Source organism: Eublepharis macularius, chromosome 7, assembly GCF_028583425.1.
Source record: "Eublepharis macularius isolate TG4126 chromosome 7, MPM_Emac_v1.0, whole genome shotgun sequence".
In the NCBI taxonomy this organism is placed as follows: Eukaryota; Metazoa; Chordata; class Lepidosauria; order Squamata; family Eublepharidae; genus Eublepharis; species Eublepharis macularius.
Window position 1 is genome coordinate 54,908,576 of NC_072796.1, and position 144,179 is coordinate 55,052,754.

General features: G+C 43.5%; 2 protein-coding genes across 2 annotated transcripts; one reads left to right on the top strand and one right to left on the bottom strand.

The window, feature by feature from the left end:
* Positions 1–33,046: 33,046 nt before the first annotated feature.
* Positions 33,047–92,442, bottom strand: C7H18orf63 (chromosome 7 C18orf63 homolog). The gene is given in 16 exon segments (XM_054985864.1): positions 33,047–33,079; positions 44,821–44,940; positions 48,548–49,427; positions 49,429–49,486; positions 53,679–53,692; positions 54,007–54,089; positions 57,307–57,490; positions 59,173–59,258; positions 59,359–59,455; positions 60,293–60,402; positions 61,284–61,360; positions 65,322–65,363; positions 84,153–84,264; positions 85,956–86,012; positions 86,974–87,052; positions 92,309–92,442. Coding segments are annotated over 16 exon segments (2,166 nt in total).
* Positions 92,443–102,789: 10,347 nt separating this feature from the next.
* LOC129333177 (cytochrome b5) lies at positions 102,790–122,808 on the top strand. Its single transcript, XM_054984650.1, has 5 exons — positions 102,790–103,009; positions 115,598–115,726; positions 117,880–117,909; positions 118,825–118,859; positions 121,622–122,808. The coding sequence occupies exons 1-5, from the start codon at positions 102,860–102,862 to the stop codon at positions 121,698–121,700; spliced, it is 423 nt and encodes a 140-aa protein (XP_054840625.1). The 5' UTR covers positions 102,790–102,859; the 3' UTR covers positions 121,701–122,808.
* The last annotated feature ends 21,371 nt before the right edge of the window (positions 122,809–144,179 follow it).

A 144,179-nucleotide genomic window follows, 5' to 3' on the forward strand; every position in this document is an offset into this window, starting at 1 on the left:
CAATAAATTTCAAGAAACCTCCTTGGGTTTCTTTTCATTGTTTTTATTGGCTCCCTGCCCAGGTTTTGAATAATCTACTCTGACAACTCTCGTACTGACTTACTTTAAAGATTTCCTTGAGTAAGTTTCAAATATCCAACACATTGTTTCTCAGGTACTGTACCTGGTACCTCTTAATAGAATCAATATGGGGTTCTTTGCAGAAAATGTGCAAGAAGAAAACAGCATGGATTTTCTTGATGGGTTATGCGGTCCCCCCCACTCCCAGTGCTGTTCCTTAGTCTTCTGTTTAATTAGAATTAACCTTATTAATGGCAGGCTTTAGGATTATTTCACATAGAACAGCAAATACTTACTGAAAACATTTATAAGTTTGCCTTTCTCCTAGATATAAAGGAATGTCCCTTCTCAGTAGCATATGTTGCTTCTCTCACCTAAGTACTGACAGAAAGGCAGGGCCCAGCGCTGGAAGGGTAGCTCATTCATGTGTTGATGAGGCTACTGTGTATATGCAAGAATAGTGGAGCAACCATGGGAAAAGAGGAGGTTATTCATGTGACATACAGCATTTCCTGATCCATTATAGCCCTGAATTAAATCTGGGCTGTTCTCTCAGACTAAAAAAAAAATACTATACGGACTGATTTGATCTGTTATGATGATGAATTTTTTATCCCAACCAGCTTCAAAGGATGTCAAGGAGGCATATAAGGAAGTTACCCCAATTTATTCTCACCTTGTGAGTCTCTCCACTGCCCATTATAACCTTTCCAGGTCCAAGCCTGGCTCTGGAAGGCAGCTCTAGCCCATTTCCATTCCTTGCTGCCCTCTGGTTGCAATCCCACACAGTTTTAGTCCAGAGAGGTGAAATTGACAGAGCCTTCGGGGAGGTGAAGATAAAACAAACCCTCTGAGGAGCGATCTCTGCGGGCTCTGTCTTTTTAAACTACGCTTCTCAGCTAACATTGCATCTCCCTGCATTTGATGAACACGTGTTGAGGTGTCTCATGTACAAAGAGGCTGTGAGGTAGGTTAAGGTTAATTTGACTGGCCCAGTGACCCAGTGAATTTTATGACTAAGAAGACCCACAGTTCTTTCTTGTCCAAGTCAAACATAATACACTGGCTCACAGCTAAAATGCTACTCCTTTTTGCAGGCAAACTCCAGCTCTGAGATGTAGCTACACTAGGATGAGTGCAGAAAATTCAAGTATTAGAGAAAAAAAATAGGATTTAAAAATCTTGGGTTAGCTAAACTGTCTTTTTGCCTTCTACCTGTTGCAAAGGTTTATGACCGGTGAGCCCAGACTGGCTCTTCTGACCTTTTCACATGCCTGACTGTTTCATCTCTAAAGTGACCTTGTTTTTACAACAGGAGATACGTTTTTTATAACAGGTGATGCCCTCCCTCTAGTCTTTCCTTATCTTTAAAGATGATATGCAGGAGATGCCAACTTGACACACTTAGGAGGAAAGAAAGAAGGGCATAATTTACAGCTTTGTGACTTTGTGTCAATAGGAAGGGCCATAGTCCTTTGATACCTTGATACACTATATAAAAGTGAAAGACTTGCTATCGATGTTTTATGTACTTTTGCTATGTCTGACTTGCATCTGGAATGATCATTCCAAACAAAGCCTTGCCTGTTCTGCCAACTGTCAGCCTTGAATGGTTTCTCGCTCTCCCAAATAGCCTCTGAGCTGGGGGTATCTAGAATTGGGTTTCCTGAGAAAATCCCCTCGTATCACGATAGAATGGAGCAAATATAAATAGTTTCAATTCTTAATTGTAAATCATCATATCTTTCACAATGAAAATTGAAGTGGATGAAATTGTCCACCATCACCTATTATTTACATTGAAAAATTGTGATTATGTTCTGTGTTCTTTAAATTGTAATTCTCTGTTAAGTTTTTGAAGAATATTTAGTGTTTGAGAGACAGTAATATATTCCTAGATTTATTTGATAGTGCACAAATCACCTTAGGCTGGGAAAGTATTTCAAAAGTTATTCATTTAAAGCAAACAGATATTATTGGAAGAACAGGAGGAAACTAATCATTTAATCATGGCACACTAAAAATTCATACAACTTTAATTTTTAAAATGCTATTATTAGAAAGCCAAAGTGTCTTCTATAAAAATAACAAGGAAAATAATGTCTACAGATTGGTTGCAATATCTTGAAAATTACTGAAAACTGGAAATACATTAATTTGTAAAGCAAAACATATGAGCAAATGCATTTAAAGCATTTAAAGCTGTAATCCTAAACTTACTTCAAATTAAATTGTTGACAAAGAATGCTTGAGGCTCTGTGACTGTCATAGGCCAGATATAGAGCAGTATAATGTCTAGGATTTGGATCAGTATAAGTTTAGGATCTGGAAGGTCCAAGTCTGAATCCCCATGCGGCCATGGAAACTCATTGGTTGACCTTGGGCCAGGCGTTCTTCTTCTCTCTCAGAATAGTATTGTGAGCTGTTCTGAGAAGACATGGACACGAACCAAAAAAATTTAATGAATCAGTGGTTCGCAGTTCGGTGCTGCTGATGATCCCGAGATCGCGAACCACAATGAACATTTTCTGTTACCGAACCGGTTTGTGGACCCCGTGGCACTTAGAGAGCCCATATTCCCGGGGAGTCTTTTGCAGGCTCTCCTACAGCCATCACCCAAGTTTGGACAAGATTGCAAAAGGGATCTTGGAGTTATACCCTCTCCAATCCAAGGCCCCCAGGAAACTCCCACAAAAATCCAAACTCAATTATACTCTCAGTCTCTCTCCCCAAAGGCTAGCAAGTGGCAAGCAAGAGCTCTGTCCCACTCCACTGCTTGCTGAAAGTGAAACCCAGCCTGGGAGCCCACGGCTGTTTATAAGCACAGGTCCCATTGAGCAATGCAGGATGTCTGTATTTGGCCATCAGAGCTGCCTATCAGGGTTTGCAGGGATGAGATTGGAATGCCCATGGCTACAGAACACTCGCTTCCCCCTCCCTCCCCTGGGTGTCTTCTCCCAGCTTGTAACCACTTTGCAGCTCCGTGGTTGGAAGGAAGGCCTGCCGATCAAGGTAAGCTAAGCTGGGCTTCCATTCGGGTTTCCAGGGTGAAAGACGGAGCGCAGACAGAGTTCAGGCATTCCCCCGGCTCCGTTGCCAGGAGAATTGATTGCTGGCGCCTGACTGTCTGGCTTCCCGAACCACGGCCGAACACACCGAACCAGGCCTTCTCCCGAATGCTGGTTTGATGGCCGTGGACAATCACGAACCGCCAGATCGCGATCGTGCGATCGCCAATTTCATGGGTTTTTGAAGTTTGTAATGCGGTTCGTGCCCATCTCTAGTTCTGAGTCCCCACTGGGGAGAAAAGCAGGATATAAATATCAAAATATATATTCCTGTGTAAACAATATAAATGTATCGTATAAGCCTGGACCTAGCACAAAATTGTGATCTATCTATGGGAATTTTATGCTGTTTTCAAGCTGGTGTGTAAGATATACCCCACATTTTCCATTTTGTGAAAAAGCCTCCAGTAATCAAGCCTTTCCTTCTAGAAATTGATGGTAGTTTTTAGTTACTGATGTTTAAGTTCTCATCTCTAGTTGATATTATTCCTGCTAGTCTGGGTCAATGGGGTCTCAGGTTGTGTTCAATGAGCCAATAGTTAACACAAAAGCACCTTTTGGCAAGCTCTGGTACCTGGAAAAGAGGAGGGGCAGATACTCAGCCACAGTGCTGCACAGGTGTTCCCAATCCCTATCTTCTCATTTAAGAAAACTTCTTTTTATGTAAGAGTACCTTTAAAACCAATTAGATTTCCAAGGTATGAGCTCCTTTCATCTGATATCTCATACTTTGGAAATCTAGTTGGTCTTTAAGGTGCTATTGGACTCAGATCTTCCTCTTCAACTGCAGACCAACGTGGCTACCCACCTGAATCTATCTTCTCTTTTCAAAGCCCCCTAAAATTAACAAATCAAGTATTGAATTCCTGATGTTCATTTTAATTCATCAAGAAACTAGTTACAGGCAAGGTAGATGATCACTGTAAAAGGTAGACCAGGATTAGGATCATTTTTCCATATTAATTAAATACCAAGGATGGTATAACTGAACAGGCTCGAAATAACTGATAAGAGTTGGGATCCATCATAGCTCAATGACTTTTGGCCAGCCATACTTTCTCAGCCTAACTTACTCCAGAGGATTGTTGTGAGGATAAAATACATACTAGAGGGTGATTGCTGCCCTGAGCTCCCTAGAAAAGAAGCAGGATAAAAATGTTGACAGAAATACATGAGGGAAAAGACTTGATGTAACTAAAAGCTATCGGTTCCAGCAGGAGGCTTTGTTCAGAAAATGAATGAATTTGACTTTTGGTCAAACATGCATGTGCAGTTTCCATGTAAGTGGGACGATTCAGATTGGGATTGTGCGCAACTAGGTGTTTCAGCCTTCTCACTGGTATCATTTTCCTGTGCAGAAACAGTCCCAAGTTGTTTCGATTTGCCCTGTTGGGGAAATCTGTGTGTAGCCTCTTTCCCCAGTAGGCAAACAGTAGCTTCCCAGGGCTGTTTCAGGTTGGAAAAGTGGGAGTGGGGAGGAGAGGCTGAAGCCTCTTCTCTTTACAGCCCCAGTTCAGAGTCCCTCAACACAATACTTTTGACATGAGTTCTTCTCATGTTGGGAGAAGCAATGTTAGCCAGGAAGTGTACTTTTAAATGACAGAGCTGGCAGAGGTCACTCCAGAGGGAATGGATTCTCTCACCGGCCTCCACCGCCTCTGACATCTCCCCTTCCAGAGCATTTGCCCTGCTGAGGCTCAGTTAATTCCAAGTTTTAAGCAGCGAAGGCAGCAGGGTAAAAGCTCTGGAAGGGAAAACAGTCCAGCACACCAGAGGTAGTGGGGGGCTGTGAGAGAATCTGTCCCCTCTGGTGCAATCTCTGCTGGCTCTGTCTTTTCAAAACTATGCTTCCTGGCTAACATTGTGTCTCCCAACACTTGATGGACCCGCTCTTTGGTGTCTTGTGTAGAGAGACTCTCAGTCAGTCGTGTGCACTCCTGGGAATTAAGTCCTCTGCTGGGAACTCCCAAAATATATCTGAGGAAAGTGGGGGACATTTGTACTTTGTAATATGTCCATTTATCTGGCCTAGAAAGAGACACCTAAAGCACCTTGTATAGAGACCAAAGTTGTGGCATCCATACACCACTGGAGATTACACTATCTTTGTGCTGCAGTGATAATTTAGAACTCGATATTCCTTGATTAGCCAATCCAGTAATGAATTATCACTGTGGCATCATTGTGTGTAAATGCAGCAAATGATTCTCTTTGCCAGGCTATAGAAATAAATAGTTTGGAAATACAATTTTCATCCCAATTCCTCCACTGCGTTCTCTCTAATGAATGACACATGTTGTTGTTTGTCTGGAGCCTCTGCTTATCTGTATCTCTATATCTCTGTTTCCAGAGATATACCCTGAGAGGCTAGAGTTGGAAGCTCCAACCCAAACTAAAGCAAACCACAACCTCACACTCTCTTTATAATATTTCAACCATTATAACATCTTTAATTGGCTGACACCTCTAATGGGTATCTAAAGAATGCTCAGGAATGATATATTTGGACTGTGCTTATACTTGCTTTAGTGTTTTGTTTTTTGCAAAATTCATCATCAAGCTTTCTTGCTGACTTCCCAGAATACAATACTAAAAAAAAACCCTTGCAATAAATCATTCATGATTTGTTTTTGCTGTATCATGTTTTTAAGCATTGCAATTAAGGATTGAAAATGAACCTTTGAGACCAAATGTTAGGCAAGAGAATACATCTCGGAATCATTGGTCATCCCTTAATTAAAGGACACTTTGTTAAGTATATTGATCATTTGACATTCTGGGCCACTGAGAAAACACAGAAGATCAATGTATAGTATCAAAAGACCTCCAGCACAAGGCTATTTATGGGTTACACCTCCTAGGCAGAACAGGATTGTCGCTAAATCCTGCTTTGGTGGTGGCATATTGAATTCACACTATTTAGTTATTTCTTTTACTTCATTTATACTCCACCTTTCTCCCCAATGGGGGCCAAAAGAGGCTTACATCATTCTCCATTCCTCTATTTTATCCTCAAAACAACCCTGAGAGGTAGGGTAGGCTGAGAGGGTCTGACTGGACCAAAGTCACCCAGCCAGTTTCCACAGATGAGTGGAGATTCGAACCTGGGCTTCCCAGAGTCTAGTCTAACCCTTTAATCACTACACTGCAAGGTGCTACTACTGCACAGAAGAAAAATTAAGATGAGAACATATCAGAAGCCCAAGAAAAAAACCTTCACTTGATTTTTGGTTTATATCAGCTCTGATGCCAAACAATCTTCCAGAGGTAACAGTATCAGGAAGGACCTCTGTCACTAGCCTTACTTCTGGGCAGGGGGGCGGGGGGGGAGAAGCAGAGTAGGCTTCTGGAGATGCTCAGGTTTATTTATTTATTCTTTCATTTATTTATTTATTTATTTACATCATTTATAGTCCACCTTTCTCACTGAGACTCACGGCAGATTACACAGTGTGAGATTGGTAAATCAGTATAAAGGGCATTTCCATAAATAATGTCATAGGGTAAAATAAATACAAGTTTACAAAGACATAGCATTAGCAAAAATCCAATACAGAGTTGAAGAAATGCTGAAACAGAACATAATCAATTCTAGGACTGACATTAGACAACATGAGGCACAGGTAGTACATAGGAATACATATTTAAAGCAACAGAAAATATGTAAGGCAACATAGTGGTGAAGTCAATGGTCTCTTACTCATTAGCGAAGCATCTGAGACCCCCTCCCTACAATACAGCCCTCCTATCTGAGTAAAAAGCCTTTTTGAATAATTTGGTTTTGCGTCATTTGCGGAAAGCCAGGAGAATGGGAGCTCTCTGACCTCCTCAGGCAGGCTGTTCCACAGGGTAGGGGCCACCACAGAGAAAGCCCGTGTATGGGCTGCTGTTGATTTCACCCATGAGCAGGTTGAATAGTTTAAAAAGACATTGCACAACTGGGTCTAAGGACGCAACCTACAACCATTCAGCAGCTTTAAAACATTAATGGTAGAGAATCTGCTTTGTATGCAGGTCTCATGTTCAGTCCCCGGCATCTCCTGTTAACAGTGTCAGGCAGTATGTGATGTGAAAGATCTCTGCCTGAGACCCTGAGAGCAGCTGCCAGCCAGCTTAGACAATACTGATAGACCAATGGGCTGATTCTGTGTAAGTCAGCTTCATGTGTGTTCAATTGCCATGTCACAATCCAGAGAGACTTCTGGGACCTTTACAATTTCTACTGAATTAGATGAGGCAGTTGACTTCCTCCTCTGTTTATCTGGGCCTAGATTCTTCCTCTGCTAGATATTCAGCATAGCAGAGTCCTACTAGCTACAGCAGGCAAGATAGGAATGGGAGAAAAGGCTTAGTGGAATACGGTCAGGAGAAACCACAGATATATGATCTCCCAATTTATGGTGATTTTAAAAGTACAGGGAAAGTTGCAAACTGACAACTATTAAAGACGTGTAACAAATATCTGGGGATGATATACAGTTTTGCAAGAATTGGCAGTATCATATACTTTTTCTTTTGTTACTTCAACTGAAATGTCTGTATTTAAAATAATAAAATCTCTCAAACTGTTCATCTAGCTTTAAAGGAACTTTTCAAACTGTCTTCCTAATGATTAGGTTAAATTTGCATCATTTCAACTTTCAAGTAGGTTTAATTGGTTGAGGCAAGTGGAGTGCAATTTTGCTACTGAAAAATGTTAATGCTAGCTCATGTGAGTAGAGCTCATTACCATCTGACCTTTATGTAATAATGTGGTGTCTTGGACCCTTTTGCTTCTTGGCCAAGAGCCTGTTCTTTAAATCCACTGATACTGCTTTGGGCCATTACAATAGAGACACCAATAACTGAATGAGCTAATTTCTACCTCCAAATTGGCATTCATTTTCTTTCCATTTCAAGAGTTCATTTCTCTGCCTCGCATACTGCTAGAGCAGCAAAAGAAAACCAACATACTCCCTTTTTATAAATATTTTTTCCCTGTCTGTTGTATCTCAAAGAGACCATCACCTTTTCCATTGCTGTCCCATAAACTTTATTATCAATTAATGTTTTGTAATATCTTAACTATTAGATTAGTATTTGATATATGTTTTGTTTTTCTGAATCCAGAGTCTTAAAAAAACTTTGTTGCAATATTGAGAAGTTTAAACTAAGTTCCTATTTACAGTTTTCTCAGTGTTGTACAGCTGGGTTCAGCAGATTTTCTGATGTGGGGGTATAAATGAAGTAAATAAATAAATATAATGAACATGATGTATGCATATATCATTATACTCAGAAGAAATAGGACAAACCTTTAACTGTATTATACCAAGTGAGGCCTATCACACTTTCCCCCTATACTCTTCTGGCAAGCAGTTTGGTGCAGAGCAGATGAGTTCTCCCTCCATTTTATTCTCACAATACTTTGAGGTAGGCTAGGCTGAGAGGCATGATTGGCCTAAGTTCTATAAACTTCATGGCTGACTGAAGATTTAAATGCAGAGCTTACCAATCCAAGTCTAACCACTATACCAATATCCCAGGCAGAAGACTTGCCCAGTTTGGCCATCTCCAATAGTCCTCAGAAGAACTACTTTCAGTACTGTTATTTCAGTTCACATACAGGAGATTAGCCATTCACCTTAGTGTGATCCTTTCAAATCAAGCACGGGCACTTGGACAGACAAGTACCAATCTCTCCTGTTCCCTTCACATTTTTGAAGTATTAGTATGCTCCTAGACAAACAACATTTGAGTGGTAATCACTGGAGAGTGAGGCTTGACTAGACATACAATGTTCTCAAGGGACTCAATAAGCAACTTCTAAAATTATTTTTACTGTTTCCAGGAGTTACCAGTTGGTGCTGATTAGCTGGCTCTTGGACCAATGTTACCCCTCCTTTTTTTAAATAGTTGTGCAGATACTGATTGTCTTCCCTTTGTACCTAATGATGGTCATAGACATACTCAGCAGTGTTTCAACAAACAAAACTAGACTGGATTTTTAGAAAAGATAGCATAATCAGACACACAAACTAAGGCAAACATGGCTCTTTGACATGTATACTATACAATATATCTTCAGACACCTGTTCACTAAATTTTATATAAAGGTGTATTTTGGGCAACGTGGCTGGTGAAATAAATTTAAACTCCCTGTGATGGACAAGATTGGCTCCAGCTCTGCCTCTCCTGAGAGTGAGCCAATGGGAGTGGGCAGAATTCTGGGTCAATGAGAGTTAGTGTCTGTTGGAAAGAGAAAAGGCTTTTGGGAGCTGCTGAAAGAGAAGGGTTTTTGACTCTGCTGAAGAGAGGCAGCAGAGATATTGCTGGTTGATTCCAAATCTTTTCTGTTACACTGAAACATTCTCTGTTTAACTCCAGTTTATTAGTTTAAAATCCTTTCACTCCTATGCTCCATCTTGTAAATAAAGTTTATTTTTGTTTTAACTCTGGCTGGATTGAAATCATCAGCTAAAGGGAAATAAGACACACACAGGCCTCAAACGCTCTGGTCACAACCAATGGACCAAGTTAAAATGGTGGCAGCATATATATAGGGAAAGTAACCTCTAAGTTCCCTTTTCCCCTATAGTCTTGGGCTATAGCTGGGTGAGGGGAGGTACATAAAGGGAACTGGCTGCCTGTCTAGTGGTGCCTCTGGAAGAGGAGAGAGGGGAACCTGTGAGGATTTGGATTAGAACTCTTTGCCTGCTATAGTAGAGGCTAGACAGGTGGCGTACGGTGGATCCAGCTTTTTCATGCCTGTGAGGCCCCAAATCTGTGAAGGGAGGTTTAGGGTGGGTGGGAGTATGTGAAAGGCTTGTGAGGTGGTCATCACCATACTCCCCTATTTCACTTTCAGCATTTCAATTTACCTTTTAAAAAATCTTAAATGGATTGAGATTCCACTGCATGGTATGTGAAACGCCCACAGAGAAGAGTTGTCAATAACCTGGAAAAAAAGTCCTGTCTAATAGAGGCTTAATGTGTGGAAATGGGCAGTTGAGGCTTTTAAAGGAATGGAACTAAATAACATCACCTGAGATAAATAATGTCCATTAAGCTTTTATTAAAGGGGCATTTTTTTCTCCAGGCTTTTGGCAACCTTCAAAAGAATTCCTACTGATGGAAGTGTTTAGAGATTCCTCTATTGATATGAGAATTGTATCACTAAAGATATGTACAAAGAGCATCTACGGATGGTTTGTCCACTTCTGTCTTAGGGAATGAGTGAAGAATGAGTCATTTTAAGGGTCTGTTCCCTGTTGTTTTATGAATTAATCTTTTTTTAAAAAGTTGTGTTTCTATAGAGTTGTTAGTGCTGTAGCAACACCTAGTGTCATTAGATATGTTGCAAGAATTACAACATAACCTGTTTTCAAAAGGTACCCAAATGAGCTTGTCAGATCACATCCCTGAGAACACAGATGTACCTTTAGGGAGCAGTCTTAAGCAGGTCTATGCAAAAGCAAGCCCCATATTATTCAATGGTTACTTCCAGAAGTTCATTCACAAATTCAGAACAATGGGCTAACCCCACCCAGGGGTGGTTGGGCTGAATACAGACTTAGGATTCTTAACTCACTACAGAGGCTAATTTCTGCTCCAAGTTGCATTGTACCTTTGCATCTTGATGCCCTCCCTTCTAATACCCCACTCACTTCTGGCTGGGATATAAAGGCTCAGGGTTCTCCATTCCTACGCATGTCTGAAAAAGGGGGCTCTGACACTTGAAATCTTGCACTCTGAAAATCTTGTTGCTCTAAGGAGCAAATAGACTCAAATCCTGCTGACTTCCAGGGAAGTGACCTTAGGTTTACAACCTTAAACTCCCACATATTAGTGACTAGCAACAACACAGGTTGTGTGAGAAAATACAATGGGCCCTAGAAAACTGATTTGGCAGGCTCCCTCCCTGTGGCAAGTGGGTGCTTCACAGCAGCCTGAAGGCCAGAGCAAGTGGGTGCTGAGGGGAGACACGAGGAGGAGTGCTTAGGCTGTTGATTCAGCAGGCCCCCTCCCAGCAGCAAGCAGGCACTTCACAGCGGCTTTAAGGCCAGAGTTATCAGCAATGTGCCTGCCCGAGGATAAAAAGTGAGTCGTCGCCAATACGGCTTGCCTTTTATATAGTAGGATAAGATAGCTGTGCTTTTCAGAGAACTAAGGTAGATGGAAAGATCTGCAGATTGGATAGAAAGCAAAAGTTATGGCTACTTTATTTCCTTTTTCAGTCAATGGGACAGTTTTTAATTCTTAAATTTAAAAGAAGTTAGATTAGTATTTGTACAGGAGTGTAGTACTATGAGACAATAAAGAGTGCAAGCTAATGACACCTAAGGGTTGCCAAGAATCTGGAGAAACAATGTCCTGTCCCTCTAATAGAGGCCTAAGCTTTTCATGGCAAATGGGGATAAATAACTTCACTTGGTAAATAATACTCCATTAAGACATCATTAGAGGGGAAGGGCATTTTTTTCTCCAGGCTATTCGCAACCTTAGGGCCTGCCCATTACAAACTGATGAGGCAATCTAAACCAAGTATAAATATCACTCAGATTTCCTGCACAGTACTTTAACTTTTCACTGCTAATATTAAAAAGTAGAGAAGCAGACAAAAACAAAGGAAAGAAAGATAAAAGGTTATGGAACAGGGCAAGTGAGACTGAACTTGGTTAATAAGGGGTCAAGTGAAACTAGACAAGAGTTTCAGTACTGTCATGCACCTCTCCATCCCTTTCCAGGTGATCCAGCAACACGCCTTCTCCAAAATGCTTGCAACATTTCCCTTTATATCTCCTTAAGGAATGAACTAGAGACAACATAGTTCTAAAACAACATATTTCTTAAACATTCAGAGAGAGTTATGGTTTGGTTCTTAGGACATATTGACTATTGAGTTATGGCAAAGTTAAGGACTGTGCTTTCATGCTCATCTACTGGTCTTCTCATCCATTTATATATCTTCTGTTGCAAAACTAAAATGTGCTTACTGTAGCAGGTTGCTGTGAGGAATGTGTGTAGTTGAGTAGAAAATGGTGTAGCTGTATAAAAACATACACTTCACCTCCAGATTAATTGCTAACCCAAACTGAATATAAAGATTCAGATGGGAGAAAAATGAATGTTTGTGCTTAATAAGTAATTGGTTGTTTTAAAAAGCGCAGTGCCAAGGGTCACCAATTATCTTGGAAGTATTTCTATTTTATGGAAGTGCATGCTGACACAATACATTCAATTCTATGGAAAAGCAGCTTCGTTAATTGTGTTTAATAGTAGATTTCTCTTGTGTACTTCACTCATAAAACAGATGGTGGATTGTGCAACTAGATGAAAGAAGCACTGGTCAGATCTGTGGGCAAGTCACTAACAATATAATCATAAATTCAGTGTGGCTCTTTCTGTAGTCCAATTTATAAACCAGTTAGGCTGATACCTGGTTCACAGAGTAAGTAGTTTTGGGATTGAAGTAGGAGAATTTTCTTTCTTTTATTTAAATACGTATCTTCTTTAGTCTACCCCAGGAAGTACAAACAGCTCATCTGATAGCACATCCTTTCAGATTCAACCCAGAGCTCAAAAACAGTTTAAAAGGAATGGATTCCAGAGAATCCAAGGCAAAACATGGCATTCTCCCTATTTATCTTGTCTCTCAGATGCCCTTGACCACCCTCTTCTACCCTGGTACTTGGGGACTCAGCCCTGTGTGCCAGGTTGGCCAAGAACCAAAGGGGTCTGATACTTCAAAACAATTCCTTTCCAGCCCCTACCCCTCAAGCAACAAACTCCTTCAACTTCCTGCCTAGGACTGTTCTTTGGTACTGGCTGCCATTGGCAAGATAATTTCTTCTATCTTCTGTGAGTCAAGCTCTTTTGCAAACCAGAAGTCTCTATGCATATTTTGTGTGAAATTGAGAAAGAAGCTTTTTGGGCTTCCCTCCTCCTTTCTCTCCTCCTCAGTGTCTCTATGTATCTCTCTGCCAGAGCTGCTCATCACTACTTGCCCACTCTAGATAGTATAGCATTTGGTGAAATATCAGCGGGATTCTTCAAAGCAGTCTTCAGTAATTAATCCAAAGATCAAGAGTGTAAAATAATAACTAGGCATAAGCCTTAAAAAGCAGGGAAAATTGGGAACAATGCAGACATTTAGACTTAGGCAGAGCACTATAAAGAAACAGAAAAGGTATTTTGGTAGCTGAGAATGGGTTCCAGACAAAGACAAAGACTGTCAGATCTTGTCCCCTTGGATCTGATGTCTTGACACCAACTGACAGGGTCTGTGCTCTGTTCCTCAAAGTCTTGATATATGACTTGAACACAGGATAGCATGTTTATGGGCTTATGTGTAGCCTGGCCATTCCTTCCTGGAGTAAATCCAGGGCTTTTTTCCAGCTGGAACGTGGAGCGCAGAGGGCAATCTAAACTCCCCTCTGTCTGGAGATCAGGGGGCGGGGCCACCGGCCATGTGACCATTTTCTACTGAGTTCCACCACCTCTTTTCCCAGAAAAAAAGCCCTGAGTAAATCAGAATTCAAATGTCCTTCCAAGGCTACTCTTGACCAATCAGTTCAAAAGTCTGGACTAAAAAGCCAAGAAGATCATCCATATAATCTATTAGAACCATTTGAAAGGTTAGCCAAATGATGACATTGAATCTAGGATCTAATTTCCTTTCTCAGAGGCTGGGGTCAGAGGCTCAGCCCCCGGACTCCCCTGGAGAAGGGGATGGGAGACAGCTGGGAGCCAGAAACTTGGCTGCCCACACCGAAGCCAGGGAGGCCCACCAAGTGGAGGGACAGAGCGAGGCTGCAGCTGTGACCGCCATTGGAGGGGCAGCAAAAGAGGGCAACACCAGTACCTAGATGGCCATGGAAGGGATCGTCCCACAGCTGGGCCGTGCCGCAGGAATGGACTCTATGGGGCCCCGCCCACCCCAACAGCCAGAGGACGGATGGAGACGCCCAAGTTGCAGCAAGTCCAATGGGGCAGGTGGAAGCCAGCCAGCCCCACCCTCCAGTGGGACGCTAGGAGCATAGATGGGGCAGGAGAGGGCAGCCAACCCCAGGAGACAGCATGGTAGCTGAGGCCACTGCCCGTCAAGCCTGAAAGAATGGGCTTCCGTGAGGATAGGGCAGGGCTGGGAGGATATGACAGGCGCTCTTCCCAGAGGCCCCCATAAAAGGGCAAGAGAAGAGTAAGACGGGGTGGGGAGTGGAGAAGTAGTTAAGAGAGAGAAGGAGAGCGAGTTGTTGAGAGTGTGAGGAGGAGAGAAAGGAGGAGGAGGATGAGAATGTTTTGTATGGAAGGGAGTTGGAGAGGAGGCAAGAGGCAGGCAAGGTGGAGGAATGGGCGCGAGGGTGTGAGGGTGATGTATACCCCCACTCTGGTCACGTACCAGATGCCGGCGATGAGCCTAACAGCAGCTTCCCAAAAGCCCTTGTCAGGTGCTAAGGAGCCCAGTGCATCTGCACCCCAGCCGAGGCAGGGCGAGCCCACTTGCCAGAAGCCCTTGTCAGATGCTAAGGCGCCCAGGGCAGCTGCGCCTGGGCAGAGACCTGACACTCAGATCATTGATTACCATATAAATGCCCTTTTCTTCCTTGAATGTAACTCAGGATCTAATTGCCCCATTCCAATAGATAAGCCTATGTTATTCTAAAAGCACATCCATTCTTTCCTAACAGGCCCAACCATGTAACAATTCTGCCTTTTTACCAAGAGTTAGGATTGTCACCTGAGTTGGAGGAAAATGGGCTGTTCTTTTAAAAGATGTTTCATGCAATGTGATTTAGCAGGTGATGTTTTTACCTCAATGTCAGGAAAACCTTCAGTTGCCCACTACAGGGACAGGATGTTTTTCTCCAGTTTGTTGGCAATCCTACCAAGACAGTGTGCATGTGCTTATGTCCTTTCATGTCCTGTCAAGCCATATGTAAAAATGTGCGAGAGGTCCAGCTGCTTCTCCCACTTCATCAACTACCTAAACAAAGGCAAGTCAAGATGTATCTTGCAAAAATGAGATTTGCTCAGCAAACACTCAAATATGAAACTTAGCTTAGCTTTCCTACCTGCTTTTTCTCAAGTTGTCAGAAATTTAACTTGGGTCCTTTTTCATGTACAGTAAATGCTCACCTACTGAACCAAAAACCCCTTTCCCTACATAATATTGTGCAATATATGGTAGCACCTTCCTTTAATGCTTTCAGTGAGCTGTCAAGCTGCCTGAACCTTTTAAATTAAGAGAATAAACAATATTAATAATTGAAAATACTCATTACATAAATATTTTATGCTTTCTGTATGCAATAGGAAATAATGATAGATAAGTTTTTCTTCTAAGCAACTTTTGGGGAGGGGGAAGCAAACAAACACAAACTCTGCACACATTATTAAAAAAGGAAATGGCACTGTTGTGCTGAAAATTAACTTTTTTAATATGTCGCATTAACCATTCACAAAAGCTCTAAACGAGATGGGCTTTGCTTCAGCGTTCCCTTGGGCAACATTTGGAACTACACACTTAGTGAACGCTTCTGTGTCTTAAAAAGACACTGAGACTTCAAAGGCTTCCCTATGTTAACATAATGTTAAAATGTTGCTTTAAAAATCTATTTGGTCATGCTAAAGGCCAGAGTTTACCCTGACCACTGCTGGTCTTAGAAATTAATGATGTAAGTTTCTAATGTCAGCTCATTTCAAGTACAGTGATAAACACCTACCTGTAGCACAGGTTGGAAGGCGAGCACTGCCAACTAGAATGTTCATGCATGAAGGAAGAGGTCACACTTGCTGTGGTGAGTAGATCAAGGGAGTTCTGCCTGAGAACCAAGCTACAAGTGACACCTTACACAGGTTAGACACTTGTCAGCTTCCCTCAAGTTTTGATGGGAAATGTAGGCATCCTGGTTTTACATCTTGGCTCTCCATTACAGCTGCAAGACCAGGATGCCTACATTTCCCATCAAAACTTGAGGGAAGCTGACAAGTGTCTAACCTGTGTCAGGTGTCACTTGTAGTTTGGCTCTGAGACTCTCAAAGGTTTTTTTGCTTTCCACTATGCTACGTTAGTTTCTTTCAAGACAATATTTCAATTGTATTTCCGCCTCCAATGGTACGGCGCCCATGTTGGTTGTAAAATTTGTGAGACTGAAGATTGAAATCAGATTTTCTTAATAACTGGTTTGTGTCCGAGACATATTTTGGGCAGTAGAAGCAGCATAGAAAGCGATTTAACTTCCTTACTTTCTTGACTCCTCGTTTCTCAGCTCTTTGACATTTACCACTCTTCTTTCTAGCAGCACACAGCCACTCTTGTTCTTAGCACTTGTGTGAATTTTTGCACCTGTTCAGTACAGATTCTATTTCCTTGGCATATTTATTATCATTTGTTTATACTCCACCTGCCAGTATTACTACTCACTAGTTGGCTTCTAATGTTAAAACAGTAAAACAACAAAGCAAAAAAATAAAAAGGTGAACTCAAAACTAAAAATGAGCATACTTCAGAGTGGTAATAATAATAGATTTTAAAAATGAACCAAATACCAAACACTTTTGGGTGAGGTGCTTACTGTTTAAAGCTCAGTAAGTTCAATGCAGGCAAATTTCTGTGGAGGGAGTTCCACAGCAGAAGAAGCCCTACTTCCTACTTCTGGTACTTACCAGAAGGGGGTGGATAGATAACAGTACCCTTGTTGATGATCTTAGCTGGTGGGCAGACTCATATGGGATGGACAGTCCTTTAAGTAATTTGGTCTCAGACTGTTTAGTGCTGTATAGATAATTAGAAGCACCTTTAATTGTGGCCAGACTGGAAGTGAACTTGTAACTGATAACTTACACTAACAAGCAAGTGTGCTGCTAAATAATGGAATAGTTCACGAACATTCCATTTCATCACAGTAGCCAATTATTGTGAGAGTGGGGAGACTCACAAGGTACAGGAGACAAGACACTTGGGGCATATAAATATGAGTTTTAATATATTCTCACCTCACCTTTCCCTGAAGAGTATAAGTTCTTCTATGTTCTGCTGATCCAAATAAAAAATATTTACTTTCAATTTATGAAGATAACTGCCATACATGCTTAAATCAATGTTCTGTTCACTGCCAGAACTTCCTTTTGGAGATGAAGAAATGTAGAAGTTGTACTTGCCAGAGAACTGTCTACATGTTCCCAGAACTATAATTTGGTCCTTTTGTGCAATTAGCAAGTGATAATTTCCATTATTTAACAAAAATACAGGCTATCACCAAAGAATACCAGTGACACTGCTGACTTGCTGGATTAAATTTCTACCCATTGCATCACATTCTGGGATCAAAGAAAGGGCTTTTTCACATGCTCAGTTACTGTGAGTTTTCTGGGTGTTCGGCCTGTTAGGATCAGATCTGCTTCGGGCTTCTGCAATTCTGCACTTTGGGGATTTGAACCAAAGTGGCCTCTGATTTTTATTTCTGCACTTTAAAAAATGCCCCGTTTCTGTTGTGGGCTTTCTTGAGGGAAGACAATGTCAGGAGGGAATTCTGTAGTCTGGTTGATTTCAATAGGCTTAGACTGAAATAACTCTTTTAAAGATTGCACTGTTTGTTAGTGTGTGTGTGTGTAGGGGGGTGGGGTTGCACATGCTTTACTACGTTGTAACAGTTGAATGTTAGAGGAGGATGTAGTTAGCTTTTGCCTCACCCGGTACTTGCCCATCAGTGATAAGATCATGTTATTTGAGCTCCAAATTTAACAAAATTTTTGTGTGCAGATTCGCTGAGGTGTTCTGGAAGGAAACATTAAAAAATTAAGTGGGATTTTTAATTAAAAACATTGCAATGTTGTTTTTTAAAAAATAAAAATAATTAGGGGAAAACTTGATTAAAAATACAGGAAACACACATTATTGTACAAAATGTTATACTAAATAATTTATGTTGGTAAGAAGACAATTTACTTCATACTGCTGTGGTTAGTGTGCACACTGAACACATAATTTAATTTTTTTAAAGGATGAGGGCTCAGAGTGGTAGGGGAAGAAAGGAGGGCAAGGGTGTGGTTATATATTGCTGTTCAATATGCAGGGGATAAAAGGGAGGGTGCAAAGTAGTGGCAGGGCTTACACTGATGAAAACATTCTGCACTTCAAAAAAGCCACCTTTTAACTTTGCTATTAAAAAAAAAATCAGGGTATGTGCATAGGGAGAAAAACTGCAGAAAACCCCCAGGGAAAGACTGATTCTGCAGCAAATGCTGCCTTTTACTTCTCAAAACCCAAAAGCATATGGGACACAATTTGAAGTTCTGTTTGTGCAGAACTTGGGATTGGAGATGGGCACAAACCTGCATACGAACCAGTGGTTCATGGAAGCTCGTTTCCATGAACTTACACAAACTGGTCTACTGGTCCATTTGGTTTATTTTAAAGGGCAATGCCCCTTTCTGTGCCGCTGCAAAGCGGCAGGGAAAGGGGCAGTTTGAATGGCCATTTCCCCACCGCTTGGAGTGGTGGGGAAATGGCCATTTAAACTTTTCCTGCCACTTGAAAGCGGTAGGGCCCTTTAAACATCCCAAAGCCCACAGACCCCAGCCCCAGCCCCCCACTTACCTTGGATCTGCTGCCGGAGTGGTTGAGGCTGTGGCCCAGCAGCAGCGGTTCCGGCCTCCTCTGCTGTCCTGCGGGCCCGCTGTCTCCTCCAGCAAGGGGTGGGAAGGGCGTTTTTGGCCTCCTCCGTTGCTTTGCTGGCCCGTGCAGCGGTGGAAGGCTTGCAAGTGGCAGGAAAGGGCCCTTTAAACTATCAAATACCTCTTTCCCTGCCACTGCTAAGCGGCCAGAAAGGGGCATTTAAACTCCATGAACCATGAACTGTTTCGTGAACTTGCCCCAGTTCATGGGGGTTCGTGGTTCCTGGTTCATGAAAACGCCATGAACCACGAACCGCATGGTTCGGGTTTTTTGTGGTTCATGCCCATGTCTACTTGGGATACATTAAAGCTAGGTAGAGCCATAACTGATGGAAAAAAACCTGTGCAGAAAAGTAAGGTTTTCCAGGATATAGTATGTTGTGCTATTGAAAAATGACCTTCCCAAGAATAATAACATTCGATTTATATACTGCCCTTCAGGACAACTTAATGCCCATTCAGAGTGGTTTACAAACTATGTCATTATTATCCCCACAACAAAACACCCTGTGAGGTGGGTGGCGCTGAGAGAGCTCCAGAGATCTGTGACTAGCCCAAGGTCACCCAGCTGGCTTCAAGTGAAGGAGTGGGGAATCAAACTCGGCTCTCCAGATTAGAGTCCCGCGCTCTTAACCACTACACCAAACTGGCTCTATACATAGTGATCCCCTCCACATTTTAACTTAATAGCCCTGTGAAGCAAAGTATTGGGATCTGAACCTGAATTTCTGCAGTTCTCCCCATCTTATACTACACTGTGTTGTAGTACTACAATGTTGCCAGGTCCCCTGGAACCCAACCTGGGGACAGGGGGGTACTGAGGGGACACTGGAGGAGGACTTATCTTGTGTGTGCCAACAGTAGATGTCTAGCTGAGGGAGCCAACAGGATCCTCAAAGCTAATTCCTTTTTCACAGATGCAACTCTGGATTCTCTGACATTTCTGTCTAGGGCACTGGCCTCCATGGTGGCTGCCAGAAGATCACTATGGATGAGAGCCTGTCAGGCGTATCTTTTCTCTAAGGCGATCATCACAGCCTTTCTATTCCAAGGTGACAAGTTGTTCAGAGAGTCTCTTGACAAAACATTCATAGAGACTAAGGACAAGAAGAAAGCAATGCCCAAAATGCTGTATCTCAATGACAGGAACTTCTCCGAGAATCATTCCTTTTGTTTGCAAAGGTTACTCCCAAGATTCAACAAAGACAACAAGGGATCCTCCTGGGGCCCCTCCAAACAACTGTTTAGAAGGGGATACACACTCAACTGATTCGGCAAGCAGTTTCAGCAGAGAAACGACAGATCGGCTCAAGATGCCAAGCCCAATAAAGCATGACTACAAAACGTTTCCGGTGGGGAAATTCCAGAAGGCTTGGTTTGACACTCAAGTGGACAACTGGTCACTGGAAATAGTTTCTAGGGGATATGCCATAGAATTCATCAAACCCCTCCCCCCACCAACATTTCTCATCTTGCTTCTCTGCAGGAATACAGAGAAATTGCACAGGGGTCAGATAGCCATTCAACACTTTCTCAGCATTGGAGCCACAGAAATGGTTCCCATGATAAAACTAAGAATAGGGGTATACTCTATCTTCTTCACTGTTCCCAAGAAGAACGGAAATTGGAGGGCGATTTTGGATCTGAAGTTCCTCAACAAATCATTCATCAGGCTAATTCACAAACCAAACATCCCCCAAAATGGGATACTATCAAAGGCTAAAATATCTTTGAATTTTTTCTTAGAATACTGTATAGTTGTGCATCTGTAAATAGTTTGTAAATATTGTATACTACTTTGTTGACATTGCTATATTAATGTTAAGAAGACCAGAATTACATATTCAAACGTTTCAAATCTGTTTAATGTCTGTTTGTTGTAAAATGGAAAAATTATTGAATAAAATATAAATTTTAAAAAATTAATCAGGCTGAGGCATTTCAGAATGGAATGGAATCCCTCTGATCTATCACAGAAGCCCTGATGCTTGGAGAGTACCTAACCTTGCTGGATTTGAAAGAAGCAGATCTACACATACCCATATCACCTAGACATAGAATGGGTCTTCTTATCTCAAGTACAGAGGCCATACAGTGGGGCCATGTGCATTTGAGACCACAACAGCTATTGAGACCCTTTTAGTTCTGGATCAAGAAGGATCTACTGATCCAAGTACTAGCAACTGTAAAAGCCAGCCTATTATGGTGGATCAAAACGTCCAATCTGGCACCCACACCCACGCTTAAGATTGAGCCGAGGTACTTCTCCCAACTAGGATATTCTCAAGAAATAATCAATACATTGTTAGCATCTAGAAGACAATCCACTAACAGAATATATAATGCGTCTTGGAAAGCCTTCATAAGGTGGTGCCAAAGGAAAAGGATCAGCGTTGCCAAACCCAAGATGGCAGCCATCCTATCCTTCCTGCAGGACAGACACACAAGTGGCCTCGGGGCATCAGCCCTAAGATGCCAAGTTGCAGTCCTAGCAACTGTGCTAGCATCCTACCAAGGTCTGAGTCTGCCCAGGCATTCTCACATATGTTCCTTTCTCAAGGGCATTAACCTCAGGGAATTCACCACTGGCCATAGATTTCCAACCTGGAAACTACATATTGTTCTATCTGCACCCCAAGGAAAGGATGTGGCACACCCTGGATGTGAGATATGCACTAAAAACATTCATATCTAAGACAGAACAGATTAGAAAATTACTTCCTTATTCATATCTAATTCCTCACTGAACAGGGGTATGAAGATGTCAAGGTCAACCATCAGCTGCACACTCAGAGCCTGCATCATCGAAGCATACAAAATGCAAAAACTTGATGTGTCAGCCAGAATTACAGCATACTCGGTACGTAGTGCAGTATTCACCAAATATGCCACAGTTGAAGAATTTTGCAAGGCAGCCATGTGGTCCTCTATATTCACCTTCGTCAAACACTACAGACTAAATGCCTATGACTCTGCAGATGCAGCATTTGGCAAAAGAGTACTTCAACACATCCTACCACTGGAAGATGATGACCCATCCAATGATTGAGTACACTGCTATGGGAGGTCCCATCAAGATGTCCTCTGCCTCAGAGGGAGAACGGACCATTGGATACTCACTGTGAAGGGTCCTTCCCTGTGAGGAAAGGAGGGCATCTTGCCCCTTCTGAAGTCATTGTCAACCTCATTACCTTCTGCCTATTGAACACACTTCCTGTTTTCAACCTTGTTCCTTTACCTGTAGTTTCTCACCTTTTTTCTATGCTTGTTGTTCAAATTTCTTCCTGTGCTGTTAGGATGTTATTACTGTTTTCAGAGTCACCCTGACTGGAAGGAAAGGTGACTCCCACTAGGAAGACAGAAAGTTCAGACTTGTTCCTGCCTCTCTGAAAGGAGAGTGGGAATCACCCATCAAGATGACCTCCTTTTCTCAGAGGAGAAGGATCCTTCACCCTGATTATTCAATGGCCTGTTTCCCTTGTATCCCCTCTCTACACTATTTCTCCTGGGAAGACAATGTGGAATCAGCAGTAAGACAAATATCCTGCCCCCACAGCCCTTTTCTGCTAGTAAAAACATGGGGTGGGTGAGAATGATCATTCTCCTCCTACCTGTGCAGACATTCAAGAGCTGATTTGCCCCCCCCCCACAAAGTGTTTTAAAGGTGAGCATCTTGTCATTCAATACAACCCACATTGAACATAACATCTAATCAGACCATAGAGGTCATTCTTTAAACTGATGCCGCAAGGGGCAGGGGACAATCGACATGGCGACTTCAATGATGAAGTGAACACAGCGGGGACCCACCTGGGTAGGAAAGGTCAAACAAAGGTACAAGGCTACAAGTGTCTATATACCAATGCCCAAAGTATGGGCAATAAGAAAGAAGAGCTTGAGCTTCTATTGCAAACAGAGGGCTATGATATAGTAGGAATTACTGAGACTTGGTGGGATGATTCCCATGACTGGAATGTGCTAGTGGATGGCTATGAGTTGTTCAAGAAAAACCGGAAGTGTAGAAGAGGAGGTGGAGTGGCGTTGTATGTGAGGAGAGGGCTTGATTGTCAAGAAGTTATGGAGAATGGGGCGGAGAGCCCGGTGGAAAGTATATGGGTAGAAATAAGGGGAGGAAGGACAAAGGGTATTATTGTTGGAGTCTGCTACAGACCACCTGACCAGCGAGAAGAAATGGATGCTGCCCTCTTTGAACAGATTGGTAGAGTATCCAGACATCAGAACCTTGTAATTATGGGTGACTTCAACTTCCCTGATGTGTGCTGGGAGACAGGCTCAGCAAAGTGTCATGAATCACGCAATTTCCTGACCTGCCTGGCCGATAACTTCCTTTTTCAAAAGGTGGAGGAAGCTACAAGGGGTTTGGCCATACTAGACTTGATATTAACCAACAGGGAAGAATAGGTAGATGAGATTAAGGTGGTGGGGACCTTAGAGGGAAGTGACCATGTCCTTCTTGAATTCCAGTTGCTATGGGGAGCCAAGGAATTTCATAGCCAGACTCGTAGGTTAGATTTTCGTAGGGCCAACTTCGATGAACTCAGAGGCTTGATGAGAGTCATTCCGTGGGAGAGTGTGCTGGAAGGGAAAGGAGCGAGTGAAGGGTGGGCCCTTCTCAAACACGAGATTTTGCAAGCTCAAGCCCTCACTATCCCAGCAAGACGGAAACATGGTAAGGGCTCCAAGAAACCGATGTGGATGCACAGAGAGCTCCAGAATAAGCTAAGGGCGAAAAAGGAAATGTTCAGGAAATGGAGAGAAGGACAGACCTCTAAAGAGGAGTATATGAGGGTTACTAGGTACTGCAGATCAGCCATCAGAGAGGCCAAAGCTCAGTACGAGCTGGGTCTGGCCAGGAGGGCTCGCTACAATAAGAAAAACTTCTACAGATATGTGAGAAGCAAACGCAAAGTAAAAGAGGCAATTGGACCGCTGTTGGGAGTAGATGGAGAAACTCTGATGCAGGACAGAGAAAAAGCAGACAGGCTTAATGACTTTTTTGCCTCTGTTTTCTCCCTGAAGAACTCAGGCACATCTAGAGATAGTAGAAAATGTGGCAGGACACCTGAGTGGCTAATTGACATTGACAGAGAGGTAGTGGAGAGGCATCTGGCTGCACTGGATGAATACAAATCCCCTGGGCCGGATGGGGTGCACCCAAGAGTGCTGAAAGAACTTTCCAGAGAACTTGCAGAACCCCTGTCCATCATCTTCAAGGCCTCCTGGAGGACTGGGGATGTGCCACAAGATTGGAGAAGAGCGAATGTTATTCCAATCTTTAAGAAAGGGAGGAAGGATGACCCGGGAAACTACAGGCCGGCCAGTCTGACTTCTGTTGCTGGGAGGATATTAGAGCAGATTTTAAAGGGATCAATCGGTAAGCATCTGAAGGACCACTCAGTGATCCGGGGAAGTCAGCATGATTTTGTTCCTAACAGATCTTGCCAGACCAACCTGGTTTCCTTCTTTGATCGAGTGACCAGCTTACTGGATCGGGGGAACTCTGTTGACGTGATTTATCTGGATTTCAGTAAAGCTTTTGATAAGGTTCCCCATGACATTCTGATGGGCAAACTGGAAGACTGTGGAGTAGACTATAGGACAGTTCGGTGGATAGGGAACTGGTTGAAGGACCGCACTCAAAGAGTAGTGGTCAACGGCGTTTCATCAGATTGGAGGGAGGTGTCCAGTGTGGTGCCGCAGGGCTCGGTTTTGGGCCCGGTACTTTTCAATATTTTTATCAATGATCTGGATAAAGGAGTGGAAAGGCTGCTCATTAAATTTGCTGATGATATCAAATTGGGAGGGGTAGCAAACACCCAAGAAGATAGAATTAAAATTCAACAAGACCTGAATACTCTGGAGAAGTGGGCAGCTGTGAATAGGATGCAATTCAACAAAGACAAGTGCACAGTATTACATCTGGGCCACAAAAATGGGAAGCACAAATACTGGATGGGGGATACACTTCTGGGCAGTAGTATTTGTGAAAGGGATCTTGGGGTAAGAGTGGACTGTAAACTGAATATGAGCAGTCAGTGTGATGCGGTGGCAAAAAAGGCTAATTCAGTCCTGGGTTGTATCAAAGGGGCCATAGCGTCGAAATCGCAGGAGGTCATAGCCCCTCTCTATACTGCCTTGGTCAGGCCACACCTGGAGTATTGTGTGCCGTTCTGGAAGCCTCACTTCAAAAAGGATGTGGCCAAAATCGAGAGGGTGCAGAGGAGAGCGACAAGAATGATCAGGGGTCTGGAGACTGAGCCCTACGAGGAAAGGCTGAGGGCCTTGGGAATGTTTAGTTTGGAGAAGAGGCGGTTGAGGGGGGACATGATTGCTCTCTTTAAATATTTGAAAGGCTGTCATTTGGAGGAGGGCAAAGAGCTGTTCCAGTTGGCAGCAGAGGGTAGGATGCGAAGCAATGGGCTAAAACTACATGCACAAAGGTACCGGCTGGATATTAGGAAAAACTTTTTCACGGTCAGAGTAGTTCAAAAGTGGAATCAGCTGCCTAGGGAGGTGTTGAGCTCCCCTTCACTAGCAGTTTTCAAGAAGAGGCTGGATGAATACTTGTCAGAGATGCTTTAGGCTGATCCTGCACTGGGCAGGGGGTTGGACTAGATGGTCTGTATGGCCCCTTCCAACTCTATGATTCTATGATTCCTTCTCTACAGTGGCTCCTACCTCACTGAGCAGGTCAGGGGACACCATCTTTAGGAGGTGCTGCAAGACCATTTTATTTAGGAGAATTTTTAATGGGATTTAAGCGGCAAGCCTTTTCTTGGATTTTATTTTAATTGGATAATTGGTTTTTATTTTGTATTGGATTTTATTTTGTATGCTTTTAAACTTGGAATCTTAAGCTGCCTTCTGCCATGAGGCAAAGACGGGGCGTAAAAAAATAAATACATTTATAATAGAGTTTGATTACTCTAGCACAGTTGTGAGTTTTTCTGGATAGTCAATCAGAAATTTAAAATCATGCCGTTTCTAGCATTTCCAGAAAGTGATTTTGGACTAATCTGTAAAAATATGTTTTCCATTAACTGTAATTCAGAAGTCTAAATATACAGGTTCTTGGGAGGAAGAATCTATTGCAGGGTAACAAAACCATCTCCTTTAATACTGAACCTCAAAGTTGCTTGAGGGTATGTGTTGTCTTACAGCCAGATATATACCTTGCTTTGCCCTATCGACAAAACTTCATCTTATTCAATTTTGGGTGTATAGGACTAATGAGATAGTCTGCCTCTGAGGTGTTTTGAAGTAAGAAAGAGGAGCAATAAAATCCAGAGTCTACAGTTTCTTTTTTTAAAAAGTAAATCAATGCACTCCAATAATGGGAATTGCGTGGCTCATTACATGTGGACATCTCTCCAAGCTGTGTCCATTAATCCTAGAGTCACAGATGCATTCTGTTGAAATACTATCTAAAAGAGACCATTTCTGATAAAACTGTTGATTTGGGGTACTTACTAATTGCATACAAACAATTGCTAACCAAATCCAAATCACACCCTATCATTTCCCTTTGATTCATTAGCAGCAAATGTTGTTGCTTCTGCTTTTTCCATACCCAGGCAAAAAAGACTTGTTCCCTAACTCACAATTTTGATGAAGATACTCAGTATGACAAAAAGGGTTCCCAAGCATCTACCAGAGAGTCTGCAGCTGAAAAGGACTTGAAAATAATTTGGCTAGATCTGTAACTATATTTTGGTTTCCCAATAGGAACTGATTGTGCTGATCTTTTTATGTGCAGTCATCAAGGATTGACTTTGGTGTAGTGGTTAAGAGCGCTGGACTCTAATCTGGAGAGCCGGGTTTGATTCCCCACTACTCCACTTGAAGCCAGCTGGGTGACCTTGGGCTAGTCACAGTTCTCTGGAGCTCTCTCAGCCCCACCCACCTCACAGGGTGTTTTGTTGTGGGGATAATAATGACATACTTTGTAAACTGCTCTGAGTGGACATTAAGTTGGCCTGAAGAGCGGTATATAAATCGAATGTTGTTGTTATTGCCCTTGGAGGAAGGGTGGCATTAAAATATGATAAATTTACAGAAAAAATGTGAAGTTTTTTAAAAATAGAATCAATGACTGCATCTTTAAGAAAAGAATGCCACCAAGATCTCACAAGACTGAACTGTAGGGCTGCCAATCTTCAGGTGCAGCCTGGAGATTTCCCAGAATTGCAGCTGAACTCCAGACTACAGAGATCAGTTTCTAGGCTTGCCAGGTCTTCTGCCATGGTGGAAGACTGCTGGTAATCCCCGTCATTGCCCACTGGCTCTGGAAAGGCCACTGGGAGGAAAATGGGGCAAATTTGTGGTTGCACTGGCATCATACTGGTGTGCATCACTTCTGTTTTTTGCTGGAAGTGATGTCATATGCCACTGTAGTGCCAGCAACACTTGTCCCCTCCTCTCAAAAGTTCCTGGGGATCCCAGACTGTGGCCTGGCAAGCCTATCAGAAAACTGCTACTTTGTAGGGTGGATTCTAAACCAGTGAGGTCCCTTCCCTCCCCAACTCCACCATCCCCAGGCTCCACCTCTAAATCTCCAGGAATTTTGCAACTCAAGAGTTGACAACCCTAGGGGTGCCAGGTCCCCATGCCCTTCACTGGCTATTTCCACTGCCATTCAGCTGAGTAGCAGGAGAAAAATGGGGTAGGGCCAACAGTTTTGGCTGAATGCTATAGCATTGCCAGCAATGTGATGATATCATTTCTGGTTGCACAGGACGTGACATCACATCACCAGCGACATCACTACATCACCAACAAGGGCCCTACATGACTGGTGAGTTTCCTGCCGGTTGCCAGTCTAATGCTGGCAACTCTCATTGTGAAATATTAGTGGAGATTGCTAGGCAATCTCCAAGCAACATTGCAGAGACTTCCCAGACTTGGTTAGTTTGTATGTGGGGGAGGGCAGACTTAAAAAGATAAAGTAGGGAGGGAGAGCAGGAGGGAGAGGAGGTAATGTTGGAGGAAGGAAGAGCTAACAAAGGGGGAAAGGAAAACCTAAAGATGGGAGAGACAGAGAGACTGACTGCGCCAAGGAGAGAAACATAAACAGGTAGAGGAGTATGAGAGAAGGAAATGGAAGGGCCTGAGAAGGGGACAGAAAGAAGATGGGAGGAATGGGGAAATGAGATCCCCCATGTGCCCTCATAGTTATATATAATGGTAACCACATAAGCAATTACACAAATTTCAGTGATGTTACTCGAGATAAAAATTCTACAGTCTTATAAGACATAAAATCCATAATTTCTGTCTACATAGTAGTTGTCTTTCACTGCAATTCATGATACATGTTAAATAGGCCAAAGATAAAAATCAGACTTACTGCCCAATTAGGGGCCAGATCCATAATCATATCATTTCACGTGAATATTCTCAATTGATATTGCTGTATCATCTTCTGATTTAATACTGCCATTGCAGTAAAGGTTTGCAAGACAGAACCAAAATATTTTTTAAAACAAAAGGCAATTGTTTAATGGTAGAATATTCAGCCCTTAATTACAGCAGCATAATTAAAGCCAATTAAACTTTGGCACCTACTGCCCATAAATGTAAATGTGTCTTTTTGTAATAGATTATACTATGGAAGCTCAAGATACAAAATGGAAATTATATCATGTGTCAGAGTAACCTAAAACTTCTAGAGTATGAACTCTCTGTACTAAAACAGTTTTACCTTTTTCACATACTCTGCACTTTTTCTGAAACCATCTGAAATAAATTATGAAGTGTGTGTATGAATATAGATAGAATGAAATGGCTGAAATACAACTAAAACTGTTCAAGAAATTAACTTTTATATCATGATGATTCAAACTAAAAACCTGTGTAATACCTTTTATTAGGACATAAAAAGTTCAAAAAAACTCCTAAATTTCTCAACAACTTTTCATGAAACTGGATATTTAAAAAAACAACCACAATGAAAGGAAAGAGAAGAAAAAAGGTATTTCAGGACATGATGTTAATATTCCTGTTCTGCATCTCCTATAGGAAGTGTCACAGGTCTAATTAGATTAAATGCTGCTTGTTTTCAGTTGAATTTAAGCTGTCTAGGAGGAAGGAAACATGGCAGTCCCCATTTGAAAATATACAGGCCAGATACTGATGTCTCTTGAGCATGAAATTAAACACACAGTTCCCTTAAAAGCCTAGAGCAGTTGGAAAATGGAAACTCAGGAGCACACAGCATGCTCCAGAATGCTCCCGCCTCGTACTGGGAATGATGTCATTCTCGACACAACACAGAAGTGATGGATCATGCCAGAGGCCAATTCAGTAAGAATCACTTACAAACACTAGATTTGGGGCTGATTTTTACTGAATTGGCCCCCAGTGCAACCTGTTGCTTTTGTGTACAGCCAGGAATAATGTCATTCCCAGTGCAATGCAGGAGCATTCTGGAGCACATGTAATGCACCTATGTGTGTGAAGCAAGTCCCTACTGCCCCCATGACCCCTATCCTCCACTTTCAACCCTGGGGGACCTGGTAACCCTATTCTCAGTAGAAGAGGAATTTGTCTTTTATAGCTGAACTTGGTATCAGATATAATAGTAAGCCACACTAATCCACAGAGATACCCAGAACAGAAATCAGAATAAATAGCAGTTCTATTGTATTGAAATATATTTTTTGTCCAGCAATGCCGTTCTCCTCCCTACCCCCGCCCCGCCCCAGCAGCAGGCACAATCCTCAGGCCCTGCAGTGCCTCCCATTGGTACCTCAGCTGCAGGTGCCTCTATAGAGCCACAGGCCACCTCCCCTATGTGAAGAGCAGCTGCCAACACCCATACCCACCCTTGGGCATCAACCCCCAGCCACACAGCTCAACCTCAGCCAGGCCCACAGGAGTTCATTGGCATCCTGGGCAGAGCAAGCACAGGCCTTAGACCACTGAGGGAGCCATGGGAGAAGCTTCAGAAGCAGCAGGGGCAAGCTAGGCAAAAGCAGAGCAAACATCCTACCCTGGGCTGAGATGGAGTGGGAGGGGCCAGGAGACCACAGTGTCTACCCAGCCTTCTTATTGGATAGGCTAGGAGAAGGGTCACTCAAGGAGGCTTGGTGGGGATTGGGGGGAAACCGAGGTAGGTAGGAAGGGGGAACCCTTTAAAACAAGGTTCCTGTGAGGGTCTAATCCTCCATCATTACTTTATGGCATAAGAAAATTTGGAACCATTATTTTATGGAAAAGATCACTTATCATATTTCCCATACAGATTCAAATCAGCACCACTCAAGCTTTCTAGAAATTTGGTTTCCAGTTTTTGAGTACATGGCTAGCCTGGGATTAAATCCAGGTAAATCATTTCTGATTTATCCTTTTATATTATAATTTTGTAACTGTGTTATTGTAAAACCAACAATATTTTTAACTGTTTCATTCTTCATAATGTTGGCCTTATTTGTACATATTTAGATGGTTGCTGTAAGATTTATAATCTATTCATATGTTTCAACCATTAACGTTTTGAAGTTTCTACGTTTTATCTTTATAATTTAATAAAAATTAAAAAATGATACAATGGAGCATACTTTAGTATGTAATCTTTTATTGAATACTAAAAGAAAATTTAGACATAAGATCTAGATACAATCTGCTGAAAGTTTGTGGTATTGCAAAACAGGAATGAATTTCTTCAGATTAGATCTTTATTTGGAAAAACAGTGAGAGAGAAACTTGACATGACTGCATCTTCGAGTCTCCCACAGGGACACCTCCACCATTTTAGGGATCAAGTTTCCTCTATTTACAAAAACTGATTGGGACTATGGTGTGAGGGAAGGAGGGGCTCTTCCCCTGTGCTGTTTTCTGTTTGGAAGACTCAGGTTTGAATGTGCTGTGGAAATTCACCAGGTGCTTTTGGGTTAGTCACACATTCTTAGCCTAACCTACCTCACAGGGTTGTTGTGAGGATAAAATGAAAATGATGTATGCTGCTTTGGGTCCCCATTAGGAAGAAAAGTAAGATAAAATATATTAAATATTTCTTTCAAAACAAGTAAAATATGGTATTATCCTGCTGTTAGTAACATGGCAGCTATATTGTGAGCCATTTACTGAGCACTTTTCAAAAGTAGCCCAGTGTAGCGGACCCTATGATAATTCATTCTAGAGAATGTGCAGCTCTGGCTAAACCTTTAGTTTAGAGTAAGATACTATTAATATTTATGTGCAGAGGTTGCAATTTGAGGTAGCACTCCTAAGATGTGTTGCAGCTGATGAAGGCCACATAGGAGGCCGCAGGTGGCAGCCTGGACCCTGTAAGGCAGGATAGCCTCCCAGTGGGACAGATGTGGCCAGAAAAGCACGCGGTGAGGAGGGATTGCTACAGGCCGCTGCAGCTGTTCAGAAAACAAACCCCTGGGCCAGTGGGACTCCTGTTGGGTGCAGGCTTCTAGTGGAGAGAAGAGACTCGAAGGGTGGGGCAAGCCAGACTGCATGTACATGTGGGGCCAAGACTTAAAAGCTGTGATACTGAGGCACGAAAGAGGATCCGAGGAGTGTGACGAGAACCACTCGTGTTAATGGATGCACGTGAGAAACTGTCTCAATAAAGGAGTTACATAATGGCATGGAGAGGTCTGTGTGTGGTGCCTCCGGAACTCCAGCTATGGTACCTTGACCTCTACCCAGCTTGTTAAGGCTGCTAGTGCTCCAGATACCCTGGGAGGAAAGGAGCCTGAGAACCACCTCACTAAATAAAGAATACAATTAAACCACTTTTTTATCTAAGAGGTGCATGTCTGTAGAACACAGAATAAGATTTGTTGTAGGACAGCCAAGAGGAAAATTAACATACAATGTGGCAAAAGTGCTGGTTTGTATATTGCTCTAGAATGAGATTGCCAACTCACTAGAGAAAAAAAATGGCCCATCCCTTTAAGATAGGCTTAATGGGATGTTATTTACCAGGTGATGTTATTTACTTCCAAGCTTCAGCAGCACATTTCCATGGATCAACTCTCTGGGTGATTCCGCACTAGTGGTTTTCCACTGTTCAGCTTCCAAATGACCTTGATTTTTCTTTGTGTTTCCACACGTGGGAAGGCAATCCTAGCAGCAGCTTCGAAGTCACTGCAGGTTTTGTCTGTTTTTTTTCCATCCTGCTTTTCCCCGACTTATTTGTCCATTCGCAGCAGATTAGGGATTTTAATCATGCGAAATTCTTTATCCCATATTCTCCCCACCCTTGCACTTCTCTCTCGCCCTTCGAATCAACTTAATATGATTGGCCAATCACGTTTCTTAAGCCACACCCACTGCCTTTCCCTTCGCCTCATTAAAAAAAAATAGAAAAAACATTGCAACGTTTCTACAAGCCTATGCAGAAACATATCCTGTGTCATGTAAGGACAGCTGACCAATATCAGGTCCATTTTTCAAGGTGCCAAATTTGTTACTTGTTGCTCGCTGATAGCTTCTGAGGCAGAGGGAAAGAGGGGTCATTGGTAACAATTTTCCCTTCAAAAGTCAATAACCAATACCCATTCCACGATATCGGTGGGAAATACTCTGTCCTATCAAATGTGTTTGTTTGATGCAACGTTTATATGTAGCAACGTTTTGGGGGGGGGGGAATAAAAAAAATGACGAAGACGCACATCTGTCAACACTTCCCCAGGAAAAAGCAATAAGGAATCAATTTTTATACTGGCAAATTCCACACGATGGACTTTGAGCATGATGAAACGAAATGTCAATGCGAAACAAAAGCCTTAATGTGGAATTGGGGAGCGGTGGATTTGTACAACTCCACTGCAGCATGACTGCTCAGAAAGTCCGATCAAAACCGATCATGCGGAATCCCCCTCTATTAAAGGGACAGGACATTTTTATCCAAGCCTGCTCTAGAATTCTCTAGGTGGTGAACCTGTACACCAAGCCCTAGTACATTTTTGTATAAGTGAAGTGCCAGCATCTACTAGAAACTTTGAGATTGTTCATTAGTAGTAAATGCTTTCTCTTCGGGAGTTTTAGTTTCAGCATTGTCTAACAGTACTGTCGTAAGCAGGTCTACTTAGCATTCTATTAAAGTCTACTCCATGGAACTTACTCCCAGAAAAGCATCTTAGGATTCCATTCTCAGAAAAATGTGGCCCTAGAAGGAATTACTCTAGAGAAGTTTTGATAGTGGGCCGGTTATTTTGTGGAAACCACAGGCAGACAGTTCACTTCAAGCAAATGGAGAGAATGAGTTCATGACCAACCTCTGGTTATAATTCTTCAACTACCATCAACCCATAAAACTAGAAAAAGAGAAAGAATGAGAAAAAAAGATACTCTGCACACTTTTTACTTCTGTAGTAGTCAGTTACTGAAGTCTCTGGAAGAACACTGAGAGTGATGGATTTGTCCACTGTTTTAGCAGATCATTGATCAAATCTCCTGATGGTTATTTTCTGTAACTTAACAGCAAGTATGGAAGTAGCGACAAAGATGTATCCAGGCTAAATGTGGGAGTGCTTCTATCTATCTGTCTGTGCCCACCCGCAACGTTCTCCCTAATGGAGAGTTGAAGTGGCTTATATCATTCTCCTTTCCTCCATTTCCCCCCTCACAACAACTCATTGAGGTAGATAAGGCTGAGAGTACATAAGTGGCCCAAGGTCACCCAGCAAGCTTCCATGGCAGAGTGGGGGAATTGTTCAGATCCTAGTCCATCACTCTACCCACTACACCATGCTGGCTCTCAGCAGGAAACTACTACTGAAAGCATCCAGAGTGAGCAGCATTTTCTGTTTGCTTCAAGGTCCCTTCTACTTTGTTAAGTGGACTCTAAGGATAGAGCAACATTACAATGCCCGGGTTATCATTTCCAGTGTAACAGTGAATCATAGTTGAGCTGTTTTGTTATCACATTTTTGTGCGCTGTTTTGTTATCACATTTTTGTGAACTGTTTTGTTATCACATTTTGTGAGACTGGCACAAGGCTTACTTGAATAGATGAAGCCTTTGTCACTGAAAAGGCAGCATTCTTTTTCCTATTCAGGGGAATGACTCACATCACTGGTGTGATGTTAAATAGTCCATTAGAAGTATATATTGTAAACTTGAATGACGTTTACTGTTTGCCCCACTGATGAAGGCACCCCACAATACTGTGCTACCTTTTTTTTTATTTGCTGCTGCTGGGATTTCCCAAATCAATATGGAAACCAGGATGTCTTTTACAGCTATTTCTATCTCTTATCTCTGTCCATTTCTACATTTTGCATCCAAATTCTGCATCGAAACTCAAAGCTGTCTCTCATTGCTGAGAGCCAAGTCAGTCTGACCCATGTCAAAACTATAGTAATTACTAAACTTGTCTTAAGGAAAATTCTTTCATGATACATGGCAGCCTTGGAAACAAAAATAAAAAGGTGGTTACCTTCTCCCTGACCTACTCATTTTATCCCACGTTCCTGCTCCTCTATAGTTCTTCTTACTTCCCCTATCTCCACACACAACGGGGAGGAGAATGTCAGGAAGAGAAGCTACCATTTGCAGTATGCTTCTGTAGTATTCTCTTTGTGCCTTCCAGAAAAGTCAAGTTATATATTCATTAATATTTTTCCAGGGTCTTTAACAGAATATCACAATAATGACTGCATGCCTGAATGCTCCACCATGTTTAAAACCTTCTTGTAGGGAAAAGCTGCAAGAACAGGAACAAGACCTTCTCCTGGTCATGGTAATAACATATCCAGTTCTTACACAGAAATTATTCCAATGGTAATTACCTTGTCTGTTCCACATCTCTTAAATTAGACTGTTACCCGTGATTGCAATAGTTCACTTTTTTGTGATAGTAAGATTGCAATAATTAATGTTCATATATCATGCTATCTAGAATACTAAATTTACGTCACAGAGGGCTATCAATGTTTGTTTGTATTAGAAACTATCCCATATACTAGCACTGGAGGCCCCATGTTTATACAACTCAGTGTTGACCATACTTCTGATATCTACCGTGAATGGATTAGTGATCAGTCTTTCTGGAACGCAGATACTGTGGGTTAGTTACCTACTGGAGAGCACACAACATGAAAGCAACTTGCTGACTTGTGATTGTGTAGAAACAACCACAGAAAGTACAACCCTATAGACTCTAATTACTATGTGATATAATGACTGGACTCTCATGGTGTAAAACATTCTTCAGTCAAGGTGAACAAACTGATTAACTGTTATCTTTATATGGAGGAAGGGGAGAAGATGCCACGATCATTTCAGTTCCTCTAAACCATTTTAAATATAAAATAGCAGCAGTGATTCTCTTCAATAGGCATTGTCCCACTAATCTACTCATATAATCCTGCTCTCAAAAATATGTGCAGGGCCAGATAAAAAAATTCCTCGCCCATGGTGGATGAGGGCATTCCAGCTTCCTGTTCCAGCAGCAACACGCTGTGCCTCTTGAAAAGCCCTGACAATATAGGGAGCCCTCTGGAGTAACACCTTATGAGATGAAAGGGGTTGCCAAAGGGGTTGCCATCAGAAGGAAATGGTGCCCCTCCCTTGTATGCGTATCAAATTGCTTCCCACTATCATGCAGAGGGGTCTGTGTATGCATCCTGGCTATTTGTGACAATTATGATGGCTATATTACTCTTTCATTTATTAAGAATCAAGCATATATTATTTCTTCTAAATTTGTATATTAAGCATAATAAAGCACATAAAATTTAAAATAATGTTTTTAATTGTCTTAAATAACTTCTTAACTCAGTTTGCTGATATATTCGCCTATCAAGTTCAGTCCAGCCTGGTCACACGTAACAGTTACACGTGATACAGAAGTAAAGAAAACAGAACTGCTATGCAGGAAATTATTTCTAACCACTTTTTCAGAAGAAATACACTTACAGCTTAAAAATACATTCGGCTTACTGTTCTGCATCTTCTGGGGGGAAAAAAGCTTTTGCATTTCAATGTTTTACACAATTATGTAACTGTAGAAAAGAAACATTAAAAGTATGTTTTCTCTGTCTTTGTATTTTTTGCATTATATTCTATTCAAGATTGGTGCCCCTTCTCAATACCATAAAGCTAAACCAACAAAGTTGCTTTCTTAAAAGAAAGGTCCTCAAAGTTTGATTGCAACGATCAGAATCCAAACAACCAACTTTTCTGTGGCTACAGAAAAAATTCCTATTCACAAAATAATCAAAGGGCCATCAATGTCTTTTGTTTTTTCTTCTGTCCCTGTAACAAAACCACCAACATTTCTCACATATTCAGAAATTGCATGTTGCATAATACAAATAATAATAATAATAAATAGTTTATAAAAATGTAGGAAGGCTAGGGACTCAAAGACAGGTGATCTGACGTTAATATTGCTAAAGAAAGCTGAAGACTGTGCAGGCAAGTAGTCCATTCCTATGCATGTTTATTCAGAACACAGACTGATTATAGTTTTTAACAGAATTAAAATTATTTGAGAGATACTTTGCTTCACAGAGTACACACATATGTTCCTTCTGACCTACCATACCCTCCGGTTAAACAGGATGTATAGAATTTTGAAAAAATACATTACTCTCCAAAACCTGTTTACTAGAAACAAAAATGGGGTAAGTGTATACACCACAAGAACACTCAAGCCCCCATCAATTATATGTAAATAAATAAAAAATAAATCTGCTGCTCATTTCAGAGGTTCCTCCAATTTCATTAGGGCTTACTCTCAACCCTTAAGTATGTATCTGAAGAAGTGAGCTGGAGCTCATGAAAGCTCATACCCTACCACACATCTTGTTAGTCTTATAGGTGCTACTGGGCACTCACTCTTTCCTACTGCTACAGACAGACTAACATGGCTACCCATCTTGATCTATCTCAAGTATGCATGTACTGGACTTGATCTCTGGAGACTGCTACAAAAAAGTAAAAACTACTAGGGGTGTGCAATCTGGATCCAGGAAAAAGTCAGATTTTTGCCGATCTGGCTAAATTCAACTTCCCCAAATCAAATCAGAGAATCTGGGATCCGATCTGGGAAGCCTGATCCAGACCCCTGGATAAACTCAGGAAAATCCAAGAAACATGGCTTCAGCCTCTGGCTGCCTCCTTCCTGGCTTCTCTCTCCTTTATTCCAAGAGGGGAGGGGAAGGAGGGAGGCAGGAGTGAGGCAGAGCCAAGAGGGAAGAGGAAGCAGGGGGGTGGAATGAGCGGTCAATCTGTGCAGGAGCTCTCCTTGTCTGCCTGACTTCTTTGAGTAACACTGGTTCAGTTGGTCTAAGCTGCAAGAGTGTCCCTTGCTTCAGTTTGGTTTGGGTGAAATTCTGTTTTGACATGATTCTCTGATTTGATGTTGGCCTCCTTGATTCACTTTGGTTCTGTTGGGCTTCTTCTTGCATTTGGGAATGTGCCTTTGACCACTGGTAGCCTTGCTGCTGTGTGTTTCTGCGTGACAGCCTGCTTGGAAATGTTTCCCCCATAAGAAACAATAATGCCTAAGCAACTTGTCCAGGGGGCACTTGGGTTAGGGGAAACTTCAGTTCAGTTCTGTTGGGCTTTCTCTGGGTTGGGGTTGCATTTGAGAGTGTGCCTTTGGCCACTAGAAGTCTTGCCCTGTGTGTTTCTGCCTGAGAGCTTGCCTAGAAACATAGGAAACAATGGAGAGTGGCTGGGGTGCCTTCAGGGGCCCACAGAATTGAATTTTGGGGTCCAATCCTTCTGAGACTTAGGTAGTTTTTAGAGGGCAATCAGGAGTAGGCTCCCTACAAATTTGGTGCCATTTGCTTGAAAAATGCCATCCCACCCCACCCCACCCACCCCCGATAGCCCCCAGATAGTTTTCCCCATAGGGAATAATGGACAAATAATTTTAGGATTCTCTGATGTGTTATAACTGCATCAGAGAATATTTCCCAGATTTCAGGAATCCTGGATTTTTGGAGGATCTCTGGCACTCGGATCCAGATTTCCCAGATTTTTTTTTTGTGCACATCCCTAGAACCTACATCTTAGAGCCATTTCACACACTTTCTTCTTAATTGTGGCGTAGGAAAAATGGGTACACTGTCACTTCTGAATGCAGTAAAAGGACAGGATATATAGGCTGCAATCAATGTGTGTAGGCAGAGAAAACTAAATATTTGTAGTGCATTTCCCAAATGGTGGTTTGCACTATCTACATGGAGATTATTTCTGGAGAAAGCAAACTATGTTTTAAGATGTATAGTCACCCTGATCCTGATTCTGAATATATGGCTTGCAATATGTGCATGGAGCTTCCTGCTCTTAATATTTTTGTGATTCATTTCAATGAAAGAAACAGACCAGTATACACTTCTTTGTATGCACAGATTGCTTCATATAGTTCAGGCAAGTACAGGCACAAGATCACACACAAGAGGCTCAGGCTACAATCCTGAGAACACTTTCCTGGAAGCAAGCCCATTGAATAAGATTGGACTTACTTCTGAGTAAACATGCTTAGGGTTGGTTCTGCACTTTTGCATTTGTGTGTCCCTGGGTTCCTGACTAGAGTAAAAGAGACAGGCATTTTGCTCCCTTCATAAGAAGGAATGGAAGATTTGTATTCACTTACCATGAAGCTTCCTTTCTCGGTGGTCCTGGAGTGGGGCAGTCCTTACTTTTGGGATATAGCTCCTCCTCTCCAAAGGCAGGGTCAGTCAGCTGATTTTGATCCTGGAGGGGAGGGGCTTGTCCCTGGAATCACCAGTCTGTTCCCAAGCCCTGCCTCCCCATCACGATATCAGAAGGGAAAATAATTAACTCCCCTCAATTTGATGTATTGTCGAAGGCTTTCATGGCTGGAGAATGACAGCCCGGAAAACCCACAACAACCATCCCCTCAATTTTTTTTAATTGAAAGATCCCTCCCTTGAATCCACTGGGAGACTATCGTCCTAATTCTTCATCAAATCCTAAAAGCCGCCCCGTGAGAAATTCGGGTGGGCAGGACTGCCCCACTCCTGGACCACCGAGAAAGGAAGCTTCACAGTAAATGAATACAAATCTTCCATTCTCTGGTGGTTCTAGGAGTGGGGCAGTCCTTACTTTTGGGACATACAAGAGCAGTGTACTCCAGGGTGGGTAGTCCGGCTTCCAGGCCTAGAAGGTGTGTAGTAGTACCCTCCTGCTAAAGGTAGTCTCTGGGGAAGACAACTTATCTATCCCATATTTCTTGATGAGAGAATATACTGATTTCCATGTGACCACCTTATCAATAGTTTCTAATGACTAAAGGATTTACAGGCTGCCTGTGTCGCTGTTTCCCATAGTGAGTGCGCCCTAACATCTATAGGCATTTCCAGACCTCTGGCTTGACATGCCAGAATTATGTACCCTCTGCTTTACCTACTTAGCCAAGAAAAGGGCACTCTGGGTCCCAAGAAGGACCTCCTGCAAACACACAACTAGCGCCCCAGACTTCTTAAACATAGTTTAGTCCTGCCCAAGTGGAATCTCACATCTCTACAAATATCAAGGTAGTGAGATTTATTTATTTATGTATTTATTTTCTTCCTGTGCTCTGGATTAGATTAGAAGGAGGGAAGTACTATCTCTCCTGTCCTATGAAGTTCACCTTTGGAAGAAAGTTGTTTTTGTTAGTAATTTGCTCTACCATCTTGGAGGAAAGGTCATGGCTCTTTATCTACTGCTAGTGCCTGCCATTCTGACACTTGTCTAGCTGATTTTATTCTCATCTGAAAGATGACTTTAAAGGTCAGTTCCTTTAGGGGACATGAGGTCATAGGCTCAAGGCATCTTTTGTATAATGCTCTCAATACGAGATTAAGATTTCACATGGGAAAAAACCAGCGAATCCTTGGAAGATTCTACAATGAGGTCCCCTTTTAGAATCCATTGCCATGAAGGTGATATATAAGGGAATGTCCCTTCCTAGAACCCCTAATTGTTGGGATGGTCACTACCTGTTGTCTAAGGGTGCTGGTATTAAGACTTTTCTTAAAAGTCTTAATACCACAAAAGATTACATCTATCCATGCACTCTTCTGGGAACTTGGCAGGAATTTTTCATAGATTCTGTGGAACTCTTCCTGGAGGCCAGAATAGTACCAATCATGCCTTCTGTTTAGTCCAAACCTATTAGCTGTTTGTGTTCGACCTCCACACTGTGAGGCTTGTCAGAGCTGGTCAGGGGTGTTGTATTGATCCCTGCATTGATGGGCCCTCCTGCAGTGGAGGTTCCAGGGATCCATGCTTGAAAGATTCTTCAGGTTTTGAGACCATGTCTTTCTGGACCTGAAGGTTGCTATTAGCATCACTTCTGCACTTTACTGTGTGATCTTCTGAACAGCTCTGTGCAATAGCAGCACTGTGGAAGACATACAGAATGTGTGAAGGCAGCTTGTTGCTCACATCATCTATCCCTATGGTTTGATGGTTTCTTCTCCTTGCGCCTTGTCGAAAACTGTGGTAGACCAGTTGGGGAATCTCTCTGGATAGCATCCATTCTGCTTGGTTCATCACTCTCGGGCTTAGCCAGTCCACCTCAGAGTTGTCCTCTGTATAAACATATAGTGACCTGTGGGAAGATTCTGAGATTCCACCGTACTGTGTTTGATGGCTCCGAGTTCCAAAAGGTTTACCCTGTTGATCATTTATCCTTCAGGCAGATGCCCTATGCCATTTTTCCTTGGGTGTGGGATACCCAACCCCAAAGATGTGTCCATGGTCATCACTGTTCCCTCTGGTTCCCTGAGTGGGACACCCTCATGGGACTGAATGACGTACAGCCACTGGTTGTCTTCCTGTTTGAGGATCTCTGGCAAATCAACTATCTTGGACCTCTTGTGATCTAACGCCCCATGGTATGGCAACAGGCATCTCTGAAGTGCACAAGTCAAGATGTCATTGGGATATGGGAAAGGAGCCACTCTCCATGGCATAGCCATGCTACCAGTGCTACTAGGATTCTGATGAACACCCTAGGTGGCGTTTTCAGCTCAAAGGAAAGGACCCAATGTTGGAAGTGCCTCTGAGAGATTGATGGAAGCCAGACAATCTCTCTTCTGAATGGCAGTTAAGACAAATTTTAGGCTTTCAATTCCGATCTTCTTGTTCCTAGGTGTCTATGTTATTTGACCAAATTCCTTTGGATCTAGAGGAAAAGGGACCAGGTGGCACAGAATTGAATTCCACTGATCACAGTATCCAACATCCGCCTGTTTCTTATTATTAGCTGCCAAGGGTTTGGCAAGCATTTTAAGCATCCCCCAAACACCATCACACCTGCTGCTTTGGTGTAGACACATTGAGTTCCCTTCTTTGGCCCTTTAGTATTCTGACTAGATTTGTTGAGGGAGAAGGTACTACTCTCCTCTTGATGTTTGGTCTGCTTTCCTTTATTTAGAGTTTCTCCAGACAGGTTGATATCTTTGAAAGGAACTGTGGTTACTTTGGCTTTGGGGCAAATGGTCCACGTTCCAATTTCTAAGCTAAGTGTTGTGCCTGGTTGCCTGAAAACCATGGTTCTTGTTGACCACAGCACAGCATATTGCCAGGGCTATTTTCTTAGTTTTGCTCTTTGGCCGGAGTTTGCTGCTTACTGCAGCCAGGTCTGAGACCCGAGAGAATGTGACTCTAGGAAGGAGTGGAGCTGTCACCAATGCTCTAAAGTCTGTAGCGGAAACGTCCAATTTTCTGTGTATTGCCAGTTCAAACCACTTGATGCTGGAATCCTAGGTAGTCCATCCTTGTCAACGGGCAGCACAGGATTAGATGGCAGGCTGGTTACCAGATCATCCACCAATGGCAGCTTGATCTTCTCAGTAACCCGTGGAACTAATGTATAAGGCTTGGGGGGGCAAGGAAATAAGACTAGTTAGTTTTGCCAGAGTTTCCCTCTTAGACTTCTACAACTATGAGAGACTACTGGAAGGGAATCCCTGATGGGATTATTCCTGATTCTAGGGAGGATTCTCTCCAACTCCATAGTCCTTAATTTATTTTATTTATTTATATCATATTTGTATTCCACCCTCCCCGCGAGCAGGATCAGGGCGAATAACAACATTAAGAACATTTAAAACATTCCATAATAAAACATTTAAAAACATCGTACAAAAATATCATACAAAAATAGCAGCACTCTTTTTCCTGATGGGATCAATACAATTAATAACAAATAATACAACAGTACAACTGAATATAGCAGCAGCTTAAGAACAGTGGTAAGGAAGAAGACTCCAGGATCCTCATCACCTTAGGGAGCTTTCTAGGATACGGTTCCTGAGGAAGACCTGCTAGGGAATTTTCCCTTCTTTTAACAGCTCCCCTTTCTTCTTGGCTGAAGGAGAAAACTGATAGCTCAGGGTCCTCAGGTTGAAGGCTTAACTGAGATATGTGCTCTTAATGGCCCTTGCCTCCTCTTTAATCTGGGGGGGGCACCCCCATACTGGAATGCCTCTCTTGCCCATCTGAGAGTCTAGCCGCTAGACTATTTATTGGTGTGCCTTCAGGACCTCTTTGAATTCCTTATTTCCATCCTGGGCCATGCCAGTTCATTTGCTAAATAGTAACTATGGCTGCGACTTTGTAAATAGGGGGCATGTAATTTCTTTCCCCTTAGTGGGTGGAAAATATCATCCAATCATAGTTGCCTCTGCAACACTGGTCTTTTTTGGAGGTCTCCCATCCAATTGCTAACCAAGGCCAACCCTGCTGAGGTACTGAGATCTGATGAGATCTGGCATGCCTGGACTATATCACAGTCAGGGGCTGTGATAAGGTCAGAATCATCATTATTTCCCCAGAACCGGTAGGTAGTTGAGACTTTTACCCAAGGTCAGCCACTGAGTTCAAGAAATTACGGGACTCAAGCCAGCAGGGTAATGATTCATGGCCCAGCACTTAACCACAACATTACAGCAACTCACTTCAGGCTTCCTTGCTTGGTGGATGCAAACCCCAGACCTTCTCCCTTTCACTATTCTCTTGAGAGGCCTAGGAGTAGGCTGAGGCCTGGGAGTTGGGCAAATTTAGGCTGCAGGCTTGCACTCTCTGAGGCCTGGAAGGAGGCTAGGCCTGCCTTTGCTGACCTACCACCAGCAGAAAATTTTCCAGGCATTCTTGCCTGATGGGTCCAGGCCCTTGAGCTTTTTCTCTTTCACTGGCCTCCTGAGAGGCCTAGAAGGAGCTGAGGCCTGGGAGTTTGGAAAGTTTAGGCCGCAGGCCTGCACTTTTAGAGGCCTGGGAGATGACTAGGCCTGCCTTTCCTGACGTTCTGTCATCCAGGCCCCTGGGCATTTCTCTTTCACTGGCCTGTTGAGAGGCCCAGGAGGGACCGAAGCCTAGGAGTCTGGAAAATTTAGGCTGCAGGCATATGCTCTTTGAGGCCTTGGAGGTAGCTAGGCCTACCTTTGATGACTTCTGCCATCCAGGCCCTTGGACATTTCTCTTTCACTGGCCTGTTGAAAGGCCTAGAAGGGACTGAGGCTGGAAAGTCTAGGCTGCAGGCTTATGCACTTTGAGGTCTGTGAGGTGGCTAGGCCTGCCTTTGCTGACATTCTGCCAACAGAAATTTTCCCGCCAAAAGGAGAAATGAAAGTGAACGTGCACCTCACAAGTCCCAGATGAAAGGAAAGAAAAACAAAGGAGGGCTCCCCTTTATTTAGGGCGAGCTGGCTCTGAGGCTTCTGCTACACTTTTCTCCTCCCTCCTTCCTTTCATGGCCCCCGTTTCCCACAGGATCAGTCTTCCCGCGGTTCAGTCGGGGCTGGAGCAGATTCTCTGCTGCTGCTGGAGGCTGCTCCTTCCAAGCCTGAGTGAGTTCCCGATAATATCGGTTTCTACAACAGGCTACTGCGGACTCAACCACACCCTCTGGCCATCTGATGGGGGGGGGTTCTTCCCAACCCGAAGGTGGGGAACCTTGGTGGAGTTTTGTGGTTGTGGCCGTGGAACCTAGGAGCAACCTAGGGCCATTGGCTCTAATGCTTGCCATCGCTCTGAGCAAAACGAGGGTGGGGTAGGCAGTACGGTCTTTCCTTTCCCCTGCAAGCTCCGCACTGCCTGTGGCCTCGGCATCCCTGAGTACTGGGATTACAGGCGCGCACTGCCACGCCCAGCTCATCTCTGGCAGTTTTTTCTTCAGCAGGATCACTGCGCTTTGCAGAGCATTGCTGAAGACGTCCTGCTTGGATGGCAGGACCAGAAAGACTGGTGATTCCAGGGACAAGCCCCTCCACTCCGGGATCAAAATCAGCTGACTGACCCTGCCTTCGGAGAGGAGAAGCTATATTCCAAAAGTAAGGACTGCCCCACTCCGAGGACCACCGGAGAAATTTAGCTGTTTGATTATGGAAAGGTCAGTTATCTCACAAAGCCCCATTTGGCAAACATTGTTAATTTTTCTTGCACTAAATGAAAAAAACTTTCATAATATAGTACACATATACCTATTTTTTCTTTTCTCTTCCATGGCCTTGTTTTAGATAGCAGTTTTACTGGTTCTTGGTTTCTTTGGCATTAAATAACTTCCTTCTTCTTTCTGCCAACATGTTAAAACATTAAAGCAAATTACTTTTACATTTAAGAAAATTAAAGCATTTTGTACTGAGTACTACTGAGCCAGAAGCTACTGCTACAAATGTCATTTATGCTTATTACATATTTTTATATTCACATGGTGATGTAATATATATAAAGCATATGTCCATCCATTAATTGATTAGAAAAATATCTGAGATTCCCTTCTAAATGTTATGATAACAAACAGCAGCCACTACATTTTAAGCAATAGTACTTAAAAGATATTCTACAAGAAAATGAAAACATTTCAGTCATGATTACAAGATAATGGCCATGATAAAAAAAGTATATGGAACTGGAAATGAGTGTGAAAAATATTGCAATGAACTACTTATTATATGAATAAAGCTTACATAAAGATTTCTGGATATGACCCTTGCCTTAATTAGTTTTTCTTTTATTTGTCAATATATTCAAAAATATTTCCCTACTATCATCTTCTTATTAAAATTTCTGTAGATGTTACTATACCTTTATCTGGTGTTTCCTGCCAGTTCGGTCTGGTGCAGATATCAAGTGGATTTCAGCCTTTGAATAAATCTGTCTCAGATTCACATCTTCACAGTGGAATGATGCATTTTTCTTCAGCACCTAAAAATTTAAAAAAATTCAACCATTCTTTTACAATTTCATATTATTGTAAATGTTGTAGAAATGGGACTTCTACACTATATTTTACATTATTTTCATGTATCTTATAATTGCAGAACATTCTGCCTAAAATATGTCTTTATTTATTTGGATGTGCTGTATGTCTATGAAGTATAGCTGGGTTCAGAAATCCACAATTCCTTAACTTTTGCAGCCCAAGGATATCCTCATCCCTCTTTCTCCTGTCCCCTTAGATAACTAGGCCAGGTGCCAATATGGAACAAAAGTATAGCCAAAGATTCTTGCCAAAGAAAGGTTACAGAACACAGCAAAGTGGAGGTATGGAATTGCCAGGAACAGCTGGGTCTGGGAGCAAAATAAGGTTGTCAACAACGTATTAGGAAACTCCTGGAGATTTAGAGCCAAACTGCACAAGATGAATTACACATGTACAACACGTGAACACACATACATGTGTTTCCCCATTGCTTTCCTGTTCATTTGCACACCGCAGCCACACTGCACTTGATCTGCAATCAATCCCGTGCTCGGACTGGCACTTGTTTCTTCCTCATTTCTCCTAGACGAGAGATGGTATCCCATGATGCACCTTCTCTTTGCGCATGCTCAAACCTTCCTCTTTAGCTTTTCTGAGTGGGAGACATTTTTACTCAATTAGACGTATCAGGGAAAACCTGGCTGGGTTTCGGGGGAGGGGGGCTAAAAATGGATTCCACACCTCTGCTGGGATCTTGAAGCTCGACCCACCTGGAAGGAGGAACATCTATGCAAAGGGAGGTGGGAGATCCCCACTTCGTGAGCTGCGACGTTTCCTGCTGTCAGCCAGAAGCAACTGTTTCCTGCCTGTTTGACCTTAGCCATATCAGATCTCCATTATTATCTATAGCGAAAACTATAGGGACTATCCAGGGGGATGGGGGTGGCATTTTGCAAAATAAATCTGCAACATTTTCAGGGGACCTACTTCTAACTGTCCTCTAAAGACCCCTCAAGTTTCAGGGAGATTGGACCTTGAGAAGCCATTTTTGGCCCCCCAAGGAAGGTGCCACCCCATTGTTCCTATTGTGAGGAAAAATTTGACAGGACCTGGGTCGATTCTCCCTGAAACTTGGGGGGTCTTTAGGGGACTAGCTCCCCTGCAAATTTGGTGGATTTTGCTAAAATGCCACCCTTATCCCGCTAGGTAGCTCCCCTAGTTTTCCCCACAAGGAATCATGGAGATTGAAAGTGTCTGGGGGCACCTTCTTTTGAGGCCCGTAAAATGGCCCCCTGAAGTCCAATCTTCATGAAACTTGGGGAGTCTTTAGAGAACCATGGGAACGCGTTTTTCCAGAACAAATGAATTTTTCCAGCCATTCCCTGGCCGGTTCGGAGTTCAGTCCATCGGCTGAACCCAGTGTGGAGTCCGTGGAACTGATAGCCCCTTTCTCCTGCCACTTTGGCAGCAGGAGAAAGAGGAACCGCACTAGTTCCAGCATAGAACCTCACAGGTTCCAGTGCGATGTCTGTAAAACTGATAGCCCAGGCAGCAGGAAAAGGGGCTGTCAGTTTTACAGACCCCACACCAGTTCCAGCGTGGGGTCTGTGAAACTGACAGCCTCTTTCTCCTGCTGCCAGAGCGGCAGGAGATAGGGGCTGTCCGTTTCATAGACCCCACACTGGGTTCAGCCGCTGGGTCTGTGAAACTGACAGCCTCTTTTCCTGCTGCCCGGGCTGTCAGTTTTACAGACCCCACATTGGTTCCAGCGCAGCGTCTGTGAAACTGACAGCCCGGGCAGCAGGAAAAGAGGCTGTCAGTTTCACACACCCAGTGGCTGAACCCAGTGCGGGGTCTGTGAAACTGACAGCCCCTTTCTCCTGCCGCTCTGGCAAGAGAAAGAGGCTGTCAGTTTCACAGACCCTGCGCTGGGTTCAGCCCATCGGCGTAAACAGGTGCGTTGTCTGTGAAACTGATAGCCCTGTTCTCCTGCTGCCTGGGCAGCAGAATAAATGGGCTGTCTGTTTCAAACGCCCCGCACTGGTCGGAAATTCATGGTTCGAGGATCCGTGGAATGCTATGAACCACAAATCATGTGGTTCGGGTTTTTTTTGGTTTGTGCCCATGTCTACTCTCTATTGCTGAGCCAAATTGGAGAATAAGTACCCCCCCACCCTGTCTTTTTCAGGTTCATGTATCACCCATGTTTCTGAAGTTTTCCTCAAATGCTTAATTTGTGTTGCCACTATCTTTCTTCCCACCTCTTCCTTATCCCGACCGAAGACACTGCATGAAGAGGAGGAGAAAGTTAAGAGGAAAGGAGAGTGCAGGAAGGAGGAGCAGGGAGGTGGTGGCAGCAACTAGAAAATGGGAGAATTTAAAACTTGCCAGATTAAAAGCAAAACAGTATAAGCCGGATTTAAGGGCAAAAAAGGGAGAGGGAAGCGGAAGCCGCTCAAAATCGACACTGCAATGGCGACTCGTTGATTATGACTATGGACACTCACAACCATGACTACATCAGTTACCTGAGACTTGCATGGACTAGGGCTACAGAACACGTGTTCACACGGGGTAAAATGGACACAGGCAGGTAGGAACAGACATGATTCTAGACACTTGCATGACCTTGTGTAATTCATCTTGTCTAGTTTGGTTCTTAGGGGTGGAACCTGGGGGTAATCAGGGTATGTCGTAGAGTTCACCCTCCAAAGCAGACATTTTTCTCCATGGGAACTGATCTCTGTAGTCTGGAGATCAGTTGTAATTTCAGAGTATCTCCAGATCCCGCCTGTACGGCAAAAGGTGAGGGGATGATTATTACAGACAGAAGTAGATGGGAAAATAGAGAAATAAGAAGATGGCATTTCCCAGATGGCTTATATTTCCAGAACTGAGACCAGTAAGGTTTTGAGTCATATGGACTTCACTGATGGTTTGTTAGTACTACACCATTTAATATGCATTTACATTAAAATATGTTTATATTTGACGATACATTTAATTATCCTTAAAAGAAATTGTGCAAAGGTCAAAGCCAATACCAGCTGCACTGCTTTTGCCATCTAAAGAAACCATCAAAATGCAACCTGTAACTAAATGAATACTTCTGTTGAAATCAATGGGATAGCTTTATTCATTTATCTGATTGTCCTTGATGTTGGTCTAGTTCTAAGAAAAGAGGAATAAATATGTCTAATTCTATAGTCTACTTTTCCTTCTCGACGCTAAGATAAGATCATAATGACACTCCCAGGCAGTCTCTCATCTAGGCTGAGACCTCCTTTGTGTTGACAAGGCAATACCAGCGCATGTCCTCAGACCATTATCTGAGGACATATCTATAAGGCTTGCAATAGGCTCAGCTACACATCTCTTTTCTAAAAGCTGCACTACACCTAAGCTTGTGCCAATCATTAAGTATTTCGCATGGGAAATCTACATAATTGTCGGAAATTGATGGCTAAGTGTGGGTGGTAAAGTCAATACATAAGAAACATGCATGGTGTTCTTTCTTTTTTCAGCTCTGTGCTTAGGCTTTGTGTGCATTAGCAACAAGGAAAACTGCTTTGCTGACATATCTTGACATTAATGTATTAGTCACTATACCTGTAGGTTGTCGAATTGGTGACTGGATGTCTTAATGGTATCTTGATTTGATGGTCCTACTGTTGCTTTTTTATCTCGTCCTCTTTTGGCCTTATTGTACACTGAACTGCTTAATCTGTATGTACTTGTTTTTGCTGCTTCAGTTGGACTTTGTTTTTGAAATGTTTTGGGATTTGTCACTTCCACATCTGAGACAGATAACCAGGGAAGGGTTTTCTTTGATCCAATATTTGGGATATTTTGACTTGTAGTTTTTCTATCCCCTTTGTTATTGGAGCTGAGATTTGCAGGTCGGTGCAAATGTTGTTGAGTAACTGATGCATGATGCATCAATCTGTCACTAGTGGATGGCAAAGAGTTTATTTTTCTGGATTTGATTTCACTTGAATTTCTATCCAAACCTGCTCCATTAGTTGACAGTTGTCCATTGTTCTCATTTTTCTCGTTTAGTGCACATTTTATATTTGCTTGACAAATCTGTGTCTGAAGAACACTTCCATTTGTAATTTTTTTATATGTTGTATCATGTAATGATTTGTTAATTTGATAGGAACTAGGCTTGAATACAGTCAATTTAGCAGCTGTGTTCGTTTTCATTACATTTGGATAATATTGTGGAATGGTTTGTTTATGCTTTCCAGGTAAGGCTTTTGTGGTTTGCATTTCCATCTGCAACAGTTTTCCTTTGAAAATTGGAACAATCCTTGTGGAATCTTTTTTAAGAGAATCTGCAAATAAATGCTTTAACATTTTAAAAGATTCAGTTGAGTGCAGTTGTTGTGCAGGTTCATTTGAAGTTTTCCACTGTTTTCTACTGTGGGATTTTCTTCCCATTATGCCTATATTCCCATCACCTGCTAATAAATGGAGATAAGAGAATGCCTGTTTTCAGCTGGTTAACTTTCAGCACCATCTTGTGGCTTCTTTTGGTATCACATGCTAAATGACATACCTTTCTTTGGAATCTCTTGAATCAAAGTTACTTTGCAATTCCTTTTCCCAGTGAGATTGGCTGGTTTTATATTTACTTTCTAAAATACAAGAAACCAAACAGTATAATATGAATGACACATGTAGTTTAAGTATTTAGCATGGACTGTATATTTATATGTGGGATTAACATTGTTTTCAGAACTTGACCAATGTATAATGTCAAGTTGTGAACATAAAATGTCTCTTGACAACTTTGCCAAAAATTGTCTGTGAATATCTGTATCTGGCTTACATGTTCTTTCAACATTCTTTTTCCATTGTGAGAATGACCTAAAAAATGAACATGTGAGTAAAAATAGTAGTGTAAGAAGCAGCTCTTTAGTCTTGCTGGAATTAAGTTTCTGATGGACAGAACTATTCCGTGACATTTTGCAGGAACTGAAACTGATTATCATGTGATAGGAAGGGATATAAAAAGTTCTATCTTTGCGCTGAAGATTCTTTCAAATGCCCATTTCATTGCTCATCACCCTATTCTGGGACTGATCTTCCAAGAATGCCTGAATCATTTGATACAAAGTCTCACAGAGACATCACCGGAACTTTACAATATGCCATTTTAAATGTGGCTTAAAATATCACAAAACATCAACAGGGTATAATTTTCTATGCTGGTCTTAAAGCATAGTTTTCAGTCAAAGCCAGAAGCAAAATTCTACAACCATTTCTGGCCTACAACACAGGCAGGCATGGGCCCACACCTCAGATGTAGTCTTGAACAAAGTTGTGTATTAGATACACATTCTTACCAAAGTATAGCAGTTAACAGGTAAACAATAATGTTAAAGACTGATTTCTTCAGAATGGGTTAAATAAATAATTGCAAGCCATTATGGTGTAGTGGTTAACATGATGAACTGGGACTGGAAATACACAAGTTCAAATCCCTAAGCAAATTAAACTCACTGGGTGGCCTTGGTTTAGTTTTTCTCGGCTTAACTTACATCACAGGTAGGTTAAAATGGAGGGAGAATTATGGTATGCCTCCCCAAGCACCTTGGAGAATGAGTAGAATAAAAACATGACAGGCTCAACAGGCTCAGACTGGAGTAACTCTACATAGGATTGCACTGTATAGCTACTAAGCATCCTGCCTGCCTATAGAAGTTACTGAAATCCCTATAAGCATTAGGCCCAGATCTCTTGTGATGGTTTTTAGTAATGGAATGGGGTCAGATTCACCGCTGATTATTCTCATTCTTGCAAGCAGTTTCAGTACCGGTTAGACAATAATGATTCAAACTCATATAGATACAGTCATTATGAACCTCTGATTCTACAATTAATCTTCAAGCTTTGCATTTACAGGCATTTTCCTCTACAGAAGTAAAATGGTAAACTCGTCCCAGTGGCCACAGCTCCTCAAATTATCTTAGGCCTTCTGAAATAATTTTATATTGATAATCATTTGTCATCAGCAACAACAAACACTGCTGTTGATCTTATCACAGCTGCAGTCAATTGGCTTCAATATAAGCTGAGAGTGTCAGTTCTAGTTAACTCTCACCTTTCAGCTGCCTCAGACACTACATTGGTAGCATTAAAACCACAGCAGAAGTCTTCTAGGTACCTGTGAAGCCTCCCAGCCTTCATTCCCCTGGGAATATGCCACCATTTTTCCCAAAATGCCAGAAGTGAATCAACATACCAGAAATGTAACAGCTGCACATTAATTGCTTGGCTTCTTTACAATTTTATTTATTATTTACTTACATTATCTATAGTCTGCCTTTCTCACTGAGACTCAAGGCAGATTTCACAGTGTAAGTCAATATAATCTACAGCTGGAACATTCAATAAACAATACAATAGGGCATGATTTGAAAATAAGCAGAAATATGATACAGAGTTGAAACGATGCTGAAACATAAGCAATGTAACAAAACATATTAAATAACATGAAAATTACCTCGTAGGAACTTTCAGCATCAGGCACTATACTGTACGTAGTTATAGTCCAAAGTCCCTATCCATTTATTAAAACATATCTCTGAAGTATTTTCTTATAGTGCAGCCCTATTACTCATGTAAAAAACATCTCTTGAATAATTAAGTTTTGCATAGTTTCTGGAAAACCAGAAGTAGGAGCTTTCCTGACCTCTTTAGGCAGGCAATTCCATAAGGTGTGTGTGTGGGGGGGGGGGCACCATAGAAAATACACATGTATGGGCAGCTGTTGATTTCATCCGTTTGCCGTACTGTATATGTAGAAAGCCCTGTTCACATGAGTGAAGCTGCCATGGTAAAGCATAGGGGAAGAGAGAGCCAGTCCCATAGATATGAGGGACCAAGACCATGAATGCCAGTTCCATTGGTTAACTGCACTCTGTAGACTGGCCAGTTCTCATCAATTTTACTTACTGGGACTGCTTTTTCAGCCTGAGCATTCCCACCCCATCCTAGCTGCTACTCTCTTTCGGTAGGGATAAGGGGGACCCAGTTTGCCTGTTTGGTGGGAAAAGTTCCTTCTGGATCCCTTCTGGAATGTCACCTTCTGAGTATCCAGGCTAGGTACTCTCTAGCCTGTAAAGGCTTCAATCGTGACTGTCCACAGCTGACAACCAGCTGCCTCCTTTACCTCCTGCAGCTGGTTCTTTTATCCCTCTTCCTTTGGACACTCCAAGTTCCTGCTTCCTTGTCCTCTCTTCTGATCAGACCCTTTCCCTTGACAATGCCTTTACCCTAGAAGAGGCCTTTGGTGTGTATGGTCCTAGTATTGGTTGGCCTTCCTCTTGCCAGACTTCTGCTCCATTGCTCTTGCAGGCTCAAACGGATGTCTCCTCAGCTCTACAACTGGGCTGCTTCTAGGGTTGCCACTTACTTGGTAATGGTGAGGGTCCTCCCAGTCATGTTCCCTGTCTCCTGCCCTTGCTCAGTCGAATGGTTGGGGGGGGGGGGGAATGGTGAGGGAACAGCACCTGGAAATCACTTTGTGTTTCAGAACCAGAAGCTTTTATGGTATTCTCATAGAGATTTCAACATTTCTAAAGTGTTGTGATATCACTTCCTGTTTCAAAACAGGAAGTGACTTCCAAGAAGTCTCCATCTCCATCAATGCTCCTAAGGATTGCTAGTTGAGAGCTGGAATCCCTAGCTGCTGCCTTCCTTAGGCCTGTGCCTTTGTTTCACCATTCTCCCCCAGGGTTAGAGTGCCTAGGTCTGTGATAGTACCACAGTGGTAAAAGCCAGAGTAACTATTAGTTCTCAAGTTCCATCCAAAAAGTGCCAATAAATAAAACAATTAATTTCTTAATTACCTGTATAGATGGCCGTGTAAGATCTTGGGTGGCATACAATGCTTTGCTTGTCATCTTAAGAGGAAATCCACATGCATGAGGAAGTACAGCCTTCAGATCAGTAAGAAAAGCATTTAGAGCTCCTTCTAAATGTATTCGAGGAAAATACTGCACCGGCTGACTTCTGATGCAATTTAAAGGATATCTGAGTTGGTGTTAAGGATTGGAGTAAATTACCTGAGCAACACAAATGCACAAGTACTAGAGTTCTCTCTCAAAAGGTCTGCTGAAATGAATGGGAGCTGTGCAAAAACACTCTCTTTGGCCTCCTCTCGCTGACTCTTTCCCTCCTATCTTTTTAGCCCTGCTGCTGACTCGACTACACTTACCGGGTAAACTTGCATGAACCCCCCATGTGTAGTTTAGTTTTTAGTTTAAATGAAAGTGCAGGAGCAATGCCTAGTTGATTGTGTCCAAAGTAGTTAGACAAATCTTAAAAGTAGCTATAAGGCAATGTGTATACTGTGATTCCATATGAAAAGGCAGAGAATATACACTGGTCACAGAATTCAGCTTCTAATAATCCCAATTTTAATTTATTTTACAACTGCAAATTACCATTCCTTATGCTAGTGGGCAATATCTGACACTATCTCAGAAATAAACTTTCTAGTAGTGGGAGAGGGTACTCCACTGCCTCTCCCAAGCCCAGAATATAACAACATAATAAACATTCCAAAATATTTAACAATGTGATCAATTTGCATAATTAACCTAGATTGTAGAATTCCGTTTTTTATGTAGCATCTGAGTTATCTGGGTACAAAATACTAAATTCTTTGATGCAGAGTATACTAGCCCCAATTCTATGTTGCTGCCGCCATTCAAACATGTTGATTTACAACTATGATTAAGGCTGCAATCCCAAAAACACTTTTCTGGCAGTAAGGCTCAATGGTACTTATTTCCAGGTAGACTTGCTTTGGAAAATTGCTCCCTAAATCATCTATATTCACACTGCAAATAATCATTCCTTGTACTGAACAACAAATGCTCAGCAGGAAAGATGAAACATTTTTATTATGTTTTCATTAGAACCAGTCTCTCTACACGTTACTAAGTACCTAGAGATGTTCACGTGCAGGATTGTATGTCTAGCCCTCAATTCACATGCAGGCTGTTCTTTCAGCACCATCTTGTGGCTTCTTTTGGTATCACATGCTAAATGACATACCTTTCTTTGGAATCTCTTGAATCAAAGTTACTTTGCAATTCCTTTTCCCAGTGAGATTGGCTGGTTTTATATTTACTTTCTAAAATACAAGAAACCAAACAGTATAATATGAATGACACATGTAGTTTAAGTATTTAGCATGGACTGTATATTTATATGTGGGATTAACATTGTTTTCAGAACTTGACCAATGTATAATGTCAAGTTGTGAACATAAAATGTCTCTTGACAACTTTGCCAAAAATTGTCTGTGAATATCTGTATCTGGCTTACATGTTCTTTCAACATTCTTTTTCCATTGTGAGAATGACCTAAAAAATGAACATGTGAGTAAAAATAGTAGTGTAAGAAGCAGCTCTTTAGTCTTGCTGGAATTAAGTTTCTGATGGACAGAACTATTCCGTGACATTTTGCAGGAACTGAAACTGATTATCATGTGATAGGAAGGGATATAAAAAGTTCTATCTTTGCGCTGAAGATTCTTTCAAATGCCCATTTCATTGCTCATCACCCTATTCTGGGACTGATCTTCCAAGAATGCCTGAATCATTTGATACAAAGTCTCACAGAGACATCACCGGAACTTTACAATATGCCATTTTAAATGTGGCTTAAAATATCACAAAACATCAACAGGGTATAATTTTCTATGCTGGTCTTAAAGCATAGTTTTCAGTCAAAGCCAGAAGCAAAATTCTACAACCATTTCTGGCCTACAACACAGGCAGGCATGGGCCCACACCTCAGATGTAGTCTTGAACAAAGTTGTGTATTAGATACACATTCTTACCAAAGTATAGCAGTTAACAGGTAAACAATAATGTTAAAGACTGATTTCTTCAGAATGGGTTAAATAAATAATTGCAAGCCATTATGGTGTAGTGGTTAACATGATGAACTGGGACTGGAAATACACAAGTTCAAATCCCTAAGCAAATTAAACTCACTGGGTGGCCTTGGTTTAGTTTTTCTCGGCTTAACTTACATCACAGGTAGGTTAAAATGGAGGGAGAATTATGGTATGCCTCCCCAAGCACCTTGGAGAATGAGTAGAATAAAAACATGACAGGCTCAACAGGCTCAGACTGGAGTAACTCTACATAGGATTGCACTGTATAGCTACTAAGCATCCTGCCTGCCTATAGAAGTTACTGAAATCCCTATAAGCATTAGGCCCAGATCTCTTGTGATGGTTTTTAGTAATGGAATGGGGTCAGATTCACCGCTGATTATTCTCATTCTTGCAAGCAGTTTCAGTACCGGTTAGACAATAATGATTCAAACTCATATAGATACAGTCATTATGAACCTCTGATTCTACAATTAATCTTCAAGCTTTGCATTTACAGGCATTTTCCTCTACAGAAGTAAAATGGTAAACTCGTCCCAGTGGCCACAGCTCCTCAAATTATCTTAGGCCTTCTGAAATAATTTTATATTGATAATCATTTGTCATCAGCAACAACAAACACTGCTGTTGATCTTATCACAGCTGCAGTCAATTGGCTTCAATATAAGCTGAGAGTGTCAGTTCTAGTTAACTCTCACCTTTCAGCTGCCTCAGACACTACATTGGTAGCATTAAAACCACAGCAGAAGTCTTCTAGGTACCTGTGAAGCCTCCCAGCCTTCATTCCCCTGGGAATATGCCACCATTTTTCCCAAAATGCCAGAAGTGAATCAACATACCAGAAATGTAACAGCTGCACATTAATTGCTTGGCTTCTTTACAATTTTATTTATTATTTACTTACATTATCTATAGTCTGCCTTTCTCACTGAGACTCAAGGCAGATTTCACAGTGTAAGTCAATATAATCTACAGCTGGAACATTCAATAAACAATACAATAGGGCATGATTTGAAAATAAGCAGAAATATGATACAGAGTTGAAACGATGCTGAAACATAAGCAATGTAACAAAACATATTAAATAACATGAAAATTACCTCGTAGGAACTTTCAGCATCAGGCACTATACTGTACGTAGTTATAGTCCAAAGTCCCTATCCATTTATTAAAACATATCTCTGAAGTATTTTCTTATAGTGCAGCCCTATTACTCATGTAAAAAACATCTCTTGAATAATTAAGTTTTGCATAGTTTCTGGAAAACCAGAAGTAGGAGCTTTCCTGACCTCTTTAGGCAGGCAATTCCATAAGGTGTGTGTGTGGGGGGGGGGGGGCACCATAGAAAATACACATGTATGGGCAGCTGTTGATTTCATCCGTTTGCCGTACTGTATATGTAGAAAGCCCTGTTCACATGAGTGAAGCTGCCATGGTAAAGCATAGGGGAAGAGAGAGCCAGTCCCATAGATATGAGGGACCAAGACCATGAATGCCAGTTCCATTGGTTAACTGCACTCTGTAGACTGGCCAGTTCTCATCAATTTTACTTACTGGGACTGCTTTTTCAGCCTGAGCATTCCCACCCCATCCTAGCTGCTACTCTCTTTCGGTAGGGATAAGGGGGACCCAGTTTGCCTGTTTGGTGGGAAAAGTTCCTTCTGGATCCCTTCTGGAATGTCACCTTCTGAGTATCCAGGCTAGGTACTCTCTAGCCTGTAAAGGCTTCAATCGTGACTGTCCACAGCTGACAACCAGCTGCCTCCTTTACCTCCTGCAGCTGGTTCTTTTATCCCTCTTCCTTTGGACACTCCAAGTTCCTGCTTCCTTGTCCTCTCTTCTGATCAGACCCTTTCCCTTGACAATGCCTTTACCCTAGAAGAGGCCTTTGGTGTGTATGGTCCTAGTATTGGTTGGCCTTCCTCTTGCCAGACTTCTGCTCCATTGCTCTTGCAGGCTCAAACGGATGTCTCCTCAGCTCTACAACTGGGCTGCTTCTAGGGTTGCCACTTACTTGGTAATGGTGAGGGTCCTCCCAGTCATGTTCCCTGTCTCCTGCCCTTGCTCAGTCGAATGGTTGGGGGGGGGAATGGTGAGGGAACAGCACCTGGAAATCACTTTGTGTTTCAGAACCAGAAGCTTTTATGGTATTCTCATAGAGATTTCAACATTTCTAAAGTGTTGTGATATCACTTCCTGTTTCAAAACAGGAAGTGACTTCCAAGAAGTCTCCATCTCCATCAATGCTCCTAAGGATTGCTAGTTGAGAGCTGGAATCCCTAGCTGCTGCCTTCCTTAGGCCTGTGCCTTTGTTTCACCATTCTCCCCCAGGGTTAGAGTGCCTAGGTCTGTGATAGTACCACAGTGGTAAAAGCCAGAGTAACTATTAGTTCTCAAGTTCCATCCAAAAAGTGCCAATAAATAAAACAATTAATTTCTTAATTACCTGTATAGATGGCCGTGTAAGATCTTGGGTGGCATACAATGCTTTGCTTGTCATCTTAAGAGGAAATCCACATGCATGAGGAAGTACAGCCTTCAGATCAGTAAGAAAAGCATTTAGAGCTCCTTCTAAATGTATTCGAGGAAAATACTGCACCGGCTGACTTCTGATGCAATTTAAAGGATATCTGAGTTGGTGTTAAGGATTGGAGTAAATTACCTGAGCAACACAAATGCACAAGTACTAGAGTTCTCTCTCAAAAGGTCTGCTGAAATGAATGGGAGCTGTGCAAAAACACTCTCTTTGGCCTCCTCTCGCTGACTCTTTCCCTCCTATCTTTTTAGCCCTGCTGCTGACTCGACTACACTTACCGGGTAAACTTGCATGAACCCCCCATGTGTAGTTTAGTTTTTAGTTTAAATGAAAGTGCAGGAGCAATGCCTAGTTGATTGTGTCCAAAGTAGTTAGACAAATCTTAAAAGTAGCTATAAGGCAATGTGTATACTGTGATTCCATATGAAAAGGCAGAGAATATACACTGGTCACAGAATTCAGCTTCTAATAATCCCAATTTTAATTTATTTTACAACTGCAAATTACCATTCCTTATGCTAGTGGGCAATATCTGACACTATCTCAGAAATAAACTTTCTAGTAGTGGGAGAGGGTACTCCACTGCCTCTCCCAAGCCCAGAATATAACAACATAATAAACATTCCAAAATATTTAACAATGTGATCAATTTGCATAATTAACCTAGATTGTAGAATTCCGTTTTTTATGTAGCATCTGAGTTATCTGGGTACAAAATACTAAATTCTTTGATGCAGAGTATACTAGCCCCAATTCTATGTTGCTGCCGCCATTCAAACATGTTGATTTACAACTATGATTAAGGCTGCAATCCCAAAAACACTTTTCTGGCAGTAAGGCTCAATGGTACTTATTTCCAGGTAGACTTGCTTTGGAAAATTGCTCCCTAAATCATCTATATTCACACTGCAAATAATCATTCCTTGTACTGAACAACAAATGCTCAGCAGGAAAGATGAAACATTTTTATTGTTTTCATTAGAACCAGTCTCTCTACACGTTACTAAGTACCTAGAGATGTTCACGTGCAGGATTGTATGTCTAGCCCTCAATTCACATGCAGGCTGTTCTTGCTCAATGCACGTGAATTGCAATTTCACGGGAGGTCCTTTTGTGTGACTGCATCTGCAAGTGTTTCCGGAGAGCAAAACACTAATTCTGCTCTGTTTTTGCTGCAAGAACAAGTACCGTAGGCTCTTTTGAACTGCCAATTTGCATTTCTTTAAGGCGTGAGAAAGTGTCAAGATGTGCATTTCAATGAATGGAGGTGGGAAGTGGAGGAAACTGGGATACTTTTAGTAGTTGAGGAGGAACTGATATCAAACATGTGACTCGGAACAAACTGAAGTGTGACTGTGAGCTAAGCTACAAGTGACGCCTGACACAGGTTGGACACTTGTCAGCTTCCCTCAAGTTTTGATGGGAAATGTAGGCATCCTGGTCTTGCAGCTGTAATGGAGAGCCAAGCTGTAAAACCAGGACGCCTACATTTCCCATCAAAACTTGAGGGAAGCTGACAAGTGTCCAACCTGTGTAAGGTGTCACTTGTAGCTTGGCTCTCTGTAATCAGGTGCATGAAAAGTTGGAAGGGGGACACGTGAAATGAGGTTCACTTGAGTGTCCCTAGGTACTTAGTAATGTGTAGAGAGACTCTTGGAAGTGATTCATTTTTATCAGGATCACACCCAGAATCTATTATGCAATCTACACTTACTCTGGAACTGTTTTGTATCTGAACTCAATCATATTAAAAGTATACAAAAATTACAGGTATACAAAGGATATGTAAATAATTGTTCCCCTATCATTTTGAAGTAAATGTTGCAATATGTCAAGGGTTCCTTAGGGAGAATATAGCCATACTAGACATAAACAAACAAATAACATGAGGTTATATATCAAATGGTATAAATGGTCTCTCTCTCCCTCTTTATGCACGTATTTGTGAGTGAATTTGCTTACCAGATTTTCCCAGTGCAGCTGTAAACTGCTGTATGATTGAAACGGAGACTCAGATGGAATTACATGGCTAATACTTATAATCTGACCCATTTTCATGCTGTACGGAATAAGAAAAGCATACTAAAAAACAGTTGCATCATGCTATATAATGTTGTAAGAAACAAGCAGTGACTGTCCCTAGGAAAAAGAATCTTAATCTGGATAGTGAACCACTTGCCAGTTTGTGGAGAAAATGGCCAGAAACTGAATGGTACATAGGTTCAGTCCTACGCCTTATTTCCTTGTGTACACACTACTTTCGCTTGCATGAGATTTCTGTTGATTTCCCCCTTCTCTTGCAGGACCCCATGCTGTTCCCAAGGGCCCACCAATTCTCAGAAGCAGAATTTCAGGGAACACAGTACTCTACAGTGGGAAGGAGGAAGTGGATAGATTCCATTCCACAAAAACTGCTATGTTTGTGGTGCACAGAATAAAACAGTTTACACGATACAACCCACTGAGTTTTACAGTGAAAATTTATGTGCTATAAAACCTCACCATTTTTCATTTAATATTCCATATGGAGGAAACAAATCTTACAAAACAATCTATTTTGAAACTTGAGTTTATATTATCATTTGTAGTTTTCTATGAGAAAAGGCAGATAAGTGGAATTGCTTTTCTTTAAAGAAAACTGTAAAAATTAAAAATTTTAAGAAAAATACTCTTTGCTTTGAAGAACATATTTTCAAAATTAAAGATGAATATAAATTGCATTTATATGCTGCTGTTCAGAATGGTTTGCTTTTCGTAGCAATGGAAAAAACAAGGCACGATTCCACTTTGGTTCTGAAAAAATTTTCTGAAGTTTCTATCACTAGAAATAAATGTGCTAATATATATTGCAGGAGCATCTCAATACCATTTCTTGTCAAAAAAATAAGAAACATACCTTGGCAACACATAGCACCAGTTACTTAAAACAGAGTGTCTTTTAATTATTTCATTTTTATCACTGTCAAATCTCATTAAGATATTTGCTGAAATATCAAAATCTTCCAGCTGTGAAAAACAATTCAATACAGTGATTTTTTCAAATGAATAAGCAAACATACAAAGAAAGGCCAAATTGTGCATTTAAATAGTTAATGGTGCCATCCTAATATGAATTAGAATGGTATAACTCTCTTTAAGGTGGCACTGTAAAATACATATTTCAAACAATTCAAAACATCATATACCTGCTGTAAGGTTTTACAAATTGTACTTACAGAACCTCCATGAAATTTCACAAAACAATGCTAGGAATTGCATCCATGTGACGAATGCAACTACTTTATGACACCCTGATTATAACCTTCAAATTTTTCTTTAACCTCATTCAGCAACATTGGGCCACCTTTTAAACTGTAATAAAATTAACATCTATTAAAATAAATCTTGTAAAATAAAAGGCGGTGATAACTTCTGAAAGCCATTAAACAAATACAGAAAAAACATGGTTTTAGTACTACTGATGAGACCCAGTTGTGGATCATAACCCATTATTTAAAAAAACACAGTAACACATCAGGATGATATCCCTAAGCGTGCAAGAATACACCTAATAGTGGCATTTGAGTATGTGAGCAGGCTGTATAAATAAACTATATATAAAAATGATTTTAAAACTTCCTTGGCAAATATTCACATTTAAAAAATAATAAATTATTTAACACATAGAAACTTTGGAGTTGGAAAGTATATAATGCTTAATACACCAGTGATTTCCAACAGCTTCTTCATTCTCTGTACACAGTTTTGCAATCTTTTCATATATAACAGTGACCCTGTGTGCACCTAGAGATAACCAGCACCGATTAAATGGACCAACCCTTAGAAACAAGGCCCAGTAAAATGAAAGTAAATAATACTACACGGAAAAAACTGCCTCATTTCTGTACCTTAGGTGGTGGTAGTCGAACTGTGCAAACCTCGACACTGATGCAAATCTGAGTCTCAGTTACATTGATGTCCATAACTGAAATAAAAATTCAAATTGTTCAGCATATGTATAGGTCTGTCTTTTTTCACTATATGGATACAAAAGAAAAATGATTATGCTTCTTTTTAAATGAACTTACCAGCTAGTTATATTCATTCAGTTCAGCAGTTTGACAAATCCAAGAGCTAAATACTCCTCTAATGTAAATAATCATTAATCTCTAAAAATACCATATGGATTTATAAGCTGTTAATACAGGACAGTAAACTATATAAAACAGAACAAAATTTTTAAGAACACTACTGTCCTTGAGTTACATTCATTGGGCGGGGATAGGATCATTATTCAAGTATGATGACACAACAGAACAAAATGTTAGTGTAATGGATTTACCTTTATGTAGCCTTACCACTGTGCTGGTTGTACACAATGCTGGTGGAACTAATACACTAACATAATATTGTCAGAGGAAGAAGAAAAAATAAGTGATGTTGGAGATATGATGGGGAGAAGGTGAGCTTAAAATCTTGTGTGTACCCAGATATTGGTCCCACCTCTGCCATTTGGTAAGGTATCACCAATTACAGATATAACAATATATCTAACATGCCACCTGTCCTAGAGGGTGTAACAGTACTTTAGTGTATTGTTTGTTATACCTGTGAGAGATATGGAATAAATTAGAACACTCCCACTAGGGTCGATAGAGCCCCACACAACTGCCCTTCCCCACAATCTCCCATACAGTTACAATATGATGTCCAATGACACTGTATCCTATATATGTATCAATGTTGATGTAGCGGTTTTCAGATTACAGTCCAAATCTGGTTTGAAACAGCCTATGGGGGAAAAACTCCTTCTGTGTTCAACCTGTTGACTGAAGGGGAGGAGAATGAGGAGCTCGGGAAATCTTGCAAAGAAGGTAAAAGAAGAGAGGCTTCCAAGTGTGAGGGGATGCATTTGGGGACACTCTTGGACAAGTCAAAGACCTGTGGCTTTGGCAGGCAATTTCAAATAAACAAAACTGGATCATAGTGTCAGTTAATTTAAGGCAGGAAAACCTTTCTTTAGAGAATGTTCGTCAAGATCCTTAAAGGCATGCTGAATAATTACCAGGAGTCCTTGATTAATGAGGTGATGGCCAGATACTGGATGAGGTAACGTTTCTCTCAAGCAGCCAGTCTACTTTTGTTAATGTGACTGAGTTAGGCTTGGTCTTCCTCCTCCTGCTGGCTCTTCTGCCTTTTGTTAGGGCAATGGCCAGAAATTTGTTTAGTGAATTGCAGAGAGAAGAGGGTCCTGGCCCCCAATGAAGGGAGAGGGAAATATGAAGTGGAGACACTTTGGCAATATTTCCATCTGCCTAGATGGACCAAATGATAAGCTTCAAACTAATTTGAGAAGTGATCGTGCAGATGCAGCAGGAGTACTTATATGCCCCAGCAAGATTATACAGGTCTGTGGGAGCATGGGGTCCATTCCTGGTGGCTCAAAATGTGATGCTTTACTGATCAGATTCATTAAAGTCTGCTTTAAAGAGTCCGGATGAAGCTTTGAACCCCTTAGGATCAGTCTGACCTATGTCCAGTTCGAACTCCTGTCCTCTTCCCTCTCCTCCACCAGCCTTCCTCTCTTCTCGTTTACCCTTTCACAGCCTTTCACGACTCGGTCTCCCAGGCTGTCTGATCCCACTAGCCTCCTCTCACTACCTCCCACCTGAGGAGCCCTTCACCCTGTTGGCATTAACAGATGACCTGGAGCCACTTCAGGAGCCCTGCCAAAGTCCTGTGTCCACTCATATTCTCTCTACATGAGATATCTGAAACATGAAGAACATGTTTTGGAAGATGCAATAGTAGCCAGGAAGGGTAGTTTAAAAAGACAGAGCCAGCAGCAGGGCAAACAAAGGCTTTCCTATACATTGGATCTGTGTGAAGGGGCTGTGAAATGCCAGAAGGGAAACTTCAGCCCATTATAATCTCTTCAGGTCCAAGCCCGGCTCTGGAAGGCAGCTCCAGCCCATTTCCCTTCCTCACTGTCCTGTGGTTGCGATCCCACACACTTTTTGACTGGAGAGGTGAAATTGACAAAGCATCCCGGAGGGGGGGGGGGAAGATGAAGTTAACAAACCCTCTGAGGAGTGATCTCTGCTGGCTCTGTCTTTTAAAACTATGCTTTCCAGCTAACATTATGCCTCCCTACACTTGACAAACATGCATCCAGGCATCTGGTATAGAGAGACTCACAGGCATCCCTAGAACATCAGGATCAGAGATGAAGGAAAACCAGGGCAGAGGCAGGAACCCAGTGAAGGAACCTACAATGCGCAGCCTGGGGTCAGTCTTACTCCAGCCTCTCCCATGAAGAAGAGGGGAAGTTCTTGACAGGAGCTGGAACTGTGAGCAGGCTATCAGGAAGAGCAGGGATCCTAGACTGTTATATAGGTCTACAGAAGTTTCGAACCTTTGCTGAATCAACATCTCCCCTAAGGCTTGGTGTTATTGCTGTGGTGTTATTGCTTTTTGGCTGCTTGTCTACATATCCTGCTTTGTGCCTATGCTGACTCTTGCCTGCCTTCCTTGAGCCTGCAAACTACAAAGCAGGACAAGATCAACACAGCAGTGCCTAAGAGGCACTCTCACAGTATCTTCACTGTTGTAGTGAACTTAAAACTTTAAAACAGAAACAGTAGCATACAGGGCCATCCCAAGGGCTTTTCATGCCCTAGGCCAGCAGGTCCAATTGCGTCCCCCTTGACAACTCACCAGGGCGCACTATGAGCCACCATCTGGCCAGGCAGTTTAGGGCTCACTTACCCACCTATGCAAGAAAGTGGAAGGAATTTAAATTGAATGTGGAAGTGACACCACTTCTGGGCAACATTCTAGGGTATCTCCAAAATCTCTATGACAAAGACCATGGAGATTTTTGGGGGTTCCTAGAGCGTCCCCTGGAAGTGGTATCACTTCCAGGGTTGACATAATTCTCTTTCTCCTGCCACATTGGTGGCCAAGTAAAACTGGAGCCAAGTGTTTCAGTAACCAGTCAGCCAGGATGTGCCCCAAGTTACTGACAAGGTGATCAGCCAGCTGAGGTGGTGGCGTGGGGACAGGGGTGCCCCTGACCCACCCCCCATGTCTGGCATTCTGGGCAGTAGCCTAGGGCTGCCTAGTGGACAGGCTGCCCCGGTAGAATACTGTCCAAGGCAAATCAGTCACAGCTCTGACAGCTAAATGATGACCAAGGCAGCGGCAGAACCTGATATGGCACTTGAGTTCTATGTTAGTGAATTTGTCGTATATTTTTTATAGGTGTAGGTCATAACGTATATCTGAACAGATACATGGTGTAAATGCAAAACATAGCTTCTACTGTTCCCTAGGTAGGCCTCCCTCTTCTGTCAATTGCTGATTGGTGATGGAGAGGTATAGTATATGCCAGGGGTGGGCAAATTGCGGCCCGCGGGCCACATGCAGCCCGCTACAGAGTTTTTTGTCGCCCGCCAAGACAGTCAGAAAAATCCACCTTGAACCGAGATTTCCTTCTAAAATTAAATGTGCTTGCAGCTATAGATGATATGAAATTAGCACAATAAATAAATTGAATAAAACTACCACTATTTTATTTAATTTATATTTATTGATTTTATGATACAATTTATACCTTTTCTGAAATGCAAAATTAACTAATGAATGCAATCATTTTAAAAGGTGCGGCCCTCCGCTAACCTCCGCTCCCACAAAGTGGCCCCCGAGCCAAAACAATTGCCCACCCCTGGTATATGCCTTCATTCTGACTGAAGAGCCAGGATTTTAAATATACAACAAGCTTCACCAAATTACAACTTAGCAACTCAAGTAGAGGGCTTGTTACAAATCTATAGACAAGATTTGGTTCAAATTCCACTGTTTGCCAATCAATGGCATGTACTAAGGTACACACCAAGGTCCAAATAAGCTCAGAAAAAAACATTTTTGAACAGTATTATACTTACCAACTGCATTTTGCTTTCCCCGTTGTGATAAAAAATCTTTCCCTGAATAAAAATGAAATATATTATAAAATTCTCAATTCTTACTTTGACGTCCTTTACAAAACCTTAATTTTTGTTAAAAACAATTTATTGCATGACTTTTAAATCTCTTGCTGAGCAACAAGAACATGGAATTCAGTGAAAGCATATAACAGAAGCCAGCTAAAGAGTGTTTGTATTTTTGAAGGGAAAAAAAAGAATAATTTACAGGTAGCAGAACAATCAAGCTGTTGGTTAAAGGATATTTCGAGCGCTGACTCTAGGCTAGCAATCCCCTTCATGAACAGTATGTCTCACTATAACAATCTGAGCCAGTGCTTTTGGTAGAAAGAAAAAATGAACCTGAAGAGAAACACCTTTCTTATCATTTGCATAATATACTCTTTGTTTTGTCTGTCTACAGATATAGTAACACCAATTTCCAACATTCCATCCACTATCCTCAAATTCTGTCAAAGTATCCAGAATGCTGTGCAGCTGTATAGAAACAGGCTTGATTCCTTGGGAGAGGGAGTAGGTTTAGCAACCAGAGAATTATGTCATTTAGCGTACCTCTTTTCTTCCTCCCATGTAAGTAGATAGCTGCCTTAATTCATTCTAAAGGGGAAAATAAAGAGGATACTATTGCAATGAGGGGGGGACCTTTCCATTTCTGGTACCACAGTCCCTTCAATATACATGTTCTTCTGCTAGACATGGCATCACAACAATCAGCATTTCATTTGCAAATTTTATATACAACTACTAGACACCATATCCACCAGAAATTAGCATTCTTCTAGTATGCCATAATTCAGGATATCCTTAAATCATACTGATCCCACAGCTCGCTAAAGTAATTCATATAAGCTGACAGTAGTTGCAAAATCATAATTTTTCTCTTTCCTGAACAGAGATATATCCTTCCTGAACAGGGAAATATATGTATTTCATTTGGTAACAGAGTGGTAGCAGAGTTACTCAGTCAGAAGTGTATTCTCCAATGTGCAGTGATTAATCCTCAGGAAATGAAACTGTTGAAAAGATAGAACTTATAGTTTATTTAGATAGATTCTATTCATGGCAATATCTTGGAACAGAAAGAGTCCTAGTCCAAAGGTGAACTTTTCCTATTGGACACAGCCAGCTAACTCGACATTGTGCTTGCATGAAGTTATGTAGATGAGGCCTTGATAGCAGAAGTTCTGCAGAGGCCATGAGGCAAGAAGAAAGAATCTTTAAAGAGACACAGAGACAGAGGAAGAGTCAGGGAGCATTCCTACCTTAGACAAAGAGAAGCAGCTTACTATCAAGAGAGTTAACCATATGCACAGATAGACATGCAGTGTCCCCCGATGTCCAAGGCATGTTGAGTTGCCTATTCCATCAGTATGAACTCTTTGCAGTGCATCTTTGTTCTTTTCTTTCAATAAATCGCTGCATCAATTCTTTGTGTACCAAAAAGGAGTATCACCACAGAAAAGCTGCTAAATTTCTTAACTTAATATAAAGTTCCTTCCTAAAAGGAATGTGTTCCAGATTTTTTTCCTAGGATGTTTTTTCTAGTTGCAAAATCATACTTTTTCTCCTTCCTGAACAGGGATATGGTTCATTTATTTTCTAGCATCTTGTTTTTGAAATACTCATTTTCATATTAATCGATCTACTTTTTCTAAAGCTGTCATCAAGACACTAACATAGGCCTCTGCTAAGTCACTCTCTTGTATAGATGGGCTATGTTTTTCTGGATGTTCTTGCTGCTTGAAGATCAAATGTCATGGCAGTATGCACTGGCAAAATCCAAGAATAATTTTTGAGGAGAGCACTGGAACCTTTAAATCCAAATCTTTTTGGTCTTCACTCACCAGGACTTGAAGCAGGGAACTCATTGTGTCAGTCTGTTGAGTGGAACCTATTGAGAGGTCAACATTTGTCTTTACTTTCATAAACAGTAATTGCTGGCATACTACATGAAGCAGTCGTGATAAAATTCTTTCCCTTGGTCATTGAAACTGCAGTTCAGTGGGCCAAACTGCAACATAACATATTTCACTAGTGCACCTGTTACAGTTTCAGTACTTTTATTTTTCAGTGGTTACCCCAGTAGACATTTGAAAGTTATATACTATCAGTGGATACTGATTTCTAGTTGCTGTTTATAAAAGTGAGTCTGTCAAATCAATATGAATAAATTCTCATTGTTTAGTAGGTTATGGCATTTCCTCGTATGGACCTTTTTCTCATGTTACTCATTTTCCCCACCCCCACCCCTACTCTTGGACAGAATACACCAGCTGATGACAGTTCTCTATCATGCCAATCCATTTTTATATCAGTTTGTATACCTCAAGTGGCCTGCTGCACAGCAATATTTTACAATTTCTGTAGAACTCAGAACACCAAACCTTTGTACCTCCTACGGCAGGGGTCGTCAACCTTTTGGCACACGGGGGCCACATTACAGTGCTCAATGCCTAAATCAAAATGTAACAAAATTATTAACCTACCTGTTTTGATCAACAGTAAACATTCAGAGGTCAATGAAGGAATGTTAACTTGAATGCAATCCATTTTGGAACAATATTTTACTGTCGAATCCTTTTATCTAGCTATTCGTGTTTACCTAGTCAGTGTGATTTTTGTGACTGTTTTCAGTTAGCCAAGGTATTAATGTCCAAGTTAAGGTTTGTGACAGACACCCTTAAAATGTCGAGCAAATGTTCACCTGTAAGTCTTGACCTACAGTTGGATTTCACAATTTTCATCTTGGAAAAAGCTTGTTCACAGATGTATGTGGTGCCAAAGACTGTAAACATGCCTGTAGCAAGTTTCTTTAGTTTGATAAATGTATCAGGTAGACCACAACAGAAATTGAACAGACTATTTTCTTTGTAATTGTCTCTGAGATAATCACTGGCTAGCAAATCAATTAGTTCCATCTGAAAAAAGTTACTTGCATCTTCTGTTGCTACTTCAAATGGATTTTGAAACATTCTTACTTCCTTTCTGTGCTTATGGCAATTAGTGAATCTGTTTTGGAATTCCACCTGCAATAGGTTCAGTGCTCTGACATGTCCTTCAATATGTAATTGTAAATTCCCGTCCTTCTCAATTTTTAGTTCATTGCAGCATAAGACGTTTGAAAAGTTACTTTCACTAACTTGCTTCACAAAAATGTTTAGTTTTGCTTCAAAAGCTTTCAGTTCAGAATACATATTATACACAAGCTTTACTTTTCTCTGCAACCTTAGATTCAATGTGTTCAGATGCTCTCTGATATTAGTTAAGAAAACCAAATTAAAAATCCATCCAGGGTCAGAAAGTACTTCTTAACATTCTCCTTTCTCCTTGGGAAAGACATCAACTTCACGACAAAGACTGAAAAAACATTTGAAGACTTTGCCTCAGCTAAGCCACCTGACTTCTGCATGGTACAATATGTCTCCATATTCTGCATCTATCTCTGAGAGGAAATTTTGAAGCTGACAATGAGTAAGGTCATGATGTCTGCTGTAATTAACGCTGGATACAACAACACGCATCGCACTTTCCCACTGAAGAATCTTACTACACAAGGCTTACTGATGGATGATGCAGTGAAATGGGAAGTATACTGTTTAATTTCAATATCTCTTCATTGATTCTTGCATCTACACCAGTTTTACTTCCCACCATATTTCTTGCACCATCAGTTGTAATGCTTTTCAATTTATCCCAACTCAGACTAAGATTTTCTACTGATTCACACACCTTCACACACTTTCTGCAGTTGTAGTGCCTTTCAAACTCTGCAGTAATTCTGAAGCTGGAATCTATCCCTCTGATAAATATTAGTAGTTAAGCAGTGTCTATAATGTCATTGCTCTCATCTAATGCCAAAGGGAAAAAAAATCAAAACTTTTTGCCTTGGCAATCAGTGACATATACAGCTCTTCTCATAGTTCTTCAACACGCCTGATGATTGTATATGCTGATAAACTGACACAACTAACAGAAGATACCTTAAAGGTACCTTATCAGAGCACATTTCCTCCATTACTTTAACCATGCACTTTTTAACAAATTTACCACCAGTGAATAGCCTACTATTCTCAGCAATGCATTTAGCAACATGACAGCTGGCCCTCACAGTAGATAGGTTCTCCTCAGTATGCTTTCTAAAACTATTTTGCAGCAAAAACATTGATTTTTTAAAAAGAGAACTTCTTGTTCACTCATACCTCTCCTTAATATATTGAGTAGCTCTTGCAAAAGGATTCAAAGGGCCTTCCAACATGGTACTCCTTTAATACTGAGACAGTTTCAAGACATATCAGGCAAACTGCTTTATCTTTGTTTAAAACAAAGGTATACTCAGTAGTCCATTTGTCATTAAAGACATGGTGCTCATCTGCAATCTTTCGTTTCTTTGAAACTGCACTTTCTTTTGCAGACATCTTCTTACAGAATTTTTAGCAGAGCAGCAGTTGCAGAGTTTCAATATTATCCTTGAATAAATAAAAATATGAGAAGTATAGTTTTAGGGGTCTAACTCTTCCCTTTCCCAAACTTACCCCACTCTAGCTGCTTTTAGCTGGGGGTTTTCATTTCAACCACGGTAAAGAAGAGACCCCTGCCTCTACAGTTCTCAGGAGCACTGGGCCATATGCACAGGCCAGGAAGTTTTTAAATGGATTATAAATCTGACCTACCAGATGGCAGAGTTGCAATCCTAAGTACATTTAATACTTTGAGAGTTATTTCTTAATAAACACACTGCTTTGAGGTTTAAATCTACACATGCTAATACTTTGGGGGTCCTCCAAAAAAGGGCAGCTAGAAAGAGTGAATGAAAGGGCAGCCTCCCACCTGGAGCAGAAGATATGCCATTAAGTTGGCTTCAAATGATATGTGGGGTGCACATATACATCACTGCCTGCCAGCCAAGCCTCAATCATGAGAAGCAAAATGGCAGCTGGGCGGAGGGGAACTTGGCTGGAGGAAGATGTGGGAAGGGGGATTCCATAAGCTTCCCTGCTAAGGGAGTACTCTTTTCCGCTCAACCCAAGGGGCCACTCTTTCCCGCTCAACCCAAGGGGCCAATCACAGATGCATGAGAAGAGTGGGTGGGCGGTGGGGGAGGAGAGGCAGAAGCAAGCAAGGCAAAAAGTCAGAGCAACCATCTCTTGTTAAAGAAGGAAGAATGCTTTTGTCTGCAGCAGCAACCTCACCAGTAACCTTGGAAGCCACTTGGAAGAGCCTTGATGAGTGGAGCCTCTAGAAATGTTCAGTATGAAAAACACTTTGTATCCTTTTTTCTTTGCAAAATAGCAGCCCTTTTACTGTCCTTTCCCCACCTTTTTTGCAAAAGACATCTCTGTTCCCTTTCACACAGCTTTTTTATACACATATATAGCCTTCAATATGGTAAGACATGGAGAGGGGGAGTGCAAAAGCTGAGCAGGACGGGTAGCCAGCAGAACACCCCAAATGGCCAAAATGCTAGTATGGAGGATAAGACCAAGAGGAGGCTGGCAGAAGGAACCACGGAGACCAGAAGAAACAATGTTGCTATTGTGTTTTTGGCAAGAAAGGGACAGGAAGAACAGCAGAACAGTGTGGGTCTGAGGGGCAAACAGCAGAATAGTGTGGGTCTGAGGGGCAAATGCCTTGAGGGTGATAGCAGCAAACAAGCAGGTTGGAGGGCTGCACAGAAAAAGTTTGGGGGCTGCATGCAGCCCATGGGCTGCAAGTTGGGGACCCCTGTCCTACAGGGTTTCTGGGATCTTCCAAGATTTTAATTACAATTTTGGGGGAAGGGGCTCCAACTCTTTCAGTGACACATCATAAGAAAGCAATGTGACTGCTAGAAAACTGGCACTTGTGTGTGTTATGAGCCATCAAGTTGCTTCCAACTCATGGTGACCCTATGAATTAATGACCTCTAAAACATCCTATCATCAACAGCCTTGCTCAGGTCTTACCAACCTAAAGGCTGTGGCTTCCTGTATTTTGGATCTTCCTCTTTCCCTACTGCTTTCCACTCTTCCTGGCATTATTGTCTTTTCCAGTGAGTCTTGTCTTATTTTGATGTGACCAAAGTACAATAGCCTCCATTTCTTTTAGCTTCTAGGGAGTATTCAGGCTTGAATTGATCTAAAACCCACTTGTCTTTTTGGCTGACCACAGTATCCGTAAAACTCTCCTCCAGCATTTGTTACTTCCACTGTAAATCCAGAGTCTCTAATAGTTTGGGAATTTTTTCAGACCTGACAAATTTCTCTCCAACATTTTGTGAAAACAAATCAAGTTATCTAAATTTGTAAGGATGTCTTCAGTTATCAATACCTTACTGTGATCATTACAAAACCTTTGAAAGGCACTTGGGGAATTCATCTGTCCAAAGGACATTCTATAGAACTGAAAAAGTCCAAAGAGTATAAAGACAGTTTTCTCTTTTTTTTCTAATGCTAAAATTTGATATCTAGATACCAAAAAACTTTTCTCCTGTCATTTTATCCAACATCTGCCATTAGAAAGCAGATAGCTATTTTGAATAGTTTATTTATTTATTTGGTGTTCTGTAATCAGGCCATTTATATATTTAAATGCTTTATTAGAGTTTTTCACACAGTAGGAGGAAGGTATTCCTGGCAGCCATCAGAATCTTTTTGGGGAAAATCAATCAAATGATTCGTTATGGTTCTGGAGTTTGGGCAGAAGGTATTTCAGAGGCCACTTACTCTTTTCTTTTAAAAATTTTAAGAAAAATAAAAATTGCCTAAATGTGTATCTGGTATAGCTATCCAGCAAGAATTTGCAATCCCCTCATTAGAATCAAAAGATTGGCTAGATGAATTTAGATTCAGGATTAAGATCCTTTTTAATTATAGATCTAGGCTTCTTCTCAGATTACAAAAGGATTCCTTCCTGAGTAACTGGAGCAGGATAGTTGATCAAAAATTAGAACAGCTAGGTTTTACTTCTGATCTATTATCAACGGAAAATGATAAAATAGCATTTTAAAAAGTTATTAGAGCTAGATTTTATAAGTACAAATTTGTGAGTTAGAAGGTATGCTCTCTTTCCTATTACGGTTTAGAACTTCCCTTGACTCTCCTGCCAAAAGCTCACTGAGAATGGCTGAACTTTGGTTCAGTGCATGTGTTTGCAGATCCAGGTTCTGGCTTGGCTCAAAAAAAATGTGCTAGCCTTTGCTGATTTTAACACCTGCAGGCCAGTCTCTGTTCCCTAGAGATTCGGCCTTGGGAGATTGGCTCTCAGAGTTCCTGTCTTCACTCCCCTGTTTTCAGATGGCTGGAAACACTAATTAGACGGTTGGGCCCTGATTGGGTGTTGGTTGATAGGGTGATGGCTGGAATCCTGAAAAGATGGCTTCCCAGCATACCTGATTCCCTTCTCTATCTTTCCTTCACCATCATGTGAGAGAGAAGCTGCAGGCTCCAAGCTCCTCAGCGCTTCAGCATGCTGCATACTAGATGGCATGGAAAAGGGCACACCTGCTAAAGAGACCAGTGAGAAGCAACCAGCTAAGAGTTATTTAGAGATGCACAGGTAGCAAGCTTTAGAAGTTTTAGTTAGCCAGATTTTAGCTAAGCAACAGACAGGTTATATATATTGTTTCTCTTGCTTGAATTTGAGTGCTTATGCTCAGCAACACTCTATTAACCAATAAATGAGTTTTATTTAAGCCTGTGTCTAAATTCACGAGTTGCACATAGGTACAACCTCAGACAGAACCCAGAGACTGAAAAGTCTCATAGAAGAACAGAAACTTCCCTTCTGCTTATGGTTTGGAGTGGCTGTGGGTCAGCACTCAGGAACAGGAGTTGGGGGTCCCTGGTTTATATCTCTCCCAGCATATTTAAAATTTTTGACCACCTCCAGAGAAGACAATATCTTTTTGGCTGCCAAATTAAATGTGCCATTGTCTGAATTAAGGGCTGTTTTGAAAGAATTCGTTTTTCAGAGCATTGGTGCTTTTGCAATACAGGGAAGATAGGCACTGGCTCATTTGGTTTTGGAATGCCTTCTATTTAATGAAGATAGAGAAAGATGGATAACTCCATTGTTAGAGAAGAACAAGTCTACAAGTAACGGCGAGAGGTTATCTTTTCTTTTGCGTCATGTTGACTCAAATGTTATCAAGTCCTTGGCTTCTTATCTTTTAGCAACTCAGCATAAAACTAAAATTAAAAAAAAACTTCTATAATTAGGGTGGGTGGGTTTTTGTGGTTAGGCTTAAGGCTATGGCCAATAAAACTGTACCATTAAAGGAAGAAAAAGTTCATGCTGTAATCAACATTTATCTTCAAATATGTTTGATTTCTTCACAAACTGCTGCTATGAAATCCCAAGGAGATGTAGAATATTCTCTCTCTCATCATGTGCATTAATGCTTCCTTCACAGAGGCCTAATATGCTGTATCATTTTATTTTGAGGCACTAAAGGATACAAAATTCATTGGTGTGCAAGTAACAATGCAGCTATGAAAGAAAATCCCTGTTCTAAAACAATTATCTTCATTCTTAATTCAGAAAGAATATGATTATACTACCTCAACATGGTCCTGTTACCAGCCCATTGGACCTTCCCTAGCTTCCCCCACCCCTGCTTTCCCCCTCCTAGCCCGTTGTGATGCCTTTTGCTCTCAACCAACCAAGAGGGATGAAATTGTCATTTCCTTGAAATCCCAACACAAGAACCCAACTTCTCCCCACCCCTGAGCCTGGAGAGTCCAATAGATTCCCTACTGTCAGCAAGACCCCCCCCCCTCCATGTTATTCCCTCTCAATGTCTTTGCTCACTAAGGGGCCAGGTGTTTGCATGTGTCTAGGAGAAAGGGATTCTGGTGAAGGTGACTTTTCTTCTTGCATCACACTACTCAGACAGTGTTGTCCTGTTAGCACCTGACTGGATTTGGGTTGTGTGAACAAGCAGCCAGCACATTAGTGAGATGCCCAATTCATTGACGGTCAGTAAAAGAATAAAATCTTTAATAACCACATCTACTAAGTGAAAATAATTGGGAAACATTCAGTAAACAGTTACTTATTTATATATTAGATTTTGAGTCCGCCCTCCCTGCAGGTGGGCTCAGGGCAGAATACAACATTTCCATTTACATACAATACAATTTAAACAACATTATATAAATTAAACATTAAAACATATTATATAATAAAACATTCTCCGCAGATGGCGACTATAAAATGATGGTAAAATGCTGTGCTTCAACCTGACCCATGTATAGGGTGATGGACAGATCTTTTATGTGGCTGGTGGGGCCCTGCCAAGCCTCTACTATATGCCTGGTGGAACATCTCTGTCTTACAGGCCCAGAGGAAGGATAACAAATCCTGCCAGGCCCTGGTGTCATCAGACAGAGAGTTCCACCAGGTCAGTGCCAGGACCGAGAAGGCCCTGGCTCTGGTTGAGGCCAGGTGGCCCTCCCTTGGACCAGGGATCACCAAAAGTTGTTTATTTGTTGAGCGAAGTGTCCTCTGGGGTACATACAGGGAGAGGTGGTCCCGTAGATATGCTGGGCCCAGTCCGCATAGGGCTCTATACTTCAATATCAAAGCCTTTAACCGGACCTGGTACTCCACTGGTAACCAATGTAGCTGGCGAAGTATAGGTGTTATATGTTCCCCAGTTGGGACCCTTGCAATTACTTAAATGGCCGCATTTTGGACCAGCTGTAGCCTCCGGATCAGGCCCAGGGGAAGCCCTGCATAGAGTAAGTTGCAGTAGTCTAGTTTGGGGGTGACCGTTGCTTGGATCACTGCAGTTAAGTCATGGGTCGACAGGTAAGGGACAAGCTTCCACGCCTGTCTTAGATAGAAAAATGAAGACCGGGCAACCACTGCGACCTGTGCCTCCATGGTCAGAGAGGCATCTGTCAGGTTCTGACTATGTTTTATGTATGTTTAAACCAAAGAGACTCCATTTTAATCCTGTCAGTATCTTAAGTGCTTCTTTTGCAGGTGGTAAGCAGCGCGCTGGAAGATCACAGGGAGAAGAGGAATGTTTTGTCTACAGCCTTTCAAGCCTTGAGAAACTTTCACTTTCTCACCCTCAGGCCGATTGTTTTGAGAACTGTGGGGGAGGATGGGGCCTGCAGGGAATTGCTATTCTGTACCTCAGCTTTTACCTGTCATTCGTAACAATGCTTCAATATCAGCCAAAATCCTTGTATCTTGGATTGTGGACTATAATGGTTGTTTATCTTCAGTAAACCTTTTGAAATCGATGGACTCATGTCTCATTGCAAGGGGTAGTCTGGATTGCAACTTTTAGTAAGCCACAGTCTGACATTTTGTTACGAATCACATCTGTTCCAATGCCTAGACCGGAGGAGACGGATACCAAGGCTGTGCCCAACAGGGACCCTTTGTTTGATCCGTATGTCTCTAACACGGAAGGACTGGAACTTACTACCACAAGGCAACCCGTTCGGGGGGAAATGGAGTCAAGTCGTGCAACAGTGTATACCCTCGCACCCGACAGAGCTGGCACCCAGGATCTCCGGAGGGACTGGGGAGCTCGACCAAGGGTGGCGGCGGAACCCCTGATATCGTTGCCTACACCGAGGCAGTGGGGTTCAAGGCCAAGAGAGACGAGGGAGAGAAGAGCAAGCACGGTGTTTACCAGGTCACAGATGGATGGGAAAAGGATGGTCGGTTTGTCAATGTAGTGGACCAGTAACCAGCCGCGGTATTACTGGAATAGAGAATCCGACCAATTGGAGTGGGACCCAAGAGGTACCGAAAGCACCCAGGTTTGGGAAACTACCTGTCGCGATCTGATGAGTTGGGACTATGCTGAAGTCGCCCCGTGGACAGGGCAGCGTGACTCAAGCAATCATAGTTGGCAGCAATTACAAAGCCACACGTTAGCTGTGGATGCTGGGATTTCAGCGATAACGGGACTAGCTAAAGGAATACTGGCTGGCATATCGGAGGAAGAGGAGAGTACCGGGGCCACTGGAATGGGAGAGATTCGGCCTTGGCCCCGAGCAACCACCTCCTCTGGAGAATATATAGACACTACACAAGTTCCAGCAGAGATGCCCCAGGAACCGCCATATGAGGATGTCGATACTTCAGTACCACAACACGTACAAAGATTGGAAGACCGGATTAGCGGCATGGAGGAGAGCCTGGCGCACGCAGTGCACTTGCTATCAGTATTGGTTGTAGAAGGACGAGGAGAGGATTCCCCGCAAGAAGTTGGGGAACGCCCTAGAATCTCGATCGGTCGAGGGGTAGCAGCTCTTCAGAGGGGCCCACCCGGACTACGGACAGCACAAGGTCAGGTCCCCCCTCAGGACTGGCAACTGCCGCTCTTGCCGGAGGATGATCAGCAAGAACCAGTGATGCCACCACCTGACCAACCGCAAGATTCACCGGACGGGATACCAGGAGAGCTCCCTCAGGAGCCCCCACTAGATGATGGTCTGGCCCCACCAGTACCCCCGGGAGACGAAGGAGAGGAAGGACTGGCAGAGCAACCTCCTCTCCAGCCGCAGGAGCCGCCGCCTCCCCCAGGAGAACAACCGCTCCAGCCCCAGGAGCATCCCCCAGGACTCCCACCACCGCAAAAACAGCCGCCTCGTCAACCGCAAGAACAGCCGTCTCGTCAACCTCTTCCACGGGGCCCAGCACCAAGGCAAGTGCTGCAGGGTCCTCCGCCTCCGAGACTGCAGGGCCCCCTGCCACCGAGGCCACAGGGCCCTCCACCTCCAAGACGGCAGGGGTACCTGCAACCACGACCTCAACAACCCCCAATGCAACCGGTTCCGCGACAACCCGATGCACGACCTGGTCAGAGGCCAGCGCCTCTACAGTACTACCCGTTACCATCACCAGTCGCTAGACCGCAAGAGTTACCGATGGGATGGGTGAAACTGGAAGCCACGTTTGACGGGGATCCTGTGAAACTAGGATTTTTCCTAGTGCAAGTGCTTCTATTTTTTAATCGTTGGGGACATTTGTTCGAGGACGAAGCCAGTCAAATTGAGCACCTAGGATCCAGGTTGCAAGGGAAAGCGGCAGAATGGTATGTAACTTTGTATGAACTAGGGGCCCCAGAATTAGATTCCTTACAAGGCTTGGTAGCAGCTCTCCGAGCTCAATATGAAGACCCGTTAGAAGAAGATAGAGCTCGAACGGAATTACAAACCATTAGACAAGGTAATCTGTTGGCCAGAGACTATGTTACTAAATTCCGACAATTAGCCGCCAAATGCCCAAGATGTGAAGAATCTACAAAAATAATTTTGTTTAAGCAAGGCATGAACCCCAAATTGCTGGATCGGGCTCTTATGCAGGACAATCCCCCCACACTATTGGGTTGGATTCAATTGGCGTGTGAAGTGGAAAACCGGATGCAGGAAGTACGGCTTGTGGAGCAGCAGCAACAGGGCACCGAAGGACTTCAATAATTGTGCGAGGGGGAAGGGGAGCAGGATACGCGGCCAGAAGGGCGAGAGAAGCTAATGGCGACAAGGACTGTGCCTACATTGTGGCCAAAGTGGTCACTACGCAGCACAATGTCCACTCAGGCCTGTGCAACGAACTCCGTTCCAGCCAGTACGTACAGCCTCTACCACCCTTCCCCCGCCATACCGCCCGACACCGGCTCCACGAACCGCGAGAGGGCGAGGTTCAACTCGAAGAAATCCGCCCGAGAAAAGTTTAGAGCTAGAGGAAATCATGGAATTTGATTCAACCGCTCTAATCGGAGAAGAAGAACCCGGGAGCCCCAGTTCGGGAAACGAGATGAATCTGTCGTAACCAGACCCAAACGGCAGATCAAAAAGCAGTCCGTTCCCATAGTGGAAAGACCCCGAGGGTCCATATTATTCATGCCAGTTACGTTAGTTAATCCCGAAAGAAAAACTCATATTCGTGTGCAAGCACTCATTGATTCTGGATGCTCCAGAGACATTATTGCACATGCTTTAGTTAATGGACTAGTACTCCCAATGAAAGAATTAGAGACTCTGGTTAATTTTGAACAAATGGATGGTACCAATATGAACCCAGTTACCACTGAAACGATACCTGTAATCACAGGAATGGGACAGCATTGGGAAACGAGGTCATTTGTAATTAGCTCTACAGCCAAATACCCTTTGATTTTGGGGAGCAGGTGGTTGTGGGACCACAACCCAGACATTGACTGGCCGGCTGGCAGCATTACTTTTAGAAACGAGGGCTGCAAAAATCATCGTTGGAACCAAAATTGGGGTACCAATCCTACCCTCATGGAACACGCACTCCTAACCCAGGAAGAAATCAATCAAATACCTAAAGAATATCGAGCTTATCTACAAGCCTTCACAGAAGAAGAAGCGAACACTTTGCCTCCTCATAGGACAGATTGTGCAGTAGAAATCCTTCCAGGAGCCACCTTACCTAAAGGCAGATTGTATCCAATGAGCCCTATAGAAAGAGAGGAGCTCCGCAAATTTATTGACACTAATCTGGAAAGGGGATTTATCCGACCACCAAATAGTCCTCATGCCGCTCCAGTACTGTTTGTTAAAAAGAAGGATGGAGGATTAAGACTGTGCACCGACTTCAGAGGACTTAATGCAGTCTCCTCCACAAACGCCTATCCCATACCTCTCATCAGAGACCTACTCAACGTCGTGGCGCAAGGTAAGATCTTCTCGAAATTGGACTTAAAAGATGCTTACTTCCACGTTCGTATAAGAGAGGGGGATGAATGGAAAACCGCGTTCAATACGCCCCTAGGGCAGTATGAATATTTAGTCATGACTTTTGGCCTGGCTGGGGCACCTTCGGTTTTCATGTCCATGATCAATGAAGTTTTACACGAATTTTTATATAAAGGAGTAGTCGTTTACTTGGATGATGGATTAATTTATTCTGAAACAGAAGAAGAACATGTACATTTAGTGCAACAAGTATTAACTACCCTCATGTGCAACAAATTGCCCATCAAATTGTCTAAATGTGAATTTCACAGATCTGAACTCAGATATTTGGGATACTGCATTTCAAAAGATGAGCTAAGAATGGATCCGGGCAAAAGTTAAAGCAGTGCAAGAATGGCAAACCCCTACAAACCGTAAAGAACTGCAATCCTTTCTGGGGTTTGCTAATTTCTACAGAGAATTTATATAGAACTTTGCTCAAATAACTCTTCCCCTCACAGAACTATTGAAAACAAAAAACAAAGGGGAACAAGCCAAAAAACCAACTGCTAAATTGATATGGACACCACAATGCCAATTAGCTTGCGATCTTTTAAAGCAGCAATTCATATCTGAACCGGTGCTGCAACACCCCGATGAAAATCGCCCCTTCATAGTGCAGGTAGACGCCAGCGATACGGCGATTGGGGGTGTCCTACTACAACGGGGGGAGGATAATAGACTTAAACCCTGTGCTTATCTCTCTCGAAAATTTTCTGAGTCAGAAATAAATTGGAATGTCTGGGAAAAGGAAGCTTTCGCAGTCAAAGCCGCACTTTCCTCTTGGAGACATTGGCTAGAAGGGGCCCGCCACCCTTTCAAAGTTTGGACAGATCACAAAAACGTAGAAGCTTTGCGTAGCCCTAGGAGATTGAATGCCAAACAATTGAGATGGGCAGAATATTTTTCTAAATTCAATTTCACCCGCAAATTCTTGCCTGGTAAAACAAATTTCCTTGCGGACGCCCTATCACACATGCCCCAACTCAAAAGCAAGAGGGAGGAGACAGTGGACACTGTATTCTCGCCTACACAATTAGGAGGTGTGGTCACGACGCGCAGCCGCACAACGCAACCTCCTCAGTCAGATCAGGGGTGGAGACAAAGACTGAAGAGTGAAGTGGAAAAGGAGGGGGAGAATATACCCAAAGATAAACTAATTCAATCGGTGCAAGGAGAATGGCTTTGGGGTGATCGATTCTACGTACCCTATCACACATGCCCCAACTCAAAAGCAAGAGGGAGGAGACAGTGGACACTGTATTCTCGCCTACACAATTAGGAGGTGTGGTCACGACGCGCAGCCGCGCAAAGCAACCTCCTCAGTCAGATCAGGGGTGGAGACAAAGACTGAAGAGTGAAGTGGAAAAGGAGGGGGAGAATATACCCAAAGATAAACTAATTCAATCGGTGCAAGGAGAATGGCTTTGGGGTGATCGATTCTACGTACCCGCTAGTTTAAGAAAAGAAGTATTGCAACGTTGTCATGATGCCCCAACCGCTGGCCATTACGGATATTTAAAAACGCTCCATTTAGTACAAAGACAATTTTGGTGGCCGGGCTTGTGCAAAGATGTCTCCCAATATGTGGCTTCCTGCCCCATTTGTCTCACTGCCAAAACGCGGAAAGGAAAGCCTCCCGGACTTTTACAGCCCCTTGAAACCCCTCACAGACCATGGGAAATCATTTCTATGGATTTCATCACAGATCTTCCCCCCTCCAGAAACCACACCTGTATATTGGTTGTAGTAGATCTATTTTCAAAGCAAGCCCTCTTCATTCCTTGTACCACTATACCGTCAGCAAAAAGATTAGCGGACATTTTTATGAAACACATTGTAAAACTACATTCTTTTCCATCGAAGGTGATCTCCGACCGCGGCAGACAGTTTGTTGCCAACTTCTGGCGGGAGCTCCTTCAACTTATGGGCGTGGAACAAGGTTTAAGCTCCGCCCACCATCCGCAAACCGACGGGCAATCGGAAAAAACTAATCAAATATTAGAACAATTTCTCCGATGTTACATCAATTTTCAACAAGACAATTGGATTTATTACCTTTAGCAGAATTTTCCTACAACAACAGTGTGCATACTTCTACTGGAGAAACACCTTTCAAAGTAGTTTATGGCTATGATTTTAAACCCTTTCCTTTTGAAGCTCTTCCCCCCCCCCCCAACAACTCCTAAAGATGTTTCAGAATGGTGGGGGGAAGCGGCGCAACAATGGACTCTTATTCAAAAACATCTTGACAAAGCCAAACAGGATTATAAGAAATACGCTGATCGCCATTGTGTGGCCGAATGGGAATTATATCCAGGAGATCTGGTATATCTATCAACAAAAAATTTGAAAGTAGCCCAAACAAGTCGTAAATTGGCGCTAAAATTTCTAGGACCTTTCCCTGTACGTAAAGTAATCAACAAAGTGACTGTGGCACTTGATTTACCAAAGAATTTGCGTCACGTACATCCCACCTTCCACATCAGTCTGCTGAAAAAGGTCCCTCCAGCAAATCAATGGCGCACCCGCACTCCTCCCATACCTACCTTAATTGATGATCATATCCATTATGAAGTACAAGAAATTTTGGACTCTAAAATTAGACATAATAAGCTGTTTTACCTCATCAGGTGGAAGGACTTTGACTCTGGGCATGATGAGTGGGTGGAGTCTATTCATGTTCATGCTCCTAGATTGTTAAAAGCATTTCATACTCTGTATCCTCTCAAACCTGGGGGAGGAACATCTTAGGGACGGCAGAATGTCAGGTTCTGACTATGTTTTATGTATGTTTAAACCAAAGAGACTCCATTTTAATCCTGTCAGTATCTTAAGTGCTTCTTTTGCAGGTGGTAAGCAGCGCGCTGGAAGATCACAGGGAGAAGAGGAATGTTTTGACTACAGCCTTTCAAGCCTTGAGAAACTTTCACTTTCTCACCCTCAGGCCGATTGTTTTGAGAACTGTGGGGGAGGATGGGGCCTGCAGGGAATTGCTATTCTGTACCTCAGCTTTTACCTGTCATTCGTAACAATGCTTCAATATCAGCCAAGATCCTTGTATCTTGGATTGTGGACTATAATGGTTGTTTATCTTCAGTAAACCTTTTGAAATTGATGGACTCATGTCTCATTGCAAGGGGTAGTCTGGATTGCAACTTTTAGCAAGCCACAGTCTGACAGCATCTAGGATCACCCCCAGGCTCCTAACTCTTGAAACCGCCGCAAGTGGCACCCCATCAAGAGCAGGGAGCCGGAGTCCCATGCCCATGGACCCCCGACCCACATGCAGGACCTCCATCTTTGTGGGATTTAATTTCAACCGACTCTGCTTCAACCACCCAGTCATAGCTTTAAAGGCATGCTCCAAGACATCCAGGGCTGAGTCAGGGACCTGAGCCGAGTTACCTAAAGGGAGACCACTGACCAAATAACAGAAAGATGGAATGCTAGCTAAACCATTTACTTGTACCAGAAACCTCGGCATTTCCCCCCCCCCCCCCCGGAAATGGACGCAAGAAAATGGAAGTTTGTCAAATCTCTCTCTCCCAGGAGGAGTGTCTGCTTGAGCCCAAAGAGAATGCTCGGGGAGGGAGGGCAGGGTTGGCAGAATCTTGCTGTCTAAAATTAGCCAAATACTCCAATGTCTTCGATCAACGAGCAGCAGGGCAGGCCCAAAGGCTTTTGGCATCCTAGGCAAACTATGATTTCCTGCATCCCCATTCAACATACATACACAAACATAATGAAACATCAACAGGCTCATTCTAAGACCTGCAATCCTAAGCATGTTTACCTGAGAGTAAAGTGGGACTTATTTCTGAGGAGGCATGGAGAAACACTGATTTGTCTCTCTTTCTGTCCTACATTCTGGATCTGCCTGTGACCTTCTAACTCTTTTGGTATCCATCCAGCTTTGGTGTCCTAGACAATTGCCTAGGTTTGCTTAGTCGACGGGCCAGCTCTGATGAGCCTGAATACAGGTACTGAAAACAATGCATCCTGGCCCCATGACAGTTTCATCAAATGACTGGAGCTGACTTTGGGGCCCATCTCCAGTTCCCAGCTCATCAGTTAAACTAAACCTGAATTTACCCTGGCCTGGAGTAACAAGTTTTTATGCCTGGATAAAAACACGTATGTGGTTATTCAGGGCATCTTTCATCCCTTTCTTTACAACTTTCATCATAGTTGCCATGCCTCCCACTAATCTTCTACAAGCACACATGGAACAATCTATTGCAATTTCACACTTTAGTGCTATCATGCACCAGGGATGATGAGCTTCTCTGCTGTCCTTCCCTGTTACCACCATTTATATAGCTATACAAAATAAGCGTGGTGAGTTTCCAGAGATCAGAAAGTTCAAAATAAAAGGAAGTTAAATCAATGAGTAAAAGAATACACAATCTATTCAAGTTTTGGGGCTGAGCAGGGATCAAAGAAGAGGTGAAAACACGCAATCTTCTCTTTCTTTCTAAGTGATGTTTGATTTAGGACAGGCTAACTTTACTCAAAGTTGCAGTAGTTTAGAGTTCATCATTACTTTAGATCTCCACTTTGGGATTTCTCTTTACTGTCTCCTGCCTCATGGTCAAGATGGAGTCCCTAGGTGAAAGTTCTCATGGCTTGAAGAGTTGTCCAAAATGGAAGGGACCGCTCTCCGTTGTATCGTTTTTATTACCTCTCATGCTCCCCTCCCATTTTGAGATGGCCTTCCTGTCCTCAGATTGAGACAGGAAGGCCAGATTTATGGTCCTGTCTTCCCAGATTTATGTCCCTTCCCAGGTTTATGGCTCTGTCAGTTGCTTGCAGGGGATGAGGTAGTAAGCTATTAGCATAACTAAGAACATGAGTACTCTGTGCTGGGAGTCTGACAGCTGCCCTTCGGCCAGTTATCATTCTGTAGCAGGGCTCCTGTCCATAGATAGAGAGCAATCACAATAATAGAATCACTGAAGTGAATTCTTGGGTGGAGGGTGTTTCTCCACAATATATAATATGATAAGACTGTGAAGTATACAGCAAATACACCTGCAAAACATTATAACGGAACTTAGATATTCAGAGATGCAAGATAAAATACCTTGTATCAACAGATGACCAGCCAGGTTCCAACTAGGAGCGAGCTTGGCTATAAGCGTATAGGAGAAGCAGGTTTGAAAGACAGCAGGGATAACTCTCTCTGGTGTCCCTATCTAAACAGATAGACCAAGAAAATTATTTAAAAGATAAAGCTCTCTCTTGCAAAACACTGTAATAATAAATTACCTAAATACTAACACTAATAGAATTGGAATATATCTTGCTGACCATGTACCCACTGAACCATGGGGTTTGCACAGGGGAGACTGGTATCTATGGTAATATGGTGGTATCAGTGTAATTACTTGTGTTTAGAAGATTATATTATGTTTAAATTGGTACTGCTTTGCTTTCAGAAGTTCTTGAGATCATTGCATGGGATATGTGGTGTAGCAGCTGCCAATTTCAAGGGACCATAGAATTGACATAAGAAAGTGTTTTTGACTTGGAGTTATTCAGCTTTATAGGACTTCAAAAAATCTTTGCCACACACTCTTTAAAAAAAAATCTAAGTGAAAAATGGCTCCTTTTATACCTATAACCAGGGCTCATTAGGAAGGGGAACGCACCGGAATGCTGTTCTGGCAGTTCCCCCAACAGTCAGTTGGCCCTGCCCCCCTGACTTTTGGCTATTTGGGGCCTTTTCATCCTCGATTGTGGCCAAAAAGGCCGGATTGGGTCAGAGCCAGGTGGGGGAACCCTCCCCTGCCTGGCATGATCCGAGCCGAAACAGGCCCAAAATGGCCATTTTGGACCCATTTTGGCCCAGATCGTGGCTGAAACGGCCCGGATTTGGGTTGGTGCTGGGCGGAGAAACCTTCCCTACTCAGCACCAACCCGGGTCCCGGCCATTTTGCCTCCAAAACGGGCCCAAAATGGCTATTTTGGGCCCAGATCAGGGCCAAAAAGGCCAGGACCAGTTCAGTGCCAGGCAAGGGAGGGTTTCTCTACCTGGCACCAACCCGATCCTGGCCGTTTTGGCTCCAATCTGGGTCCAAAAGGGCCCAAAATGGCAACTTTTGGCCATTTTGGGCCATTTTTTTCCGGAATCTGGGCAGAAACGACCTGAATTGCATCGTTGCTGAGCAGGGGAAGCCTTCCCGGTCTGGTACCAACCCTGTCCTGGCCTTTTCGGCCCTGATCCAAGCCCAAACAGGCCCCAAATGGCCATTTTGTGCCCATTTCCGCAGGGATCGGAGCAGGAACGGCTGGGATCGGGTTGGTGCCAGGTGGGGGAACCTTACCTTGCCTGGCACTCAGCAGGTCTGGGCTGTTTTGGCCCTGAGCCAGACCCAAACAGGCCCCAAATGGCCTTTGGGGGCCCGTTTTGGCCTGGGTCAGGGCCAAAACCACCAGGATTGGGTCGGTGTCTGGCAGGGGACACCTCCCCTGCCCAGGCACCAACCCAATCTGGGCCGTTTTGGGCCCGATCCAGGCCAAAACGTGCCCAAAATGGCCAATTTTAGCCATTTTGGGCCCATTTCGGCCTGGAGTGGGCGAAAATGGCACTGATTGGCCCACTGCCAGGTGGGGGAACACTCGTCTGTTTGGTAGCAGCCAAATCCTGGCCATTTCAGCCCGATCAAGGGGCATGGCATATGCTAATTATTTATGCTAATGAGTTCCTGCAGCTCTTTTTCTACGAAATGATCCCTGCCTATAACCAGGTATGGAACTCAAACAAAACTACTACTCCACTTTCTTTCCTGCATACAAGGAAACTGTTGTTTTACTAACAGCAAAACTGCAAGTGTATTTTAATTTCTAAATAAACAACCAGGAAAAAAAAATTATCATCACTTACTGTAGCTCCATGTTTCTCTACATAGGCTTGACACTTTCCTGATTTGTAACAGAGTATCTAAAATAAGGGGAGAAAGCAACCAACAATCAAGTTTCTTATCCATTTTCTCAGTTATGATATACAATGATGATGACCTCACATTTATAGAGGAAAGACCAATCAGAGTTCAGTCTATTTGGTTTAATAGCGAATAATTCTGTATCAGAGACAAAACAAACTGTTTTTACGTCTATTATTATAATGGCATTAAACCGATATGCTGTTGCCTTAATTACAGGATGAAGCTATAAAATTCCTTGCAAGTTTAGGACAAGACTTTCCCACAGGTAGGAGCAATGCCCTCCAATTTTAGGGCTCTCTAGCCACAGCATAAGTAGGAAAGCATAATCACTTACGACTAGACAGTAATAACCCAATCTTAACACCTGCTACTCCAAGACATAGGAACATAAGTTAAGGTGTTACAAAATCATAGTTTACTGTATTTATATCCCATATTTCTCCCTAGTGGTGATACAAAGTGGCTTACATAGATCGCTTTAGATTTTATCCTCATAACAACCTTGTGAGGTAGGTTAGACTGAGAGTGTGTGGTTAGAATGTCAGACAAAGCTCTGGGAGACCCATGTTTTAATCCCTACTCTACCATGGGAGACCTTGGGCCATCACTCTCTCTCAGTTCGGAATACCGTTCAGGGTGGTTGCTGCGAGGATAAAATGGAGGAGGGGAAAATAATGTTGTAAGCCATTCTGGGTACCCAGAGTGGGGAAAGCAGGGAATGTATATAAATAAATAAATAACTTTACAGATGAATATGCAAATAATTAGGATCAAGGAGTGTTGAATCACATTAACAGTACAATCCTAGGCAGAATTCTTCTACTCTAAGTCTATTGATTTCTATGGATTTAGACTGGAGTAACTCCACGTAGGAGTTACCATGACTCTGCCAACAAAGCAATCTGAATGTATACCCTGAATCAGTAGTAAAGTAAGTAAGTGAAATATTACACTGACCGTCATAACTACTAAAATTTGATTCAGTGTTCCAGGGACAGGTGAAGAAAGGACATCTTGATGCAGAAGCAAGAGCTGCCTATGTAAAAGTATTGAAAGCATGTCACTGACTTCTTACTAAACCTCTTACTAAGAATAATTATTATGGAGTAAGGCTAATGGGAAATAATGATCAAAAGTATAAATAATTAATGTTGCCCCAAATTACCCCAGATTGCTGAAGAAACAAACTGTACCAACATTCAAAAACTGAAATTTTAAGCACACTTAGCCTTAGACATCATAAGCAAAACAGTTTTATCTTGATGAGCTTTAGATGGCTTTATCCTCATGCGTGCATATTTTTCCCTTCCCCTCTCATTTCAAGCAGCAACTGAAGAGCCCCAGGTTTACGAAGCTTTTGCTCTAACTCCAGTTTGCTGTGATGTCTAAATGTAGAAACCATAACAAATTATGGTTAATCCCGAGGTATGAAAATAAAAGAGTTTTCTTACAAGGTCAGAGCTTTTGCGGATGACATGTTAATAGTAGAGGATCCAATTGAAAATATGCCAAAGGTAATAGAGAAAATAAAAGAGTTTGGAGATTTGGCTGGATTTTACGTGAACAAAAAGAAGTCAAAGATTTTATGTAAGAATATGACTAAACAGAAGCAGCAAGAGCTAACGGAGATAACAGACTGTGAGGTGACTAATAAAGTAAAATATCTTGGCATTGAGCTGACTGTGAAAAATATAGATTTGTTCAAAAATAATTATGAGAAACTGTGGATACAAATAGAGAGAGACTTAATAAAATGGAACAAACTGAATTTATCATGGCTGGGAAGAATTGCAGCAGTAAAAATGAACGTCTTACCACGTGTGATGTTCTTGTTGCAAACTATACCAATTATCTGAGACTCCAAACAATTTGATAAATGGCAAAGGAAAATCTCAGATTTTGTGTGGGCAGGCAAGAAACCACGAGTGAAAATGAAGGTTTTACAAGATGTGAAGGAAAGAGGTGGCTTGCAACTGCCCAACATAAGACTGTATCATGAAGCAGTATGTCTTGTATGGTTGAAAGACTGGATAATGTTAAAAAACCGTAAGTTGCTGGCCCTGGAGGGACATAAAAAAATATTTGGATGGCATGCATACATGTGGTATGACAAAGTAAAAGCGGACTCTATGTTTTTGCATCACTATATTCGGAGAAGCCTCTTCATGGTCTGGAAGAAATACAAGTTATATATGGAAGATGGAATTCCTTCATGGGTGGTTCCGTATGAAGTAATAGATCCAAGAACTGTCGATAACGAACAGCAATGTCTAACCTACAAGGAGATTACACAAATACAACATTCAAAGCTGAGAATAAAGACAGAAGAATTATCTCCTTGTTATGGATGGTTCCAGTACAGACAGATCAGAGACCTTTATAATGCGGACTGCCAGAGAGGAGGAATAAGATTGGAAAATTCGGAGTTAGAGGAAGTGATACTACAAGAAGGCAAGAAAGAAATATCCAAGATTTACAAATTACTTTTAAAATGGTTTACGGTGGACGAAACAGTAAAAGTCCAGATGGTGAAGTGGGCAATAAACTTTCATAAAGAAATAACAATGGAGGCATGGGAGTACCTATGGAAAAATACAGTGAAGATTTCAACTTGTACGAACATTAAAGAGAATGTGTACAAAATGATTTACAGATGGCATTTAACACCAAAGAAAATTGCGCTAGGAAATACTAACATGTCAGACAAATGCTGGAAATGTAAAAAGCATGAAGGATCATTTTATCATATGTGGTGGACATGTGAAGTAGCTAAATAGTACTGGGGAGAAATAATTGAAGCAATAAATGAGATTTTACAAATACAAATAAACAAGAACCCAGAATTGTTGCTACTGAACTTGGGAATGGAAGCAGTTCCAACGCAGTATAGAACATTGTTATTTTACATGACTGCAGCGGCAAGACTTTTGTATGCGCAGAAATGGAAGACACAAGAAATACCAACTGTAGAAGACTGGATTTATAAATTGCTGTACATGGCAGAAATGGATAAAATGACAAGGAAACTTAAAGATCTTGACCTAGGACAATATATTGTTGATTGGGGGAAATTGAAACAATTTTTGGAAAAAAAGTGGGATGTAAAAGGAGAACTGTGGCAGTTTGAAATTTTTTTAAAAAACAATGTTGCAATGAGAAGAGAGAAGGGATCTTACCATTTAGGGGGAATGTAATTATAATCTAAGCCCCTTAATATTTAATAATAATAATAATAATTTAATAATTATAATTAATAATTATAATCTAAGTCCCTTAATATTTAAGGGAATTTTACATTGAATATATGAGATAATAAGAAGGGGTAAATAGATATCTCAATGAGGTATACTATATATGATATATAACATAAAATAATGGGTTAGTGGATCAGACTTTACATTATAACATATTATGTGGTTATGCTATATGGTGTTGTGTGCTGTGCTACATTGGTGGTATAGCATACAATATATATATATTACTATAATATATACTACATTGATAGTGTATTTGATGGAGTATATGCCTAAAAGAAAAGAAATAGAATAAGTTTAAAGTAAGAGATAGTGCGATCCCTGCTATATATTATACTATATTGTTATGTTATATTGATATGAGATATACTATATTGATAGTACGTTTGATAGAGTTTATGTAAAAGAATAAGAATGTGCTTAGAGTAAGAGATATTATGATTCAAAGTTGGTAGGAAAATATAAATGAAATAGATTTAAGTAATAAGAAGGGTTAAGGGTTGGAAAGCTGTTGGAAGTCAATAGGGAGGGGGGAGGAAAAGGGTGGGGGACAGAGTAAGGGGAAAATGGGATTATATGTGTTAAATTTGGAAAATTTTCTTTTGTTTTTCCACTCACCAATAAAATTTTATTAAAAAAAAATTATGGTTAATCAATAGCTGTAAAATGTGGGTCATGCTGAGCTTGACCTTTTCAGGTGTTAATTAGTTTAGCCTTATGTTGTCACAATGTTCTTTCTTTGAATAGATGTTACATTTAAGCTACTCCGCTCATCTTCCTCCATTAGGAGTGGTCCTCACCCACTCTTATGAACTGTTTTCTCTTCAATTGGCTTCTTTTTGTAAATCTCTCCATACCTCTGTGTCTTGTTTGCACAGTAATTCTAAATATGAATTGCTATGGATTAACACTCCATGCATCTGATGAAGTAAGCGCTAACTCATGAAAGCTTATGCTAGAATAAATCATATTAGTCTTCAATGTACCACTGGACTTCTGTTTTGCTAACTGTACATATGAATCCTACTGGCCCAATCCGAAGCTTAGTATGTCAGCATATACTACAAAAAAGGTTTAATATTGGGAAGGGATACCAGTCAGTCAAATAGAATTGCCAATGAAATTTCATCTACACTGATAGTGACTTTGGAGATCTATACTGAGACAAAATTGTTTGGATCCTTTCCAGTCTGGTTTCAGGCCTAGTTATGGGACTGAAACAGCCTTGGCCACTCAGGAGGATGACCTGTGCTGAGAGATGGTCAGAGGGACTCTTCATTCTCCTGGACCTCTCAGTAGCTTCGATACCATCAATCATAGTATCCTTTCTGGACTGCCTTTTGGGGTTTGGATGCACCATTTTGTAATGGTTCTGGCCTACCTGGACGTAGGTTTCAGAAGGTGGTGCTAGGGGACTGCTGCTTAGCCCCTTGGCCTTTGAGGTCTTGCAAGGTTCCAGATTATCCTCTATACTCTTTAACATATACATGAAACACTTGGGTACGGTCACTGTAGTGTATGCTAGAGTAGATTACTGTATTCTACATGGGGCTGTCCTTGAAAAATGTTCAGAAACTTTAATTGATACAGAATGCTGCACATAGGATTTTGATGGGAGAGGGCTAAAGGGATCATATCACTCCAGTCTTGGCCTGTCTACTAGTTCCCAATCTGTTTCTAGGAACAATTTAAAGAGCTGGTGTTGACCTTTAAAGCCCTATATGGCTTGGGACCAGCATACTTGAAGGACCATTTACTTCATTATGAGTTTACCTGTCCACTGTGTTCCTGTTCTGAGGTCCTGTTTCAGCTGCTTGCACCTTCTGAGATTAGGTGGGTGTCAACCTGGGAGAGGGCCTTCTTGATTGTGGCACCAAAACTCTGCAGCTCTCTCTCTATGAAGACTCTTTTGTCCCTTCTGGGTGGGTGAAAAGGTTTTGTTTGTTTGTTTTGGCATTCCTTGAGTGATCCCTACTTTCTGCCCTGTATTTTGTCGTTTTATGTTTTTGTATATGTATTTTAGGTTTGATTTTAATTTGTTTTAATAGTGTGTTTTTCTGGTTAGAATGGTTTTTAAGATGTGATTTCATTATATATTATTTTAATTTGTCAGCTGCATTGGTTGCCCTGATGAGGGCAGAAAGGTGGAATATAAATTCTGTAAATAAATAAGCAGGATTAAAGTCCAGTGGCACCTTAGAGACCAACAAGATTGTCAGGGTAAAAGTTTTCAAAAGTCAAAGCTTCCTTCTTCAGATATCTCTAATCTTTCTGTTCTACAGCAGACTAACAGGGTTACTTACTTTAAATTGTAAATAAATAAAATACCAATTTTGTAAGAGCTGCAAAATTTTCTAGGGGGGTGGGGTGCTGAGTAATCCTAATTACAAGAGAGTTATTTTGATTCTTGCTTCTTTTGTTCCCGTGGAGTCAGTCTACAATGTTCAAAATTAGTTGACACTTTGATCCTGTCCATATGAACTGATGCAAATGTTTTCATATCAGAACATTTCTTAGAAATGGGTCTTAAGCCTTTAATCATCCACATTTATTATTAACTGGCTGCCTAATGATGGCTTCAGTCACATAAGTAATTACAGCCTTTGTTCCCAAATCCTTTTAAAACTAGCCATTATCAGTGTACAATTGACGGGCAGGACTTAGAACTCTAAACCATGGGAACTTGCTAACAATAACATTAAATCAGCAGAACTGTTGCAAGTTGCAACTGTTTATACTTTCTGAATAAGTTTCAGTACAAGGAGACCCTTGCAAATATATGTAATCAATATAAGCAAGTATTCATAATAAGCAACATGTGAATAAAAATCTCCATCTCTAATTACTTTTAAATTTTGTATTCGCTAGAAACTTCACAAGGACAACTATATGCAAAAATATGTGTATTAAGCATCTTATGTCTAGGAGACATTCTCATTCAGTTTACTTCAGCAAACTATTAATAACACACACATCCATTTCAACTTATTGATTTTCTGTCTTGTAACTACCAAACCATCCAATAACTTTTTCTCTACCTGCACATCTTCCTTTGTGCTGTTCTAATTTCGTTTTCTGCCAAATGAGAACTCAATGTAATTTTCATGGCACACAGTTTTCGCAGCTCAGGCAGAGTGGAGAAAAACAGAAACTGGCACTTAGCATCATTCATGTTACTTTGATAATGATTACAACTGAGCAATCCAACCTTTAACATATGAGAAAAAAAGGTTACTCGCACAAAAAGACATATACACACTGATACAACTTCATTCTAAAAATATGGCTATTTATAATATAATGTAGCACTTAATTTTGACAGTGAAATACAACTATGGACAGTATATATATTATTTGAATTTAAACTTAAATGGAAGTACACGTTCTATGCCCCAAACAAATGTGCTTGGATCATCTTGATAAGATCCAAACATTGAGGAAAACTATTCCACATTCTCTCTATAATATATAGGTTAGAGACTAATAGCCCAATCCTAAACATTTATTCAGAAGCAAGTAAGAGATGTGAAGAGCCAGGGGAAAAAAACTGGAAAAATTGAGGGGTGGGGGGTGGGGAGAACACTTTTCCTAACTTTTTTTTCTGAGCTCATAAAAAGTATCTCACTCATTCCAAATATATATAGCATGAAAATGTCTGAGGACTCCTATGAAATACTGAAACACCCATGAAATATTTTTCTTTTAGAATGAGTAAAATGTTTTTTAAGGCAAGACTTTTCTTACTCAAAATGTATAAACCAGAAAAAGCCTGAGATTTTTTTTCAGTTTTGGGGGAACACTTGAATGATGGTTATGTTAACAGGCCTTCCCTGAAGTCTGATTGGTATTACTCTGTCAGACTTTACGCTGCAGCTCTTGACTGCTTGTGCTATGTCTCACCACACTATTAGAGCAACACCATTTCTTTTGAGTTTGTCATTTCTTCAGTAAAACACTTTGTGGTTTTCTGATTGATAATGTCCTGAGTCAGTCCGCATTAGTTCACTCACACCCAGGACTGCAATGTTTAAACGTTCTATTTCTTGTTTTATAATTTCTATCTTACCTGTCTTCACACTTCTCACATTCCATGTTCCTATTATGCGTGTTGCACAGCTTTGGACATTCTTTTTGCATCTATTTACATCCACAACTGGACATCCTTTCAGCTTTAATCCAGTCCCATCATTAAGAATAGCACTATTCGTACTTGACGTCAGCTCTTTCCCAGTAACCAATTGAGTGCCATCTGACCTGGGGGGTCCTGTCTTCCAGCACTAAATCTTTTTTTCATTTTGGATTGTCTCATCATAGGGTTTTCAAGGTAAGAGATTAGCAGAAGTGGTTTACCATTGCCGCCTTCTGATGTGTAGTACTAACCAGGGTTAGTTGAAGTGACACAGCCGTTGTCTTAGTACAATTTAATTGTACTGCAACGTGTGTCCATTCCAAAGCATACTTTCTTGTTGTTTCCATCTAATGTAATGCATGTAGGGCCCACCTTCGAAATTTTTGTTCCAGTCAGATTGCAAATGGTATAGGCTACATCCTCGGCCACACTTACAGGACTTTCATCTTCTACTGCATGTATCCTATGAGTTAAGGGTTGATGTTTCACATTACTTTGCGTCATAGATCTGTAAACTCTTCTAATGTGGTCAATGAGATCACAATTGTAAGAGTTTGCATTTTTAAATCCACAGGCTGTGAAGGCATGGAATCCAACACAATGATAACAGCTGTCTCGATCTTTCTCTTCTTTGGTTCTTTGACAACTTTCAAAACACGTCCAGGGATCCCCCAACATGGGATCGTTCTTCTCTTGATATCGAAGTGGTGCCTGAAAGTCTGGTACATTTTTAGTCAGAGATTCTATAGCCAGGGTCAACATCAAAGCCGAATCAAAGGCCAAGGTGGATTTAGACAGTAGTTGCCTCTGGATTTTCTTATCATTTACTGCACAGACTAACCAATCCCTTAACATCTGTGTCAATGCGGCACTATAACTGCAATTTTGAGAGAACGTCCTTGGTTCAGCTACGAACTTCCCTATGGACTCCACAGACTTTCGAGATCGTGAATTCAATTTAAAACACTCCACTATCTCACTAGCAGGCAGATTAAAGTGGTTCCTCAGCAAATTTACTAACTTGCCAAAGGTTTTACTACTGGTTTTTTCAGGTAGTGATAATTTCTCAGTATTCCTCCCAAGTTTGTTGCTTTGGATCAAATTGTGACACAGTACCCACGGTGGCAGCCATTTTCTCCTATCTTGAGGAATTACTTACAACATCAACCAAAAAATAGAGGAACACACCCTTCTGAGGCTGGTTGTTTGTCAAGACGGGGATTCAGTTTATCCTTATTGCCACATGTTCTATCGTGAACACCATGGCACACCGGCTTTATATACAATAAACAGTTTTTTATTCAGCTCTCACTCAGGCTCAACCTGCATTTCTAGTCAGCCTCTTAGTCAAGCTTCAGCAGCCACCAATTTGCTATAGGAGCACTGAAAGGCCAAGACTGAAGAACACGCAGAGCAGAAAGCTGTCCCCTAGAGGCTGCTTTGTACTTATTACAACAACTATATTATGCTGCATGTCAACACACCAATGTAATTGTGGAATAGTGTTACTGTTAACATCACAGGTGAATGGTAAGGCAGGAAGTTGCCATCATATCCATATAGGAAAACTGCAGCTTGTACGGGTAGCGTGAACCCTACTAGTGCCTTCTTTACACAATCATATCAAGAGAGAGAAGAGCATCAAAAAAGCTGTGTCTCAGCCCAACTAAGCATTCAGAAAATCATGTTCTGGAAACTGAGAACTGGACGCATTATGATTGTAGTTGTGACTTCTGATATATTAACAGTAGTGACGACTACTGTGAAGAGATGTTAGTCATACAAATGAAAAACTTCAAGCAGAGGTCTTTGGGCTTAGTATGTTTGTTCAGTGGCTTAATAGGAGACCTCTTAAGAATAAGAATAAAAATATTGCCAAAGTTACAATAATACTTTTATAGCAAGCCTAATTTCTTCTCTCCCCCCAAAAAGTTGACAGAAAATGTAGATGTGTGGGGGTGAAGAGAATTTGAAAATGAGAACTAAATCATGTAACTGTTGTTTCTGCCCCCTCCCCTAGTGATGAAGCAGAGAAAAAAAAACAGTCCAGCACAGTCCATCAACAGAATTTGTTTGGATCCCTTTAGGAGAAAGGTGGGGTGTTTATGGGATAAACAAATTAATCTTTTAATGCCTTGATGTGGATTGGGGTGGATTAACCCATTATATAAGACCCAGGGAGGATCTATGGTTCAGAGGAAGTACATAGGCTTTCCATGCAGAAGGTCCTGGGTTCAGTTCTTGATACCTACAGTAAAAAGGAACGCAGGCGCAGGTGTTGGGGAAGACTCTTCTTTACCTGAGACTCTGGAGAGTTGATGCCAACCATAGATACTAAACTAAGCAGACTAGTATATATGTGGCAGGAAAAGGTAGTCTAGTGTATATATGGCAGTTAAATGCATTCAATGGGAGAGTTCAGGACACAGGTCTTGCTGGGACTGCCCCAAAGCCAAACTGCTGGGCGCCCCTGAATCAATTCCCTCTTAGCCCAACTTACCTCACAGGATTGTTGTGAGGATAAAAACAAAATAAATGTCTCCCCTCACCCCACAAACTTATCTCAATACATTTGGGATTAAATGTAGTAAAAAAGCAGTGTGGTGGGAAAAACGTCAGCATAACATTTCTGTGACTCGCTCGTCAGCGGACAATACCTGATGCTGGCAAATGAGACAGCCGGGAGGTTGCTGTGGGAGAGAGAGAAGAGTCCGAGATAGGATAGAACGAACAGAAAGAATAATCAAGAAAGACGGTGAAGAAAAAAGTGGAGTGAGAATAAAAGAGAGGCTGGACAAGGAAGGAACAATTGTAGGTGAGGGGGCTTGTCCCGACTACCCCTGTGACGGGGGTCAAGGAGTTTCCTGTTCCACTCGCTGTACGTCTCCGCTACAGATTCGCGCCTATCTCCTCCCAGCCGCCGCCCACCCTGCCTCACGTTTTCCCGCCTTCCCTGAGCTTCTGCAAGGAGTCGGCGCTGGAGCTGACCGGGGGAGGCTGGAGGAATGCGTGAGAGAGACCGGAAGACGGCACGGCATGGCTATGTAACTTTGAGCAACTTAAAACAGAAAGGGGGCTTTGTAACATGGCTTGTCCTACTTTTCCTCTGGCAGTCTTGGAGCTGGGCATCGCACGTAGGAGCTCCACCAGCTCAAGGGGAAAGTGTTGGAAAAGCATCCGGAACTAGCAAGTTGTAATGCTGCTTTATCTCTCAGAATTGTTACAAGGACAGGACATTTTTCTCCAGGCAGTTGGAAATTTTACGTACAAACAGAAATTTCTGCAATCCCGTTCCCTGTACATGCTGTCTGTCTGCATTTTTAATGTTTATGACTTATTTTGGCAGTTCTTTTCCAATGCTACAATTCAGCAAGCTGGTGTTACAGCTTCTCTTTGTAAATTTTCATAATTTAATGGCAGTGTATTTTCTTCATATGAAGAAATGTGAAGAAAGATACAATGGCACCTCTTGGTGGTGGTTTCATTAAAGTAGCACATTTTTCAACACACAGTGTTAGGGTCTATTCGATGGAACATGTTTAACTCTTGATTTCTCAGTACACAAACTCTTGAGAATGTTATTATTATTTATTATTCACATTTATAGTCTGCCTTTCTCACTGAGACTCAAGGCGGATTACACAGTATGAGGTTAATACAATCAGTATCAAGTAAGTACATTTCAATACAATACCATAAGGTAAACAGATACAAGTTTAAAGACATAGCATTAGCAAGGATCCAAGAAATAGTAGAAAATACTGAAGCAAAACAGTTCTAGGACTAACATTAGACAAAATGGAGCGCTGGTTGTACATAGGAGTACATATTTAAAGCGGCAGATAATATAAAAGGCAAAAATGGTGATGAAGTCTATGATCCCCAACTCGTTAGTGAAGCATCCATCCCTTCAATACAGTCCTCCCATTTGAGTAAAAAGCCTTTTTGAATAGTTTGGTTTTGCATCGTTTACAGGAAAGCCAGGAGAGTGGGGGCTCTTCTGACTTCCTCAGGCAGATCATTCCACAGGATAGGGGCCACCACACAGAAAGCCTGTGTACAGGCTGCTTCTGACTTCACCTGTGTGCAGCCTGGTACCTGCAGGAGACCTGCAGGAGAAAACAACAGATTGATATTGAACCCAGACAAGACTGAAGTGATGCTTGTTGGGAAGGCAGAGATCTTGAAGGACATTGTACTGCCCACTTTCGATGGAGTTCATCTGACCCTTGCAGACTGAGAGCCAAACTACAAGTGACGTCTTACACAGGTTGGACACTAGTCGGCTTCCCTCAAGTTTTGATGGAAAATGTAGGCATCCTGGTCTTGCAGCTGTAATGGAGAGCCAGGCTGTAAAACCAGGGTGCCTACATTTCCCATCAAAACTTGAGGGAAGCTGACAAGTGTCCAACCTGTGTAAGGCGTCACTTGTAGTTTGGCTCTCAGTCTGCAAGGGTCAGACGAACTCCATCGAAAGTGGGGAGTACAATGTCCTTCAAGATCTCTGCCTTCCCAACAAGCATCACTTCAGTCTTATCTGGGTTCAATATCAATTTGTTGTTTTTTCAACCATTTCACCACGGCTGTCAGGCAGCGATCTAAGGTTTCCACTGCATCCTGTAGTTTGGTGCATTTTCAACCTGCCCTTTCTCCAAAGAACTCAGGCAATCATAATTGTTCTCCTTTCTTCCATTTTTATCCTCACAACAACCCTGTGATGTATGCTAAGGTTGAGAGATAGTGACTGGCTCAGCCTCATCCAGTAAGTTTCATGGGAAGCAGGGATTTGAACCTGGATGTTCCTGGTCCTAATCAAGCCCTCTTGACTCTAAGCCACTCTAGTCCTTGTTGAATGTGTTAACTGATTCCTGTTAAAAGTGTTGCATTTGAGGTGATGTCAGGTGATACGAAAGCTCTGTCTGAGGTGTTTGAGTTGTGATGGCTCATCAGAAGTATTTCAGGGTCAGCCAGGACTATGATAGGCAGCATCTCTCCAGGGTCTTAGGCAGAGATCTCACATTATCTACTATCTGATCTTTGTAACGGGAAATGCCATGGATTTAGCTTGGGATCTTCTGCTTGCAAAGCAGATGTTCTACCACTGAGTCACATCCCAATGCCCCTCAAAGGAGCTGAGCAGGGAAGCAACAGCTGCACCCAGGGAAAGTTCACTTAACCAGTTTGATGTAGTGGTTAAGAACAGCAGGACTCCAATCTGAGAACCAGGATTCTCCACTCCTTCGCTTGAAGCCAGCTGGGTGACCCTGGGTCAGTCACAATCCTTCTAGAGCACTCTTTCCCATCCACTTCACAGGGTGATTGTTGTGAGGATAATCCTACTATATAAAAGGCAAACGGTGTTCCTGACAATTCACTTCCTACCCTAGTGCACCTCCAGATGGCGCTGCCATGGAGGGAAGCCCAAGCAAGACAACCCGTCCCTCCAGAGAGCGTGCAACAGCAGGAAGCCCAGCCAGGATCAGGTGGCAATTCCAGGCCCCCCTTCACCCAGCTGGGATCAGGAGCGAAGCAGGGGGCAATGCCCACCCCCTGCCATCACCCAGCTGGGATCCAGACCGGAACAGACAGCAATGCCATCCACCCCCTTCACCCAACTAGGATTAGGAGCAAAGCAAGTGGCAATGCCTTCCCCCCACCTTCACCTGGCTGGGATCTGGCATGGAGCAAGAGGAAATGCCCACTCCTCCCTTCACCCAGCCGGGATCAGGAGTGGAGCAGGTGGCAATGCCCGCCTCCCTTCACTCTGCTGGGATCAGGAATGGACCAGGTGGCAATGCCCACCCTGCCTTCACCCAGCTGGAATCAGGAGCGGAGCAGGTGGCAATGCTTATCCCCAGCCTTCACGAAGCCAGTATCAGTAGTGGAGCAGGTGGCAATGTCCATCTCCTGCCTTCACCCGGCCGGGATCAGTCACAGAGGAGGAGGCAATGCCCGCTTGCCCGCCCTATCCTTTCTAGAGCCTGTTGTGTTTTTTTCCCACAACGGGCTTTGTTACTAGTAACAACATACTTTGTAAACCGCTCTGAGTGGGCATTAAGTTGTCCTGAAGGGCAGTATATAAATTGAATGTTGTTGTTATTGTTGTACAAGACCTTCCCCACATCAATATTCTATTGGGGAGCATCGCATAGAAACAAAACAGCATGAATACAGGCATTACACTAGAATCTTCAAAATAAACATTATTGGTATGAAACAAGCAGGCCCCTTAGAGGTACCTATTTAACATGTCTCTCACTGCTTCTGCTTAGTCCTGTGTGAGCACTGTGTAGAATCAGAAATCCAATGATTCCAAGCTGAGATTTTATTGGCTTTGATAAAATTCAGTTTCAAAGTTTTTCCTACTATGTTGGAGACAGGAAAAAGTAGACTGGTCACAAATATGTAAGATATAATGATATTGGCAATGGTTATGTTAAAATACTTAGGTTGCATTACAGATATGCCATAGATTTTTGTACAGCCTCTTGGCCAACTGCAGCATCCTTCTTTACAGCCCCTTCTGACCTTTGTGAAAATGTGCATCAAAGCACTACTTCCACATTGCCTTCACCCTCAATTCAGAGCTGTGCCAACTAATCATATAACTACTAAATGATGTCCTCTGTTTGACTCCCTCTGGGCAGAACTATATATTACATGATGTAGTTCAACGATCCTTTTAACCAAACTTGCATAGACTGAAGCTGCTAGGACTGCAGTCTGAAAGGTCAATGTAGAAAGCACAGGGGAATTTAATCTTGCTCCATTACCCTTCCTTCCTGTTGGAAATCAGGAGATGGAAGCTGGTTTTACTTCAACTGGGGACAATCAAGGTGCCCATTTTTTTCTCCAATGGAGTCAAATCTATATAGGTCTGCCCTCACAGTATGAATTACTGGAAATATCTGGAAGAGCGGAACATTTAGGGTAAGAAATGGAGAGAATGGAGGAGGGTTATATGAGAGATGGTGTTGTCAATTAAAGAGAAAAGGGTTTATTTCTCAGTTTGTTGGTCTTGTAAATGGCATCTTAAAAAAGATACCAGGTGAACACATGTAAGGAAGGGGTTGCAAAGACATGATGCTACAATAGAAAAGACCCTGCTCCTGGTAGCTACCCACCTCATTTCTGAATATGAAGGTACACAGAGCAAGGTTTTTGCTGAGAATGTAACAGCTGGGCACATTCTTACGGGAATATGCAGCCCTTTAAATGTCCTGGTGGTTTAAGGCTTTAAGAACCACCATTTTGAATGATGTACTGAAAAACTGGAAGCCAGTATCTTGCCATCTTCTATAGTGGGCTGGATTTCTCCCCAATACTCTATTCCAGGTAACAGTCTTACCATCGTATACTGGAGCAATTTCCAAACAGTCATTAAGGGCAGTTCTGTATAGAGTATACTGCAGTAGTTTATCCTGGATGTGATCACTGCAACAGCATGTAGCTTTTTTTGTCATCAAGTAACAGCCAGTTTATGGCAACTAGGGTTGCCAGCCTCCAGGTGGTGGCTGGAGATCTCTCGAATTACAACTGATCTCCAGTCCACAGAGATCAGTTCACCAGGAGAAAATGGCTGCTTTGGAGGGTGGACTCTATGGAATTATAGCCTGCTGAGGTCCTTTCCCTCCTCAGACCCTGCCATCTCCAGGCTTCACCCCCCAAATCTCCAGGCATTTCCCAACCTGGAGATGGCAACCCTATAGGGTTTTCAAGGCAAGAGATATTCAGAGGTAGCTTGTCATTGCCGGCCTCTGCATAGCATCCTTAGCCTTCCTTGGTGGTCTCCCATACAAGTAGTAACCAGAGTTAACTCTACTTAGCTTCCAAGATCTGATGAGACAGGGCTAGCCTGGGCTATCCAAGTCAGAATACAGCATGTATAACCATGGCCAAATCTTGCTTTCCACCATGACATTGGTAGACCTACCAAAGCTGGTTAAAATGTCACATGCCATAGATAACACCTGAGTCTACATCTAGAAGCACACATTTAATCATGTCCCCATGCTATGAATATGCTATTTTGAGGAGAATGCACCTCTATCCTTTTCAAGTCAGGTTGATTTTATTTATAGTTCTTTGCTATGACTGTTTATTTATTTATTTATTTATTTATTTATTTATTTATTTATTTATTTATTTATTTATTTATTGGAACAATTGAACTGAATGGAACATGTAAGATACACTATTTACATCACGTTTGATACATAATCAACTGAGGAATATTTTTAAAAGCTAAAGAATAAATAGATGTAAAGATTGCTTGGTCCTAAACACCCGAATCAGGCCTAAAGAAAAAAAGAGTGAGGCTTGTGGGGTTTTAAACACATTTACAGTGAAATTCTATGTATGCTTATTTAGGAGTAAGGGCTGCTTTTTAATGGGCTTATTCCCAAGTAAGCAAGCATAGAACTGAAACCCTGTTGTGGAAGCAAAACTAAAAAAGGACCATTGACACACTTCAGAGACCACCAGCTTTATGGTAGCATCAGCTTTTCAGATGTATAAAGTGAAATATCAGACACAAACAGCTGGTTAGGGGGATTGTAAAACAGGGAGCTCAAAGGTCACAAAGTCCAAGAGTTCATAACACTTCTGTGCAAACCTTGAAAGAGTATTAAAGATAAGCACTAAATTATTTCTTGTATCTCTCTGTGCATGTGTAATAACTGAGGTGCTTATGCTAACAATTAAAGAAAAAAATTGAAGTGCTGTATCTGTATATATGCTAAAAAAATTCTTAACGAGTCTGATGAAGACAGCTGTAGCACAGGAATCTTGTTAGAATAAATCTGTTTTAAGGCGCCTTTTGTTTTTATTGCAGCAGACTAGCAGAGCTAGAACTTCAGTCGCCAGTGGCAAGCTTTTGTTACAATATATCTGTTACCCTTTTTAAAGTCCCACGAGATTCTGTGATTAAAAGGGAGAGGACTAAGGATGACGTTGAAATACAAGAGGATGCTGGTAGTGTTAGTGCAACACCCATCCAACACCTACGCCTCCAACAAAGAAGTGCTGCCTTTTATTGGTTCCAACAAATTTGGGCTGATCTTAATAAAAGGTATTCCACGGCTTTTACTAACAGCGTCTATTTCCAGCTGCTTACGCCAAGGTGGATCCCCGTTCCGTTTTCTTTTTTTCCCTTTTGCTTTTCTTCAGTCGAAAGAAAGCAGCAACGCTGCTTCCCTGCTGCTTGGAATCTAGGGAGAAGGGAAAAAGAAAAGTGCAAAGCGCCAGCTAAGCCTTTCGATGAGCAAACTATCAGCCAAGGCTTTTCTCAGCCAATGAAAATCCAGCGAGGAGGGGCCGAAGGCGGGACTGGTCCCCGGGGATCCAATGGGTGCGCTCCAGCGAGGGGGCGGAGGCAGGAGTCTTCTGGGTCAGAGTTCCAAGCTGCGGGCTTCGGGCTTGTGCTCTGCGAGGGCTGGAGGGCGAAGTCGAGTAGCGGAAGATGGCGAAGCCTCGTAGCGACACGTCTGGGAAGGAGCCGTGGCGAGGCTGCCATTACCGGCTCGAGGAGATCCAGAAGCACAACACTAGCCAGAGTACTTGGATCATCCTGCACCGCCGCGTGTATGACCTCACCAAGTTCCTGGAGGAGGCGAGTACGCGGGGCTGGCTGGTGCCGTCGTTGCTGCCCGTGTTGGAAGGGGGTGGGGGTGAATGGTGCGATTCTGTGCGTGCTTACCCCTCCTCCCCCAGTAGCGCAGGGCTGCAGTTTAAATCCTTTGGGAGTGGTGGAAGGAAGGGGCAGTGGAGTTCCAGAATCAGCTGAGTTTAAAATCCCACAGGATCTTGTGTGCTGGCAGCGTGTTTGGTGGAACTTGGCCTCCTGCAGCGTAAGCTCTGCAAAGACTGCTCGGCTAGATGGTGAAGATGTGTTTTGTGGGTGGGGTGGAACAGGATTAAGGGCCTTTCTCTTTAAATCAGCGTATTATGAAATTGTCTCCTCTTTCGTAAGATTTGAGTCCGATAGCGCTCTTCATGTGTTTATTTAATGTGGGAGAGAATTAAACAAAACCCAAATTTCAGCTATATTATTCATTTTAAAAAATGTTACTAGTAAGAGATCTGAGCAGCATGGCCAGTTTGAGCTGGCTAATGTATTAAGATTAGTGAAGTTTCTGGATGTTTGTGCAGTGACCCTTTGGTAACTGGACACTTAATGTTTGATTCCAACAGAAAAAAGCTTACACTTTCTGCCTGCCAGTGATAAAAAGTTCGGTATAATGTGAATTGTGCTAAGTAGCTGGCTAGCAACGATCCTGGGCCATCAGAATGATGAGCCATTTCAGTTTCCCCCTTGCTTCTTCAAGGATCTCAGCTGCTGTATACTTCAAAGTGTTGAGATTAGGAGACTATATGGGAAAATGTTAATTGATACTCCAGATACTTGTCTTATGCCTGACGTTTTAGATTTTTGTAAAAACTTGCACATCAGACTGTGAAATAGCAGCACTAGGTCTATGCTTATCTAGTCTGGTATGTTTACATCCCACCGTTCCTACAAGAAGATCACAGTGGTGTACATAGTTCTCTGTTTTTAATGGGGCTTTGTCACAGTTGAAGTCCAGATACAGAGATTTCCAGAGTTAATTTTTTAGAAAGACTTTTGATGGCCCTATGTAATTCCTTGCAAAGCTTTAGGAATATTTAAGTTTATTAAAGGTGTCAGAAACAAGTATGGCTGAAAGGCCAGAGTTATTTGTTAAACATTAATGAGACACATCCTAGGCTAGCAGGTCCAATGTTTGCAGGCCAAACTCCGTCATCCAATGGAACATTAGTTGGATTGGCTGATCAACTGTTGGTGTCAGCACAACACCCTGTAGAGTTGGTGCCCTTTTCTCACTATCCTCATGTGGCACAGCTGATGTTGGGCAAGAGTTTCATGTGATATCTCTGGTGGTGAAGGAGCAAATTTGTCAGAATAAATCCTGCACCTCTTTTGACAGAAAGGGGGGTGGGGTGGGATTAAATGGCAGATCAGTGCAGGAGCCTCAAATTCATACTACACAGTTTTTTGCAGCCAAAAAACCTTTGTGAATGATGAGTTGTTAATGAGGTCTGGAGTATTAAGGTGTTTAGTGGAAATTGAAGTCAGGAAATAAGTTGCCTATTGAGATAATGCATGTCATCACACCACTGTACCTTTTTAATAGGTACCAGTTCTCAACAGCAAGGAAGGCCCTTGAAACCCTCTAGCAGGCACTAGTTAGCCTTTGCACTTGTTTCACAGCAGTATGTCCTGAACTTGAAATGAATGGATGGATAGCTGTGTGATTGGTCTGTGAACTTGAGTCATAGGGAAATACAGGTTGTCTTTCGTTGGCTTATTCTCAAGGGGAGCTTGGGACAATAGCTCTGTGCATGCCATATCCCATCCAAGTAGCACACTCCTGGAGGTTGCCCTGAATCTGTAAGACAGTTGTGTGACACAGTAGCGTTTGTATGAAAACTGGATCTACTGAGCTTGTTGGTACAAAAAAAGAATATGTTTATATCAAGAATATAATCTTCCCTGTGTAGATGCACCCAGGATTTAAGCATTTGTTTGTTTGTTTTACAGACTTTATACCTTGCCATTCTGCCCTCATAAGGGCCTGCATGAGGAAAATAACTTCTTGACAAACTGTAGCAAACTCATTGCAATTCACATTTCTTGAAAATGTTGTCTTGTCAGTTATCCCAGAGCATGTGATGCATGTCCTGGAGCAACTTTTTTCCAGAGAACTTGACTGCCACGGAGGTAAAATAATGCGGAAGGCAAATTAGCTGAAACTTATTTACTCAGTGCTGCTCACCCTTTCACCTAGCGAGTTGCATTACTAGAACATGCTTAGATGTAAAAAACTGATAAACCACTGACATTGCCAAAGCTTGCACAACTCTCACATCATGCTGCAAGGGCCATACTTTACCATTTTAGCTTTGCATTAGTGACAAGATTATACTGAAATTGACCACAACTTGCTCTGGGACTCTTTTACTGCAAAGTGGGTTGAAATATATGGTATAGAAAGTAGATAGAAGTGTCTGATTTTTTTAAAAAAATCTATTTATTGGAATTTATTTAGTACTGGAAATAACACAGAATTACTACTATAAAAATTAAGATTGTAGGGGACAGCGGAAAATTTATTTTTCCATGCACCATTTCTGAAATTTCATTGTTCCATAAAAGCACAAAGAATAGGTAGATGCCGTGAGTGGCAATACAGTTTAGAAACACAATCCCTGTAATACCTTTTATTGAATGAAACCTGATGACACACAATCCTTTGCAAGCTTTGCAGTTCACTAGATCTCTTCAGGTTGGATGTTACCCTCTTATAAAAAAAAAGTTTAAAAACAGTTGTGGGAAAGGAGACTGTCACAGGACGCAATATTAAGCCCTGTTAAAATCTACATTGTGTGTTAATTGCAGAGCAGATTCAAAGCCAGTTTGGTGTAGTGGTTAAGAGTGCGATACTCTAATCTGAAGAACCGGATTTGATTCCCCACTCCTCACTTGAAGCCAGCTGGGTGACCTTGGGTCAGTCACAGCTTCTAGAAGCTCTCTCAGCCCAACCCACCTCACAGGGTGATTGTTGAGGGGGTAATGATAACATACTTTATAAACTGCTCTGAGTGGGTGTTAAGTCATCCTGAAGAGAGGTATATAAATTGAATGTTAGTATTATTATAAAGAGAGCTGGTTTCAAGTTGCTCCAGGTAAGAGAAAATAAAATGGTTACACTTTGGAAAATAAGCAGTTTGATGTCTCTCTAAACCAACAAGACTCAAAATCCCTATTTGGAAGTGAAACCACTTGAAAGACTTCATTGGCTTTAACAGGAGTTAACAACAATTTTTTTTTGTAACAGTCTGAAGAAGAGTTCTGGTGAACTTGAAAGCTTGCATGCTATTATGTATCTGTGGGTTGCTCCTAATAAAAAGTATTACATGGAATATGTTCTTGTTTTGGGAGTTTTACTTTTGGACCAACATTGCTGTAAACAACTTCTTAATGCAATATTAGGTCAGCTTGGCAGTTTCAGAGTTGTGACTAATAATTTCCAGATGATTATCCCTGGGAATTATGTGAGTGTACGTGTATTTTATTGGTTTCTAAATGGTTTGTAGATGGAGGATGGAGGGGATAAGTCCACAAATACATTTAATTGTATAAAAAAAAGCAAATTATTCATTCACCTGATTGACTGTGCAGGTCATATCCAAAGCAAAGCTGAATTTTTATTAAGTCTTTTCTCACAATGTTTATTAAGTCTTTTCTCACATGGTGGAAGGAACATTGCAATCATTGGTCTGATATGGCATTTTCAAAGAATAGCAGTGCAATCCCAAGCAGAGGTACACCAGTCTAAGTACATTGATTTCACTGCAGATACCTTCAGGATCAGTATTCAGTCCATTGAAATCAGTGGACTTAGACTGGGGTAAATCTACTTAGGATTGCACAGTCAGTGATGCTGCAGAGAATGATACTGAAACTGAAGGTACCTGCAATGAATAATTACATTCTGTAGAAATAGGTGAATGGGCAGCCACATCCACAGTACATCACACACTGTTCTTTGTGTGTACTGTAATTACGGCCCAATCCAAAAGTGCCCAGGGGTTGGTGTAGTAGTAGTGCTGTTCTGCCGCTCCCTATGGACTTCTGTGGGAGAGCCATACTGTGCCCAAGCCCAGCAAGGCATGGCATGGCTGCTGCCGAGACTACCCACCACTCCGTTTCTCTGACAATGGTGGTGCCACCTCCCTGACAGGAGCGTGACAAGCATGCAGTCGTGGAACCAATGGGCAGGCCTGATCCCTGCTTGCCAACAACACCACCTCCTCTCCCCCCCCACCCCGGCTAGGGAGCAGGCAGCCGGGGATCACCTGCATCGGGATGCCCTGCTGGGGAGGCCGCCCAGTTGAGCAGCAGGTGGGGTGTGTACCTCCCCCGGGGGGCAGGGTGGGAGCTGCATCCCACTGGAGAGTAGGGCCAGCAAAGCACAGCCAGGAGAGAATGCTCCCCAGTTGCCTCAGCAACACTGGCAGAAACTGCCAATTGGAGTGTAGCTGCATGTGACAGCGCAGTGAATGATAGGGGAAGGCATAGCCAGTCTGCAGGCCAGGCTGCATCTCCTGTCGCCAGCTGCCAATGGCACTCCCCACCCTTCACAAGGTAGGTGAACAGGGCAGAATTCCGATGTTCAGGTTTGCCACACCCCAACATATGCACCTGCCTTGAGAGGAGCCCTGCCCTGGGAGGGAGGTTATACTGATGGTGCAGACTAGGGACCTGCCCTGCCTCTCACCCAATCTCCATTACCAACAAGGGCTAGGCTGGCAACTGAAGCTCCGCTTGCTTGCAACTACCCCCCCCCCCACTCTGAGAAACATGCTCCCTCTCCTTAAAAAGTGGGACTTGAAAGGCGGCAGGACCGGGCACACAGGAGCACCCCCCCCCCCCGGCAGGGTCATGGAGAGGCAACTCATCTGAGGCGAGCAGGGGTGGGTTCTGCAACAGTGGACCATTGGAGAGAGTGGAAGTCCCATTGGATGTGATGGGAGCAACGAATGCCCATTGATTTGCAGCGGCTCTATTGACACACACGTTACTGCATCTGTTGACACATACATCGCCGCATCAAAAAGGTGCAAGGAGAATGTGGGGTGGATTTCATGCGCCATGTTCCAGTCCTGGGGTGGCATCCCCCAGAGTGGACGGCCTGCGAGACCAGAGATCCTGCTCCAGGGGCTACCATCTCAATCTCCAGTGCAAGATTCCTGATGTCTATCCTTGCCTTTGCAAAGACCAAACAGGAGAGTCATCTGGCCTCACAGGGGAAGAGCCCCTGCAATCCAGGACGCTGCTCCATATCCCGCCACCCCCCACCTCCCGGCAACAACCTTGCTCTCCATATGCAGAGGTTCTTTGCATGGCTTATTAGAAGCCAGAAGAGATGTCAGAGGAAGAGTCTCCCCTCAACACAAATGGGCTACACACCAAGTCCCATTCTGCTACCTGCCATCAACCTGAGGGGGAAGTGGCAAGGGAAGCTGGCTTAGGTTGGAGCCTCCATGGTACCACTGGACACTTGCTCCTTTGGGCAGCAGAGCCACACAAAGACATGGAGACACCTGGAGCCTCGTCAGAGCCGCCCAGCACAGAGTCAGAAACCCTTTGCTTCAAAGTGTGAAATGGCGGCCCTTCGGGGAAGTGGAGGGAGTCTACTATCATGCACAGACAAGCAAACAGACAGGGAGGTTGTTCAACATGGACTTTATTAAACTGCAAAAAGTGAATGGGATGTCTGGAGGTGCATCTTTCCCATGTCCCTCGGCCAGGAAGGGAGAAGAGCCTGTTAGCGCAGCAATCGGAGCCACAAGATCTATTTTCAGTGTTGCCCTCCCAGGAGCGAGGTTGAGATGCAGGCTGCCTGGGGAATCGCTGCCTGGGCTGGGCTTCAATGACAGTCAAGGAGGATTATCAGGGGCTGGAACAGCCTCGCTCCATGGCCTCCCTGACAGGTTGTGACCTGCGTGAAAGGGAAACTAGACATGTGTGGCAAGTGAACCAGCCCCGAACAAGCCCCAGCCCTGTCTGCAATGTCCTGGGAGGGTGTTCATCACTGGGGGCAGCAGTAGTGGCGATTCCATTGTCACAGGTACTGCCAGCATCCAGGTGATGTACAGGTACTGCCTGTACAGGTACTGCCAGCATCCAGGTGATGCATGCCCCTCCAGCAAGGAAGAAGCCCTCATACGCATCTGGATGGTCTGCTCCCATGGCCGCTTGCAACTCTGATCCTGTGAGAGAGAGAGTCGAGGTTGTTGTGTGCCCACTATTGACAGGGACTTAAGAGAGTGAGTGCCCAGTCACGCTGACCCATGGCCACAAGCTCTCCCCTGGCTGAGGGTGTGTGTTTGGCCCGGCATGGGCTGCCCGAAATTGTCCACCTCGGAGCTGTACTGAGCATGGCCCCTTGGGCATCTGCCTTCTTGGCAGGCATGGACCGTGCAAGCTTGTGGACAGGGGCTGCGACCCCTCCCTGGCAGGCCTCATCCACAGAGGTCGAGCGCCTGTGAAGGGAATGGGGAGGCTGGTGTGAATGAGCTAGCCGGAGTATCCAGCTCCCCAGCCCCTCCTTACCTGTCGGTGAGCTCTCGGCCCTCCCTGAGCAGGATTCAGGAGTCAGATTATCTGCAAGGTAACTTGAGTGAAAGTAGTTAGTCAGACATACAGCAGCCAGCTTTCCTTCCCTGAGTGAGTGCTCGGCACTCCTCAAATTTGGCAAAGCCCCCCCCCCCAATGTAATCTAGCCCTGTCACCTTGTGAGCCCCCTCCTGGCTCCTGCTCTAAGTCCCCAAGGCAGAGTGCTCTCAGGCAGGGCCTCCGGCTGCGCCCCCACTTACCTGAGGCCTTGGCTGCCCCAGCCAGGGTGTCTGTAGGGTGTGATTGGCTGCCAGGGAGGGGGCTTGGCCTCTGTGAGGGCGTGAACAAATTGGTCCCTGCAGTAGTCGGCATCCTGTGCTCTGCCGAGCCTCTTGGGTGGGGCTGGGCATTGGGGGAGTGAGCGAGTTTTTCTCCTGCAGTGGCTGCGTATGGGCTATGCCACCATTTTCCATGGTGCAACTACTGCGGTGAGCGTTTCTAGGCCCAGGGCAGTTTAGGAAGCTGACTACCTTGCGCTCTGTTCCTGGACCGCCCTCCTGGGTGCCATTGCTGGGAGTTACGTTGCACTTACGGCCAGGCGGCAGTGGGGGAGGGTGGTGCTGCGGCCCAGCACCATCGTAGGTGGGTTACTCAAGTTCAGGATATGCCATTTGAGTGTTACAATTTGTGTGTGCAAAATGCTTTTTGTTAGGCAAAACAGTCAGTGATCTTCATGGAGGGGACTGCATCGGTCTGTCTCCTCCATCACAAATAGATGGCTCATAGGTACCTTTTCTGTGTAGGAAAATGTAGATTAGAAGCACTGCATGGTAAATGGTAGCAGAAATGTGAATTTCTGCACTCATTTGCAGAGAAATGCAGCTTGATCAAAGTGACTGAAAGAGAAATGCAAAATCCTTTATGTTCCAGGCATTTCACACCTTACGTAGCTTTGGCTCCTCAACAAGTAGGTCAGCATATCTGTGTTTTAAATTGAACATAGGTATTTGTGTTGCAAAGCAGTCATTATTGGCACTGTTTCTCTTCTTCTCTGTACTTCAACTGGGGCGACTCTCTGGTATAAGATGGAATGAAGATAGGCTGTGTTTGTATTAATAGCTAAACATGGCCATTTATCATAGGAAGCAAAATATCTCTCTTACCTCTCTTAAGAACATTTGATAATGAATGCTTTGAATTCCATACTTTACCTTTGTATATGAACATTTTGAAAGGGAAGAAGATTAAAATGAAAGGCTGGACCTGTTCTTTGTGGTAATTGAGTATGGTGTTTGTGCGTGCGCACACACGCACACTGTTAGGTTTGGAAAGATTCATGCATGTATGCTGGATTAGGGACAATACATAGGTGCATGTTAATATCTATTTTCTGTGTCTCTTTCCAAACTGCGCCATAGATGTTATGATCAATGGTGCTGCAAAATGGAGATGGGGACAGATTCTTTGGAAACATGAGGGAAGTCCCAGGTTTGCAGTAAAATCTGAAATCTTTAAAAAAATATTAGTAGATTTAAAATTGCTCAAAATAACAAACAGTGCCTGTAGCTTTAAGAAATAAATGCCTGTGGAACTGTCAGTGGCTGTTAGGGGTTGCTAGGGAACCACAATAACATTGCCAAGCCTTGGTTTCTGTAAAGCAAAGCTGAGTGGGGGGAGAGAACAAGAGTAGACTTGGAACCCTAGAAAAGGTTCTCCCTGCTTCTGTCATGTCCCCTGATGGAGGAGGATTCATTGGAGCAAGGCCTAGCAACAACCACCAGAAACTCACTACCCACACAACTGGCCCTGGCTTGGTGGTGATGGCCAGTGCAAAACTCAGCTGAGTCTGGCTCAGTTCATTGCCAGCCTCTGAACAACTCAGCCTGGTCACCATGTAGCTTAGCCATACTTTTCCCAGGGAGAAACTGTTGGTGGGGAGGGGGGAAACTGAAGACAGGAGGGTAGATAAAGATGGGTTGGCTGCTGGGTGGGAAAGAGAGAAGGAAGCAGGAAAAGGGGAGAGGCTATCAGGGCCATCCAGAGGAGGAAAAGGAGGAATAGTTTGGAGGGGGAAATGAGTGCGTGAACACTGTTTATTTTTTTTAATCTCTTGGAAGTTGCACAAGCTATTTTAATGTAACAATTATGCTATTTGAGATTTTTAGACTGTTGCTTGAAGATCTTGCTTGTACCTTTTCTAAAACTGTTAATTAAGAAAAACAGAAATCATCTTACATGGTCCCGTCCTTTGAGATTTACTTGCAGGATAACTTGCTGCTGTTTTGAACAGCACTTTTGGCAGGTTCCAGAGTGTCTAATCACATTTTTCTCTTGTCATCCAAAGCAAACCTGCTTTAGATCAGATGCTATGTTGGTCTTCAAGGAAATCTTTTTCTCTTTCCCTCCCTGTAGTTCATAATACAGAGCAACAGGTTATCTTCCATCCAACCCCGTGTGTTTTGTAAGATCCATACAGTTTCTCAGGGTGTGTGTTCGTATTGTCTATTTTTCAAAAGTAGGTCTCCACAAGAAATGCCTTATTATTGTGGTGTGAGAATGTTTTGTTTTTACATAGAAATAGTAAGAGAAAGCAGCTTGTCATTTTTGAAGCTGAATTCACTTTTTTTTGAAGACGTGTTAAGTAAACTATCAAGTCCAACTTGTTTTCTGGACTCGGTTGGCTGAAGGCATTATAAATCTCAAGGTATTCAGCTTCAGTTGTTGCCCAAGACCTTTGCTCCACTCAGTTCTAAGTACAGTTATCTGAACTGGTTCAAGGGTAGGATTTGTTAGGAGAGTGCCTGTATTTGCACGTCTGTCTTGCATAATCTCTCTTCTGCATGCACTCCCTTAACCTTTTTTTTTATCATGCATAATCTTTAGTCTCCATGCTTGTGTAACTTTCCCTCTTTTTTGCTTAGTCATTGTGCGTGAGCACTGTATTTTTTTTTTTAATCTCTTGGAAGTTGCACAAGCTTTTTTTAATGCAACAATTATGCTATTTGAGATTTTTAGACTGTTGCTTGAAGATCTCCAATTGGGGAAATAGCCCATCACCAGTCTGAGATGTTGGAGCAACGTTTTGGTGGGAGGTTCATCAGAAAACATAGAGTGTGACTCCATCGTGTTCTTTTTACTCATGGCAACCATATGAATTGGTGACGGTGAAGTTAAGCTGAGTAGGACACTTATACTCCACTGCTACCAAGTGTCACAATCATCAGATCTTGTCAGGGTTCAGGAATCACTGGGGACAAAATCCTATTTTGTAGTGAACAGATGGCATAGAATTGTGCAAATCTGTCTGGTCCATCCTGTCCCTGCTAGCATTGGCTGAGTTTTGTTGGTGCAGGTAGGGCCGGAAAGAGTGAGGAGGGAAAGTAAAAAAAGAAACACACACAGTTTTTCAGTACCTGAAACAGGGCCTCTAAAGATGATTGGAGAGGTGGGTAGATTCATATAGGAGCAGGCAGTCCTTCAGGTATGCTGGCCTCAGGCTGTATAGGGCTTCAAATGACCTTGCGTTTGGCCCAGAAGCAGCGCAGGAGTCTGCTTTGATGGAACAAGACTAGAGTGATACAGTCCCTACAACCCACACCAGTCAGCATTGTGTACCAACTGAAGCTTCCAAACAGTCTCCAAGGGCAGCCCCATGTAGAGGGCATTGCAGCAATCTAAACTAGATGTTAACAGGACATGCTGCACAGTGGCAGATCAGACCTCCTCCCACCTGTAGCATCTCTGTTTTATTTGGGATTGAATGACGTTTTGTGAACCATGTCTGTCCCAAAACTGCGTTCAGCAGGGTCCCAAGAGTGGGCTATCACCGTATGAGGAGTATTAGAGATCTGGTGGTGCATTCAGATGTAGTCAAGGAGACACAGAACAGTGGTTTGCTCCAGGGACACTTCCCATGTGGGCACTGCAGGATATGTCCCTTGGTTCATGAAGGCAACACAGTCAGAGTGGAGGGATCCGCGTTAAACGTGACATTGAAGCATCTTGTAACTAGAATAGCAATTAATGTTTTGCTTTGCTAGAGAACAACAAGGTCTTAGTTGTTGGATATGTTGCATTATTTCACACTGAGAGCTACAGTGGCCTAGAAGTTAGTGTTGAACTAGGGTCTGGAAGACCCAGGTTCAGATTCTCACTCTGCCATGGAAGCATGTTGGGTGATCTTGGGCCAGTCACATGCGCTCAGCCTAACCTACTTCACAAGGTTGTTGTGAGGACATAATGGAGGAGAAAATTATATAAGCTACTGTTGGTCCCCATTAGGAAGAAAGGCAGGGTATAAGTGAAGTAAGTAAATATTATTTTCTTGCCAGCAGCAGGCAAATCAAAACTCTTTCCTGGGCTTTGCGGTTGAGATATTGCAGTATTTCTTTGTAGAGGGAAAGGTGGGAAGGGGAGACCAGAAAGAACTTCAGTGGGCTTTAGGATGCTGCACTAAAGCAGGCAGGTGATGGTAATCCTTAGAAGTCATAGCTTCTCTGTGCAGCCCCTAGTTTGCTTTCATTTCCTGAGATGGGTGATCTGTTTTGTGGGTAGGCTTCCCAAGTACCCACCGCCAGCAGGCAAATTCCTGGCTTTTTGACCTCTGCCTGCCCATCACTGGCAGTTGGCAGAAGGAAGCAAGCTTCCCGTCAATCGCCCACCATAGCAGGCACCCTGGGGAAATGGGTGGCACCTTCACTCCTGATCTGTGCACAATGATACCACTCTAAGAATTGATGTCATCATGCAGATCCTGGGAGAGGTCCCATGCTTCATGCAGGGCTGATTTCAGCTCCAAACAGGCTGAAAGAATCAGCCCTGTGCAAATGCAGGAGCATTCCCACAGCATGGACAATGACATCACTTCCAGAAGTGATGCCATTGCATACCAGCTGGGAGCATATGTGCGCATGAAGGTTAGGAGTGGTGAGTACCCTCTCCCTCTGGTTGGCAAGGAGACCTTGCAACCCTAGGGAACCCAATGGGAAGTGTTCGTCATCAGGGGTGTGGTAGCAATTATGAAGGTAGGGGCTGTAGGTAAAGAGTGAAAGCTTCTGCAGTCTTCTCTTATGGTTCATCACAGAACTGGAAAAGAGACAGAAAAAGGCAACTAAAAGAACTGGAAAAGAGACAGAAAAAGACAACTAAAACTAGGACAATGGGGCATCTAATGCAGGGGTCTCCAACCTTTTTGAGTTTGCCTTTGGAATTCTGCCACAGCCAGTGGAGCCAACCACAAAATGGTTGCCACAGGCCACAGAGTCAAACACAAAATGTCAGGGAGTGAGGTAATGCTTAACTCTAATAGTAAGTCTTTAACATTTCAAGCAGAAGCTCTGTTGAACAGAATGTCTTTTAAAATGAACATTGTTCAAAAGATTTTTCTTGTATACACACAGCTTACCTTTAGTCATGCAGTAAAGATCCTTCTGTTGTGGTCGCAGTTGCTGCCAAAGCAACTTTTTAAAAATCTGCACTACCAGTTGCAAGTATTAATGAGTGAAAGCCTTATCTGACCCCTCCCAGTTTCTAAAAACACTTGACAGGTCCCAGGAAAAGGTGTCGGTGAGTGCCACATTGGGGACCACTGTTCTAATAAATAAAGGATTCTGAACCTTTGACCTTGCAATTTAATCTCTCATTTATTCATCAATTAGCCACAAATCTTAAATGAAACATTCATATCCAAAGGGAGTGTAAAATGTCAGGGCCAGGCAGGGGATGGATTTTTTTTTGTTGTGACTATGGTTCCCAGGGCCATTTGGTTGACTGCTTTTGGAGGGTAAATGATGGAATTTGATCTGATGGAACAAGACAATTTTTATGTTATAATGGTACTATGAGAAGATGTCAGTGGAGAAATTCAAATTTATTGTATGGATGAGGAGGGACAGATGATGACTTTTTGTTCCAGATCGTTTAATGTTCCTGCATAATATTTCAACAAAATCAAAATTCTTTATAGTTTACTGTAACCCTATAATACTGATTTGCCATAAAAGCATACACATGACAATTATGAATATATATATTTTATAGCACCCTGGTGGTGAAGAAGTCCTAAGGGAACAAGCGGGCGGAGATGCTACAGAAAACTTTGAAGATGTCGGCCATTCCACAGATGCTAGAGAATTGTCGGACACATTTATTATAGGGGAACTTCATCCAGTGAGTACACCTGTCCCAAAACAGGCTTCTTGTGTTTTTCATAGTTTTCATACCTTGATAGACACACCTAGTTTCAAGATATTGCAAAACGGTCTCGCTTAGTCTTGTGTGCTCAGAGTTGAGTCGTTGTAGCCAAATCTTAGTGATGACAAATTTGTTTGTTAATTTTCTTTAAAGCAGGATTTCAATTCTGGCATGTAGTGAAAAAGCTTCCCCTCTCATCACTGGATTCTTGCATTTCAAGTGGCAAAGTTGTCCCTGGTGCTTCTCTGCAATGTCGCTCGCATATATCTTTCAAGTTTTGTCACTCCACATTGGCATATCTTAGTAATATGTCAGGTTGAAATACGGGTTGTGTAAAGCAGTGTTTAAAGGAAATAACTTTCTTAGAAGGCCACCCTGTTTTCCACAGGCTACAGCTCCACACATCTGCCGTGCTGGAGATCAAAATGGGCTCTTGAGAGGGCTGGATGGCTTGCAGGGCTGGATGTACTCTTGACACATATCCAAAATAATCCAGGGTGAGGATGGACTCTGCCCCTTGCCAGAGTCTTCTGCCCAGGGCAGAGGACATGGGAAGAGGCTGGATCAGCTTCTCTTCATGCTAAACTTCACAAACGCTTGGAAACAGTTTGAATTTTTTGCTGCCTGAGAGCCCTCAAAGCACGGTGCAGGGTGAACAATCCCTTCCAGGGTCCTCAGCACAGTTCTCTGTGGTACACAGACAAATTGGGGAGAAGTGTTCCACATTGTGCTGGTTTGTTCAGGCAGCTGCCAGAAAAAAAAACCACCTCAGGATCTCTTTCAGTGCCCTGGCAGGTGTATTTATGGAACGCTGGCCTTGAGGCATTGTTTCAACCTAACATGTTAAGTATGGTGGAACCCAAACATACCTTTCTGTCTCAGAATCGAAGCCTCTGAATTCAGTGGATTTGTGTTCAAACTAGTTCTACCATGCTTAAAATGTGACGTTTGTCTTCATTTTTGCTCATCTTCAGTATTAAGAAATATTTTTGTTGAACATAAGGAGATTCTGGAATGCTGCTATGCACGTTTTCACCTGTTGAGGACTATCTTAGAAAGCATTTCCCAAGAGCAATATCATGCTGTCCCGTTAATTATTTTGCAGTTAGCGGTTTGCATCTGGGACATGATATTAGAGATTGAGCCCACCCATGCAGTTGCTGGGATAAAAGTTAAGCCAGGGTTTTGTGGTATTTCTGGGCATGATAAATATAGAAATGTCTCTCTGGTACGATCATATGCATATGATAAATGACTTTAATGTATATTTTGATTACTGCATTCTAAATAAATGGGCCCTCTGTAGTTGTTTTTATTGTTTAGTTATCAAAATGTTATTACCCCACCTTTACTTGTGGTTCAAGGAAGTTTACAAGAATAGATTAAAATAGATTAAAAACATTTAATAGATTAAAACATCTATAGATAAAATAAAAATAAAATAGCAAATTGAGAATATTCTGCTAAAATGAACCTTGGAATTTGCACAGACCTTGTCTGGTGGAGGTTTCTTACTGCATGACCTTGGTGATAACAGTTTCAAAGGACCCTTTATTACCCTCCCCCAGTTTCTCATCCAGCTGCTTTATAATGTTCTAATGTTTTGGGTTTTTTAAATTGCAAAGTTTTGAAATACTTGGGATTAGGCTTGAAGACAGTGGAAAACAAAACTTGACATTACTGCAAAGTGAATTTTTAAAATTACTTCATATTATACCCATTAAGTTGGTAAAAGCCTCCACATCCCCTTTTCTGGCTATGAAGCATCTCTTTTGTAGTGAGACTTATGGTAGATTACTTAAGCAATTGCCTTAATGAGGAGTCTTTAATCAAGGCAGATATTCTCTCTGCTGGAGTTAAGATAATCTGTTCTAAAGATAAGCTGAATATAACAACGCTGTGATGGCTTGAGATGCGGAAATTCTTCACAAAAAAGATACTCTGTATGATACACTTTTCCATTACAAGCCATCCTACCAGGTCTTTCTAAAATTTCCCTTTTTTGCCTTTGCTGCACTTTTGCTAACCTATCTGAACAATGAATTATTTATAGGCCTCACATTTATACTTAGCTTCTTTAGGCAATCTGCATAGTGTTGGATGTAACAAGTGCGTTCTCTCCTTTGCAGGATGACTGGGACAAAATTGAGAAACCAACAGTAAGTGTTTCATTTTGAAATGTCAAATTCATCATGCATGTTAATTTTTTGTAGCAGTGGTTTGTGTGTTGCACTCACAGTGCTTTAGAAAATTAATTTCTGTCATTTGCCAGAACATGTTTACATTCAACACATTTCTCTAACAAATTAAAAGTTCCGTAGTAATGAAGCTTTGTTATAATTTAGTGAATTTTGTATGACTGCAGTAAGTTGGGATGCCATTCCCCCACTGGGGGTGGAAGATCCCCTGCTCCCCCCCCCATTTATCGGGCTGGCAAGAGGGAACATGCCTCCTGGGGCATGCCCCCGGTTGGCACAGTGGGCCCCTTGTCGGCACAGCAGCCTCCTGCATGCTGCAGCAGCCAAATTCAGCCTGAATTCAGCCTGAACTGGGCCTGATTCAGTTGGATTGAAGCCCAATTCGTCCTGAAACAGGCCACTGTGGGGCATAGGAGTGCTCCCACGCTCTGCAGTGGCCTGATTTGGCCCGGATCCCCCAAATTTGAGGCAAATCAGGGTGCTATGTTGTGTGGGAGCGCTGCTGTGCAATGCAGCAGCCTGATTTGGGCCCAGTTTGGCCCTCTGGGGAACGCAGGAGCACTCCCAGGGTAGCCTGTGACCTGCATGATGACATCACTTCCCAGGAGTGACATCCTCACGCAAGCAAAGTAAAAGGTAGGAGCCAGGCTCCACCAGGCTCCTACCTAGCAGAAAGTACTTGTACATAATAAACCTCTGGGTTTGCAAGTGAGCACAAATGCTTAATAAGCTAAAATGGTTAACAATTGGAAGTTTGCAGTAAGCATAATTAATTTAATGGGAATTCCAAGGAGAAGTGCTATGTCCTGAGAGCTGGTTTTGTGGAAAGGAGAAGCAAATAAAATTCTCTAACTCACTTATGGCTTTGTTTTTCAGGATTCTTATGTTTCTAGTGTTGATTCTAATAACAGGTATAGTATTCTTTCATTTAACTAATCAATTTGCTGTTTAAACAAAGTAAACTATCCAGGTAATACTTACATTTTCCATTATTTAGCATGAAGTTAGTATAAGTGGGTGATATTTCCAGGCTGGTACTTGTGTGTGGTACTTGGGGATTGTTTGCATCTGAGCGATTACAATTAAGGGACAAGACCCTCCTCTGAAGGGGTGGGGGAGATTCTTCAATAATACATTAATAAATATTTTTGTATATTTTTAAAAATATTTCTTGTTATGTAAAGTGCAAAGTGCTGAAATGTGCAATGTAATAATCAATGAACAGGAATACCTATAAATGTAATAATGTAACCTTATATGAGGAGACTATGCAACAATCCTTCCTGTCATCACATACAATCAATGTTGCTTGCATTCTTCAAACTCTTTCTGTCAGAAAGCTAGCCAAGTTGGTGATAAGAGTTTGAAGAATGCAAGTCCTCAATTATGGAATGATGAGCCTTTGAAAACGTTATAAACACAAAACGGGAAAGTTGATATGCGAGGAAGCCCCGTCAGGCTCTGCCCTGCAACAGGTTTTTTACATTCTGGAGTAGGAATATCATTAATAAATGGTGATTGTACCGGTAAAGAGGAGGAATATATACTACTATAAGAAGACACTGAAGAATACTTAGCTGCAAGATTAACTTTGAGGACACCTTTTTCACCAATTGGACTTGTGGACTATATATTTCATTGTAGTGTTAACTTATTGTAATAGTGCAACATTGATTGTATGTGATGACAGGAATTATTGTTACATAGTTTTGTCATATGTTACATATTATATTTATAGGTATTCCTGTTCATTATTACATTGCAGATTTCAGAACTTTGTACTTTACATAACAAGAAATATTTTTAAAAATATACAAAAATATTTATTAATGTACTATTGAAGAATCTCATCTCCCCCCCCTTAGGAGGAGGGTCTTTCCCCTTAATTATTACTGGTTTTGCACCGAAGGAGCCTTCACATAGTTAGTTTTGCATCTGAGGAATGCCAGGCCACTTTCATGTTTTACAAAAGTTCTTAGTGTGTGAGCTTCATGTTACTATCAGAGGGTCAGCATGGCTTGTGTTAGTGGATCAGATTTAAAGTTCAGAGAGTTAATGAAGACCTAGGACACAGGGCTTTTTTTTGAGCCAGAACGCCCTGGAACTGTATTCCGGCAGTTCTTTAAAAAACCCATGTGACTGTTGTCATGTGGGTATTTTAAAAATGGCCTATTTTGGCCATTTTGGGCCTGGATCGGGCCCAAAACAGCCCAGATTGGGCCGCTGCTGGGTGGGGGAGGCTTCCCCCGCCCAGCAGCGGCTTGTTCCAGGCCAGTTTGGCCCCGATGTGGGCCGTTTTGGGGGCGTTCTGGCCATTTTGGGCCCATTTAGGGCCCGGGGGAACCTGGCAGCAGCCCGATCCGGGCTGTTTCTGGCCCATTTGGGCTCAGAACGGCCCGGACCAGGCCCTAAGCGGCCAGGTTCAGGCTGCTGCCCTGTGAGGGAGTTCTCTCCCATGTGGCAACAGGCTGATCCAGGCCGGTTTGGCCCCAAAAGGTCCAAATTTGACCACTGCCAGCCGGGGGAGTGCTTCCCCATGGCAGAGCGGCCCATTCCAAGCAGAATCGGACCCCCCCCCCCCATGGAGCATAGGAGCGCTCCTGGGGCAGCCACTTGTGCGTGATGACATCACTTCCCGGAATTGTTGTCATCATGCAATCCTGGGAGCGCGCGCACGCGTGACACACCACCTCCTCCCAGGAGTTGCCCCACGTGAGAGTTCCCCCACCTCTTCCCCCCCCCCCCCAAAAGCCATGCTGGGACATATAATGTAGAGTGTCCCCTTCTTCTCTTCTGTAGCCCTTTCCAGTAAGTGTTGAGACAGTCAGCATAGCCATAAAAAAAGGTTGCTGATCTGATCAGAAAAAACATAACAGTCCTTCTGCACTGACAGTTTTTTATGCTGTATTCATAGCCCCATGGCTTGAAACACTTCCATTATCTCTTCCTTTTTTTGTTGGCTGTTGTTGATCTTGGTTTGAAGTAATAAGATTAACAATGATTTCAGTGGGCTTAGAAGAGGGTAACTCTGCTTAGGAAACTAATCTTAGCAAATGTGCAAAAAATATAAGAAATAGTGCAGCATGTAGGGTAACTGTATTAAACTGACTCTCCTGCTAAACATTTTACTTTGGCCTTGTAGACCATTATCCTATTTAATGCAACCTGGTTACACCTAAAAATAGTATTTAAAAATTGCTTTGCATGAAAACGAAACCCCTGTTTGGTATTTTGGCCAAAGACGTGTCTTAATACCCCGTTCCTCTACATAAGACAGTGGTGTTTTCAATGCAACAGTGCCTTCTCCTAGGTCACACATACCTGGATTGCCACTATTTTTTATCAGATAGTTTGCTTTGTTGATTTAATGATCAGTTTGTGTTTAGCTAGAGGTGTGTTGGTGATGTGCCAGCTTTTCTTCTGCTGTAGTCATTGGAAGAAATGATGTGAAGGTTACAAACAGTGAGTTGGATCCACAAACACTGTGGGAGTACAGAGTTACAGTGGGAATCTATGTAAAGCACACACATCAGTGAAAGTGATATTCTGAAAGTGTAAATGCTGTTATTCCAGTGGAATAGAGCCTTTGGATCCAACTCTTTCAGCTTTTTAAAGTCCATCTTTTAGAAGCTCATGGGCTAAGGTGAAAATAATGTCTGATTGTTTGTTCTAGTTCATGGACCAGCTGGATAATTGCATTAACAGCAGCAGTTATTGCAGTCTTCATATATCGTTTCTACATGTCTGAGTAAGCACCATATTGAGAAGCAATAATGGAAGAGACTGTTTTGGTAAAGAGAATGAAGAATGCATCTTAAGATTCTTCATATCAGGACAATATCTGAAACCATCCATCCTTTCAACCCCAGAAAGCCAAACTAAAGTTTCTTCAGCAGTGCATTTTTAATTATGCCTTTTACTTAGCTTTTAAAAGTAGGGGATGTCTCTATCATTGTTAATTTGTTAACCATGTGAGATTATTATGCTATTGGAATTGAGAACACTGATACTATCTGTGTATTCTTATAAAATGTGACTTAATTACTTAAAGCTTTTTGACACCCCCCCTCCGTTGTGCTTCTTTTGTCAAAATAAATGGCAGGTTGTATCTAAAGACTCCTTCCTTTTGCTTTTTTATCTGTCATTCTTTCATTACATCTGTTTTCCTTTTAGATAGATTCCCATTGTTGAAGGCATAACTTCTGTCTTTTCTCCTAAAGGAGAATGCCAGCTAGCACGGGAATGCTTATACTCTTAAACCCACTAGCTTGGACCAAAACAGCCTGCTGCATGAGCAGAAGGCAGTTACAGTGCTTTCCCCCCACCCCCTCCAATCACCCTCTGAAAATGGCTCTAGAAACGGCCTACACACAAGTGAAGGTGCCCTCAGTTCCCACAACAACATCGTTGGATCCAAGCTTCTCACCTCTAATAGGGCATTATGTTTACAATTGTCTCTGGGCTGAAAATTCAGTATATAAGGTCTTACTAGTCATGAGGGAAAAAACTTTTCTCTGTTCATTGTACAAAAGAGAAAGCTAGGTCTTAGACTTTTGCTACCTGGGTAAATTGCATAAACGGGGTGGTGCTATTTTAATCAGAATCTCAACTGTCATAAAATTAGCCTTCCTATGTGATCTCAGATTCCTGTAAAATCTGCCTTGAACACCACAAATAAATGAATGTATCAAATCTGCTCACATGTCCTTTTGATGAAATAATGGGAAAATGAAAGAAAATAGGTAGTTAACATCACATGTCTGTTTTATATAACTCTGCTTGCCTGTACATATGATTTTACTAGCTAATTCTTGTATTCACATGGACAATATTCAAGAATAAACTCAGATGTTTACTGTATATTGTGTTGTCCTGTGTGACAGAGTTATGGAATCAAGCACCATTAATATTAATGCTGGGTTGTGCCTCAACTTGAGCAATGTATAGAGAATAGGGTTGCCAACTCCAGCTTGGAAAATTCCTGGAGATCTTGAGACAGTTCTGGTAGAAGTTGTTCAGGGAGGATATGATACCATGGAGTTTGCCCTCTGAAGTTGCCATTTCCTCCAGGGAAATTGATCTCTGTAGTCTGGAAATCATCAATAGTATTTCTGGAAGAACTCAGGTCCTGTCTGGAGCTGTCAACCCTAAGAGTAACAATATATTTGGTATAATAAGGGTCTTGTGAGATAATGGTATACCAGTGGGTCACTTCGTAGAAAAAGAACAGCAGGAAGTCATTAGCATATGCCACACACCCTGATGTCACCAGAAGTGTGTCAGAAGGCAACACCCACCCCTCAGGCCCCTTTCCCCAAAAATCTCCAGGTATTTCCTGAAAATAAAGCAGAATGAACTCAAAGCAGCTTACCCTTCTCTGGAGAGCCAGCCCCAGCAGCCCTGCTTGCACTTACTCACTCTCACTCAGTCACAAGTCACGAATGAAAATAAAGCAGCAGAATGAATTCAAAGCAGCTTACCCTCCTTTGGAGAGCCAGCCCCAGTAGCCCGGCTTGCACTCACTCACACTCACGAGTCACGAATGAAAATAAAGCAGCAGAATGAATTCAAAGCAGCTTACCCTCCTCTGCAGAGCCCTCATTGCTTGCAGGCTTGGACGACGCCCCCCCCCCCCAGCTTGGCCGCCCCCCCTCCTGGGTTCCTACCAAGGAATCCAGGAGGTGGTGATGGGGTGGTTGTGGTGCTGCCTCTGCCGCTGCCTGCTAAAGACACGGGCAGCAGTAGGGAGGAAAAGGAATCACGTGGGTGGAGCCAAAACCCATGTGACCTCTATTCAGATCTACAGGAATGCCGTTCCGGAGCGTTCCCCCTCCAAATGAGCCCTGGGTATACCCATTTTCTTAAAAGTTTCCTTTAAAAAGTAGCTAAATTGCTGTGGTAACGTGTAGATATTTAAATGTAATATCTTAATTAAAAGTTGGATAATCGCCCAAGTAAGGTCTTTATGTGAAGTAATAATAATAGACCAATGAATTCTGCTTTTAAATGCAGGCATAAGGAGCAACTAAAGGTAAGTATTTTAAGGACTGTTGGAGTCTTCATAATAGAGGCTGCGTAAGACATCAAGAAAGCTATTCAACCATTTGGGGATCACTTCTTCCTTGTTTTTCTTCAAAATAATTTTGAAAATGTTTTAAGTTAATCTGAAATATAGAAGCAAAAGATTCATTTGCAATAAACCGACTTGAATACTGGCACTAATTATGCAAAAATCAATCATCTTCACACCCCACTGTCATCTTCCTAGAACGTCTGATTCACTGCACACTGCGTATAATACGTGCCTTGCTAAGTTTGCTTGTTTAATTGATAATATTCTTTATAATATTAAACAATTAAGTAGCCTTGTTTGTTTAAAAAATCTAGACACATCTATGTCACCATCATTAATTGTTTGTAGTGCTACTTTAATATTCCAATAAACAGAAGAAAAATGACATAACAGAAAGTCAATTAAGTTCATTACGCTAGTTTTTAAAATCAACATTCCTGCTGCCAGTTTCTTTATCTTTCTACAGCTTTTTGCTTATTTTGACTATGTTTTAAATAGTGTGATTAAATCATAAAAAGGAAGTTAACAATGTCAAAGGACTTCAGTTGCTGCCACTAAACATGCTGATATTGTGTATGAACATGCACAGCACTGTTTCGCTGCAAAATCTAACAAATAGATGTTTTTGGCTGCTTCCACACACGTTGGATAATCCACTTTCAATACTCTTTAGTGAACATTTGAAACTGATTTTCCATGGCTGTTTCCACACACGTTGGATAATGCACTTTCAATGCTCTTTAGTTATCCTTTAGAAGTGGATTTTGTGTTTCACACACGAAAACCCAGTTCTAAATGATCACTAAAGAGCATTGAAAGTACATTATCCAACGTGTGTGGAAGCAGCCTATGTGTGGAACAAAAAATCCACTTCAAAAGGATTGTGAAAGTGCATTGAAAGTGCATTATTCAACGTGTGTGGAAATGGCCTTTATTACCTCACCAGGCATATTATGATTCCTTTCCAATGATTTCTTAATTCCTTAGTACATTACATCACCTGGTTTCCAATGTCCTCAGACTATTGCTTTCTAGCTGTGACTTCATTGCTTCCAGCCCGGTCAAGGAGTCATTTCTTTGCCAAAAAAAAAAGGGGGGAGGGGGAATATGTCATTGGAGACTGGAGATTTGCTGCAGTGGGAAAGAGTCTAAAATTAATAAATGCATCTTGGTAATGGCAATGCAATTGGTTGTTTATGGAATTGTTAGGTCACACTTCCAAGACATCCCTTCCTACCTAGTTGCTTTAACGACTCTTCTTAGCTGTTACTCTCAACACCAAATGAATCCTTTTTTTCTGGAAATATGTACCAATTTTTAGATACACCAAAAGAATAGTGGTCATAAAACACAGCTTGGTGAATGACAGATGAGCTACCACCTTAACTGGATATAATAATGGTGGAGGCAATAATCCCTTCAATCTGTGAGGAGAGAGCAGTTTCCAGTTTTCCCGCACTGTGCTCTTGTTCTGTTCCTGCTATCGCATTGAAATTGATTAATTTCATGTCACATTTGACACCAAATTTGAAAACCTTTCCCTGTTATCAGTGTCCAGTTCTGAAAACAGAGACATAAAAAAACGCAAGCCATAAAATTGTGACTTAGAAAGTATCTCGCCAGTTTCTCAGGAGGGTGGTTTGAATATTGAAGCCAAGTCCACTAGTACAGTGAACAACGGAATCAACAAGGCAAAAAGCCTCAGTAAAATTTATCTAGAAAACATCCATTTAATTTTAGATTTCTATTGGGATTTAAAGTAGATGGTTTGTTTCTTGGATGTTGGTTCACATTTTTACATGGAGCTAAGATACAAATAATGATGACACAGATTATATGCGCTCAAGGGATGCTGAGACTTGTTTTGACTGTTCTTCTCCCCCAGTCCTGCTTTTCAAGCCAAGAACAATTTTAAAAGAAGTTTATGGCACTGGATGTGTGTGTGTGAGAGAGTGTGTGTGAGAGCTATGCAAAGAAGAAAAAAACATGCAGTGCAAGTCCTTTGCCTAAGCAGCTTTTCAGATTCTGTCCAATGTTTTCAAGCTTCCCTGTCTGTAGGAGTGCTAAAATGGATTCCCTGAAAGCTGATTTTTTTTTTAAAGGCAAAGCTATTGAGAGCATGGTTTTGTACTAAAAGTGTATTGGTACAACTTTGTGTTGCTCACTAACCCTGCAATATTCCTAGTAACTGAGCTATCTGAAGAAGCCTGCTGCGAGATGTGATTCCACAATCTTTCCATTAGATGGTTGAACAGTGTTCCGTAAGTCTTTACACAAGACGTCTTACACGGGGATGCTCAAGTGACTTACTTTCTATGTGGTCTTATATTCAAATGTGTATCCACAATGGGAGAACAAGTGTAAGATCTTCCACGTGAGCTTCCCCGAGTAAGATGTTTTGTGTAGAGAGGCTCTAAGTCTGGCCTCTTAAGTTATCTGATCATTGTACAGATTTGAGAATAACTTGGTCTCCAAAAACAAAGTGATTAATGAACCAACCTCTCAAGCTGAGTGGATGGCAGCAGCTGCAGCAAAAGAGACTGAAACTGGAAGCATTTTACTCATCTGTCTTACTGCCTGAAGTTTGTATGTCAATATTCTGTTGTATATCAGAAGCACTGATGAGTAATGGATGGAATGTGGTTTTGTAAACCATTTAATATCTGTGAGACCAGCATTTTTCAAATGGAGATTCCTGAGAGTCTGAGAGTATAATCCAGGGTGTCTACAAAGTGCGTTGTATGGACAGGATCCTTTCTAAGGCCCAGCCAGCTAGCTTGAAAATAGATCCCCTTCAGTCTTCTAGGAATGTGGAAGGGAATTCACATTTCAGGGGAAGGCAGGACTTTTTTTTTCTGGCTGTACATACTGGTATACACTATGGCTTCTCTTTTGACTGGTGGGCTTGGGCCTCGAAGGTGGTGAACATCATGTGTACTGGTCTGGTACCACTTTAGGGAAAAGAAGCAGTGGGGGAAGGTTTTGGTTTGCCCTTTCTTTCTGAGGATAGTATCTCATTTAACCCACAGTTACCTAGCTTCCAGATCACTAGCTAGAAAATGTGCTGAGTGGTTGCTGGGACTCAATAGTTCAACCCTAAGAACTTGTAACTAGAAGATGTAGTCCTAATGAGCAGTTGTGAAAGTTTCCCCAAGCCCCTTTATAGTCTTACTCAGCTAGCCTCTATAAAGAAACTAACCCATACAGACATTTCTTCCTGTCTTCAGTGCTAAGTCCCTTCCAATCAAGAGATGAGGTTGATTAGAACTTTGACTGGGGCATTTTGAATTTTGAATTATTAAACGAAATTGATAGTAGTCCAGTCCAGTCCAAAGAGTTTATTGTCTATAACCTGTTACCAGAACTGCTCTTTATTATAATGGGGAATTAGCTGTAGCAGTCTGTAACTTAATATTAAGCGCGGATCATAACCTATGTATACGGAGGTCCCGATCCCAGACACTCTAGTGAAAAAGAGGCAGACAACAAATAAGTTCCAAACACGTGTATTTAGTGTGGCGTAAGCCTAACTTGCACAATCATACAAGGAACACACAAGATCTAGGAAATACAGAGTAGGAAATACAGAGACGTTCGCATTAGCTGGTTCCCAACGATGATAGGGGGAATACTCACTTATCCTGGAGCGAAGCAGAGACACAGCAGCGAGGGTGGTGGTCCAATGCCAGCACTGGAACCACAGACGGACAGCAAGGAAGTCTGGATAGGATGGCACGCGCACCATGCGGTCTGAGAGGCCGGCTTAAATACCCCAAAATGTACCCTGGGGCTGGTGCGGTACTTGGTGGTTCTCACAGATTAAAACAAAGGTTCTAATGGGCTACTGAATGGCTTGGATGGGCCACTTTGGTAATCAGATTGTGATAAGTGACACCTCAGGAAGAGGGGACAAAAGAGGGAGGGGGAAATCCAAGTGGGCTGAAAGGATGTTCCAGCGGACAGGGCTTGTCCTGATGTCATCAGCTCTGGAATGCGGAGGTTTCTTTGAGATGCATTCTCTAAGTGCTTGGGATGGTCGGCACTTAGTTCTTCTCCGGGGCGGCTCCTAAGATATGCAGAGCGGGGCGAGGTACTCTCGCTGCGGACGTGGTGTGCCCGCTTCGCCGAAATGGCTTCCCAAAGCAGTCTTTTCCTCTGGGTCTTCTGGCTGCCTGAGAACATGGATGCCGGCTGGGCAAGGCTGGGGCTGGATAGCAGGCTGCCCGGTAGCGAGGGCAAGCTCGGGGACCGGCCCGCGGGAGGCTCCAGGCGGGAACTGACCAGGGAGCGCCTAGCCAGGCTCGCTGGAGGTTTCCCCGGCAGGCGCCCGGCTGCTAACAGCGGCTTGGGCCCATATGAGGCAGGCTTCCATGGAGGCAGGGGGAACAACACTTTAAAACACAGTCCAAAGCAGGGAACAGGCACGGTCCGTGGCAGATGGCAATGCAGGCACGGGGCACACTTGTAACAGAGTCCAAACACACACTGGGAATTCCAGATACAGGTCAGGGCAGGGCTTGCCCAGGAAGAGGGTTCTTTGTGCAGTTAACCAAACATGGATTCAGTAAACTACACAGTCTATTGCAGCAGCAAGGTAATAAAACAGCAGACAGGAAACTGACACGTGTACTAGAGCACACACGTGCAAAGCAGTCTTTGGTGCAGCAGTGAAACAGCAATGCAGGAAACTTTAACACAGTTCATGGCAGGCCTTAAAGCAGGGGAGGGGGCCTACTTGGCAACAATTCCCCCCCTCGGAGACCCCGTGACGTCAGGCGCGTGGGTCTCCGAACTTGACTTCAAAGGCGAGGTGGTCGGCAATGTCCGGTGGTCGAGCTTCGAGCGAGGAAGGAGGGGGAAGGGAAGGAGGGGGAGGCGTCACTCAAAAATTTAGTTTGGAGAACCACCTAACCGAATAAGTGCAATTTAGATCAGCCAATGGGCTGCAGGTCTCTGGGTTCACACCAGGGGGTGTGCTAAGTGCAATCGTCAGAATAAATAGCAATAATTCATAAGCAATAGCAATTCATAGTTACATAAGCAGTAATGAGCAATTCATAGCAATGAGTAATTCATATGCAGCGGCAAATTCATGGGTATAAGGTTAAAAGCAAAGGCAATTCATGGATACAATTCATGAGTGTAAGAGTAAAAGCAGGCTATTTCATAGGAAGTTAAAACAAAGCTCATAGGTGAGGGAATAATTCATATAAGAAAGTGCAAGTCAGGCATTGATCAATTCATAGAGGGTGGAGCAATTCATAAACGGTTAAAATCATAAATACATATATAGGATTAAAACAATAATTCAGGAAGTTAAAACCAATTTCATAGATAAAAGCAGCAATAGTAAAAGCAAGTGCGGGGAAACAATTCATGAGGGGTAAGCGGCGGAAGGGCTCATGGGGGCAGAAAAATAAACTCTGCAATTAAAAGACCAATTCATGCGGCCAGATTAAAACCAAAATCATACAGTCTAAAACCAATGTTTAAATACCCAATAAAAGAGACGGCACAGGAGGGGTCTCAGTTAAAACCAAATTCATAAGATGATAAATAGGCTCGAATTACCTCGGCGGAGGGAGTCAGGTTAAAAAAGGCAATTCAAAAGGTTAAAATCAAATTCATAGGGATAAAGTTAATAGGGGGTGAAAAAGGGGTCCCAGTTCATGGGAAGATCATGGGCGCACTTGCAGTAGATAGAGGGAGGGACTAGTTCGGGGCTAAATTCATGGGAGTAAAATTCATAAAAGTAATGGCAAGAATTCATAAGACCATAGAGCAACAAAGATCACAGACGGCTCAGTCCGCAGTACAGCTGCTAGACTGGGTTGTATATATACAGGAACAAGCAAACTTAGTCCATGTGTTCCAAAACACACTTCCACCCCCCCTTGCTGTCTGCGTCAATCCGCAGAGCAGGGTCGGCAGGCGGCGAGAAGGGCTTCAGGCACACAGTTCTAGTCCTCATGGAGGTGGTGTCGCTGGCAGTCATCTGGAGACGGGCCGTGGGCTGGGAGGCAGAGAAACACGTCCCCCCCTAGTCCACAAGAGGGCCTCAGAGCGGTGTCCGGCAGCAGAGCGTCCATGGGGCCGGTTCAGGATCCGTACACATAATAAAATACAAGCATAGTTCATAACAACATAAGCAAATAAACAAGGGTTAAAGGAGGGCGCCAAGAACAACCCTTAAGGCAAGAGGAGGTCTGGATTGTAGTGATCCAGGCGGTAAGACAGCTGGAGTTGCTGGAGCTGTCGGCGGCTCCAACAGCCCAGGTAAAGCAGTGAGGCACACAACAAAACTTGAAAGGCCAAAATGACAACGATCGGGTGCAAAGCCAAATTGTAAATTCCAGTGGCAGTGGGGCTCCAGCCAAAGAGGGTCTCCCACCACGAATGCTCGCCGGTGGCCTTGATCCGCTGAACAAGGTCCAAAATTTCCTTGCCGTTGTGGGACACAACCAAAGCAGCGGTGTCCCCATCCCTCTGGATGCTCTGGAGGGTGCGGTGGAGCTGCGGGTGGGCCAGGAGCTCGTGGATTAGTTCCAGACCGATGCCAAGGGAGATGGGCTTCACATGACGATAGATGGAGGGTGCCACCAGGATCTCTTCTTGGGTCCAGACCGGTACCGTGTAGGTGAAGTCGCAGGCTGCTACCGAAGACAGGTTGCAGAAGCAGCGGTTGACTCCCGGGATCACGGGCTTGAGCTGGAACGAGTTCAGGATCACAAAGTCGCAGGCCGTTCGCACGCAGGCACATCCTTTCCCAAGGTAGACCACAGCGGAGCTGTTCTCCCGGACGACCTCGAAAGGGCACTCGTTGAGGGCGTCGACTTGCGGGGCTACACAGGGGTGATGAGGTGCAAAGGCTCGGTCTTGGCAAATGAAGCCGGTCTGGTCTCGATGCTGGCACCCTTGGAGGCTGACGAGCTGCCATCCGGTCGGGGTGAAGCGGGCCCAATGGTCGGGGTGGCGGGCGTAGAGGACTTCGGTGTCGCTGACTTGGAGTCCCAGAGGCACGACTGGATACACATGGAATGACTCGTGCGCACTGGCCGTTAATAAAAATAATTTAAGCTCCTGGGTGGTCGGTGAGAATGAGGAATTTACAAGGGACCACCAGGATTCGAGCTCCAGTTCTATGGGTGACAATTTGGGCATAATCAATCTTTTAATTTCCAGGGGCAAGTGCCCGTCCGTGGCTTGCCGAATTAGCCCCATGGCCACAGCCTGGTTTAATTGTTGGGCTTGCATACATGCCATGGCTATCGACACGTTGCGTTCAAAAGACTGTGTTCCTTTGAGCAGCAGAGAAAAATCTCTTTCAATTTGACTCTCCCAGTTAACTAAAATGGAGCTGATCTCGTGTTGCCCATTCGAAATGGAATTTAGGGACTGCACCACCGGTTTACCTAAGTTGGAGATGCTAGTCGTGACATGGGCAAACTTATTAGCGAGAGTCTCAATATTGACCGAATCCATGATTGCTAAGCCTCCGGCTGCAGGAGCAGTCCAGTCGGCGATGCTTCGTCTGGCACGCGAGAGAGAGGGGGAGGGATTGATCCACAGTTGTAGCCATGCATTCCAACCCTTGCTACCGGCCTCCAGATAGGGAGCGCACTGCGGCAGCCTCTGGGTTACATTTAGCTCAGCTAAGTCTATGCGGATCTCTTTTAAAGACATTTGCGGGCGGACTAGAACTCTCTCTCGAATGTCAGTTTTCAAAACATGGGAGCCCACTATATGCGTGCCGCCTTGGCTTAATTGTTCATTGCTAACAATCAAAGGGTCAATTTGGATGGTGTGGGTCTCCTGGGTCCGGATCAGCAGGGAATAATTGCCCGGTTCGTGAGTCAAATTTACAAAGAGCAGCCCAAGCCGGTGAAATTTCTCTACTAGGGGCTTGGTTTGGCATTCGGGCGTCTGTTGAACCAGTATCCAATCGGGTGGGCCGTGTTTGGCTAGGTCTTCCTCCTTTACAATCCAGGTCAGGTTCTCCCAGCGCTCTATAGCAAAGGAGAGAACTGCGCCTGAAGGGGGCGTGATAGTGACTGCTGCAGATTCAGTGGTAGTGGTGCCTAGTAGGATGGTCATTCTAAAGGGGTCTCCTGCCTTCCATACTGCGGCCGACACTAAAATAACTTCACAGTATGGTCCGAAAGCCTCAGTGACAAATGGCGAGGTTTTGAAGTTGGCAGGGGTGGTATATTTGTCTACCACCGGGACTGCGGTGGGGGCTGGCCTTATGCGGGGGAGAAACATACAAGGAATCGGAGCGAGAGGTGAAACTGTATCAGTAGGCGAGTAACATACTAATTCCTGAGACAGAGTTTTGACTCCCACACATAAAACAACAAGCTCTGGGGGTCGGATCCACTGCTCTTCACAGCTGCGGAAGTTAGTGCGATCTGTGGGGGTGGTCATATTACTTTGCTGTACAACCTTGCAGACCATCATTTCGTTCTCTGCTAGTGTATTGATACATCTCCAGTGGGGGTAGGGCATTAATTTGGACGGGCGTCCCTCTGTTAGGGTGCCTGCCAGCACGAGCAAACACAGAGTAGCCAGGTGCCTCATCTCCTGGCCTTCCTTTTCCTTTTGTAGTGAAAATATCCTGGGGAGACCTGCGGATATAAGTACAGGTTCCCTGAGTTTCTTGCAGCAAAATAAAATAAAGTGAAGCAGGGAAAAAGAGGGAGGGCATTTTTCTGCCAGCACTGTCTATTAAGCGGGGTTCGAACGAGAAGTCCCAGGGGCACTAAGCGAGCCTTCCAGCTTGTTGCTCTGGGGAACTCCTGTGCGGGGGCTTCTTCCTATAGCATGTATATTTCAGGGGGGGAACGTCTTTACGTCGAGCGAAGGTCGGCTGCACGTTAGGCGGGATTATGCAAACTCGCCCCAGGGGTCCCTGGGTGCCTAGACTATGTGGCCTTCAGGTGCCCCTTGCTCGGTGGCGGGCTGTTTTTATTTTGCGGGCTGAGAGGTGTTGGTCCGGCTCGGCCTGGCCTTGCCGTTTTGAAAAGAAAAAAACTAGAGAGCGGTTTCCATTAACTATAAGGGTTGCTGCAGACGGGGGCCCTCGCTTTAATTTTCAAAAATAGGCCTTCGTCATATATTTGCAGGACAACCAATTTTTGGAGGGACTCCCTCGGGAGGCCCCATTTTCTGGTTTAAAAAAAGGTACACCGGGCAAAAAGAAAAATATACTGAGCAAGAGAAAAATGCACTGAGCAAAAAGAAAAACACACGGAGCAAGAAGCATACGGGTCTGGGGTACTTTTAGGTTGCCCTTACTTGGGGTGCCTGGCAGGGCTTCATTATGACTTCAATATGTCTCCCCCCCTTCTTTTCCCTTATACGGTACGGGCAAGGGAAAAGATTACGTGGGGCGGGCGGCTGCTGGCGGAAAGGGCCGAAGTGGAGCCGAGGGCGCTTGGCAGCGTTTATCGAAAAGCGGCGGAGGCGGCCGAGATCTGCCGGCGCCACTGTGTCTGGGTTGTTCGGGGGTCATCTTGGCGCAGGGGATCCTGGCTATGTAAATGAGGCACGCTGCCCCTTGTGCGTAGCGAACGCACCTCAATAACATATTCCAGAGGGTACATATTTACAAAATACTGGCGGGTCTTTTACCTTTGCACTAAAGCGTACTAACTGGTGGCGCCGTATAGCAACTCACCATGACGAATATGAACATTAGTAAAAGAGGGATGTTGGGTCATCTGGGGGTCCTTTTCCAGGGGAGGCACGGCCCTCAAAGCCAAAGCCGACCATCATGCGAAAGCGTGGGTCTGGCAGGTGAGACCCCGAATCTACGTAGATGCGGGATCTTCACCAGCACGGCGGGTGAAATGTTTTCAAACAAAGAAATCACCTTTTTTGGTGGTTTCAACGTTGGAAGACTGCATTCACTTTTGGGCTAAAGCCTCTCCAAACACTTTCACACACAGCAAATCTCTTTTGCCTGTGTAATTTTTTCCGAACATGCGGCTCTAAAATCCAATTAAGAATCACTTTCGGTGGTGGTCCTATTTGGCTTTGGTTGCCGTGTCTTCCCCAAGGGTCCCAACTGTGGGGCCCGCCTAATGAAGTTAAAGAATAGAACTGGAAAAACTTTTGACATTCACACCTATATCTACATATTCTACTGTTTCTTTTATACTAAGGCTACAAAGGTCTGGTCTAAGGGGACACAGGGTATCTCTGGCCCAGGGTGAAGGGATATCTGGCGAATCACTGGGCAGAGGGGGGGCTGGGCTGGCGGCGGCTCCCCCAGGGTCATACACAGGAGGGGCGGTTTGGAGCGGCTTCCCTTTCCATTCCTTTAATTGAGAGGCATGAAAGTATTTTAGCCAAGTGCCTCCTGTCTTCCTCTGGATAGCTACCTGATAGACGGCTGGGGAGACTCTTTTCGTGATGGGGACTGGGCCTTGCCATTTGGCTGCTAGTGAATGCGCCTTTTGCGAGAATTTCCTGTACAGAACGAGCTGTCCTTCCTCCCACTGCCTTGGGTTCCTGACCCATCCTAATTTGCGGTCCATATCTTTCTGAGCTGTGCCCAACTTCTGGGCCACTTGCATGTGGACGGCGTGTATGGATGAGAGCAGGTCCTGTACCCAAGCGTCATTAATCACTACGGGCTGCATATCAGAAGGGAGCTGCGTATCTAGCCAGAAGGCTTCCGGGAGGTGCATTCTTCGCCCTGTCATTACCATATGGGGTGTGAGCCCGTGAACTGCGGTGGTGCCTCTGATGGCCATTAGGATTATGGGGAGTTTTTCATCCCAGTCTCTCCCGGAGGAGCGAACCATTTTGCGGAGAGCCTCCTTGAGGGTCCGGTTGGTTCTTTCTATGGCGCCTGAAGCTTGAGGGTGGCCGGCTATGTGGAAGCGTTGCTGGATGCCTAGCGCCTTGCAAAGCTCCTGTGTGACTTCTCCGATGAAGTGTGAGCCTAAATCAGAGTCCATGACTCTCACAATGCCCCATCTTGAAAAAACATTGTTAAACAGTAGTTTGGCTGTGGTGGCTGCATTGTTGCGCTTACAAGGAAACGCTTCGACCCATTTGCTAAAGGGGTCTATGACAGTGAGACAGTAGTGATTGCCGCGAGGAGTGGGGGGAAGGGGGCCGATAAAGTCAATCTGTATGCGAGCCCAGGGTCCATCAATTCTCTGATGCTGGAGGGGAGCTCTAGGTCCGGTGGGGTCTGCATTGACCATAGCGCAGGACAGACAGTTGTCTACCCATTGCGCTACTTCGGTGCGCATGCCGGGCCACCATCCAACCTCTTTTACCCTCTCCAGAGTCAGGTCCTTGCCTCGGTGTCCCTGCTCGTGGACAAACTGAATTAAGTCGGCCCTAACTTCCAATGGCACTACCCAGTGGCGTTCACCGGCTGTATCTACTGCCCAAACTATGCCTTCCTCCTCTCGGATCATTAGTCTTCCTGTCTGATCTCTACCTGCGGTTAGGAGGTCAGCTACTTCTGGGTCAGATAGCTGCAGTTGTGCTAGGTCCAGTGTTCCTGCGATTCCCTGAGCCTGGCTGCGGGCTTGTGCCCGGGTGGTGACAGGGTGGAGGGGACAATCGGTGGCTGGCTCCGGTAAGGGAGCATTTTCAGTGGCGGCTGCCTTGGCTGCGAGGTCTGCCTGGTCATTCCAATAAGCGGTCTCTGAGTTTGTCTTTTGGTGTCCTTTAACATGGGTAACCTGCGTTGGGCCTGTGCGGGACTGAAGGAGCGCGGCTACTTGCTGCCATAGCTGTAGGTGGGCTACGGGTTTCCCATCACTGGCTCTCCACCCCTGATTCTGCCACACCGGGAGCCAGACTGTGGCGGCTTTGGCCGTCCAATCCGAGTCTGTGTAAATGGCAAGTGGGCTTTCTGGGGGCTCAAACTCAAGCACTGCCAGAAGCGCTTGCACCTCAGCCGCTTGGCTGGAATGGGGGCGGGCTGGACCCTTTAGAGTGCATGCGTCGCTCACTCGCACGGCGCCGTAGCCTGTCCGAGGGGAGCCTCCAACGTGAAAGGAGGAGCCGTCGCAGAACCAGCATGTGAAGCCGTTCAGTCGGGCTTCCTCTAGCGGGACTCCCCAAGTGACTGGCCAAACAACCTGCGGTGGCGGCTCCAGGGGGCACTCGTGCTCAGTCCCGGTTACTAACAGGCCATAGGGGGCTGGTGGCTCAGTGGTTTCCTTTTTAAACTCTACTCCGCGGTTGACCAGGGCCAGGGTCCACTGTGCTATGCGGGCGTTTGAGACTTGTCCATCTTGTATCTTGCCAGACAGAATATATTTGAGGGGCGTGTGAGTGGTTTGAACTATTGTGCGTGAGCCTCCTATGATAAATTCCCAATGGGTCAGGCTCCAAACTAGAGCAAGGCACGTCTTCTCGCATGGGCTGAACTTGGTCTCTACTGCAGTTAGGTTGCGAGAGGCATAGGCTACTACTCTAGCGGTTCCCGCTTGCTGCTGGGTGAGCGTGGCTCCTATGCTCTTGTCTGATATGGCTAGCTGAATAAAGAATGGCTGGGTAACATCTGGATGGGCTAGGGCCGGGGCTGCGGCCAGGCTGCGCTTCAGCTCGGCTAAGGCTGTCTGTTGATCCGGTCCCCACTCCCAGGGAGTGTTCTTCTTGAGGAGAGCATAAAGGGGGCGAGCCTTGTCTGCAAAGGACTCGATGAAGTCTCGGGAAAAGTTAAAAGTTCCTAGAAGGGCTCTGAGGGAGGGGACATCGGTGGGTGCAGGCAGCTTGGAAATGACCTCCATTCGCTGGGCATCCGGGGTGCGACCCTCGGGTCCCAGGGTCAGACCCAGGTACTTGACGCTGGTCTGAACCAATTGGGCCTTTTCCCTGCTTGCCTTGAACCCAGTCTCGCGGAGGAGTTCCAGGACTTCCCTGGTGATTTGGCGGGCTAATTCTTCCGTAGGGGCGTGGACTAGAATGTCATCCACGTAGCTCAGTACGTGGGGCCTCGAGGAGGGTTGGAGGCGTTCCCACATCTGAACTACATGGGCATGACAAATACTGGGGCTGGAGTGGAATCCCTGGGGTGTCCGCTTGAATGCGTATTGCTGGCCACGGAAAGTGAACGCGAACTTGTACCAGCAAGACTCATGCAACCGGATGGAGTGAAAAGCGTTGGCCAGGTCTATGACCGAGTAGAACCGGGACCCAGCGGCAATGGCCGTCAGGATCTCGTTGTACTTGGCCACAACCGGGGCAACTGGAGGGGTGGTGGCATTCAGGGCACGGAAGTCGACCATCATTCTCCAGGTCACTCCATCTGCTTTTAGAACTGGCCACAATGGGGCGTTGCAGATGGACTGCATCGGGAGTATGACGTCCCACTCAAGGAGTCCTTCTATAGTCTTGGCTATCCCTGCCTCAGCTTCCGCTGGGTACTTGTACTGTCTTTGGGGAGGGGGGTCCTTTCCTTCAATCAGGACACAGGCGCCCTTCACTATCCCGCACTCGGCTTTGTCTGTCACCCAAACTTCGGGAAAGTCCTGAACCCAGGGGTCTCCTGTGATGGGGGCGAGAGGCAAAGGGGCCTTAAGGGCTGCACATCGATGGACTGCATTGACGAAGTCTGGGCCTCCTGGGATGCGCCACAGGAGCCCATTCGCTAAGTCAATGGTCAGTCCCTCGGCTCGGAAGAACGGCATACCCAAAAGTCCATCATCTTCTCCCCGGTTTGCGCATGCCGAAATCCGGGTGGCCAGGTTCCCAACGGAGAGGGGGATATCCTGCCAGACCGGGGATTCCTGCATGCCGCCTCCGAAACCGGCGAGTTGCATGGTTGTGGGGGTCTGGGTGCCCTTCGTAACTAAGTTGGGCCGGAGTATATTAAGTGAAGCTCCGGTATCTATGAGGAGGGTGGCAGGCTTCTTCTTTTCCCCGGGAGTCCCGATCCCTGCCTTTACTGTCGGTCTCCCCCATGGGTCCGGCTTTAGTTTGGCAACTATGCCCACGGACGGAGACTGGGACTCGGGGCAACCCTATTCTGATCCTGCACCCTGGTCGGTGGAAGCGGCGCTTCCTCTAAAGGGGTTGTTGGGGCTCGGGCGTTCCCGGACCGCAGCTATCGGGGGACTCGAGAAGGGAGGGTCTGGCGGTAAAGGGGGCGCCGACGGGGGTACTGGGGGCTGCTGCTGGTCTTCCCACTCCATGATCGCCTTCATTAGAACGGACGTGGGCTTTCCATCGAATAGCTCCATGTTCGCTCCAATGTTTTTGAGGCGCATCCATAGTTCCCAACGGAGGGAGTCCCTGGACTGGGGCGTGCTGCCACGGTCCCGGTAGCCCTCATGGTCGCCCTGCGATGCTCCCCAAGCATTAGACTGATCTGGAGGCGGGTAGACCTGATGGTTGTACGGGTGCGATGCTCGCGAGTGAGAAGGGGCTAGGGGCGCATCCTGTGATCGGGGCTCGTGGGGTCCCTGTTGGGAGGAGGAACCGTAACTCGGGGTGGGTGCAAAGGAAACTCCCGGGCGGTAGTCCCTTGGCCCTCTTCCCCGGTTGAAACTGCTGCTCCTTCCCCTCAGGATTCCTCCCCTTGCCTCCGAGTACGGGCTGCGTCCCTGCGGTCGGTACTGAGAGTGGGGGCCATGATTGGCATAGGTGACTGCACTTATCGGCTCGCTCTCCTTCCTACGAGAGGCCGGGGACTTCACATGACGGATGGCTCCGGTCTCTCGCAACAGGCCAGCAATGCTCCTGATGCGGGATTCCAGCTCTCCCCATGTAATGCTCCCGGGCTCGACTCCTGCCAGGGCCAGGCGAGTGGTGCTGTTGAGCCCATCTATGACTGCTCTCCTAAATTCTAAGTCATCGAAGTCAGGCATGTCGCTCAAGTCTAAGTCTACCTCGTCTGCCAGTTCGGCTAGGAGCTGCTTCCTGGCTAAATATGCCTCTGGGTCCTCTCCTGGTTTTTGAGATTCTGCTATGTATAAGGCCTTCAAACTCTTGGTAGGCCAGAGGAAGGCGCACAACTCCTTCATGGCACCATACTGACTGCGAGTGGCTAGTCTCCGGTTAGAAATATATGCGTTGAGAGAGGTGACTATTTCGGGGCTGGCACAATGGCGAGCCAGCTGAGCTACATCGGAGCCACTGGCAGAGGGCTGGGACATGGTCACGTGTGCGAACCACTGTATAGCTGAGTCTCGGTTCAGGGGTCCCATTCGGTCCGCTATGGCTTGGAGCTCATCGGGCCTCCAGTTGCGGGTCTCTTTAACTATTCGGTCTGTCTTCCTGCCATCCTCGTCTGTGGAGACAATTTCCTTGGTAGCTATCGGATGGAGGGGCTGTGGGGCTTCCTCGGGCTGGGGCAACTGAGATGCCCAGCTATCCTTACTATCTTCTGGGAGGGCCAAGAGGGCTGCGGGATGCACGGCGGAAATTACGGCCTGCTGCATTCCCAGGTGCTGTTTTAGGGCCTCTAGCTCCCTCTTACAAGCGGAGTGGTCTGCTGCGGCTATCTTTGCGACTTTCTGCTCTGCCATGAACTGGGCAGCGTGGGTTAATTTTGCAATTTTCTCCTGACCTTCAATTACTGCGTGCTCAGCCATATCGGCACGAGCGGTGGCTACTTCAGCCTTGTGCTGGGCGTCTTGGAGGGCAGTGGTTAGTCCCTGCTTCTCCAGCATGAAGTTAACGCGTTCTGAACGCCACTCGGCTGCTTTCTCCTCATGTTCCTTCTTTTCTTTCCTTAGCTTTTCTATCTCCTGTTCCTGTTCTTCCTGAGCTACCTGTAGCTTATTAATTAGGGACACGCTGTCCTGTAGGGCGGTGAAAAGTGCCCAAGCTCCGTATCTGTCTTTCTTTCTGGACCTAGGTTTCTCCTTCTCACAGAAATCCTGGAAGGCACTTCTAACTATCTGGAGTGGGTCGGGTCCCTTGAAGGAACCGGCTTCCCAAGGGCAATCTCCCTTCTTAACTAGCCACTTCTCCAGGCGGGGCACGGTGGGGGCTGCCCGGTACATTTTACCTTCGTTTAAGGCTGATCTCGGGGGAGGTTAAAGAGTGGATCAGCGATACCAAGGGTGGGGCGATTAAAGCTCCCTATAAGTTTTCCCGTCTAGGGGCCGTTCAGAGGTTATTTCCCTTCGGGTCCTCGGGGATTCTTACACTGGATTCTTAGGGGTTTTTAACAACTTTTTCCTCTCTATGTTCCTTTGGGAGGTTTATCCTTCCCTCTGGTTCTCAAGGATTTTTAAACTGGGTTCTACACAGGTTTTTACCAGGGGTGGTTTTAAGGTCCTACTTTTAGGTTTACAAGGGTATTTTTAATGGTACCACACTCGGTTCTTCTCCACCGGGGGAGAAGGGAAAATTCCTATTCCCGTTTCAAGCTTGCCTACAAGCCACGGGACCAGGAAAAGTTTACTGGCTCAGAGGGTGCTCTCAAGCTCTCTAAGCCTAAGAACCAAAACGCTCAATGCTTCCAAGCCTCTGCTCAGAAGCCAAAGCTCAGGGGTCTCCCAAGCCTATTGCTCAGAAAACCAGAAATGCTCCCAAGCCTCTGCTCAGAAACTGCAACTAAGGGGTCTCCCAAGCCTCTGCTCAGGCAACCAGAAATGCTCCCAAGCCTCTGCTCAGAAGCTAACAATGCTCTCAAGCTCTCTGCTCAAGAACTAAACTCAAAGTGTCCCCAGGCCTCACGCTCAGAGACAAACGATTAAACTGTCTCCAAGCCTCGACCAAAAGACTAAATGCGCTCAAGGACTGCCTCTGCAAGTCCCCAAGCAAAAGTGCTCAGGAGTAAAACCACAATACTCCCAAGCGGAAAAAGCGCTCAAGAGTTCTAACAACTCCCAAGCAAAAGTGCCCAAGAGTCCCACTGACTCCCAAGCGAGGTGCGCCCACGAGTCTGACTTAAAACTCGCAAGCGGAAAGGCGCCCAAGAGTCTACCTTAAAACTCTTAAGCACGGTGCGGCCGGCTGCCGCGGGGCTTCAGGAACCTGGCTTTAGATTCCCAAAGCTATACTAAAACGAACGGACTATCGATCCCTTCACGTTTCCTCCGGAGCGGGGATTGAAGCCTAAGTGCTGGCAGGAAAGGGGTTTGGACGGACTTAGGAGAGACGGGGGAGGGCGGAAGAGAATTTTATATGTGCTGCTTCAGGAAGTATATATATGCGTATATATCTAGAGCCTACTTCTGGGATCCCACCCACATAGACGCGTTTAGGCGGCCCGGAAGGTGGCCAGGAACTTCACCAGTTCAGAGGTCCTCACCCACAGTACACCGGTTATAACGGCTGGAGGGCCTCGCGGTGCACCACAAAAGGCAAGTAGTCCAAAGCTGGCTGAAGGAGGAAATGGGGAAAAGCCAACCCACAAGATAGAATTGCTCGCTAGAGCCACACACACTCACACTTTTAATTCCCTGAGCTAAATTGCGCTCTTTACACTGAGGTCTGGAAAATTTTCCTCTAAGTCAGTTTGCCGAAGACACGCGTGTCGACTCACGTGTATTCACACGAACCGGGTTATGCCCGCATTCTCCACCAGTAAACTGTTACCAGAACTGCTCTTTATTATAATGGGGAATTAGCTGTAGCAGTCTGTAACTTAATATTAAGCGCGGATCATAACCTATGTATACGGAGGTCCCGATCCCAGACACTCTAGTGAAAAAGAGGCAGACAACAAATAAGTTCCAAACACGTGTATTTAGTGTGGCGTAAGCCTAACTTGCACAATCATACAAGGAACACACAAGATCTAGGAAATACAGAGTAGGAAATACAGAGACGTTCGCATTAGCTGGTTCCCAACGATGATAGGGGGAATACTCACTTATCCTGGAGCGAAGCAGAGACACAGCAGCGAGGGTGGTGGTCCAATGCCAGCACTGGAACCACAGACGGACAGCAAGGAAGTCTGGATAGGATGGCACGCGCACCATGCGGTCTGAGAGGCCGGCTTAAATACCCCAAAACGTACCCTGGGGCTGGTGCGGTACTTGGTGGTTCTCACAGATTAAAACAAAGGTTCTAATGGGCTACTGAATGGCTTGGATGGGCCACTTTGGTAATCAGATTGTGATAAGTGACACCTCAGGAAGAGGGGACAAAAGAGGGAGGGGGAAATCCAAGTGGGCTGAAAGGATGTTCCAGCGGACAGGGCTTGTCCTGATGTCATCAGCTCTGGAATGCGGAGGTTTCTTTGAGATGCATTCTCTAAGTGCTTGGGATGGTCGGCACTTAGTTCTTCTCCGGGGCGGCTCCTAAGATATGCAGAGCGGGGCGAGGTACTCTCGCTGCGGACGTGGTGTGCCCGCTTCGCCGAAATGGCTTCCCAAAGCAGTCTTTTCCTCTGGGTCTTCTGGCTGCCTGAGAACATGGATGCCGGCTGGGCAAGGCTGGGGCTGGATAGCAGGCTGCCCGGTAGCGAGGGCAAGCTCGGGGACCGGCCCGCGGGAGGCTCCAGGCGGGAACTGACCAGGGAGCGCCTAGCCAGGCTCGCTGGAGGTTTCCCCGGCAGGCGCCCGGCTGCTAACAGCGGCTTGGGCCCATATGAGGCAGGCTTCCATGGAGGCAGGGGGAACAACACTTTAAAACACAGTCCAAAGCAGGGAACAGGCACGGTCCGTGGCAGATGGCAATGCAGGCACGGGGCACACTTGTAACAGAGTCCAAACACACACTGGGAATTCCAGATACAGGTCAGGGCAGGGCTTGCCCAGGAAGAGGGTTCTTTGTGCAGTTAACCAAACATGGATTCAGTAAACTACACAGTCTATTGCAGCAGCAAGGTAATAAAACAGCAGACAGGAAACTGACACGTGTACTAGAGCACACACGTGCAAAGCAGTCTTTGGTGCAGCAGTGAAACAGCAATGCAGGAAACTTTAACACAGTTCATGGCAGGCCTTAAAGCAGGGGAGGGGGCCTACTTGGCAACAAACCATAGGCTATCACAATTTACCAAACATTGACTAATAAACAGTTAAATCCATTATCACAGTTTGTAAAGGTTAATTAAAATTAATTAAAACAATACAGTATGCCAAACTATCCCAGGAATTGCGAAACAGCCTCATTCAGTACCACCTTAGATCTTATCTTTTTGGCTGCGAGTGCAAACTGAGAGACTCTGTAGGACATAATTATCAGTGTCAGATAACAAAAACACAATCTTCTCAATTTCAGAATATGTGTTTGTGACTGATAGGATTCTGGCCAAGAATTTAGCTCTGGGTACACTATATAATGACAATAAAGTAGGTAGTGGGAAAGGTTCTCCACTGTAGGTAATCCACAAATGCAGGTGCAATGTTCCATAGGGATGTGAGAATAACGCCCTGCCAAAAGAGCTGTTTGCATCATCTGAAAGCGCAGAGCAGTGAAAGACACTCTGAGGTTATAATGAGAAATATTGGCTAAGTAGAGAGATCTTAAATGGTCAAATTTGATTAGTTTATACCAAGGAACTGTCTTAGATTTTAATATTGATAGCCGATCCATCACTGCATCTGACTTGTAGATCCACTCCTTAAGTGGGAGGGTGTTGGCTGAGACCTCTAACAGGTCATCTGGGATAGTATACCTTTGGCAAATGGTGGATAGAAAGCCAGGGCGTGTGGGGTCTTTGGATAGTAAATAATTTACTGATTAGCAGCTTAAGGAGTCAGAACTGGAAAATTTGATCCTTTTCCAGTATTTTAAAACTGCAAGGTGTACCTGCACCCTAAGGGAGGGGAGTCCTGTTTTGGCCCTCATCAGGGTGGCAGGAGCGCCTTTGGGTAAATTGATAGTAGCAGGCACTAACTAGCTCTATGGACAAAGAAAGTGGAAATTCTGCCAAGGGTGAGTTCAGACCATAAACCAATACTATGGAAAGCGATGATGGGTCGGAGAAAAGTAAGATGGAGAATAAATGAAGATCTATTACAAAATCAAGAAAATTTGATTTGAGAGAGGAGACAAAGCAATTTTTTCAAATAAATAATAACAATGAAGTTTCAATCCAGATGGTATGGGATACATATAAGGCAGTAATAAGAGGAAATTTAATTTCACTAAATAACAAGGACAAGAAAAGAAAGCAAGAGAAATGGCATGAAATACAGGAGAAATTGTATAAAAAAGAACAGGAATTAAAGAAAAAACCTGGGAAAAAATCAATAAGACAAGAGATCAAAATACTGCAGGA

Excerpts from the sequence above, each read along its gene's own strand:
- LOC129333177 (XM_054984650.1), top strand. The coding sequence starts at position 102,860 with ATGGCGAAGCCTCGTAGCGACACGTCTGGGAAGGAGCCGTGGCGAGGC. Across the intron at positions 103,010-115,597 it reads TCACCAAGTTCCTGGAGGAG|CACCCTGGTGGTGAAGAAGT; the intron begins GCGAGTACGCGG and ends TATATTTTATAG. Across the intron at positions 118,860-121,621 it reads AGTGTTGATTCTAATAACAG|TTCATGGACCAGCTGGATAA; the intron begins GTATAGTATTCT and ends TGTTTGTTCTAG.